Source organism: Haliotis asinina, chromosome 2, assembly GCF_037392515.1.
Source record: "Haliotis asinina isolate JCU_RB_2024 chromosome 2, JCU_Hal_asi_v2, whole genome shotgun sequence".
NCBI classification, from domain to species: domain Eukaryota; kingdom Metazoa; phylum Mollusca; class Gastropoda; order Lepetellida; family Haliotidae; genus Haliotis; species Haliotis asinina.
Genome location: NC_090281.1, coordinates 25,796,888 through 25,930,669, shown reverse-complemented (window position 1 = coordinate 25,930,669; position 133,782 = coordinate 25,796,888). Strand labels below are relative to the sequence as shown.

The window sequence follows — 133,782 nt, the reverse complement described above, 5'->3', positions numbered from 1 at the left end:
CTACTACTACCACCACCACCATACTACTACTACCACCATCACCACCACCACCATACTACTACTGCTACTACTACTACCACCATCACCACCACTACCACACTACTACTCTTTTCGCCTCCACTGCTCCTATCACTAGATACCAATTTACCGTCACCACCATTTATTACCATCCTGAGGCCACAGTTCTATCGCCACCACTGCACTACATCACGGGCGGTGACGTTACCTTTGTCTGAGAAAACACCATGACCAGTGTACGTTACAGGTGTATGACACTATATCATGGACAGTGTACGTTACAGGTGTATGACACTATATCATGGACGTTGCACATTACCTTGTATGACACTACATCGTGGACGTTGTACGTTGTCTTGTATGACACTATATCATGAACAGTGTACGTTACCTTGTAAGACACTACATCATGGACGTTGTACGTTACAGGTGTATGAGACTACATCGTGGACGTTGTACGTTGCCTTGTATGACACTACACCATGGACGGTGTACGTTGCCTTGTATGACACTACATTATGGATGGTGTACGTTACCTTGTATGACACTACATCATGGACGGTGTACGTTACCTTGTATGACATTAAACTCAAGGATGTTGTACGTTACCTTGTATGACACTACACCATGGACGGTGAACGTTACCTTGTATGACATTACACCATGGACAGCGCACAATGACATTACGATGACGACTCCAGATTTTCTATTTTCTTTTCAGAACTGGTCTTGTCAGTCTCGGGTTTGTGAAAAATCTCTTTTTGATATAATTATCTAAACTCTTGTGTAATTGTATAAAAACGATATTGAAAAGCAATTTGATATATTAAAGAGACGTGAGACCCCCTTCAGGGTAAAAGGAATGAGGTCCCAGATCTCAGCGTGACCACTAGCCGTCGTATTGAAAACGCATTCGTTACCCTCAACATTAATCATAATAATTCTCAACTCTATCATTTTGTTAATTACTTCTCTCATTCAAATTAGATATAACCGACCGATACAAAGCTTCGCATCTGGATTAATCAGATGGTCTTTGATATCAAACCAAATTTGATTTCACGTCAATAAACGACATGACGAGAATTGATGTGATTTCGCCATATTGATATTCAGATAAGACATCTCAGAATGACGAGCCCCGTATTCGGTGATAAAGGGTGTCCTTTAAGTTGGAATTGTCTTTTAAGGCTGTGTAAATGATAAGTAGGCAAAAGGGAAACGTCTATCAAGATATACGCTATCATTACAGAACTCTACAGACAGCATTTGCTGTTCAATTAAGATAAAACGTTACTCGGCGATTCGTTTTACGACTGGTTTTATATCACGAGAAATTTAATTTCATAGCGTTCGCACTCAAAGTCAAATGGAACCTCGGAGAGTAGTTTCGCGGAGTAGTTTCGCGGATAGCAGTGGCTTTCTTTTAACTTCAGTATCACAAGCGTTTTTGTTCGGTAGATAAGGTTTTTCAAACAAATCAAGGCTATTTCTTTCAACGGACTATTGCATTAGATCTAGGAATGTCGCGCTTGAACGACTGTTGATAACTCGTATGAGGTTTTAATTTCGTTTAGGAAAATTAAATTACTATTGACAAGTATTAGGTTGATGTGTGTGCGACAGTTTATCTGATTTACATTACACAAGCCTCTACAACGTACGTGGTACTGGCGAAATCTCATCAATTTGTCTAATGTTATGACAAAAATGTCAGTTCTTGAAATCGTTACTTAGGTAATAAAATCGGTTAAATAGCATTTCTTATATGCTCGAACTGCTGCCGGAATCCATTTCATCTGGGTTATCGAAAGGGACGCCATTACTGGCGTCCACTCGACGATTCAAAAGACTATCTCAGATGAACTGTTTATATTTCAGTATAATTGCTTTCTTTGTTTACTTTATATTTTCTGAGAAAAAATGTTTTTATTACGTTCAAGGATGTTTCAGACAGCGTTAGGGGAAACGTTAGGAAACTCATCATAATTGGTTTCAAGCAAACGTATCGAAATAAGTTATGAGATAAAATAAAAAAAATTGAGGCTTGGTTTTATGATATTGTAAGGTCTGGAAATATCAAATGTATGGCCTCAAATTAACATTTGAGCTGTCTTGTTTAAATTTTGTTATAGGGGAGCATAAAGAATAATACTATGATATGCAAGGGAGTTTTGCTGCGACAGTACTCAATATTCCTTTTTGTTTCGAAAAAAAGAAGTTTGTGATTTGAAAGCAGTGATAGACACTTTCTATCAGTTAAGTGAATCAGTGAAGATAAGAGTTATCAGCACCTCTTGCATGACGATTGACGGGATTGTGTGTGTGTGTGTGCTGTGAGGGGTGGGGGTGGGGGTGGGGGCGGGGATGGAGGTGGGGTGGATGCTGACGTGGTCCTATCCAATTGCGTAGATCGATGCTCATGATGTCAACCACGGAATTGTCTGGTCCGGATTAGATTATTGCTGGCCGGCATTAAACAACAAACAAATACTACACAAATGGAGTTAATGGACCAAACAAACAGTCTCTTTCTTGTAGAAGAGAAACATATACGTCAAGCATCTGGTTAGGGCGGACATTATGTAGCGGAATGACACCAGTAGGCTGTCGACGTGGGGGTGACCTAATGGTTAAAGCATTCGCCCGTCACGCTGAGGAGCAAGGTTCGATTCCCCACATGGGTACACTTTGTGAAGCCCATTTCTGGTGCACTTGTTCCCTGTTGTGATATTGCTGATATGTTTTAAAAGTGGTGTAAAACAAAATGCACTCATTCATTATTACCATGAAAGTATCTGTCACACGAAATGTACATCACAATAACTGTTAAATGCAGTTAATTAACTCTATGAAATTATATTCGTGGAGTGGATTTTCAATTTAGGTAATTTCAAATATATTATACAAAAGTAAAACTGCTATGTCGTGTTAACTCGTCAGTCATGTTGTCATGGAGGCGAGCAAGACTTGTTTAACGCAGTACACAGCAATATTCCAGCCGTATGGCGACGCCATACGACGTCTGTAAATAAGCGAGCCTGGATCAGATAATCCAGTGATTAACACCATGAACATCGATCTACGCAATTGGAATAGGGTGACACTTGTCAACCAAGTCGGTGAGCCTGACCACTCGATCCCTTTAGTCGCCTCTGACGACAAGCATGGGTTACTGAAGACTAATTCTAACCCGGATCTTCACGGGATCCGAACAAGTCGCCTTGGCACTGTTCGCAGCTCAAATATCAGCTACAGTTCCCATGCTATTTCTCTTTGGGAAGGTTGGTTAGCATAGTGGTCAAAGCGCTCGCTTGTCCCTTGTTCTATTTCCGACATAGGTGCAATGTGATCCTCCAAAGGGACAAAGTGTGTTGTCAATTTCTTGTACCCCTTGCCGTGATATTTCTGCAATGCTTTTAAAGGAAGCGTGATACAAGATTCATTTGCGTCACTGCCCTTGATTGAAGCAACTTTTTTCTGAACGTTTTATTTCTGTGACGTTTTCACCAATGTTTCCTTTGAACCTAGGTAGACATGCCTAATCATTCTTGATTTGAGTTGCAGTCTCTGTCCAGTCTGTTCTCTCTGGTCTGAGCGACACATAAACAACATTTAAGTACCTACTTTCAATTGTGGATGAAGGAGGGAATAAGACTTTTCTCGTACAGCAATATTCCAGCAACATTACGGCGAGGAACACAATTAACGACCTTCACATATTGTACCTGTAGAGGACAAAGAAACGCTCTAACCTCGACTGCCTGCCCTACCGCCGAACAAAATACGAGCGAAACATCACAGCCGGCAGTGTTTTAGGTCTGTTATATCATATACTATGTCAATCATACTATCATAATGTATCATACATGGTATCTGATATACTATAATATGTTATCACATGGTCTTCACATTTATGACCCGTGAAGGTCCCGGGGTTGAATAGACCTCAGCAACCCATGCTTGTTGTAACACACATGTCATCGGTTCCCAGTTGCGCAGATCGATGCTCATGTTGTTGATCACTGGATTGTCTGTTCCAGACTCGATTATTTACAGACCGCCGCCATATAGCTGAAATATTGCTGAGTGCGGCGTAAAACTAAACTCACCCACTCTTCACATTTATACCATATGTGTTTCATCTGTTATACACTGTTACATATTTTAAATTATACACGACATGTACAAATGCAATATTGTATTATGAGGAATAAATCTAACGATATTTGTCGAGTGAATTTTAATCAAAGAAAACCAATACCCCTGAGACAATCTTCTCCTGTTCAGAAGGTTTTTACGTTCTTCGTGGCATTAATAAACAAAAACTAGATCTGCAATGATACTTGATCTAATTATTTCAGCAATATTTTCATCGATGACTACCCACATGATGCAGGTTTAACTATGTGTAATGACGATAATGAGTTTGATCTTGATCTGTGTAAATTGCAGTCGGTAAGGTTGATCAATGTATATTTGATTCTCCTTTCACACATGAGTAAACATATATTGCAATCTTTCATTTAAGAGATGGCCAAGTCGCAGCTGCAGACAATGTTATGACTCATTAACAAAAACGAAAAATAATACGTTGCCTTTCATTAAGGCATTATTTGAAATCATTCATGTGTTTGAAATAGTTTTTTTCCCGAGGTTTGGGGTCTTTATTAACCTGTTCAAGGAAAATATGGTGAACATAAAAAAACTATACCTCGTAGATGATATTTCAGCATGTGGTTGATTAACTGAAAATATCGACAGTAGGGGTATGAAAAATATACTGTCACTACAACTGTATCAGAATACTTTCAAACAGTGTCACTTTTGCGAATATAATTTGATTTAAGCATTATTTTGAATTAAAAAGCAAAACCAAAACGAAAACAGAACAGAACAAAACAAACAAACCCCCTAAAACAGTAAAATACAAAAAGATTTTGGAATCTTATCTGAAAATCAATGAATTTGCTTTTTCCAACACAAGTTTTATACAGCTGGGATTGTGTAACTGCAAATTCAATTCTCACCCCTGTCATACTGAACCAATTTTTCGTTACACAAAGTTAGCCAGCCACAGATTATTTTCACCCAATTTTTAAAAGAGTGAGTAATGGTCAAATAGACGTAATCAAATTTAACAACAGTTCATTCAGTTTTGAATTACATAAGCATGACAAAGCCGGTATGCATTTTTTTACACCCCAGCAAACTCCAACATACCGAAAAACCCGTGAAGATCCGGGTTAGAATTCATCGTCAGTCAACCATGCTTGTCGTAAGAGGCGACTAGCAGGATCAAGTGGTCAGGCTCGCTGACGTGGTCGACACGTCATCGTACCACTGCGTAGATCGATGCTCATGCTGTTGAACGCCGGATTATCCGTTTCAAACTCGATTATTTACAGACTGTCGCCACATAATTGGAATGTTGCTGAGTGCGGCGTTAAGCAACAAACCAACCAACCAACCAACCGACGTGCTGAACCGTCTGTCTGTCCGTCTGTCTGTCCATGTATATGTTCATATGTAGGAGCGAATGACACCTAATCTGCATATGCCACCTATCGGACCATCTGATTTTTAAAATTATTTTCAGGAGAATTTTGACAATAGTGTAAAAGATGATGTCGTACTTTTAACGTCAAAGGGTCGTGGTACCCTTGAAGTTGAAGGTGGGAACACCACTCTTTGAAATATAATAATTGCAAGTACAATTGTCATTATTTAATTGCGACATTGTTAGATATATTTCATCGTAGGTACAATACATTGTATGTTGTGCTTCTAACGTCTGGGGAACACACTGCGTTCATCTGGTACCCTGTAAAATTATTTCTTCATGCTAGACCATAATATGGATAAGAGTGAGTATGGTTTTACGCCAATTTTAGCAATATTCCAGCAATATCACGGGGCGGGACACCAGAAATGGGCTTCACACATTGTACCATTGTGGGGAATCGAACCCGGGCCTTCGGAGTGACGAGCGAACACTTTAACCACTAGGCTACCCCATCGTCCCCATAAGGATATAAGGAAAAGGTCACAGTCCGAATTCTAAGAATTCTCCGTGACAACTGTATTGACATTAAGTTGCTCATATGCACAAAGACGGATTACCCAAGAGGCATATGACATATGTGTGTACTTAAATAACTCTGATAATCACTCACAGGGCTCAATTCTAAAACTGTTGCAAATGCTCTATATTTCTTTGCATAATTCCTCTTTTCAACACATATTTATTATAACATATACCAATATGTTTCAAATAGAACTCAATTCATAATTAAGGTTCATTTATATACATTATTAAGAATTGGGTTTCAGTTTTATATTGCAGTAATTGTACATATACATTCCTTTATGATTTAAAGCAAGTTTTTCTATCACTGGCTATAGAAGAATCACTCCAGTTTGCAATTACAGAGGACTAGTACCACTTCCAATTTATTTGTTCATATCATGAAGATCTGAGAAAAATATATGTGGAAAATATCATGGCCTAAGTACCTTCCAGTCCAGTTTAGATGCCAATGTTCAACGCTCATGTTGTTTAGTAAATTTTCATCATCTTATTGCTTATTATATATATGTCTAAACCGACACCCGCTGGGACTGAAGAAATTATCCGGTTTTGACAATGTGCCGGATAGAAGAACTGGTGATAAGATTACGAGTCAAGGATGGGACTGAGATTTTATGCCAGTGTTGACAACTTGCCAGACTGGATAGATGACGGTTTTGACAGCTTCAGTGTATATGTATTCACTCCCTTCTCATCATCTTGAGTCAAAGGATACTAATATATTTCCACATGCTCAGATGCTCGTCTCCCATTTCGCCTATCCGTTTCTGTTGCTTCCCTGCCTCACAGAAGCAGCTTGAAGAAAGCCCCATCACTTGTTGGCACGCTGCAACGGTTGTTGTCTATCTCACAGTCCTTGGTCCACAAAGTTTCATCCGTGAAGATCCGGGTTAGAACTGATCTTCAGTGACCCATGCTTGTCGTAAGAGGCGACTAACGAGATCAGGTGGTCAGGCTCGCTGACTCTGTTGACACATGTCATCGGTTCCCAGCAGATCCATGTTCATGCTGTTGTTCACGGGATTGTCTGGCCCAAACTCGATGACTTACAGACCTTCGCCATATACTAGTATCGGAAATATTAGTGCGGCGTAAAACTAAACACACTCGCTCAGTCCACAAAGTTGTATCTGACAAATGTGGGTCGCTTATCTATCCACACCTAAGTAATATGCATATTTCTGCTGGTATGATGTTACTGGATAGTGTTACAACATACAAATGCATCTCTTTAAACTAAATAAATATGATAAATACATGTTTATTTAGCAAACCATGTAAAGAAACTATTTCCAACTACCAAAACCGGCTATAGTGTATATAGTATGTTGCGGATTGCTGAGTCAGTTTTTGTCCTGAAACTGCTAAAAACTTCAGTCATTTCGTGGAATGACTAAAAGGGTCAGCCACTTCGCGAAATGACTCAAATTTCGTAAATAATAATTTACGAAATTACATGTTCTATCCCATAATTAATAGTGCCATAACGTGAACATCACTTAATAACTTAGTCTAAAACAACCGATCAAACTTTCAACATCACTTATTTCAACAGTTAAAACTATTATATTTCAGATTTCACCCAAGGTTAGGAAAATAATCAACTAGACAGAGAAACGAAACTTTTAACAATATTCCAACAGTACACATCTTGCCCATGGAAGAAACTGAACCCGGGTTTCCTCGTGACGGGAGAACGTTTAACCACTACCCCACTGCCCTATGAATATGTTAGTTGAATGTATATCGCAGCTAGTATTCATATAAATCTGTTATATCATGCCATTATATATCATGTCATTCGTAACATATACCAAACAACACGTAAAGGTTCATGTTGTAACTGGTCTTCAGTCACCCATGCCTTCCCCGTGAATATCTGGGTTAATATTGGTCTTCGGTAACCCATGCTTGTCTCCCCCGTGAATATCTGGGTTAATATCGGTCTTCGGTAACCCATGCTTGTCTCCCCCGTGAATATCTGGGTTAATATCGGTCTTCGGTAACCCATGCTTGTCTCCCCCGTGAATATCTGGGTTAATATTGGTCTTCGGTAACCCATGCTTGTCTCCCCCGTGAATATCTGGGTTAATATTGGTCTTCGGTAACCCATGCTTGTCTCCCCCGTGAATATCTGGGTTAATATTGGTCTTCGGTAACCCATGCTTGTCTCCCCCGTGAATATCTGGGTTAATATCGGTCTTCGGTAACCCATGCTTGTCTAACCTGTGAAGATCCGGGTTAAAATTGATCTTTAATAATCCATGCTTGTCGCGGAAGGCGCCTAGCGGGGTCGGCTGGTAAGGCTCGCTTTCTTCGTTGACACATGCCATCGTATCCAAATTGCGTAGAGTGGTACTCGTGCTGTTGATCACTGGATTGTCTTGTCCGGATTCGAGTATTTACATATAACTTGACGCTGCTGAGTGTTGAAAAGAAAATAGTACCATATGTGAATGAACATCTGTTCATTTTTCGATGGAGTATTCAATTCTACAGCAAATCTATACAATTTCATTTCATAAAGCGCTGTTTGGCTGACACTGAAAGACACGTGGTATTATAGTCTGAACTTTTACACAAATCAACAAGCCGTCTTTTTCTAAAAAAATGTTATCAAATTTTGACTCAATAGTGAGCTGTGACCACCAATGGCTTTACTGCACACCAAAAGACATCGACGCATTGATGACTTAACACAACGAATGACGTCAGGCGTGATCCGTTGCCATTCCTGTAGCATACAATGTTCCAGTTGCCATGGGGTTGATGGGGTACCCAAATTGTTAAAGCGTTCGCTCGTCACGCCGAAGGCCCAGGTTCATTCCCCAAATGCGTGAAGCCTATTTCTGGTGTCCCCTGGCGTGATATTGCTGTAATATTGCTAAAAGCGGCGTAAAACTAAACTAAACTCACCCACTCACTCACACCAGCCGCTAATCGGTGACTGGTGGCGCTAGTTGTCTTCTGATGGATTCACCATATACGATATCTACTAATTCAAAATTGTATGATGAGGATTAACTGTACCAAGTTTTCGAGTAAAAAATGCATTTTAATCAATGAAATCAATACATTTAAGACACTAATATCCTATACAGAAGGTTTTCTCACATTTTCCTTGGCATTTGGAAACCATAGACTATAAAAAAGACATTTGCACTGATAGCTGATTTAACTGATATACGATATATACAAAATTGTATCATGAGGAATAAATACAACAATATTTGTCGAGTTAGAAAGATGATTTTAATCAAAGAAAGCTAATATCTCTGAGGCAATCACTGGAATATAAGTATTAAGCACTCAATCCGCCTGTAAATGAAAGTCGTTTTGTAATTTAAAAACATCTATATTTAGCAAGGTAATGTATATACAGACATTAGTGATAGTATCTCTCCATGAAGCTCCATTAAGAGTGTACATCATAGAACAAAATGCCAAACACTCATCAGTATTCAAGCTATATGGCGGCGGTCTGTAAATAGTAGTGTTTGGATCACATAATCCAGTGATCAACATCATGATCATCGATCTGTGACACTGGGATACGATGACATGTGTCAACTGGGTCACTGAGTCTGTACAACCGAATCCCTTTAGTTGCCTTTTTACGACAAGCACAGATCACCACGGGTTCAAAATTTTACCTGCATAGAAGGAACTAAGTTGCATTACTTTAAATTTAACAACAAAAACAAACAAAACTCTCTAAATAAAGTCCCAACATAGAAATCTTGGAATATTACAGTTCTTTGATGGACTTCTGCTCGTTTATGTCAAATATGATTCCTTAACGTGTTTCTTTTGTGATGAGAACCTAGCGTTTGGTGACGTCAGGACGCAGCAATGCGTTCTCACATGTACATTTGTGTCTCATGTGCGGAGTGGTACTCATTTCACATTTCACGGTAACCTCAATGCAGAATTTGCATTTGGTCTTTTTGGTACATCTTCAAGTTCAGTACGTTAGGTCCAAGTGCACTTGTATGACCGATCTTTACATTGTTGGAACATTGCTTCAAGCGGCGTAAGACCATACTCACCAGTGTGACATGCTATATGTGCATACACAGCAGTGATGGTGTGTTGGCGATTTACTCAATAGTCAAATGTAATTGCTACCATCGTGCTACCTGTCACTGTCAACGTGAGGCAGGAATGAGTGAGTTTTGAGACAGGAATGAGTGAGTCAGTTTGATTTTATACCGCTTTTAGCATTTGTCCAGCAATATCAAGATGGGAAATACCAGAAAAGAGCTTCACACATTATAACCATGTGGGGAATCGAACCTGTGTCTTCGGCGTGAAGAGCGAACGCTTTAACCACTAGGCTACCCCACTGTTCCATTTAAGAGAGGAACACGTCTATGAATCAAAACGTGTTTTACCAAGTGTGCTCAGTACAGGAACCGCGCCTGCTTAAGAGCAGGTACAAAACTGCTTATTTTAGGGAACAAGCACTGGAATGGAACACGACACGATTAGATATTAAATTGGGATTTCACGCTTTCTTATAAAGTACAAATTCTATTACTTTTTTAGGGTGGATGGATGGAGAGGCAAATTCGGGTTTTGAACCGAGTGCACCATATCGCCAGCACAAAAAAAAACCCTGCTATCTTACTCACTCAGCTACTGCTTCTTCAAAATGAAAGGAACTAGTAGTCAAGGTAACGCCTTAGTGTACTCTCTGACAAGTGAAAGTTAGCACCACTCCCAGAGCCTAGCGCTTTATATGCACAATGTCCTCTAAAGTGGCGTTGTGGTAGCCTACTGGTTATAGCGTTAGCATGTCACTCCGTATGTCCTGGTTCGATTCCCCACATGGGTACAACGTGTGGAGCCCTTTGCTCGTGTCCCTCGCCGTGATATTGCTGGGTTTGCTATAAACTAAAATCACTCACTCCAAGGCATTGTGTATTCTTGACAGTCATCTCTGATGTACTGATATCAGTTTAAGTATGTTTTGAGTTCATTTGAACGTTCATATACTCTTTAAAAAAGTAGGGATCTTCGTGTTTTTATTTACGATTAAAAATGTTTAGGAGATTTATCGGATTCAATCAATGTTCATGTGATATTATTGAATGTTTTGAGAGTGCATCCTTACAACCATAGTTATTTGGAATGTAGTCGCTTTTGAAAGATGATTGGTGTATGGCATGTAATTTGCATGTATACGATTTTCATTTTAAAACAAACGACTAGAAACAAACACAAACAAATGTGTGATGCAAGATGAGTGTCAAAATGAATGTTCTAAGTGATTTCTCGACCTTCTTGAAAAAAACACACACGTCAAAATCAAGAATGGGACCACATGCACGTGAATATCATGCGTTGTGTTTAGGGGTGGTAATAGAGGGAAATGGTGGTGCGTTCATAAGATGTCTGTCCTTGAAACGTTTGTTAACGTTTACACTTCCTATCTAAATTGAAAGTTCATTAGATCTATCCCCTACTTTTTAAAGAGTATAATTCATCTCATTCAGAGGTCATTGCGTGACTACCACCAGTGAGAATGAGTGCACAGTCATAGCGTGCATCCTTGCCTCCATGTTGCAAAAGTTGCATTATAGATTCCCAAACGTGTCTCATCTTCCAATCTCCGAAATCACCGACATTGATTACAAGAAGACAGCCATGTTTAGTTTGTTCAATTCTGTTTTGTGTGAGTTCAACATTTTAATGGAACCAGGATTCTATATTTCTAAATGAGGTGATAGCCGTTAGGCAACGGACGGTCAAGTTAAAAAGTCCGTCTAATATGATAATTTGTCATATAATCAGGCTCATTTGTTGACGGTTTGTACTGAAGGTCGGACAAGACAGATGTCGGTTTATACAAAAACGCGAACTAATTATACATCGGTATAGAGAAAAATCTTAGGATGTTGGGCTGAGACAGAATATTGGATAATCACGTTCTCTATTCAGTACTGCAGCATCTGAAATGTTTTTAGAACTACAGAGTACCGTCAGCGGTGGGTGAAGGCTTCTGTTACCTTATGTAACATAGCTACTCAAGCCGTAACAAACTGGCGCTACGGCAGAGAGATGTCTACATGCTTCTGTCACCATGGTAGAATTCATAAAATGGTTGGACGAAAGACGGAACCGCTGGTAAATAACGTCAAAGCCATGTCTGTGTGTCATTAGGACCATTTTTCACTCATCGAACTGGTTTCAGGAAATATCACGCTGTCTGTGAATAATGACGATACGACGGTAGAGCTATCACACGTATAGGTCCAAACTTGTCAGAATTAGTCAGACGGGTTAGAGGTTACAGGCATGAGCGCCAATTAGGCTGAGAATAAAGCACAAATTAGGCGAAGATTGACGGGGGAAAAACGTTCGGATTCCTCTCGCCACCTTATTTATTCAACGCTCTTGAGAAGAAAGGCAATGACGGGACAGCGAGTAAGCCACGTAACAAGAACCATCTTAATGAAGAGCGGGCAACAGAACTGGGGGTTTGTTTGCGCCATAATGGCAACTAATTACACACATTTACTGTAGGCTGAAGCTCGTTAGAAGCACAGCACAGCTTATACGGTTTATTTTTCTTGCAACTTCCACAATCACCTCATTATAACGAGATCGAGACAGCTGGCGTGAACTTGGAGACAGGTCTAACAATGCAGTAATGAGGCCCCGCGTTCTGCTATAGTTCCTCCATGGACTAATTTGTGCGCGGAAAGATAAACTGTCAGTGAGCCGAATCGCTCATTACTGGCGTATTAATACCCAAGGGAGAAAGAAAATATGCTAGTACCCTACCGATACGAATTGGCATAATTTTAATAAGCAAACATACGCCATGGGTTGAAGAAGGGAGACGAGTCTTGGAGAGCACCGAACACCCTTACCAGGTGCTGAGACGTTGGCATCGCGCTTCCTGAAAAAGGCCTTACTTGGAGAAGTTCTTATAAATTGGCATTTTTTCCCAACTGCGGTTGTTAATGAATCCTAATGACTTTCCACAGTGGCCGCGGAAGTCAGTCGTTTGTATGCAGACAAAAACCAGTACTAATCTGTTAGTAGTGACGTCTGATTGGTAGTATATCTGTTGTAGGATTGACGCATGTAAGACTCGTTAGTGACTGTCGGGACACAGAATCAATAACGAAAGCTCTCCAGGTTGGTGTGTGAATGATGTTTAATGACGCACGCTGTCACGTGTGTTTGAACACGAGAGCTGGAGTTTAGACCTGGTGGTTGACATCAAGACCAACAACTCACGTCGCGTGGACACTGGAACATCTCATACGTCAGCCTGTTGCAGGTGAACAGTAAGCCACTCTTGCCATGTGCTTTAATTTCTGCGAGTGAGTGAGTTAAATATTACGTCGCTTTTAGCAATATTCCAGCAATATCACATATCACATCGGAAATAGGTTTCATCTATTGTATCACGGCGCGGGCTACCAAAAATGGGCTTCACACAATGTACCCATGTGGGGAATCGAACCTCAGTCCACAGCGCGACGAGCGAACGCTCGAACCACTAGGATATCCCACCGCCCCAGGGTTTTCTGTAGCACAAAGCATGAAAGGTTTTCTCCCATTACGCAGACAGACAACTAATATGACTTGGCTCCACGACTGAACGACATAGGGTTTACGCCTCTTTGGGCCATATTACACCAATATCAAAACCAGGTATGGACTTCACACACTGTACCATGTGGGAGATCGAACCTGGGTCTTCAGCGTGACGAACCACCGCTTTAACCACTCGGCTACCCACCCTGCCAGGGTTTCCTGTAACACAATCATGTAAGATGTCCTTCATTACGCAGACAGACAACTAGTTTGACCTCGCTCCACGTCTGAACGACTTTGGGCCATATTCCACCTATATCAAAACCAGAAATCGGCTTCACACGTACCATGTGGGGAATCGAACCCGTGACGAGCGAATTCTTTAACCACTGGGCTACACCAACGGACTCCCAAAACACGAGGACGCAACAGGGAGGTTGAAAGAGAAAGATCCATAAGTGACATTAAACGTGTGGGTCAACTAGAGAAGTTGATACAACAGGGGAGTAAAAGAGGTAAATCGCCTCTTAAGGAATGTTTCATATCTTTTCATGTGAAACTCGTTACTAGTATCTAGTCTCAAAAATGAACATATATTACTAAAGTTTCAAGAATATATAAAGAAAATACTAATGCATTGAAAAGGAGCGCAGGGACTGTTAATAATCGACTCTGGACCAAACAATCCAGTGATCAACAACATGAACATAAGTCAACGCAGATGGAATACGATGACATGTGTCAACCAAGTCAGCGAGTCTGACACCCAACAGGAATGGGATCCGGAAGACCAGTTCTAACCCGGATTGTCACGGCGTTAACCCAAGACCCACTGACAGCTTAAACCCATTGAGAATGTCTTAAGCTAAACTCAGGTTGTCTACACCTTTGGTTATCGTTATTGTTGCCGTTGTCGTTGCCGTTATCGTTGTCCTTATCGTTATCGTTGTCGTTGCCGTTATCGTTGTCGTTGTCGTTATCATCCGCTGTACCATCATCCTTATACCTGCATCTTCCCGCGGCCGCCTGACCGCCATACCTTCTCTCCCTTAGTGAGCAGCCAGTCGCCCAGTTCTGAAGCACATTCTCATCATTCCTTGTACGAATCCAAATCACCACAGGTGGTGCGACCGCCACAAATTGTTTATTCTCTTCCTTCAAGTCTCATTGTTTTGCCAATTACTTTGAAAATGTGCTCATTAGGAGAAGGAAGAAAAAAGATTCTAATTTTCTCCCCAGGTGTCGCTGTCCGCACGCGCTTGACACTTAGTCAATATGGCGGCTAATTTCCTCTTCAGCTTGGCTAGACGTAAATCATGCAGAGAGAGTGATAGCAGGGACAAAAAATATGTCATAATAACAGCTAATTAGAGAGCTTTACATCCAACTAGTGAAAGACTGAGACAGGGCTCTACAAAACTTTGCTTGCCTATTAGAAATGAGAGAAAAAGCGATGCTTTGGATTTCACCTTTCCATATTTAATCGGATGTTTGCGTTCAGTGGTCGTATGTCAGTTGCGGAGCAATGGCACTGGATTGACCATGATATCCTTACTCTACTGGTCAGTGGCAGCAGTATTCCAGCTATATATAGCGATCACTGGTCATTATTCTCAGAAAGGGAAGTTACTGGCGAAGTATGTCTTACAACGGGGTGAGATAGGGTTATTTATAAAGGAGGTGCGGTATCCCTGGGGTAGAGGACTCCGCGGGTCAGTCTGAAGGGCCGGAATGAGGTCCACTCTAAGGGTCGAGAGATAGAATTGGCGTCAAAGTTTAATGCTGCAGTTACTAATACTCCGTTCAATATCATACATTTATCAGCTTCGTCACCTACAACAGATTACTCCATCACATTAACACTCTAAAATAACCTGATACACTTCTGGAGCCAAGTGGTTAAAAAGTTCGCTGGGCTGTAGGGAAGCGTTCGAAGACCCGGGTTCGATTCCGCATATGGGTACAATGTGTGAAGACCATTACTGGGGTCCCCGCGCTGTGATATTGTTGGAATATTGCTAAAAGCGCCGTAAAACTAAACTCACTCTTTCCGCACCTGATGACTTTCTGTGCCCCTCCCGTTCCATATATCCCAGTGATGACCACTCCACCCCCAACAGAATTGCCCCTCTCCACCCGTCTCTCCCACTGACGACCGCTTTCCCCTCACCCACGCGTGATGACAATCCCGACCCTCTGTATTCGTTAGTCCTTCTGGTCCCACCCAGATCTTCAGTAGCCCATGCTTATCTTCCCCTTGTCGTAAGAGGCGACCAGTAGGCTACCCCTTCGTCCTTTTCCTAAACGAAGTGGTGGTAGCTCCAATGTATCAGTCATAAAAGAACTGATACCAACATGGTTTATTTCAGCTTTCCCATACAACACAAGCCTGAGTCCAAGATTAATTCCAATCATATAATATTTATCTAGTATATCGCAGATGATATTAATATTGAATGAGTTCCTACTTATCTAAAATATATATATTTAGATAGTTGTATATTAGTAAATGTCCCATGTCATCGTATCTCAATTGCGTAGATCGATGCTCATGCTATTGATCACTGGATTGACTGGTCCAGACTCGATTTTTTACCGCGTAGCTGTAATACTGCTGAATGCAACAAGCCAACCAAGCAGCCAACCCACCTCTTTTGCAATCTTAGTGACCCTAGCTTCCCCCTACTCATCCTGACATCCCTCCCCCACCCCTATCCATCCGCCCTACTGACCCCTCCTCCCCCTCCCTCACCACCCTGCCCTCTCTAACTCACTCAATTTCATGTCCAATCTTGTAAAGTAATCTTCTCTGCAAAATTACCGAATATGTTTATGTCTGCGCACAGACTGTAATTAGTAAATTGCCCAGTTCTCATTATTTCCAGTGGTCTCCCCTGGGACAAAGGGGTAATTATCGGAGGTTAAAACGTTATTGATATGGCTAGCAATGGTTGACCTGTCGTTCTATCTGACAGAGACGAGTCTTGTCTGGTTGTAAATTCTATTTCAAGTCTCTCAAATAGGTTTAACTTTGACAAGTGTCAACTTAACTGAAGACGACCCTTATCGATACGTGCGCGTCGTATGTCATAAGCTGAAAGTTGAAGTTACCGGTAAAAGTTGCTCTGTGTGCAAGGGGCATGTTGACGCTGGTGAGAACAGGCCTGGAGATAACCGCTGTTAACACTTCATAGTTGTATTAAAGTTCATCTGGCCCCCAGACCCTGAGATACTATTCAAAAGGATTTTAAAAACAATCTCAAACATAATTGAACAAATTCACATTGCCTCAACTCTTGGAAATTAAGGAACGTTATGGATATCTTGTATTTTTTATTCTTTTCAGTAAATATATAATTTTAGACACTATAACTTTATTTCTGAGAGTAATTGTCACCTTATATTGGAGCATAAACGTGGTGAAATATTTATAAGATTTTACACAATTATACCTAGTTTACGAGTGGAATAATTGTTACGTGAGAACAATTGTTTCCCGAGGGACATGATCAAATCAAAATCAAACAAGATTACAACGTGTTTCGCATCCTTTGTTTTTAGCAACTATTTATCTTTCTGTGTGCACCTATGTTTCCAGTGAGCGCTGATGAATACAATGTTATCAAACATAAACACTTCCGCATCACTGCCTGCATGCATGAGTACATGAGCGCGAATTAAAAATAGTTCGATGATTATTTGCAAAGTTTAGCTTTTAAGCCGAACATTCGACACAAAAGAGTCGCCTATTGTTCCCTTTTTGCTACATTTGGTGTTGTTTTATTACACTGACGTAACAAGAAATGACGGAAAACTGTTACCATACACAGGTTGGTGAGTCAGACAAATGTCTCAGTTGTGTTCATGGAGCGAAATGTTCAGACAAGGAGTGAGTGAGTAAGGGTTTACGCCGCTTTTGGGAAGTATTCCAGCATTATTACAGCGAGGGTAAAAGACATAGCTTAAATCTCATAGGTGTTACTGTACATTGTCACATGTGTGACAGTAATGCGGTGCATTCCGTTCCTAACAACATCTTCAGGACACCATTAACGCCAAGCAAGTAAACCAAGATGTAAAAAGTAAATCACGCCCAAAATAAACACACCACACACAAAGCCAAATAACTAGCTGAAAAAAAATTAAAGTTATAAGAACAAAACACAACAAAAACATTTGAAAAGCTCAGATGCTGTGCGCATGTCAGAGACATGTATGTTCATGCATAGCGAAATTACTGTTATCATATGTTTATATTTAGACTGGAAGACCATTAGGTATATTTGCATTAAGACCATTAACCACGAACGTCCGTCACACAAACTGAGGTCGTGTCCGATAGGACGAAATATCGTTCAACGAAAATAGGGTCCAGTCTCATCTGCAAGATCCATGTGAGTTTTATCAATATCGCCGACAAGTTTCATTGGTTGTTGTTTAAGCAAACTCGGTCTGCAGTGATCTAGGAATTCATTATATCGATAGATGATCTCGTTAACAGCGTGTTATTATTTGAGAGACGAGGGATCGAAGCGGGGTGTCCGAATATATGTAAAAGGTTACTGTCTGAGATGAAGACATACACTGAGCAAGGAATCGCCCTCGCTGTTTGGGTTGTTGTGGATTTAAGCTCATCAGTTATTCAAGGACACAGTTGGAATTAGTTCACTAAAACGTTTTCTGTCATAGAGACTCTGAAACAAACACACCCACTGAATCCCGTGCAAGTCTACAACACACGGCAAGTCTGCAACGCGCGGCAAGTCTAGATTGCCTAATCTTTGGCCTCCGTTTATTATATTTTGTGCATAAATTAGAAGCTGTTGTTCTGAAAATATGTTCATTTTCATTGACAAGACTTTAGTCAAATGCAAACGTAAGAGAGCGTTTTGTCTGGGAACTCCTGGAACCGTTCGCACTTTTTACTGTACCCGGTAAATTGAACTTATAGCGAGTGAAGGTCAAGGTCGGAGAGGTGGGAGGGAAGGTCAAGGAGACATTTTTACCCAAGAAACACATCAAGGACGAAGGAAGGTAATAGTTTTCACTGTTACTTTTGTATCAACTAAAACGACATTAGGTTGGGGATGAAATCCACGAAATGGAAATAGATAACATTTTCATGTTAACATTGAATCTAAAACGTCAGCTACAGAGAATTATCAGTCTCGCCTATCTGCCGAAACAGATTCTTTTGGTCGTAAAGAGGAAACTAGCAGGGCTGAATATTTGAATGGATCTCTCAAAATTAGTCATATTCTGTTCACGGATGATATAGAGTAGAAGTGATCTTCAATAACCCATGCTTGTCGTAAGAGACGACTAACATGACGGGGTGGTCATGCTGATGATCAATGGATAGTCTGGTCCAGACCCGATTGTTTACCGACAGCAGCTGTATAAGTTTAATATTGCCAACCAACAAACCAACCAACCAACCAACCAACAAACAAACAAACCTGCCACCAGCACCTGAAGACCAGACTATCCGCATAAACTATTACTATATATTTGCTGTATGAACCTTGTATGCCCCTGACAGACAACGGCAGCCTATAAAGAAACCAGGCAATCTGGTGATGGGCCAGATATTCAGAGAGACCATTCCCAAAAGGAAAATGTTGTTGACAAGTTAATCATTTTAGAAAAGTGACATCACCCAAACATCTGACATTCGAGCTGCAATGATGAAGATGAGGAGGAATGCTGCCTTGATGGAGGTCAGAACCGATGCCTGGCTCCTTTGATAACGGTTGATATCACCATGTTTAAGCGTCTGTAAGCACAGTTAAATGCCATCGTGGAATATTCTACGCTCACATTAATCACCAAACTGAGCTTAAATTATCGTCACTTGGTTTTTTGATCACAGTCTTGAGCAACAATGAATAACTGGTCTTTCGTCTTAATTTGGAATTCCATTTCATCGTTGTGTTCTCGACCGTACATTGGTGTTCCTGTGGATCAGTGATATTCTCACAGTTGATCTGTGTTGGTGTCAGTTTCTCGGTATCTAAAACATCTAGATATCTTGACAGGTATAGCATTGTCCTTGTAAAAGGGGGAGGTGGGGTAGCCAAGTGCATAAAGCGTTCCCTCGTTACGCTGATGAGCCAGGTTCGATTCCACATATTAACTTCACCTGATGAGTGACCTGCGCTCTATGCACAAGACCACGCATCAACATAGTGAGAGATGATCGCAAGTCACGTGTCACTTTGCTTGTCTTCCGGCATCGGGGTATTGCTCGTAGGCATCACTTTCGACGTTGTGTTCAGGGGAACTCGTGAAGAGTTCCATTAAATCATTGTTCTCAAAGCCTTCGCTCGTGACGCCAAGGATCCGGGTTGCACACTTCATCAGCTATTGGGTAGCCTAGTGGTGAACACGTTGGCCTTTCACGCCTGGTTCGATTCCAGTAATGGTTACAATTTGTGTTCCCCATCGTGATATTGCAGAATCATTGAACCACACTGAGTCACTCACACAAGGAACCGTGAGACTAACGTTTTTTGGATATGTGATGACGCGATCAAACAATGAGTGAATGAGTGAATTTAGTTTTACGTCGCACTCAGCAATATTCTAGCTATATGGCGACGGCCTGTACATAATCTAGTCCGGACCAGGCAATCCAGTGATTACAGCATTAGGATCGATCTACGCAACTGAAATACGATGTTATTCAGCAACCAAATCAGAGAACCTGACCACCCGATCCCGTTTTTCGCCTTGTACGACAAGCATGGGCTTCTGAAGACCAGTTCTAAGTGGATGCAAATGTCGCTAGCACCATCACCGCTCCACCAATGTGATCCTTCAGCATAAAATGTAGAAAGCCCTTTGTAATCTAACAGCTACACTGCCTATCAAAAAACATTGCAACAGGGGGTGCCGGCCTATCATAATCGAGCCCGGACCAGACAATCAACTGATCAACAGCATTAGGATCCATCTAGGCAGTTAGGACACGATGACAATTTTCAACCAAATCAGCGAACCTGACCACCCGATCGCGTTAGTCGCCTCTTACGTCATCAAACAATGGACTGATATTTCTTATATCCTGTATTTATTTTAACTGAACTGCTTTCTTACCAGATTGCTGAACAAGACTGGCAAAACGGGATGTTTTCTCGTAATGATATGTAATAATTTTAACACAAAAATACAAAACCCATATCATGTTTTTGAAAGAAAGAAAAAGAAAAGACTTTCCGACAGTAAAAATGAATGTGGATGCTTTAGTTCCTCAAAGGTTCCAGATTTCATTTAATGCTTATTATAGCTCTCACGTCATAGCACATACACAAATATGTTTTACAAGGCCCAGAGTTTAGCCGCAGGTCTTGGTTCGAATCCTTATAGCATTCAACACATCAAACTGATGGCCTTTAAGGATGGTTTGTATACTAATCAGATAAGACACCGACCTGTAGCTACAGTTACACAGACAGCCGCATCATCAACGCCGTCGCCAAGGGTGTCTCAGACATGTACGATACAGATATATCTACAGCAAATCCGTGTTCGTAAATATCTTGGGAAAACAACCCGAATATCTCCAACCTTATTTAATTAAAATGTTTAAGCTGCAAATGATTTTTTTTTTGAAAAAAAAATGTCTATAAAAAATCAAATTAATAAACGAGTTGTTTAAATTAAAGTGAACAGAAGCCGTGTAAGGACATCAGGCGGCGTAATCAGTAATCAGTAATGAGATCAGGGAAGCCATAGCGATGAGGCTATCCTTGCGACTCTGACATGCTGCCAACGTCACGACGCAGAACAACAAACTACGGTAAATGAGTGCCCGCCTCCCACGGGTGAGCCTCAACCCCTGGGGAGGCTTAGCTTGAGAAAAAATACCACATATGATTACATTGTAAAGACATTTCATGGCTTCCAATGATCCGATACGGCGCCCAGAAAAGATAGGAAATTATCGTCGAAATAGATTTAATGGGGTGTTTATGCAATCTGAAAATCTCTACGAAAAGGTAGGAATTTCTGAAGTCTGTGTAATTTGTTCCGTAATGACGTACGCGGCCAAAGCTTGAGACCCCAAGGTATCTTATAACCACAAATCGGATTAATTATTTCTTAATGATCGGCGTGATATAGCTGTCAGAGAAAAAAAAATATTTGGGAAGCACACGAGGGGTGCACTTGAAGGACCTCATTAAACTGGAACTGATAAGAATCGTGAAAATGGGACCAAGACGAGAACTCGGCGCGCTTGTTATTTTGTTACGAAAAAACAGAGACAAATCTGAGCGAGGTATCGAGAGAGTTCTAGTATTGTGTCGATGGTTGTACAAACCTTCTAAATATGTAGTGATAACCAGGGACCCGATCCACGAAGCGTTCGTAAAGTTGCGACCTATCGTAAACCTACAATTTATCATATTTTAGAAATTTAGTGATAACCAGGGTCTCGGTCAACAGAGAGTCCGTAATGGTACGATCTTTCGTAACACTATACTTTATCATATTGTAGACATTCAATGAAAACCAGGGTCTCGGTCAACAGAGATTCCGTAATGTTAAGATTTATCATAACTCTATACTTTATCATATTGTAGACATTCAGTGATAACCAGGGTCTCGGTCAACAGAGAGTCCGTAATGTAAAGATCTTTCGTAACACTATACTTTATCATATTGTAGACATTCAGTGATAACCAGGGTCTCGGTCAACAGAGAGTCCGTAATGTAAAGATCTTTCGTAACACTATACTTTATCATATTGTAGACATTCAGTGATAACCAGGGTCTCGGTCAACAGAGATTCCGTAATGTAAAGATCTATCGTAGCTCTATACTTTATCATATTGTAGAGATTCAGTGATAACCAGGGTCTCGGTCAACAGAGAGTCCGTAATGTTACGATCTTTCGTAACTCTAAACTTTATCATATTGTAGACATTCAGTGATAACCAGGGTCTCGGTCAACAGAGTCCGTAGTGTTAAGATCTGTCGTAACTCTATACTTTATCATATTGTAGACATTCAGTGATAACCAGGGTCTCGGTCAACAGAGAGTCCGTAATGTAAAGATCTTTCGTAACACTATACTTTATCATATTGTAGACATTCAGTGATAACCAGGGTCTCGGTCAACAGAGAGTCCGTAATGTTAAGATCTATCGTAACACTATACTTTATCATATTGTAGACATTCAGTGATAACCAGGGTCTCGGTCAACAGAGAGTCCGTAATCTTAAGATCTTTCGTAACTCTATACTTTATCATATTGTAGAGATTCAGTGATAACCAGGGTCTCGATCAACAGAGAGTCCGTAACCTTACGACCTGTCGTTTATCGTAGACTGAATTAAGAATGGTGTAGTACTCCGAACGTTTTGTAGATAGGGTTCCAGATCACGGATTGCATCATTGGATGTTGACGTCATGTGACGCTGTGTGATTTATGTTGTGAACGTGATGGACAGCTCTTTTTAGAAATGAGGATTCAGTCGCTATAAACAATACATGCTCACTGTACTTAAGCAATATCACTACTCGGCCATAAATCATGTACATGAAGTAGAACATTGCAACCATATGAGGAATCGAACCCAGGCCTTAAACGTCACAAGAGAAATCCTTTAACCACCGCGCCAACTCGCGTGGAAGGGGGTTTGGAAGGGGGTTGTGGTTAACGCGTTCGCTCGTCACGCCGAACATCCGGCAAAGCCTATTTCTGGTGTCCTTGCTGTGACATGACGAGAATATTGCTAAAAGCGGCGTTAGTCTTGGAATAACCATTTTGAGAGACATTTAGAAGCACTCACGAAGGATAGTGGATAAAGCGTTCACTCGACATGACGAAGACCCGGGTTCGATTCTCCACGTGAGTACAAGTCCCCACTTCACACTCCTACTAACTCACGAATTCATTCCGATTTACCCTGTAACAATCTAGGGTCCATTCGGTGGTCGTGTGGCTAATGCGGTTGCTCCTCAGGCCGATAATCCTGGCTCAAATCACCACATGGGTACGGTAGAAGTCCAGTACTGTCAAGTCCATTTCCGATGTCCCATGATGTGGTATTGCTGGATTATTGCTAAAACCGGCGTAAGGCCATATTTATTCACTCACTCACAACTCATACTCTTTGGGATTCACTCTTTACTTCACACTCCAACTCAAAGTTTAACTCTCGGGTATTAAATCATTAGCTCACTGTCTAATTCACCCTATCAAGCATACTTAGATTCACAATCTTACATCTTTAACTCAGTCACCAATGTCAGAAGCAATAACACACACGCACATAAATACGCACATACGTGTCGTAACTCTATACTTTATCATATTCAAGATATGTCCCGATCCACAAAGCTTTCGTAACGTTACGACCGGTCGTAACTTTAAACAGATTCATAAATACGAACATAAGCACACGCATACACACAAACGCACGCACGCACGCACGCACGCAAACACATACAGTACAGCTACAAATTCACAACAAATAGCAACAGAGGGTCTAGATTTTCGAAGCTCTCTTAGCGCTAAGATAGCGCTAACTTACGACTATCTCAGCGCTAAAGGAGCTTCAAAAATCTAGGCCCTGGTCGTCATCTCATTTAACAGCTACCAGACAGCCCCTTGTGGAGATCAGACTCTATAGAAATATCAGCTTCATTAAAGTGCGTACTGGGAATGGAATTGACACCTTTTTACGCGCTAATGTAGATCATAGTGAACCCGCTTAAAGGTCGTTCGTAATTTGATATTTTCCTCAATCTGATTCATCCAGCTCAAACAATGTCACTAACTGATCCCATCTTCAGGCCTTGAACCATTTTTCTAAGTGCTCCTGCGTTAACGAGGATGATCAACGAATTTATTCCTTCATTCTGTCATTCTTGGTGTTGTTGACTTGAGATTAAATCAAATTCAACAAAGCAAAGACGAAGTTAATCATTGATATTTCTTTCCATATTTTGCTACTCATTATTGTGCTCTCTCATCTGTCAACACACTATTGTTCCTTCTTTGAATTGAAATACGAAGTTGATCGTTGATATAATGTTTCATAAGCACAATTACATTATGATTTTAAAGTTCATGCATGAAAAAAATACGGTGATGAGATTTGTTTTTGAACTTTAACATGTAGTTTGAAACTGTCTTAAATCAGATGGAATGCAATTTTCCGCCTGGCTTAATCAACGCAGACCGGTAATGCATCGCTTTTGATCTTCCTGACTGAAACAAAAGTAGGTTTGTTATGAAAAGATAACGAAAACAACAAATCTATTTCAAAACTGTTTCAACGGTATTTATATTTCACAAAAAGTGTCACTCCCTTTAATGTCATGAAGCAAAGATGTCATCTGAAGGATAACTTTAGCATGGAACTAAGTCGATAGACTTACATTAACGAGGCTCTTACCATTCCGAACCAGACTTAATGTCACTCAGATACACTTCCTTTCAACTCGCTGAATTTCTGCTTCAGATTCCAATTATGAAACTCAAAAGTGCATTTAAAACATCTGTGCTGCATGCGGAACTTGCGAGAACAATGATTCTTTTGTATTAATGAAATTCGTTTTAGTTTCTGCAATGAACTTGGGAAGATATGAGTTTGAACTAGTCTCCATCAACACATGCTTCTCGTAAGAGCAGGGGCGGTGTGGTAGCCTAGTGGGTAAAGTGTTCACTCGTCACGAAACCAGGATCCGGCCTGGGTTCGACACATGGATGCAGTGTATGAAGCCCATTTTCGGTGGCCCCTGTCGTGGTATTGCTGGAATATTACTAAAGCGGCGTAAAATTAAACTCACGCCCTGTTGCTAGTGAACGTAACGGAGTACGCACCATTGTGGACGAGTGTTCATTGATTGGCGCTAGGATTTGTCGCTGTACCAATTTACACTGGACAGGACATCTACAGAAGCTGACTGTAAATTTTAAGTGGAAACTTATCAAGATGACAATAACCTTGCCTACATAAACCTAGCATTTTCTGTTCATTTTTTTTTGGGGGGGGGGGGGGGGGGGGGCATTCCAATATTTCCCTTTTTCATGTGACGCGTGTGATGTTGCTCGGCGAATTCTGGTTTGCTGTCAGGAAATGCGGAGGCAAGAAACCATTGAAATCCAAGGAAAGAAGCCAGCCACTAACAAAGACTACAGCATCTACCTATAAAAGTGTACTCTACTGTGCTTAAATCATCACTTCAACCACAGGTGGACGCCTTGATTGACTTGGCCTTAGTACTGCTATAGTCAGCTCGGGCTATTGTGGTTATTGGACTGATCACTACACCGCCATTGTACTTCCTTGGTTTCGCCTTCTGAACGGGACAGGTGGGTAGCTTTGTGATTAACGCGTTTACTTGTCTAGGATTCGAATGTGTGGTGAGGCTCGCTGACCTGGTTGACGCATGTCATCTTATCCCAAATGCGTAGACCCGTGAAGGTCCGGAGTAGAATTAGCCTTGAGCAATCCATGCTTGCCACAAAGGCGACCGTTCTGGTCGTAAGATGCGATTAACGGGATCGGGTGGTCGACTATTTTGACACATGCCATCGGTTCCCAGTTGCACTACTCGATGCTCATGCTGTCGATCACTGCATTGTCCTGTCCACACTCAGTTATTTACAGACAACCGCCATATCGCTGGAATATTGCGGAGTTCAGCGTAAAACTAAACTCACTCACCAAACTACGTAGACCGATGCTCATGATGCCGATCACTTGATTGTCTGGTCAAGACTCGATTATTTACAGACCCCCACCATATAGCGTAAAACTAAACTCATTCATTCACTCTTTGTTTGATGACGTCATCACATTTCCCAGTGACGTCAGTCTCACAGTCTCTCCTTCAAAAAACAATCGTCTATTTCTTATAAATACAGATAAATATTTCTATTATTTAATCTTATTTGTGTTTGCTATAAAACTACAAAGGTGTACTTAAATGGAATTTCTATATATCCATTCACACACTGAATAATAGTTCAAACCAAACACACACACACACACACACACACACACACATATATATATATATACACACACACACATTTGTTATTCACATACGTATGTACAATTTTTGGCATACATCCATTTTAGGCTGGAGTAATGTGCTTTCTGGTCTGTCTCTCAGTCCACGAAACCACAGCTACTGCCTAAATCTCTCCCTGCAGTACTAAAGAGCTAATTAAAGCAGGTATAGATTCTATCAGGTTCTGAATTTCCCATCTGACTGGGAAAATCGGTTTAATTGTTACTATGAAAATTATAAACGTTAGTCTATATGCATACATTGTTGTGAGACACATTTTCCAACCTTGTTGTCGACCATTTACTGATACCCATCCCCAAAGGCTCACAGAGTACAGCTTTTATTTCTTGTATTCGATGTTTACGATCCTGAAGGATACAGGGGTAATAATCTCAATACAGACTCTATATCGACCGGCGATCTCCGAAGACTGATAACGAACTCTTCAATGTATACAGTGAATATTTTTCATTAATCAACATTATCCCTGTTGCATCGTTACTGTCTGTAATTGAGTTCGGGCGAGGCAAACAGTGGTTGACATCATGAGCAACGACCCGCATATGAAAGTTTATCAAACATCAGCATGGTCATACATGGTCACAACATGCATGCAAACTCCCTTTATATTGTTGGCACAGTGGAGTGAGTTATATTTTACGCCGCTTTAGCAATACTCCTGGCGGGGGACACCAGAAAGGGGCTTCACACATTGTACCCATGTGGGGAATGGAACCCGGGTCTTTAGTGTGACGTGCAAACGGCTACCCCACCGCTTGTAGACCCTATGATATAATGTACTTTTGTACCGTGTCTAATATCCACCTCAAAGGTTTCAGTGGTATTATTACCCTTCAGAAACGCTAGAAACGTCTATCTTGTCCCACAGGGTACCCATCTATGTCTGGATGAACAGAGGTAATATTTAACAAACTTGCCCCGGGTGAGACCAAATGTATCACCGACGTCTAAGAAACTCTCAGGAACTGCCAAACACGGTCACCAATCCAGGAGCTAAACTTTAACTTGTGACTTTCGCTCTATGTACAAGACACGCCCAACGCAACTTCTAAACGCTTGCTCGTCATGACGTAAATGCTGTGCAAAAATGGCTGAACACCGTGTTCAGAGCACATGTGAAGCAGAGATACGAGAAGTGAGGCTGTTTTTCTTTTATTTGTGTAACCCGCGAAGATCTGGATAGGAACTGATCCTCGGTAACCCATGGTTGTCTTACGAGGCAACGACCAGGGTTGGGTGGTCAGGCTCGCTGTCATCGTATCCCAGTTGCCAAGATCGATGCTCATGATGTTGATCACTGCATTGTCTGGTTAGACTCGATTATGTACAGACATGTATGGCTTTTAACAACCCAACAATCAACCATCTTATTTCGATAGCGCGACACATACTCATTACAAAAATTAAATTATCAACGCTTTTAACAACCAAACAATCAACCATCTTATTTCGATAGGGCGACACAGACCCATTACTAAAATTAAAGGATCCACGCAGTTTATCTCAATGAGGAAAAAAGAACACGGATTTCCTGTGTAACGAGTTAACGCTTTGCCCACGTAACCACACACACCGAGGGACTGGAAGATTCTGCAGTAGGGGCACTTGTATGCAGGTTGCTGTCTGAGGGAAGATACCTTACAAAGCACTTTCCTGAACCGAACATAACCATTCGGATTCCGTATACAAAGGACTGAATATCTTGACAATGTTATTTGAAAGCGCGAGTACATTATCAACAAAACTTGTACTCTCGTGTCTACATACATCATAATTAATGAATGATAAAGACGCAATATTTACATGATGTTTGTTTGTTGGGACAAAGGGGGTGTCTCAAGCACTATCAAGACGACTGCGATAAAAACGTTCAATGGACGCCATTTTGAATGCGAGGACCCTTTGACCCTATCAGTCCGTTCCGACTGCCAATGCAACCGAGCTGAAAAACACAAATAATAAACCCCTCAATCGTCTCCGCTTTCGTTTACAAGTCCATATCTATTTCAGCAATCAATAATGGTTTAGTTTGGACACTAAAGTCGAAAGCGAGACGAAAGCTGGCCCACGACCACTCAAAATGATGGTGAAAGTCTTTCGAATTCTGTAAATAGGCTAAGAGTACCTCTGCAAGCGAACACAAATCTAAAGTGATGGTATTGAAGTAATCTAATCACAAGACACTCTGAAAGATAGAAATCAGACTTGCTTCCGCGGCTATTTTTCCCCTATGAATCTCTTGAGAGAGATCTCGTCTGCTCGCTTACTACCACGAGGAATCCTTGCCCAGCTAACGTTTCTTGTAATTCACTGTGTCTCAAGTGGTGCCGCCTTGTAACGCTGTTAGCATCGATTCTTCGGAGAATCGCCGATTGAACAAGCTTATTAAGATAATTGACACGGAAAATGACGGACAGAGAAGATCCCGATATTAGAAAATTGATGTTTGTAAGTTCTATCTCTCCTTTGACCTCGACTCACTTCGACTCGCCCCCAGACATTAACCAATAACGCAGTGCCAATTGAAATTTACATCTTCCTATGCAGAGTTTGAATCTAAGGTCTGCCTTGTTTTGTATGGTGTTAACACACTTAAACCTTTCGACGTTCGTTCTATTGGAAAGAAAAAGATTGGCGGATTTAGGAAAGGGTGATCGTTCTCAATATCTGTCGGGGTAATTGGACATGGTGAGTGGGGCTCGCGTTTTACCTAATTACGGCTAGTGTTCCACGCGCGACACAGGAAAATCATTATACTGTTTAATAGGGGTTGGAATAAGGAGAATAATTTGGTCCTCTGAAACCCATCTGGTGCGGTGTACGTGGAACAACACTTCAGGTCTTCAATTGGGTCATCTCCAGATCTGATAAGCACGCTGTCGCAGACATAGCGGATGGCGACGAGGTGTGTTTTAAGACGAAGTCGTAATTTGACACGGTAAAGTTGAATAAAATATTTGAGACTTCTGACACATGGCATATCTGTCAGAACTATCACATCTGTCGTTATTCCCGACGCAGTGAAGCAGGATGTGGAAGGAAACAGGAAGTTGCAGATTACTGCTTTCATCTGAGAACATTACGATGACATATGTAATCAAAGCAAAATGATGCACAGCTGATGGCATGAGAATAAAAACAAATTAAATTCTAATTATCAGACTTTCTAATTTAGGTTAAGTCATGTGTTATGTTTAGACACCGTGTTTAAAAATATGTAAATTACCCCCAAAGATCGATCTAAACAGCACGCAAGATGCAGTATACATGCCTAAGAGTATGGGGCATTATAGAACTCGGGTCATGGAAGTTACATATATCTCTGACATTATAGAACTCGGGTCATGGAAGTTACATATATCTCTGACATTATAGAACTCGGGTCATGGAAGTTACATATATCTCTGACATTATAGAACTCGGGTCATGGAAGTTACATATATCTCTGACATTATAGAACTCGGGTCATGGAAGTTACATATATCTCTGACATTATAGAACTCGGGTCATGGAAGTTACATATATCTCTGACATTATAGAAGTCGTGTTATAGCAACGTTGCACTTACTCCGATTTAAAGAACATGCCATGTATTGAAATTTCATGCATACGACTCTGGTTATATCTAAGCCATACGTATCTCTGAATTTATATACCTTGGGTTGTTTTTCTTGGTCTATAGACCATTCACTTTATCGACGTTACAGGAATATTTGAGAACACACAACATTATGTAAGGAGCATGGAACAGTTTATGATTGTATAAAATCAACACGGAAAAAATCGGGTTCGATGCCCAGCAGCCTCATAACAAAACACCTTAAAGAAGGTATTTGATATTTCCCTGTCTGGTGGTGGGCATTAAGGAGACGAACAGGGCTAGTCAGGTCAGAGCCACTATACTCTGTTTGAGTGAGGATACCATGTTATCTGGGGGTGTTAGCTAGCTTTAAGAACCCGTCATTCTGGATTACAAGAAGTCATACACATGCAAACATGACGTTCCATTAGAGGCAATACCGATATGGTGCATTAGTCTTGAACGAGTGAGCGTTTATTTTAAACAATATGCCAGCAATATCGCACGAGGGGACACCAGAAATGGGTTTTACGTATACGCATTGAGGTCATGTGGGTAAACGAACATTGGTCTCCGGCCTGCGTGGCGGAGACTTCAACTATTTGGCCAGCCTACTGCCCCTCAATATTTTCGAACGGGACGCTAAAAACCATTTCATTTGATATTACTACGATATATTAGATGACACCGATGTAAGGAGTTCTGTTGAAACCGAATATTCACGGCCTACATTCATCGTCATGGCTTATTCCTGCTCGATCGTGTAGAAAATAACGATAACAAGCCCGCCCATGGGACAACTGTCTCGCTTCTAACACCGCTATCACATAACATCCGGACTCGCTTCTAATACCACAAACACATAACATCCGGATCAGGAATAAAACGAAATACCAACCAACCCATCAACGCATGCTTGTACAAGGACATACCGGTTATTTTGTTACACAGATTTTGTTTTCCCTCGATTTCCATTATGTCAAAACTGTGTAATGACAAACTCTACGTCGAATCAACCCCCACACGCAAATGCACGAAACGCTTGATACGCCAGAAAGCTGCCGCCCTGAGACTTGCTGTTTGTTTTAACAGCAAATATAATGCGTGTAAGAATGGCAAAACCAGTCTTAAAATCATCATAACGAACTCGGCGACCGAACACAATGTTTTCCCTCGCTCGCAGATAACCATCGTACCTCGCCGGGGCCTCATTACCCACGGTGGCTGTGGATACAATCGCCAATTCCGGGAAAACACGAGGAAATGCCCCATTAACTGATATCTTCTTGCTGTGTCGACTTGTAAAATAATTATACGATTTGAAGATAAGAGCTGCATTGCTGTAGCTTATTTGTTTTTCTTATCGACTAATTATAGGAAGCGACTGTGTTTCGTTTGTTTTGTTGTCCTAGTTTTTGGAACCTTTCTTTGAAATATGTTATTTCGTGTGAAGTAAAGTTTTAATGGATACTTTTATTCATCCTTCATTGTAACAGAATTGTGATGAGTGTACTTAAAAGTTCGCTTGTCATGTTTAATTTGTGGTTACTCTGTTGTTTGTAGACATTATTAGATTGTCTACTGTGGGCCTAAGGATCCGAAGTCTGTCCGCGTATTGTAGATGACTTTACTGCGTTGCACGGATGGAGGGGTTGGTCTAGTGGTTAAAGCGTTCGCTCTCCATGACGAAGGCCCGGGTTCGAATTCCTACATAGGTAAAAAATACTTTAACATAGCGCTACTCGAAGCGTCAAGACGTTCGAAACTTCAATATGCCTTATCATACACTTACGTCAATCGTAGCGCTAAGATGACGCAGTGGAGCAGTTCCTTGGAGGTCTAACAAGACAAAGGCAAAACATACTTTTTCATTTTGTACGCCATGTACGGGAATGTGACATAGTCGAACCACAGGCTATAGCCTTCGTTGCCATGAGAACCTTTTCGGATGTAATCGTGTCAAACAAAATAACAAACAAACATGGTACCAGAAGTGAAAAGACACTTCCCAGATGAAATTGTCATCCTCCGATACAAACCTAGACGAGAAACGGTTACAATTCTCCGACGTCAGTGACAATACTAGAACCTCAAAATAGCGTGTGATACATCAGATAACACTGAAAAAATGGTTTTGCTGCCTTCAGTCTGTTGTGTTTTTTTAATGTTTGTGTTCCATAAATCAGTTTAATCAGATATAACATGCAGCATAAATAAAGACATTGCCAGGAAGGAATGCAACACAGTGGTGCCCGCACGTGCCGTCTGGCGTGCTATGGTCGTAAATTACTCCAAGTATACCACAAGAAACGTTGTCGGTGTGCTTGTTGACGCTGTTGACTGCGAGAGTCGTGAAGAATGGGGTGTTTCCCGTTCAGGTGAGTGCTGAAGAGAATGAGTACAGTGAAGGTCACGATGACCCTAAACCTGCTCGAGCACCAACGTTCATGACTCCGTTTCACAAGGCTCTCGTAGCGCTACGGCATTCGCAAGTCAATGTTACAGCGCAGAAGGTAGGGACGCTAAGAGAAGAGTTACGAGACGTTTGGCTTACACGAACTATGTGAAACGGAGCTCAGATCTCCTAGTACCTATTTGTATCCCTTGCCCTAATCATGCTGGAAAATTGCTAAAAGGGGTGTAAAATTAAACTCACTCACTCGAGAACCAAGGATTACGTCTCCCAAAGATTCGTTCTATTTACCCACTCAACTCCAAGTATTACCGTCTTCTGGTCTGTCATGTAGATCATGACACAATATCCAATATACCCATGTTACAACGTTTAGAAGATTTCAAGATTACTGCACTCTCTGGATCTTTGAAAACGGACACAGATCCTTCAGCTTAGCCATGTTAAGTTATACGTGTTCGTTCCTTATGTACCTCGTGAAGCTCAATGTTAGATTTAACTGGTCTTCAGCAACCCTTGCGTGTTGTAAAAGGCGACTAACGGGATCGGCTGGTCAGGCCCACTGTCTTTGTTGACACTTGTCATGCTCTTGATCATGTGGATTGTGTGGTCTAAATACTGAACAGGGACGGCGGAGGGGCGATGGGGATCCGGGAACCGTGGGGCGTCCATCTGCTGCAATGTTTCATTGCTGTGACTTTATTGCGATTACATTTAACATGTAGCTATTACTAAATTTGTCATGACTAAATTTCTAGAAAGTGATAATAGCGTTACGAGAGGTTCCCTTGTGAAATTGGCGACTGAGTTAAAGAAGTACATTTGTGTTAGTCTGTCTCACAATCCCTCAACCACATTATTTTGCCTAATGCCAAGCCTTCTCCGCAGTGCTAAAGCCTTAAATGAAGCAAGTCTAGATTTCCTCAGGTTCCGAATCTCAGGTCTCAATCGGGCTCCTTTTCAATTAAAATGGATTTGCTTGTTACTATCAAAATTATATATATTCAGAGACTAATTAATTAGAAGTAGTCTAATTTACACTATACATCACAGCATGAAACAGTTGGTGAGTTTGTGATTTAATCCATGCAGTCGATTCCAAATAAAACATCGGGATATTATTTTATCAATAATACCGTCTAAACTAAAAACATAAAATATTATGGGCATTGTAAACACAAAGTGTTATCACGATTTTCCAAAGCGTTGTCGTACAAGTGCATACAGATACAGCTCTGAAGCCTGTGAAAATACGGGTTAGTATTTATGTAAATAGATCGGGTGGTCAGGTTTGGTTGGTGTCATTTATCCCAATTTTGTAGATCGCTACTCATGACATCAATCACTGGATGATGTACCATAGGCTGTGTTATTTATAAACCGCCATCACGTTGATGGGTTATTGCTGGTTACGGTGTTAAACAAAGAACCAAAACATCAAGAAACAAACAAAGCACTATCCGATGTTCCTCTGAAATACCATAACGTATTTAATTTGAGGTGAGATGGGGTTTAACGTCGCACCACGGAATAATTCGCCTATCTGACGATGTGCATACGTGTATGCATGTGGCTGCTTGTACCAGCCAAGACTTAAGCTGGTTTTATGGTGCTAGTTTACTGAGATACCATGCTGCAGTTAAGCATGAATACCCAACTCAGACACATTATACTGAGCCCCATCCGACAGGGACCAACAAATACCATATTTTAACATCTTTTGGTATGGGGATCGAACAAGCGACCTTCCACTCTCCGGGCGCATAACGTGTTTAAAACATGCTTTACATGATGCGCCATTGCAACACCTCAGCTACACCATGCAAAGTTCCCTTTTGTCAGTCTGACGTGGTCTGAAAAGAAACATGTGCTTTTCCAAACCTTTGAGCGTAAAAAAAGATGATATGTGTTCCGTATGTTATATTTGGATTTGTGTATTCAAGAATGATATTCATCGAAATCATATTTATGTGTTCCAAAACGCATTCGGGTTTCGTATTCAGCTAAACATCATTCTCTCATCCAATCACGTTGCTTTTTCTCCTAGCTGTTTCTCAGTGAGTTATCAACACATTATTGACGTTTTACAAACAAGCAATTTATTACGTATGTAAACATATGTGATCCTGGAGCCACAACATCACAGACAGATGTGCAAAGGTCACCTCATGTCACCTACGACAGCATGCACATTTCCATGGCGGCGCACGTGCTGCACGTGTGTTTCCAACCCAGGCTAATCCAACTCACAACAGCATGATTATTTCGTGATTCAAACATCGTGGCCCAAATAATCTGAGCTCGGAAAGCACGTGAAATTTGGATGAGCTGTCATGTTGAACGAACCGCTGAACAAACATGGCGGCTTGGATGTAAATGAAGTGTTGCCGCGAGGTGGCGCTTTTGCATGGTCTTAATGTCTTCGGCCATGAAGGGGGACATATGAAACTGAAGTGGGGAAATTGAGCTCATTACATCCCAGCTGGTGTACGTCAGAGAACTTGTGATCTTTGGTTAACGTTGTTATACCTCGGTTACCCTCTACCAGAAAATAAATATCCATACAAATATGTCGAGACCGGGAGCGGAGCTGGAGTAATTTGGTTAACAATAATGGCGTCCGAGAGATAATCTCTTCCCATGTCACTTTCGAAGCGTTCTCTCATCGATTTTGATTTGAGACTTGATTTGTCGTCTGTGTCATTGTAAATGACTGCTGAGAGTCAATGATTGTAGCTCTCCAATTAGTACCTTAAATGTCTGCAAGACTCGTGGCAATTTGTCATCCGCTAGATATTTCTTACACACTGTTTCGTGGATGTGTAATTTCCAATTACACGGATCACATTCTGTCCAAGACGTCGCTTAGTTCTCAGACAGATATTCAAGCATTCTGTTATTGGGGCTGGACAGTTTGGGAAAGTACAATATGAAAACCCTACGAACAATGAATTCTCCAGTTAGGGGGAGAGAAGTTGTTTGTTGGGCAGCAAATTCTTGTTTATTTCAGTAAGGTTGCGTTGGAGGTCGGGTTTTTATATTTCTAAAGCGTTGCCTCGACATATCGGACGCTGATTCGAACCATAGAAATTCTTCGATAATTTAAAAAAGTGACGTTTTGGGGGCATTTTTGTTCAGTAAGGTCCCATGCACGCTGTTGTCACTATAGAAACTGTACATTGTTTCCTGTCGTCAAATCCAGTGGCTTGGTTGATTTCGTGTCACTGTAAATCCTAGAAAGTTCGTGAGTGAGTTTCGTTTTACGCCGTTTATAGCAAGCAGTATTCCAGCAACATCATGGGGACACCGGAAAAGAGCTTCACACATTTTAACCATGTGGGGACTCGAACCCGGATCTTCATGACCAGCAAACGCTTTACCCACTATGCTACTCCACCTCCAAATTACTTACAGCTTGATATCATGTGCTGACAATAAACTGTACACTGTAATATGGGATATCTACCAATTATATCTAAGTAGCTTCTTTAGCATTGCTGGATTTTACGTTGTCTGTTGGTTGTCATTTATCTAATTAAATCAGCACCTTTACTCCAGTTTCACCCCTCTGGAATAAGATACGACAGTACCTGAATAGGAGGTCTCCTAAAGTCGCACAGATAGTAGAACAATAAACGATATTATCTTTTCTACTATAGTTTGGTATATTTCTCACAATTTTTAGCACGGTGTTCTTCATGCCGAGAGCAAAAGTTGTACGTGACATATAATCCGACAGCTTATAAATCGGTTTGCTACGTTTGCTCTCTCTTTTTAAATTAAACGTTTAGCATCATCTGAATAACTATCATCAACTGCACATGCATTTACCTTTCTGACCCAACACTGCCGCTGTTACAGGTCATTGGCTCCCTCCCTCTGCAAGCTACCAGCATTATGCTGTTTATTTTGTTGACAGTTACAGAGACAGATTCTTTCGTACAAATGCGTAAAATCGGTGATTTACAATGTGATTACGTTGTCTGGCAAAACATCCACTTGCAAAGTTTGAGATCGATTGGATCATTGGATGAAAATTATTTACAAACAACGGGTCCACATGCATCTCATGCCCAACTATACCTCCTTGAGATGCCCAGTTGCCTAGATCGATCCTCATACTGGTGACCACTGAATCTTCAGATCCAGACTCGATTATTTAGAGCCATGTAGGTGAAATATTGCCAGGTGGGGAGTTAAACAACAAATAGACATTTTTGGATGCAAATTGCCTTCACAAACAAAGTGATGTTATAACATCTGCACACACATAAAACACTAACGCTAACGCAAACATTGCACTAACTAATCGCATTCAGATTTGCTAGATTAAATTCAGTTTCGAGATACCCCAAAGTGTAAACATGCTTGTCTAACTGCTTCGTTCACACGGGCCAAGATTTAAGAAGCGTCGACTTTGATTTGCTGATAAGATAGTTCAACTGACGTGACCTCAGATATGAAGGTGTCTTCGGGTCATCATACAGAGGTACCCAATCTGAATGACAGATCTCATTTTAATGAGAGTGTCCAATAATGAGCATCCTTGCACACTCCTCAAAAACAGAACTGAAAATCTCCATTACACGTGCGCATACACCAACTCACATTCCCAGCCTAAACCATGCTCATCTAAAGATCCTTCGAACAAACTTAACCAACGCCGCAGAGATAAGATAGCATTACTGAAATAAGATCGGCACGCCGATATACCCGGCAGTCCTCATTTAAAGCGTTTATACCCGGTAGTCCTCCTTTAAAAGTGATATGTGTTTAAATATGTAGAAATTGGAATCCCAGATCCGAGATCTGGCTTCCGTTTGGTAATCCTAATTGGCCCCATTTGGGCCTCTGCAGTGTACATTCAATTACGTTGTTAATTCTTTGTTAATAAACATTGTGGCTTCATTTATACCAATCGTCAACAAGCTGTCCCAAGTGGGCAAGGATAGGCCCTAGCGGCAGAAAGTGGAAGTACAGCGAAAACGGGATTCTTAATCTTCCAACCCGCTTCTAAACAATTACGGGAAGAATTGGTCTTCAGAAGCCCATGTGGTAAGTAGCAACGCAAGGGAGTGCTATCAATTAAGCATGTTTATCTGATGTGAATTTTCATTGGTACAAACAGAAATTTCTCAAGGCAGTTTTACAAATGAGCCATAAGGGTCGTTCTGAAAAGCTGATATCTGAATGTTCCGTGATCAAGTCCGCCACGTTCAGGATAAAATAAAAGCGAGATACCGCCATGTCTTAACGTAGAGATGCACCATATCAGAGTAAAAAATCTAGTTTCAATGAGATCGAGACTGAACACCCGAAACTCCCTTCCAAGGACTAGGTCATAACGAACCCATCATAATTCATGGCAAAAGTGAATGATGATGACTTTTATGGCAAAGCATGTACAGTGTACGCCCCATCCCCTCTAAAATTTAAGTGTAAAGTAAGTGACCATCCCCCTTGGGGTGATCATCATCACCCTCACGCCCAGCCATAAACTGTGAACGGTCCGTCACAGTTAGTATCGATCTCAACAGAATGTTTACATTTCCGACCATCAACATTTTGGGGTGTTTTTTGTTTAACTTTCTTGTTTCTTCTCGTCATCTACCATCTTCTCTCTCGACTACACATCGCCACCACCATCCCAACACAGTTCAGTTGCAAACAGTGCAAAACACAGTATGAATGTGTTTATTTTTTTGTTTGTCTTTTTTTAAAAAAATATATATATACATCAGTTCTAACAGAATTTCATGTGATCAGTGCTGTAGTATTTGCGTTCTGACAGCATTGCATCAAACGAGCACCTTGCTGTATTGGTATTGAAAACATACCCACTTAATGGTATACGTGCACTTGTTGTACAATAGGTGCATAAATAACCCTTCTGTCGTTACCATGTGTAATTGGGGCTCGATGCCAACGGATGGACCGTTAATTCTAAATCAAGACACGGTGAATGTTTTCAGGTGTGCATGGGGTCATCAAGCGCTTCCTAACTGAGCTCATGGTGCACTGTGCCAGACGTAATAGAAACTAAACCCATATTTATAGATCATATATCATCCTGTTTCACAATATTTAATTTTTCATATGAATTTGTCAAAGCATCTACTCATGTCTACTCGGTTGTATGACATCATATTTAATAAAATATTTTGTTTGTTGTTTAGCGCAGTTTTTCGACTCACAGTCGTGAACCGCAATATTTTCCCCTCCGCGCTAGCCCTTTCTGCAATTGAATGACGCCAACATAGATTTCCTCAGATCCAGTAACTCCCTTCTCACTGGTCCTTTTCTTCTCCAAAAGCGAATTTCTGTTTCTAAACATGTCCAGACACTAAGGGCTAATCTGCGCTGTTCTGAGCACTCAAGCTGTATATTTGTGGACCAGACAATCCAATGATTGACATGAGCACTGCATCATTTCATTGTGATAGATAATCGAACCTGACCAATTCCAACACTGGATACCATCTAATGCATGAAGTCGCATAACAAAGAAATAGGGTGATGGGGGTGTCTGTTTACTTGTGTATATACTATTTTATTTCCAAACATAACCATCTCCGTGGTTTAGTGGTTAAGGCGTCCGCCCACAGAGCGGAAGGTGGCGGGTTCGATCCCCTGCCACGTCATACCAGAAGACGTTAAAATATGGTACTTGTTGGTACCTGCCTGGCACTCCGCATTAGTGGGTACAACAAGGACTGGTCGGCTCCGAGTCAGTATATTGTGCCTGAGTGGGGTATTCATGCTTAACTGTGGCATGGTGCCTCAGTGAACTAGACCAGCTTAAGTCTGGGCTAGCGCAAGCGGCTACACGCAGGCATAAGTTGACACGCAAACTTCCTCTTAATTGCTAGGAGCAACATCCACGTTACGTTCTCTTCCCACCGGTTACCCATTTAAAGATCGACACAGAGGCAAGGTTCGAACAAATTTATCTTCCTGTAAGAGTGGCTTATGTTCCGTCGTAATGTTTGTGAGAGAGTGAATGAGAATGGATTTACGCCGCTTTTGGTAATACTTCAGCAATACCACAACGGACGACACCAGAAATGGGCTTCACATATTGTACTAATGCGACAAATTGAACCTGGGTTTTCGGCCTAAAGAGCCAACGTTTGAACCAACAGGCCACCCCAAACGACTAATTGTAATAACTGGGTACGTGACTCACCCAATAATAATCACATGACCTGAATAAAAACAAAAATAAAACAATAAGCTTTGCACAGATGCCCTGTTTAACAGTCACAACGCAATCAAACTTGCATAATTATAGCCAAGTTTTTAGATCTTTTTCTCGCGCTTTGACTGAATTGAGAAACAAATTCAATTTGAAACAATCTGGAAACTTTCAAACAAAACACAACCGCGTCTGGCCTCACCAGATCCTTATCCTACCGCGACAGGGGACCGCCACGGGGTGACAAAGGCAGATTACTTGCAAAATAATTCAGTTGAGATTTGCAGCAATAATCCTGATTTTCTGAAGACAGATTACCAGTTCCCTCCCAACTGGCGATATGGACCCCACACGGAGCGACATCAACACGCCGAGGATCCTCCAAGAGAACATCTCCACAAGCTGTACCCTTGTTCTCTGTGTAAGTGGATTTCCTTACAGAATACAATTAGAGTTCTTAGGTCCTCGTTAGAGACATCTACGTGATAGGGCCAACCACACTGTGAGAGAAGAGAGGGCGACTCGGCGTCTCCCATGTGAGAACTTGTGATTAGAAGAAGAACCTCTTGCGTCAGAGACCATGGCTTATTTGGGAGACGTGTTTTAAGTCGCGCAAAGCTCGGACTCCACCCCCTCCTTCCTACAATGAGAACGACGGGTCTAACTTTTTCTCACCAGCGTCGGAGGCAATTTTCTCCCCAGAAGCTAAAAGAACGTTAATTTTGGTAATTGGAAATCTCTGGAGCACCAGATATATTTTGCAATCATTTCCGTGCACTGAACCCTAAGAGCTTGTGTGATGAACTCTAATACTGTAAGGATTTGTGGGATGAACCTTTACATTTTCGAACACATTTTCCAAGAAATGTGTAAGTTTTTTTTTGTCCCTAAAACCAACAGAATTTTGGTGTAAATTGTATATTTTACAAACTAGAATATTAACCTTTAGATAAAAAAAACCCCCAATGAATCATGTTTATGTTTTAAGTCAACGGTTCTGATGTTGATTTAGTATGCCCGGCTACTTTCATTTTGAAATTAGATAGGTAGAAAACGAGTCTCACGGTGTTACTCTAATAACAAGATATATGAAAACTGGATTACTTCCATTGTGGTATGGATTTACTCACCATCTTCCAACGTCACACGCTTCGTCACACGCTTCGCCTCGAAGGCACACAAACTCACAGGTACTTATCAATGATACATTTCTATCTACCTTTATGAGTGTCGACGAGGTGAGCCTCGAAGTCATGGGTTCGAGCCTGGGTGGAGCCATGTCGGGTACAGATGTTGATGGTAGTTGCTGAAAAATGTTATATATAAATAATGTACCTTTATAACTGGATATGACCCAGAAGCTGTGAACGTATGCACTCGAATAACCACGTTGTGTTTGTGTCATATTTCGCCACCATGAGACCTGAAACACTTCTCTCGTTAGGCAGTTTATGTAAACGAAACTCCAGGAGGTGTAGGCTGTGATCAGAATTTCGCTGAAATATGATTGATTATTCAGCTCATCACAGCATTCTTCCTTAGTGTATTCACCAACTCCGCACAGCGATATCACTAGGATAATGGCATTGCATGTATGTGTGAGATAAGTGATAGAGCATTGACACCCGTCAGTACACGAGTCGCGGAGGAGGCATGTTTTGCAAATTCTGACGCAAGAAGAACTCAAATGTGAGGAAAATTGACTGGTATATGAAATCAGTGACAAGTAAATTGGATGTAAAAAGTTGAGAGTAAATTGGCACACACGTCAGTTTGAAATCACGCAGCATTCACTGGTGATCATATCAACTCGTTACCTTAATCGGAACATTTCAAAAGCATGAATTTAATTTACGTTTTTTCAAGTACGTTTTTTCGGAACATCTTAATTTTGAAAGCAAAATAATGAGGTCTGGAAGAGATTTTTGAGAAGATTTTGCAGACGGCGTGCGAGGTTAACGAATGACCGTCCAATCAGTTGCAATTGGAAGCAGACGATAGTATCGCGCCATTTTTGACAGAGACTGAATACGGACTGATGGGCAGATTTCTGATTTCTTTATTCCATTAACAATTTTACAGTAATAAGCTAGCAAGTCTGATGAAAAAACGCTTATCACAGAATGTTTAATCTAATCAGCAGAAAATGAAGTATAATTAGGTGGGGTCCGTCCTCCCCTCACGTGCAACCCCGAACCCTGGCAATGAATCAGGCCACTACCCTTGAATCCTGCCTTTGATAAGCAAGCTTAGTAATAACAGCTTTCCTTCTCATTATCTTCAGTATTGATATCGCCAATTATCAAAAATTCCCCCTTCATTTTGCTACTTCGATTTCCTTTCAAACAATCAAATTACAGTGGAAATTTTGCGTCAAAGCTGCAGAAATGGCGCCCACTGAGGTCTCTGAAACTGGTAATTATTCAACAATCGGTAGAGTTGCAATTAATAGTAATTGAGTCGCTAGAAATATTTATTAGCCCCCGGCGTCCGGTGCTCATACTGGCTTGATCTCTTACCTCCCTTAAAGTCAGACTTCATACACAGACTGTGTACCCCTGCCGGGGCCCCTGCGTCTAAACGCGTCCAGTCCCGTGATCAGTTTAACCCCTCCTCTCCCAGCCAGGCCCCTATGTCTAAACGCATCCAATCCTGGGATCACTTTAACCCCTGTTCTCCCAACCGGGGAGTCTTCGTTTAAACCTGCCTAATCCTGAGGATCAGTTTAACCCCTGAGCTCCAAGTCGGAGTCTCTGGGTCCAAACCTGCCCAATTCTGGTATCATTTTAACCCTTGTTCTTCCCAGTCGGGGCCCCGAAGTCTAAACCTGCCCAATTATGGTATTACTTTTAACCCCTGTTCTCCCTGTAGGGGCCCAAGCTGTCTGAAAGTGCACTGTCCCTGGATAACGTTAACCCATCTTTTCCCATACACGCCCCGTGAAAATCAAAGGAACACAGCATTTCTCCAACTGCTCAAACCCTGCCCTTTGGTGCGTGGGTTCCATTTTAGGTACATTGGTGGCTTCCTTTGTAGGATACGTTCGTGAAATCTTTTATAAGGTAAGTTTGCAGATTCCTTAGTACAGCACATTCGTAAGTTCCTTTGTAAACATGTTGGCAAGTTCCTTTGTTTTGTACGTTGGCAGGATCTGCTGGTTGTGTTGGCAGGATCTGCTGGTTGTGTTGTGCTGTCATCACCTCTTATCACCCTCCGTTTAGCCATCTGTATTATACTGTGATTTTATTACTCACCCGTTAAAAGATGTCACTGTTTAATAAATCTACAATGTTATTACACACTGTCTCACAGTCCCCGAACCAAGCCTTCTCTGCAGTGCTAAAGCCTTAAATGAAGGAACTCCAGGGCCCTTATTCTCGAAGCCTAAGAATTCTTAACTTTGATCGTAACCTATGTGTTGAGAATGGGCTTAAGAAGTTCGTAGGGCTACGAACGTTTCGAGAATAGCTAGCCAGATTTCCTCAGGTTCTCAAAATCTCTGGTCTCCGTGGGTCTCTTTTTCAATTAGAATGGGTTTGGTTGTTACTATCAAAATTATATATATTTATCCCCTTAGCCTTAATCTGTTGTACACTGTGTAAAACATGTCGGAACTATTTGCTTTCGGTCACATGATCAAAGTAACGTAATCAAAATACAATGTCGGCTGCCATTCCCAACACATCTCGAAGTCGCGGTATTCAGTTTTTCTTTGCTCGGCTGTGTGTGATTTATACAAAAAGATAATATATATGTTGTCTTATAGTCTTGTTTAATTAAAAAATATCTGTATATAGGTTAATGCTGACAATTATAAATGAAATGTATTCATGCGCATGACCCCTTTTATGACGTGATAATGCACGTGTTTTGTTTAATTCTGGGAAATTATTTTGCTAATATTGGCTAAGTAATGTATAAAATACTAAACGATGTCCCGTGTAATAATATATTTATGAAACTGAAATAGTATTGGTATATAACGAGCGCAAGAGATATTGTAAATATGACACTACACGGGACATCGTTCAGCATCTCCCACTGACAATCAAAAGACAATGCTGATTTCTCCTTACAGCAGGCCACCCCGGGTACAGGAGGTACGGCAGTCGTAGCGCTGCGGTAGCTTTGTGAATCGGGGCCCGTCGGTACCTGCTTTGCAAGTTCGGGAGAGTTTGAAATTCAGCAAAGCTTCTCTCTATACAGTGGCCCAAGAGGGATATTTTTCGAATCTCACACGTTTTCATGTGATCTCTTAAATATCTCTTAGAAATGGAAACTGAAAATGGAACGGGAAATAGCTAGGAGACTGTCACATACCAAAGTAACCACAACAGAAGAATAGTTTGTTTTGCAAAACTTTATTCCTCCCCTTAAGATATAAGTAACCCCAATACCTATACTAAACTAATTCTACAGGTGCAAATACAACTAACTAATCTAATTACCTAACCTAGCTACATATACAGTTCTGTCTACCACTTATATTGCTAAAGTTCTAATAATACTACTACTACTACTAACTACACTAAAATCCTAATACCCTCACTAATATAGATAATGATTACATATAATCCCAATCAGAAACTAAACAATTGAACTAAATAACAATAAAGGAATTTGCCACTCAGAGAGAACACTTTCTCTTTACAATGTAATCAGAATGTCAGTGCACTTTGGTTCCACTTGGTGACGTCATGGTATTTGTGTGGTATCCCTCACACCCAGGCGATGGTTTCCCTCACGGAGTTTAAGGGGCCTGTGTAATGGTTGATGGCTGTGCCATCCACATCTCACATTACTAGGAGATACATGCTCCTTGTACAACAGGGAAGACTCTTGTCTGTCTCCTTACAGGCGGAGATAATACCCCTCTCCTTACTTTAAGGATAACCGGCCAGTTCCGGGACACTACAATACAATATAAGTAACTACAGTTACTCAGTAAGACATGTGTCAATGTCTTATACTTTATGCATGTACTTTACTCCGATTTACATATTTGAAAGTGGAACAGGTTTTGTGGAACGATAACATTCAAATTTTGAATGGCTTTGTGGCTATATAGTGTTACAATATGCACATATATCTAGAAATACTACATCAGTAAAACAATTTCATGCTACATCTACTCAATCAATAAATACAAAAGTAATAATGATAATAAAAACTTACGCCAGCCAGCGTGAGATGCAATCCCATACAAAAGTTGAACCCATACAAGTGAACACAGTGGTGATTCTGGCTGACTGTGCAGATTACTACCCTTCCTCACTATTTATATTGACCTCCCATACCCAAGCTACTCAACACCTCTCTATTGTTTACAAATTAACACCCCAGCTCTCTGGCCATACCTGGTCACGCTTCCCTGAACATAACCCTGTTCCCATAGTATTACCGAACATAATCTAACAACAACTCCCAACAATATATAACACACTCTAACAATACCATACTACATCTATTTACAGTACCATAAACTAATTATATAAACGAAATCATCTGTGATCTTGACAGAGACCATGTATGGTTCCCTAAATCTTTATATCGTACACTAGAACTTCGTATAAGTGTAATTCAAATAAATTATAAAGCAAAAGCTGTTGGGGTGAGTCCTGTCCGATATTCGAACCCACAGGCACCACATCGCCAGCACACAAAGTCAGCGATTTAACCCACTCATCCACAACGAATTTCCAGCCACCCAGAATTTTCATTCCGACCTCATTTTTCTCCGAATCTTTAGAACCCTGGTGTGACAAAACTACTTACGTCCACGCAAATACTTGAAAAAACGCAAACAGGTCAGCTTGACTTTGTTCTGTCTATATCTAAAAATATACCTTGTTTTCGGAGAATTTTGATTCTATCTACATTGTTAATTAATTTAAAGACTATAACCCAGGGACGTGACTTTTAAAATTTCAGCAAATTAGTTTCACAATGAATGTATAACGTTTTCTTCAATTTCTGTTTTAACTACTTTTACTCGTCCTTATAAATGTGAGTAAAAAGTAAAAGTAAAGGCAACTTTGTTGTTTAACTTCGCATCCAGCTATACGACGACACTTTGTAAATAATCGAATCTGGACCAGATAATCCAGTGATAGACTTTTTGAGCATCGACCGCCACTGTGATATAATGACATGTGTCAACCAAGTCAGCGAGTCTGGCTATCCGATCCCCTTAGTCGCCTCTTACGACAAACATTGGTTGCTGAAGACCAGTTCTAACTGGGATCTCCAATGGGGAGACCAGCATTGGTTACTGAAGGCCAGATTTAATCCGGAACATCACTGGGGAGACAAGCATGGGTTGCCGAAAATCTGTTCTAACGCGGATTTCCAACGGGGAGACCAGCATGGGTTACTAAAGGCCAGTTCGAATCCTGAACGTGAGTTGCTGAAGATCAGTTCTAACCCGGATTTCCAGTGGGGAGACCAGCATGGATTACTGAAGGCCAGATGTAATCCGGAACATCACTCGGGAGACAAACGTGGGTTGCTGAAGATCAGTTCTAACCCGGATCTCCAACGGGGAGACAAGCATGGATTACTGAGGACCAGCATTTATCCGGACCTTCACTGGGGAGACAAGCATGGGTTGCCGAAGATCAGTTCTAATGCTGAACTTCACGGGGGAGACAAACATGAGTTGCTGAAGACCAGACCCGGATATTCAAACCAACATTGATAAGGCCAGTGGACACTCTTGCCTCGGGAAGACACGTTTCTTCATGCGCGTTATATACTTGGCTGGAGGGCTGAAATTGTATTAATGAAGTTTTCTACCACCTTTGAATCCACAAATTGTTGGCCACATGTGAACACATATTTGATATACTCCCAATGTTGCAAGGTAGGAATTAGCACAGGAATTGTATCCTCGTAAAGAAGATGATAATGTTTCTTCAGAGATCACAGACTCCTTCCTCAAGTCGAAATGGCTTGATCAAAGCAAATAGGAGCCTAATTCTCTATCACACCGAGATTTACAGTCAGTTCTTAAGTCATTACGCGAGAGAAATATTACTATAACAAGCAAATGATTCAGTTCAAGCCAGATGGCCTTTATGGAACTACAGCGGTAGCGGATGATAGATTTGGTGACATTTGCTTAATAGCTTCAATAATTCTGCAGATAGAATTATTCAGGCTTCTTGTAAAGTTAAAGAACTAAAGCTGTGTGATGAACATAGCGTTTGTCATGAAGAATTCTTTTTCGCATTTTTTTGTAATTACGGACTTTCGGATTTAATTTAGTCAAAACTTTCTGGATGTGCTTGAATTTCAAACCACTGAGGCGCACAACGAGAAGCGAGATTGAAGCGTAAGGGTCCGTCTTAGGAAAACAGCCTCTTGAAACGTATGCAATTTGAACAGTGGTGAGTTATTAAAAAGAAGATGCCAATCTCGATGTTTCATAAGCCAACTAAGATGGGGATTGTTTTTAATTTCGACTTCATCGTGATAACTAAATTACGACTCGGGAGCAGACAGGCCTATCATCTGTCCCTTCTATATGTCGTTTTCACCAGCTACTAATTATATCAAAACATTTTTGCCATTATATAAACTGGCTTCAACGGGAGATATCGCGCGTGTGAGATCAAGCGATAGCTTCTGGAACCCGAAGCAGTATCTTTGGAAACCAGTTTTGGATGATAAAATGAGATTATCCCAGACAGATTATTTATTTGAGTCCCCTCAGATATACTCTTACAAAGTGCAAAACAAGTACACAATATTCCATCATTAATGTATATTATTCGGGAATCACTCTGCAATAATTTCGGAGCTTATTCATATACATAAGTCTACTTTAGTCTAAATTTATTAAAAACGAAAGATGACACCGACTCTATTACAAAAAAGACACCAAACATATCATACATCACACGTCACACATTACATGTCATCACACCTAACATCCGCATGACGTCACACATGGTATTCATATATGACATGTAGCATCCACGTAACGTCACACATGATATCCGTATGACATCACACATGAAATATGACGACACATGTGAAATACATTCGAAAAGAGACGCCTCCTTGTCACCATGGAAACTGTGTCATCAAACCGTTCAACTCAATGACGTCATAGACGACACGTGCTGCTATGCGTATGGCTCTTCATGATTATGAGCCACACTTATAATTAATGGCCACCATTACAATCATAACTGTATGACACTCCTGGCACGCCGAGGAAAACTCAGGAACTCGCACAACCAATCACGCCAGCTTCATCACGAGAAGAACCCCACGCTCTCTGGGATGTCTGATTCATCTTCAAACTAACTTTCCCTCACACGAGTTTGAATTCCATCCAAAGTTGAGGCAATTTTCTCAAATAATCAAAGTTGAAGTCTCGTGTCAATTTTAGCAAAACCACATCCATAGCAACATCACTTCAAGTAATTCCGCCAATCTCCGAATTCATTAAAAGTTTTTTGAGGACGTAAGCGTCTCGTAATTAACTCTAACATTGTACTTCGTTTCGCTACTTCAGCTAATTCCACTTTTCGATTTCCCGCTCAGCCCCGAAGTGTATTATCACTAGGAAGTCATCCAATTAAAGGGGGGACCTCCCATGATCGTCTGCTGAAAAGTAATTAGGCAAATTAACAAAATTGATCGAAAATAAACGAAAAAGTTTGGAAGTAAATGAAACTACATACATCGACCAGCTCAAGCGAAATAAAAACATGCCCGCGAAGAAACTTTCATAGATTGAGCTTCTACTAAGCGGAACATTAAAGATGTCGTTTTTTCCTCGTCTTTGATGGAACAATAATATTTTGGTTGGTAACCCCATCAACCTAATTGCCGAACTCTATTTCACCCGGGGGAGGCCATATTCTGCCTAACTGGTGATTATGCGGACTGCCTCCTATTTCTAATAGGGTTTTGCAATTACGCATCTTGGTCCGGCCACTTTCATATGACGCGACTTCAGAAGTGTTTTTAAACATCATCGTCCGATCTGACACGTATGTGTGCGACGTTTTCAGAAGCCTTTTTAGATATTGGAGGGAGCTGTATTTCATAATGCTATCAGGACAGAGGATTTCCACTTCACAATCGCGTTAGGACTTTTGCGCATTAATGCGACAACGTTATACTGTCTCTCAGTACAGACTTAAGTATGGTCATGTTTTTAGATATTAATGCCCCTATTACAATAATCAACGTGCGTGTTCTCGGGTGAAAGGGATGCTTGATGCGGACATTTCAGAAACATTAACAGCAGACACCAAGAACGACAACTCTTGTGGCACATTTAGCGACACGAGGCCAGTTACTTGTGTTTGCGTCGCTGTGCCGCGTGATGGGATCATTAGGTTTTATTCGTGTCTCTATGTTATATGAATAAATGATAGATGTCACACATACACGAATACGTGGGAAATGCTTTAGAGGGAGACAGAATAACAATTACGGTGTATTTTCGTGGGTTTGTTCTTTTTGTTTTTTGTTTTGCTTGTTTTGGGTTTTTTTAAACTGTCATTCATACAATGCAAAATGGCACAATTTTAGTCAAAGAAAAGTGTTTCTCTCCATCGAAATCTGTCCGAGACACGGTTATTATAATTTAAAGAGTGAATGAGTTTACTTTTATACTGCAATATTCCAGCTATATGGTGGCGGTCCGTACATAGTCGAGTCTAGACCAGACAACACAGTGATCAGCATCATGAGCAGTGAGTGAGTGAGTGAGTGAGTTAATATTTCACATCGGAAATATCTCAGCCATATCGTGACTCATGAGCAGAGATATAGTCATCGGCAATGGGAACTGACGACATATGTCAACATATCAGCAAGCCTAACCACCCGATCCATTTAGTCGCCTCTTACGACAAGCATGGGATACCGAAGATCAATTCTAGCCCTGATCTTCATGGGTCTATAATTTGAAAAAAAAATGACATCTGAGAGTAAATAATTTGATGTGGCCAAATGAAGCTGAAAACTTAATGTTTTCACTAACAACCATAGGTATTACTAATCACCAGCTTAATATATCTTAAGTATTACTTATCACCAATGACCAGCTTAATGTACCTTAAGTATTACTTATCACCAATGACCAGCTTAATGTACCTTAAGTATTACTTATCACCACTGACCAGCTTAATGTACCTTAAGTATTACTTATCACCAATGACCAGCTTAATGTACCTTAAGTATTACTTATCACCACTGACCAGCTTAATGTACCTTAAGTATTACTTATCACCACTGACCAGCTTAATGTACCTTAAGTATTACTTATCACCACTGACCAGCTTAATGTACCTTAAGTATTACTTATCACCACTGACAAGCTTAATGTACCTTAAGTATTACTTATCACCACTGACCAGCTTAATGTACCTTAAGTATTACTTATCACCACTGACCAGCTTAATGTACCTTAAGTATTACTTATCACCACTGACAAGCTTAATGTACCTTAAGTATTACTTATCACCACTGACCAGCTTAATGTACCTTAAGTATTACTTATCACCAATGACAAGCTTAATGTACCTTAAGTATTACTTATCACCACTGACCAGCTTAAAGTGAGTATGACTGCATGCATCGTTTTTAACAAAACACAAGAAACGAATTTCACAAACTGGACTTGAACCCAGACTTTACCTTCGTCGAGACGGAGAGCGTTTAGTAGCTATACGTATATATGCGTATTTCATTGGACAATGACAATTTGATATCTTGATACATATAACTTGATATCTTAACACACATTTTAATGGAAAATATGCACGTAGGCGTCGTCCTCAATGGTATCTGCATCATTAAAAACACTGTCTATTTTCGTATGTTTTTGCATCCCAGTGCGTAGATCGATGCTCATACTGTTGATCACGGGATCATATGGTTCGGATTCGATTACTTACAAACCGCAGCCATATGGCTGGGATATTGTTGTGTGCGATATTAAGCAACAAACAAGTAAACAAACAACATCCTACCTTTTCTAGTTCTCCGGCGGTTTTGTCTTACTCATACAAAACGACCCACCTAGTATTCATTTCTCCCGACCCCTTTCAAACCCTACCCCTTCATTTCGGTTGTCTCGCCCGTTTAACCCAACCATCTTGTCCCACCGCTTCACAAATCCCATTCCATCCCTTCCACGCTCCGAACCTGTAGTCGATCGAGTCTGATCTCCAGCAGTTCTTGCACACCTTGTATAATGGACACATGCGTCTTTGAAGTCGGCGTTGTTTAGAAATGAAAACGCGTAAAAACAAACATACGTATATCCAAGTAGGCCATTAGCATACGCGAACATATTGCGAGCCATTCTACTTCATTCCCCAACACCATCGTTGGTGGGTTCACCCCTCCTCCGCACCCCAGACAGGATTATAACCAAATGATATTTATCTTAGCTTAATTAGGTCTCTGTAGCTCAGCATAACAAATCTCCGGTGGTCATAACAGGCGATTTATTACAATATTTGCGGTAATTAGTTTCCGTGAGGCACAGAAGGGCTTTTCGAGGTTGTGAACGTAGTGACAATCACATGGGTGTTATCTTCCCTACCTGGCCCCACCCACGTCGCCTGACGCTGGTGTGCCAGCCTGTGAGGGTGCACAGTCACGGGGTGCTACATCCCCTGTCTCCCTCCATGTCAGGGAGTATAGCACAAGGCTAGGTTTGAGGCGCCTCGGGGCTGGAGTATAGCATATGGCTAGGGTTGAGGCGCCTCGGGGCTGGAGTATAGCACAAGGCTAGGGTTGAGGTGCCTAGGGGCTGGAGGAGAGCACGAGGCTAGGGTTGAGGCGCATCGGGGATGGAGTATAGCACAAGGCTAGGGTTGAGGTGCCTAGGGGCTGGAGGAGAGCACAAGGCTAGGGTTGAGGCGCATCGGGGATGGAGTATAGCACAAGGCTAAGGGTTGAGGCGTCTCGGGGCTGGAGTATAGCACAAGGCTAGGGTTGAGGGGCCTCGGGGCTGGAGTACAGCACAAGGCTAGGGTTGAGGCGTCTTGGGGCTGGACAACAGCACAAGGCTGTAACTGAGGCGGCCCGGGGCTGGAGTATAGCACAAGGTTCTAACTGAGGCGCCTCGGGGCTGGAGTGCTACTAACACATCCCACTCCCTGGCTACCACGGGCTACACCACCAGGGAACACCTCTCCCAATCACGGGACTACAACATATCTCTGTCTACCGCTCCCTAATTACAACGGACTACACCACCAAGGAAGACTTCTCACAATCACAGGACTACAACATATCTCTGTCTCCCACGCCTTAGCTTCAATGGACTGTACCGCCAGGGAAGACACCCCCCAATCACGGGACTACAACATATATCTGTCTCCCGCTCCCTAGTTACAACGGACTTCAACACCAAGGAAGACCTCTCACAGTCACAGGACTACAACGTTAACTTATCTCTGTCTCCCACCTCTCCCAATGACAGGACTACAACATATCTTTGTCTCCTACCTCTCCCAGTCACAGGAATGCAACATATCTCTGTCTCCCACTCCCAAGCTACCACGGACTACAACACCAGTTAAAGCAAGTCACGGTCACACGGATGGCACATCTTCCTGACACCCCTTTGATGTCCAGGGTTGTATATTTCATCCCACACCAGCTTTTCCTTGAGCATCGTGGCATACCGCTCACCTCAACGTATAGATTATCATGATAACTTAAGTAACGGAATTAGCCGAATGCAATCAGAATGAATGTCGCAACGTCCCGGATGTAAGACATGTGCAGCCGGACGTTACTGACGCCACAGCATCAAACGGCAAAGTATGGTGATAATAACTAAATTATCTAAACTAAACCGACAACTTGGTTTACAGTCGTGACATTTAATTAACCACATCAGCAGCATGTTGTAGGTCTGTACATGGGCAGAACACCAACACAAATATTATGCAGTGCATGTTTCTGAGTGACTCTGTGTGCGCGCATGCGTACTGTTGCCTCAATGGTCTATGAAGCCGCAGTTTACCGTGCAGAGTTGCGTTCCTTGATCACTAGAGTCATGTTTTCAGAGTTTAAAGGAGAATGCTAAAAGTTTGTTTTAATCATCAAGGAAAAAGCATTCTAAAAGTCACCATAATGAAAAAAATCAATAAACACGCAGAAACGCGCTCGTAATACTTAAGTGACATGACGTCAAGAAAGATTTCAGGGGAATATGCATAACTTACGCAACCTGAGATAGAAACTATGTTCACGATTAAAATACATATGACAATACTTTTGCATTAAAAATTGGGGCGCATGTTTCTGATGCCTTTATCTTTCACCCGGTCAGTAATTGCAGTTTTCCAGTTTTCTCCCTTGAGAACCAAACCTACCAGTGTGGAAATGATAAGCACATATCTTCACCACCAAGAACATCCTCACGTCTTGCTCACTAGGCAAAGTGACATGACCGGCTTTCGTTGAAAGTGGGGTTGAACCAAGCTCACTATTTCATTCAGTCTCTGAGTTACCTCCCTTTGTCATACCAGAAATCTTTTCAGCGCGTTACACTCCTCTTTGGGAAGCCTACATTTCAAACATCTGGAACAATTTCTCTCTGACCTAACGTAGTGGTAGTGACTAACGGGATCGGGTGGCCAGACTCGCTGACTTGGCACGTCATGGTATCCCAATTGCGTAGATCGATGTTCATGCTGTTGATCACTAGATTGAAGGGTCCAGACTCGATTATTTACAGAGCACCGCAGAAATATTGTTTTAAATGACGTTAAACAACAAACACACGTCTGGCCGTGATGTATTCCAGCGTATTGCTGCACTGCAGGAAGGTCCAGTGAAATAGGAACTGATTTACGTCTGATTTACAGTTCCCCTGATGAATTGCCGTGTGTTGACATAATTGATTGTTTCGGGATTTGAGACTAATGCTGAAATGAAATAGAAATTAAGACAAAAAGGCAAACGAAACAATTGGTACTTGTCGATTTCCAAGTTGTACCTAAAGAGACAGCCGGGTTTCAGTCCCTAAAACGACTAGGTGTGAAACAGTTTGACAGAAGAGAAATAAATGTGTGTGATGGAATGAAATAGTGTATTCAAAAGTAAGTTATATCAGTACAAAGGTATCACAATGACAGTAAAAAATGTGTTTAAGAAGAAATTCAAAGCAGTATAATACACGTAGTAAGTAAGTCGGTCACGTGACTTCGGGAGACCTTAGTACTTCGGTGACAAACAATGCACACCTGGTCCGTTCTAGTAACGTCATATCTGGCGGTCGTGCAGTTTGGAACCAGAACTGGTTCTTGAACTTACCGGAAGTTAGCTGGGCCCGTCTCACATATCGCAAGTCGGCCTGCGCAAAGGAAGCCGGGATCCAGCTCAGTACCGGAAGTAGGGCTTCGCGAGACTTACTGTCCCTGCACAAAAGCATTGATTATAGGAATATAGACAATGATGGTTATGTTCACATGTCAGCAACAGTAATCCAAGTTGGGAGAAAGTGCTCAGCAGAAAGTCTAACAAGGCTCAACACGTAATGATCACATATGGTGCCGGTCTTCTGGTAGCTTGAAATATAATGTGTGAGACAATAGTTATCTCACCGTTAATATGTCTCTCAGACAAAGGTCTTGTAACCCTTCCCAGATCATTCAGTAGTGTTCTGTGGGTCATAACACGATGGAGGGGTCTAGAATTCTCCCAACATATTGCGAAATTCTAGATATGTATGTAACACCCCACGTGTAGCAGAATCAGGGGATGCATGAGAACACAGTCCCGTTAGATTAATTGACGTCACTACAAAAGCAGGTTCAGCTTGACCTGATCAAGTAAATACTAAATTGCATTGTGTGACCCTGTTACAACTGGTTGGGTCTATTATTGTAAAGGGGTGCACCTTTGTCAGTTGATTGTTAACATGTCCGAACAGCCGAGACAAGGTTGCTGTTTGACATCTCGGTGTCGAGAAATCTTCAGCAATGTCCTAACTTTCATGAAAGTGGTTCAGAGTTTCCGATGCATGCATGCTTCGCACGGACGCAACATGAAAAACAACATTCTCTGCTCCCCTATTTAATGAAGTTAACTCGACCTGCCGTTTGTGCCATTTGACCTCCCGGGTCATGCACATGTTGAGTAGCACAGGTCAAGCTATAATAATTTCAGGTCGAGCTATAATACAAACTATTGCTTGCAAGCATAATAATTACTACTGGCATGGATGTAGCCCGTCTTGCACAGTGGAATATTATTCTTGAAAGCACAATTTCCAAACAGAGAACACCTGCCATATATTTAATGTCAACATTTGCTTCGTACATAGACAAATGAAACTTTGCTAAATGACCTTTGAATCACCCATGGGAACGGTTGAAACGAACTGTGGAATATTGCTAAAAGTGGCGTAAAACTAAACTCGCTCACCGTCAATCACCTCCTTTACTCGGACTGGTGAATGTTTAAGTAGACCTTGTTTAATCGACGTTAAAAGATCATTTCAGTACCATCAACTGACCCGCAGCTGCTTAATACAGATGCCCTAGCCTGACAACCCGAGTTTTAATACACATCAAGCAATTTCACACCTATACTCATATCACAAACGAGCCAACACGTGGTACCAATCGGATTGATGGAATCGCCACAGTGCAGGTGTAGCCTTGTCAGCACACGTGTTGTGTATTGCAGTGAGGCTTGCTTACATGCACAGAACGTGTGTTTACCACCTGCATGTTCCAGCTGGGCCAGATCTACCTGTGTTTTGTTAATCTGCCTAATAGCCGTAATGCGTACATCGTGTGGGAAGCATTAGGTGAACATACGCGGGGTCAGAGAGTATAAACAAGAAGCGCTTTCACCTCGGCTGAAAGACGGATAACACTGTAGACATGTTTATAATGAAGATTCGCAGCAAATTAATGATTTATCTTGGAAATGTTTTTTTCTTTATGAATAAACTCGAACGCTGATGGCTCTTTAAAAGAATGTGTTATTTATTGGTTGATTGATTGACTGATCGATCGATGACTGATTGATATTTAAAAAGTTCGAGTCACATTTTATAACCGTTTACGGCACGTTGATTTGACTAATTCACTCCGAGTTGTTACTCTTTTTTATTCACCCTCATTCATTATGCATTTGTTCTTTCAGTACAAAGTCTAAAGAAAGTTCATAGTGTTTATTGTCATTTTTTAAATCTTTTTTTTGCCACTGGAAATTGACGGAACTATTTCTAAATTTTATAGAATCTGTTTACTCATCGCACATTCTTGAAATATATACTTATGGAAACGAAAAAGGGGACACGTTCCTTTCCAAGGTTTCTTCACAAGCTATGTATGTATGTATTTCACTGTGGATCAAATTCTGGAAAAAATAAAGGAACACTTGTACGTTCAGGTGTTCCCATGTCCGTTTCTACGAGTATACAGCATATTAAGGTTAGTTTTGTGTAAACATAAGTTAGTTCAATATAGATTGTTTAAAGATTTCAATTTGCAGCCACATGGCCCCTCCCCAGTCCTGCTCATTTGTAAATTTGTGGCGCAAAAGGCACACTTGTTGATTTTCAAAGATACGATAATAAAGAATAAGAGCGACATCATTTCTTTGTTGCACCCAACAGTACGTCACTCGCTGACCTTCATCATATCATTCCCTGTGGCTTTCATCTATACACACGGGTCTTTGGGGTGGCCTAGCTTGTGGTACTCTCCGCTTAACCCTCTGTCACAAGTTGGATTACTGTTGCTACGAGGCGCTGTGCGAAATGACCACTTGCCCGTGGTAAGTCAAAATCCAGTCGGGCCAGTAAATCTCCACAGTTACTGGTTCGTGAATTTTCACGGGGTCAAAATCAAGTCAAAAGATGTGTATTATACGAGAGGCCTCTGGCCCATACACATTGGACATTAACATATGAATGCAAAATGTAATAATCAGTGTTTTAAACAGCGAATCATGATAGAGGCAGTAAATTATGTACAGGTAGTGAAATATGATGGATCTACAGAACTTTATATCAAACTGTTACGTTTAATAAGAGCATAATTGATATAGTAGGACAGTTTTATTATTACATGATGGTCAGTTGATGAAAGAAGTAGACTCAAAAGCTAATGGGAGGTGGCTTACATAAATAATATTCGGGGCCCCGTTTCACAAAACTCTCGTAAGCCTAAGGTCTCGTAACTTTTCCCGTAGCCTTTGCACCCCCTATCTTACAGTATGCCATGTACAAATGCTACGAGAAAAGTTACGAGACCTTAGGCTTACGAGAGTTTTGTGAAACGGGGCCCAGGGCCCGGATTTTCGAAGCTTTCTTACCGCAAAGATAGTCGTAAGCTAATGTTAATGTGTGGAACTTACGACTATCTTAGTACTAAGAGAGATTCGAAATCTAGCCCCAGATATGTATCTCGTACGCAAATCTGTATAAAAAGGACATCCGAGTAAAAAGTGGACCTCATTTTCCACATCAAAATTGCACAGAGGGCATATTCTTTTACATCGTTTAATATGAAAAACGTCCTCCTTCGTTTACTGCTATGCTGATCAAACCTAACCTAAAACGTATAAATGGTTATCTTAATTTCTTTGATGTTAAAAACGACAGATATTTCTCCGGCTGGAGTAGTGATTTGTAGATTCTGTGAACTGTTACCTATTGTTGAATGTCATTCTTGATTAAACATATTAGGACTGACTTAACCATACAAAACCATAGACATGTGTAAACAGAAGATTTCTTACATAAGATGCCCACGCCACTTGTTGTCCAAATGAACAAGCATGTTATAAGCCTTTTTGGGTAGTCTATGCTCTTGCGCACACAATATCCTTAACCAGAGGTTTATGCATCTAGTTTGAGCATTAATATACAGGGGATACCTCTCACATTCACCATCCACATTCATTTCGCAAATGCATCACTCTGTCCGACTTCAGTTGCAACACACTTTTAATTCATGCAAGATTTTGCCTGATGAAAACGTTGATTATATCAGTGTCGTCTAATGTTGAAACCCGTGTCTTACATTTAGATTTCGGGCTAGTGAAGTTTTCCGTGGGCTAGTAACTTTCAGGCATGGCTAGCCCGACTGGCTATCAAAATCTGGAAACTATTTAGCACGCTAATATATCACCAGCATTGTCTTTATTGCTATGGGAGCGGTGGGCTAGCCTAGCGGTTCAAGCGTTCGCCCGAGTCCGATACACAACAGGGGTCCAATGTTTGAACCCATTACTGATTACTGTTATTAGCGAGATAAACCACTCTTCACTCGCTCACCCCAACACCCCAGATGTCTCTGGTCAGATTACAAACTATGTGCCTAAGTAAATATCCGGGACCTTTATATCTTCGGGCTTTTTTCACACATTTAGCTAACGCTACATGCAACTATGTAACTGTAATACAGTTCAGCTGCGTTAAACCTCACTCATTCTTCTGCCTTCATTTCAGATCAGTTCTTATTGGCGACGATGTGTCTTCCACTCGTCCTATTCCAGTTGCTTAGATCGATGCCCAGGATGTTGGTCACTGGACTGCCTGGCCCAGACTCGATTATTTGCCATACTATGCTTTGCTATGCTATGCTTTGTTATGCTGAAGATACATTTGTTGTCAGGAAATGTTGTCAGCAAATAAAAGTTGTATCTGTACTCTATGCTCTATTAAAGTGACGCGGTTTTTTTTTCAAATGTCAGCTGAAAATATATAAATTAATAACATGTAACTGGAAACTGAATATGACATTTGTCTTAATTGCGCTTTAAAATAACTTTGAATAAACTAGCATTGCACATACTCTGTTTGCTACTTAAGATCACGTGAAAAGCGATATAAACTCTGAATAATTAAGGTTTTACAGACTACACTACTACAGTGTAGTAGCTACGGCCTCTGTTTAGATGGTCGTGGGTTCAATCCTCGAACCGTAATTAATGTTACTCTGCCTTGCACTCGGTTGGTTGGTGTATAGCCTGACATACAGACCGTGACACAAATGTATGCAGTCTGGGTCCTGCTATTTATTTAGTTGACACCTACATAGACAGATTCTTTCATACAAATACGTATGATCGGCGATTTACCATGTGATTAGGTTGTCTGACAAAGCATCCACTTGCAAAGTTTGAGATCGATTGGATCACTGGATGAAGAGTTATTTACAAAAAAAACAAACCCGGGTCCACATGCATTTCATGCCAGACCATAGATGTTGGTGTGTTGCTTAAAGCCGTGTATATAATCGTGTCTGGGCTAGGCAATCTTTTGATCAACAGCATGGGCATTAATATACCTAGTTTGACCACCTGATCCCGTTAGTCGCCTTTTACGACAAGCATGGGTTACTGAAGACCAATTCTAACACGTTTCGTCACAGGTGCCACGGGTGGATGCTGAGCCAAAGGTACAACACAGCTACCTGCCATCAAGAGAGTCGTCACCAGATACTCATGGAGAGACTGGATATTTTTTAGCTGTAGCAGCAACACCAGACTTTTAAATGCAAACTCAGAGCAAATACACTTATACTATAAAACAACACATTAAAGGTATGTAATTTTTGTGGCAAAAAATTCGCTTTCGCTACCTGAAAACTCACACCGCCCACTTGCGACTTTGCCAATAACACTTAAAAGCAGAAATTCTAAATCATACTGAGAGTTCATGATGGTAATTACAACCCTAAACAGTACTAGATTGTTTCCTACGTCTAAGATTCCTAATCAGTTATTAGTGCATCAACTCTTTATTAATCATAACTACCCTACACAGTTTCATTACAATTTAAAGTTTCTTCATTTGTCTTTGTTTTGAGTGTATGTTTATTACCCCCACCGTGATTAACAGCGTCAAGACGACAGCTTGTGACATTTCAACCCCTCCATTGTACTTTTACGACTTTCAGATAATTATAACAGGGCACGGGCAAAAAGATTGGCTCACGAAGTATCAGATTATGGTCATATATAACGTCAAGAAATTGCTCTCCTAAATCACAAGAAGGTTCGTCAACTGTGAGCGAGATTTTGCGCTCGCTCCTTTGTGTGTCGCAACTGTAAATTTAAAATAGTTTATACTGAACACTAAACGCGAAAAGAAACGCCACCCTTCTACATTTATGAATTACTTAAAAACTATCAAAGATATGTTAGAAGGCTGAACAACATGGCTTTACGTAAATCACGAAAAGAATTTCTCAATGCATTCATATTAGGTGAAATGCAACTTTGTCAATAGCATTAAATTGTCCTGTTTTTGACATGCCGAAAAAAACAATAGCACTGATTCAGTTGTTCTCAGAAAGGTTGAAATAAAATTCTTTGAACCAAAGATATATAAACCAATTAAAGACCATTTTTAAACTATGTAACAAGAAATAGATGTTGTCGAGGGAGTAATATTGTAAAGGAATCATTCCTATGCTTTCAGTCTTTTGAAACATGTTCTGCTGATTTGCATAAAGTGTTTCGGAATATCTAAAACAATCTTTGTTGAGATTTTTGCTTGTAAAGTAACATGTTTCCATTTTCTGTTTACACATAGTAACATCAGTAACCAAAACGTAGCAATATTCAAGCAATGTGTGCATCCATTTCATGTGTAGAATGATTCCCTAGGTTCTAGACAGGGACTAGAAGGCATGATATGATACACGGGTACGAGGAATATGTCACTATTAACGTGGAGATTTGAAGAGAGTTAAAGAGCCACTGAGATGTTGCAGATGGGGTCGACATACAGTGCTGTTGCCAACGTCATCGGATGCCAGCGTAAGACTTATTCAGCGCTACAAAGAGACTGGGGTCACTGTGAACAGACCAAGAAATGGACGTCCACACAATACAACGATAGCTGAAATAGGTACCCCCGTCATTAAGGAAGGAAGGTCACGTTTTTTTCGGCGTTTATTGTATTTGTCGGAAGTGTCTCTTGTGATCAAATGTAAATGGAGATTCCAACTCGCCCCTGGCTTAAACACCTATTTGAGAGTATTGGTCACAACGTGGAGACTGAAATCCAGTTTTGTGATTGGCTTTTCCATGGTGACCTGTTCTTAGTACATTACACACACAAAAATGTTTTCCCATACACTTCTATAGTAACGTTATAAGTTCTGGAAAATTACCCAGGATGTCATTAAATGTACACATATTGCATCCTGGTCTTTAAGCTGCAATATAAACTTAAATATCGTCATCTTTTCCAGCTGGTTTTCCGACACATCTACTCCATCCAACCTGAAAATATCTGTACACACATTAAGTATAACTCATCGTGTGAAAAAACGAATGTACTAAATACTTAAAATTGTGGTCAGTTTTCATTGATTGATGAATATGCTTTCAAAACCCCATAAAACCCTTAAACTATTTCACCCAACCTCAGGTCTCCCATGCCTCTATCAGGTCCGATGTACCAGCGAGCAAGTGATTCTGATTTAGTGCAGTAGAACCTGTACTGCCGTTACGAGATGAAGAAAAGGGAACCAGTCTATAGGTAGGATAACGTCACTCATGAGGGTTGAATACACCACTACGACTATGACAATAGACAAGGCGTTCATTGATTTGATGCTAAAATGGTGCGATTTCAGGGTGCGGTTTTCAGAGGTTACTGATCTCCTTCTAGTCACAAATCATTATTATTTTTTAAAAAACTGAAACGTATCTTACTATAAATGGTATCTGAGAGATTCTCGTGAATTAATTATATCTCGTCACTATCTTTTTGTTTGAAATACAACCTCACGAGTCGATGAGAACGTTAAGGCGTGGCCAGAATGTTGTCTCCTTAGTGACGCGCAGTCTTATGTTTAGCGCATATCAGCTGAACCAGGGATACTCTACCTCTATATAAGCTCCCTGGTTCAACTGAGCAACTCTGGTCACGTAGAGTGGTTGAGTGGGTGTCGTGTTCTGAAACACCTGTCCTGAAAGTTTCCAGGGGTTCGTTTCACGAAACAACTTTTACGAAGGTTAACCTTAACTCCCATTCTTTAACACGGATCTGGTGGTCAGCTCGCTAACATGACTGAGATATGCCATCGGTTCCCAGTTACACAGATCGATGCCCGTGCTGATGATCACTGCATTGTCTGGTCCAGATTATTTACAGACCGACGCTATATAGCCGGGGTATTGCTAAGTGAGGCGTAAATACATGTGGCATTTGCGCAATATGGTGCCTTAACTAGTTCTTGACTGTTCGCTTGTCCGCTTACCGGAAGTAAGCTAGGGCCGGTCTTTCATAATGCAAGATGGTGGGTGTAAGGTGCAGGGGGAACCAGTCTAGTATTGGAAGTAGTGTTTTGCGAGACATTCACTGACTAGTAAAATCGAAAGACACGAGGGTGAAGGTTTATAAAAAGTGTTGTTAACATTGTTAACATTAGTCGAGAGATAATATTTCAATTCGGTTAGCATTTATTTACCTTCTTCTTGTATGTGTTTGAATTCGTATAAAAAGAAATGTTTGAAAGTTTCTTAAGAAATGTCTCTCTGTCAAGAAGAGTAATGACATTTAACCTGAAGACGTGGCGATATCACGCTTCTTAAAAAGTGACAATTTTTTAAAACTTTGTTATGCCGCGGCGCATACACACTCACTCGCTTGAAATTGAATAGAATGTGTGTAGTGAGCGTACGTTTGGCGGGTAGGGTAGTCTAGTGGTTAAAGCGTTAGCTGTTGACCCAGGTTTGATTCCCTACATGGGTACAATGTGTGAAGTCCACTTACTCACGCATGCACTCATTCAGCGTCTAGTAATTGACATCTGAAGCCAAATTATAATTTTGTGTTAGACCTTTAGATCAATAAGAAATTATTTGCGACAGAAATCACCCATGACTCATCATCCCCTCACATACGCAACTATCTACCCACTCAAACGCCTTTCGGTTCCCAGTTGCACAGATCGATGCTCATGCTGTTGATCATTGGATTGTATGGTCCAGGTACGATTATTTGCAGACCGCCGCCATATAGCTGGAATATTGCTGGGTGTGACATAAAACGAAACTCACTCGCTCAAGCATTTACCCTCTCACTCACTAACAGACGTACAATCATTGCTATTCAGTCATTCAGTCATGCGCGCACTTACCCACGTACACTCCCATTCATTCATATACCTACACACTGACTCACACAATCGCCAAAACATTCACTCACTCACTCACTCATTGTTATAATGCTATAATATTGCTAGAAGCGACGTAAAACCATACTCACTCCCTCAACTCACTCACTAACTCCGGAGAGCGTGAATCTCAGTGAGTGAGTTTAGTTTTACTTAGCAGTATTCCAGATATATGCTGGACCAGACAATCCAGTGAACAACAACATGACCATCGATCTGCGCAATTGGGAACCGATGACATGTGTCAACCTAGTCAGCGAGCCTGACCACTCGATCCCGTCAGCCACCTCTGACGACAAGCATAATCGCCTTTTATGGCAAGCATAGGTTGCTGAAGGTCTGCTCTACCCCGGGACCTTCACGGGTCGGCGTGAATCTCAAACAGACTCAAAGTACTACACGAGATCAGACTCGGCTTGGTTTAAACCTTGACTTTATACCAAGTATAAGATACCGGGTATAACTGAAAATTAGGAGGAGAATAAACGAACCAAGTCATCGACGGTAAACAATAATCCGATATGAACGATATATAAGTCTCACAAAGATAAGCAGTTCTATGGCTGCAGGCGCATCTACAAACACATCTCTGCTACAGGGCCGGGTCGGGTCGGCGGCAATCTCAGATCACAAGAAATTTAAGACATATGTTTTGTAACTGCGTCGGTTGTGTCTGGAGTTTGTAAACGGCTTGTAATTGTCCCGGGAAATGGCATGGAGATACTGAGTAAGTACTTCCCCTGTTTACAGACCTGGACTCCGTGCATCTATAGGAGGGCATCGCTCTGCACTGGCTGTGTGTGCTGTCTGAGACGGACTGAAAACCAGTGTCGGGCGTTCCTGCAGATGGGCTTATAAATGTATGGGTGGTCAGATGGTCCTGCAGAATACACGGATAGATGTCAGATAGCCCTGCAGATGAATGTATACATGGACAGATGGTCCTGCAGATTGGCGTATACATGGATAAATGACCAGAGTACCCTGTGGATGGGCTTATACATGGGTAGATGTCAGAGAGAGCTGCAGATGAATGTATACATGGACAGATGTCAGATGGTCCTGCAGATGGGCGTATACATGGATAAATGGCCAGAGTGCCCTGCAGATGGGCTTATACATTGGTAGATGGTCAGATGGCCCTGCAAATGGGCGTAAACATGGACACAGTCAGATGGCCCTGTAAATAGGTGTATACACTGATGTATGGTCAGGCGGACCTGCAGATGGGCGTATATATGGATAGATGGTCAGTCGGCCCTCCAGGTGGGTGTATGCTACATGGATAAATGGTCAGTTGGCCCTGCAGATGGGCGTATACATAGATGGTCAGATGGTCATGCAGATGGGTGTGTACATGAATGTGTAGTCAGGTGGCCCTGCAGATGGACGTATATATAAATAAATGGTCAGATTACCCTACAGAAGGGCGTATACATGGATACATGGTCAGATGGTCCTGCAGTTGGGTGTCTAAATTGATATATGATCAGATGGTTCTGCAGATGGCTGTATACATGTATAGATGGTCAGATTACCCTGCACATGGGTGTATACATGGATAGATGGACAGATGTTCCTGCAGATAGGAAATACATGTGGACAGATGGTCATATAACCCTTCAGGTGGGCGTATACATGGGTAGATGGACAGATGGCCCTGCAGATGAGCTTATGCATAGGTGGTCACATGACCCTGCAGATGAGTGTATATATGGATACATAATCAGACGGTCCTGCAAATGGGCGTATACATGCATGGATAGATGATCAGATGCCCTTGCAGCTGGGTGTATACATGGATAGATGGTCAGATTACCCTGCAGATGGGCGTATAGATAGATGGGTGATCAGAGGGGCCTCCAGATGGGTGTATGCTTCATGGATATATGGTCAAATGGGCCTGCGGATGGGCGTATAGGTAGATGGTCAGATGGGCCTGCAGATGGGTGTATACATGGATAGATGATTAGATGGCCCTCCAGATGAGTGTATAGCACATGGATATAAGTCACATGGTCCTGTGGATGGACCTATAGAGAGACAGATGGTCAGATGGGCCGGCGGGTGGATGTACAGTACATGGATATATGGTCAAATGACACTGCAGGTGGGCTTATATATGTGTATGTGTGTTCCGATGGTCCTACATATGTCGGCTTATACGTGGATAGATATTTCTTCAGATGGGCTTGTACGTGCATATATGGTCAACTTTTCCTACCGATCTGCTTATACGTGGAGAGACTGCCAGGTGGTCCTGTCGATGGGCTTACACATGGCAAGATGGTCAGATGGTCCTACAGATTAAATTACACAATCTAGACTTGCCACATAATCTAGACTTGCATAGGATTTCTTGGATATTTTTGTGTCGGGATCTGTACGACCAAATGGAAAGATTACAGAGTGAGTGTGGGAGATATTCTGTTCAGTTGCTTGCTGTTTGAAATGTGTCAGTACTGACCGTGTTCTTATCAATAATCAGGAATCTCGCTTACTAATAAAAGATATAACGTTATAGGTTTGTATGTTGAACAAGGTAAATTGGTAAAAAAACGTTAATGTTTATTTTTAGATTAGGGTTCAGTGATATCTGGTTCTCTCAGGCAATCGGTAAGGAAACTGTATTTTTAAACACGTTACGTCAGCGCATAAAAGACAACTTCTAAATAGACATGGTTTGAAGAGGCGATTTATCCGAAATTCCCAAAGATATTTTTATAAACATTTTAGAACATCTAATTAGTAGTAATGTAGATACATTAAAGTCAACATTGTCTCGATTTCGGCTTAGATCACACTATTTAGAGATTGAATGTGGTCAACATTTTAAAATTCCTCGCGAATGTAGGATGCATGTAATATTTTGAAACCGGATGTAACTCCCATGTTAGAACCCAAACACTATTAAGGGCGGTATGGTGGCCTGGTGGGTAAAGTGTTCGCTCGTCACGCAGAAGATCCGGGTGATATTAATGGCTCTGTAGGTGGGCATATACATGGACAGTAAGCATGGAGGCCCTGTAGTAGTAGGTGGGCATATACGTGGACAGAACTTATGAAGGTGATGTAGTTGTTGGTGGGCATATACATGGAAAGTAAGCCTGAAGGGCCTGCAGATGTAGGTGGGCACATACGTGGACAGAACTTATGAAGGTGATGTAGGTGTAGGTGGGCATATACACGGACAATTAGCGTCAAGGGCCTGCAGGTGTTGGTGGGCATATGCGTGGACAGTACGTATGAAGGTGATGTAGGCGTTGGTGGGCATATACATGGACAGTAAGTCTGAAGGTGATGAAGGGGGCTCTGGTGGTCTGGGTCTCGAAGCTCTCTTAACACTAAGATAGTCGTAAGTTAATGTTAATGTATGGCACTTACGACTGTCTTAGCGCTAACCGAGTTTCGAAAATCTAGGCCCAGACTAGCTGACTTGGCTGACACGTCATCGCACCCCAGTAGCGTAGATCGATGCCCAAGCTGTTGATCACCGGATTGTATGGTCCATGCTTGATTTTCTGCTAACTTCTGCCATATAGCTGGAACATTTCTAAGTGCGGCGTAAGGCAACAATCCATCCACCCGTTATAGGTCGACATATGTTTGGTCATGCAGAAACTTTGCCCTGTGTCAGTATACATGTCTACAAATAAACAAGGTGGGCCTATGGCTGAGCCTGTACAGTCATGTAGCCTCTCGCTTTATTAGGGGAGTATATACATTTTCATGTCAGCAAAAATGGAGCAAACAAAATGTTGTGATATTTAATGATGTCTATTACCCATCACTCACTCCTACAAAGTGTTTTTTTTTTCTTAATAGTGATATGTGTTTGCTAACTCTATTCAAAATGAAATTGGTTCAATAGAGGCTGTTATGAGGAATGGATTTGCAACCACAAGACCTACAATAAACAATATGGGAGATATCAAAAGATCCGTTTTTGTTCACAATGTACTAAAAACATCAAAATGTATCTCCATCTGCTGACTGATAATATTCTCAGCTGAAAATTAGAACGTGCTTATTTCTACTGAGAGATAACGTTTCCCTTGTCCTCTCTGTGTGTTAAGAAACCAAAACTAACACCAACAAATAACCCAGCCACACGTTCGTCTAGTGAAATATACTTTTTGAATTTAAATTTGAATTCTCGATATGTTTATGCCATATATACCACGCGCAGTTCAAAACGAACAAAGCGCAACTTCATTCTAACTGAGTGCACGGGGAGATCGATACAGTTTATGAACTATCACTTATTTCAAGCTAGAGGACACTGTGGGACCTCGATTTAAATTGTGCACGTTGTTTATCGAGAAGAGAATGAGGTGTAGCCTAGTGTTAAAAGTATTCATTCACGTCCAAGACCGGGTTCGATTCCCAGTTGGGTACAATGTGTAAAGTCGATTTTTACATTGGTGTAATATTGCTAAGGACGGCGCTATATAGTTATTTAATCTAGAGGACGAATTGTGTTATGCCACATTGATGGGTTTTTCAATTGTATGAGCTTAATTAAGGAACGAAACCCCAAATGTTTTTTTTTTCATTTTTGAAAAAACAAATGTGGAACTGACAAACAATGTGTGATGGTCCAAACGAATTTGTGATTCAAACCCACGAACTTAGTTTCTGGCGCCCTTGATTAAATTAAAACTTGACTCGGCAAAAATTAGGAAGATGATCGAAATAGATGGTAAACATATCTCAAAAGACGGAAAAAATAACTTATCGCCAGTATCAAATTTCTAAAAAATTGAAATGGGAGAGCAACAAAAACGGAAAGTGATATTTAAAATAACCAATAATTCCATAAGAATGAAGATTTTTATGGATATCAACTTCTTATGTGAGAACACAACGTTTCGGAGTTAATGCTTACTCCTTCATCAAGCATTAACTCCGAAACGTTGTGTTCTCTCATAAGAAGTTGATATCCATAAAAATCTTCATTCTTATGTATTTTCACTTCTAAATGACATTCAAAGACCCAATAATTCCATGGAGTAACTTTAGTTCGCTTAACGCATGTATCAGTTTATCATTCTAAATCTATCCTGTTAGTCAAATAGTTAATTTAAATATTATTACCAAAACTTGATAAGTGTTCTTGCAAAGTCAAGTGTATGTGTGTGTGTGTGTCAACTGCTACGACTGACAACTGTTTTTGATACTTTAACCTGAGATATCGTCAGCACATCAACTTGAACGACCATTTGAACATCTCATCATTGAAACGACTCCTTATACCATCCCAGGTGCCCGGCTCGTAAAAAAGCCATTTACAGACTGTAACGGCCACCATCTCAACTTACTAACTGTTAAGGCTTTGTGGACTGCGAAACTGCAGATTCAAGTACGATCTGAATCTTTTTGTTGGGCTTTGAACTGGAGAGTCGAAGCAGACCTTGAAACAATTTATCGTTGTCTGCACGATCTTATAAGGAGAAAGAAGATCCCCGTAACCGTCGTTGCTGCCTTTGTGATATTCAAACTCGCCTTTCAGTTGTCACTGACGTCGCTGAATTTCAGTGTACACGCGATAACCAGCAACCCAATAACGGTATCGCTATCCCACTTGGATTTAATTAAACTCATTTTAAAAAAAAGGCCCAGGTCGTATAGAATTGAAGGTGTTGTGTGCGTGTGGAAAGAAAATGCTAAATATCAATGTTCATCAATTTTTGATAATGCATCTACTGGCGCACCTGCTTCTTACAATTGTATTAGCGAAGCAACTCCCCCTCTTGGAATATATACTGTAAATCATGAAAATTTTGCTTCATGATATTTTTGCGAGTGGCGACCAACAAACGTTTTTACGTCACGATATTTTTGCGACTTGCCTAATTCTCAAAAAAAGTTTAGTTTGACAGTTTCAAAGTTTACGTGCATCTGAAAATTTTATCTGAAGTAAATCCAATCACATATTAAAGTTTGCCGCTAATCTTGAACACCATTCAGTGGAGAACTTCCGCATGTATGCAATCAGTGATGTTTTCCTATAAACAACACTTGTCGCATGGGCCAGATAAGCTTATAACCAGTTCAAAGGGATTAAATTACATGGAGTGACTCTAATAAATTGGCACTGATTAAGGACCAGTTTAGTCAGTGTCGGCGAAGCTGTTGATCTCCATATAAGTGTTATGAAACCTATCCACGCCCGCTGGATGGTCTCGGCCTTTCAAACAGTCCCTAAGAAATGTTTGTTTCATAGTCTTTGTCTTTTTTGTAAGTTATAATTCACGTGTGTTGTAATGTAAATTAAAATTTTAACTGTATCTACAAAATATTCATTTGTGATAGTTTATACCTTCCGTTGATATATAGCATTATCCCTGTTGATAAAACTTCCCCAGAGATATAATTAAAGGAAACGTGTTGTCATGGCAACAGTGTATCTAGACGTGTCCTTTCTTAAACTGATATTATGATATATATATAGTCACTCACGATACCCTGATAAAACATTGCAGAATCACTTTCTAAAGTTTAGTAAAAGTAATTAACTTTGTAAAAAAAATATGTTATCCCAGATCAAAAAGAATTTTACATGACAAAGAAAAAATGGCTTAAAATAAAATTTAAATTTATTTCAACTTGAAAAATAAATAGCAGCTTTTCGAGTGGGAAACTTGAGATATATCTATTAAGTTTTTGACATCAAATGCTTTGTTTGTTTTTAAAATCGGTGATTTACGTTTATTTCCGAATTTATTACCTGGCCTAAAACAAACAAACAAACCTATTGGCATTTAAGTTTCTAATTTCAATAACATTCGTGACTGTTAAACGACCGCAAAAGTAAATGCTTAAAATGACGTGATAACGTTCTAAGGCGAATGTGAAAATCGAGCCAGTTTCAGTTAGCAAGAAACGGAAATGTTTGTGGCAACGATAGTAATTGTTCGTTACTCTATACGATCTTGCAGAAGGTTTTCATATAACTGTAAACACATAGATAGTGATACTGAAAATGTAAAATGTAATTCAAAACGGTACGTAGAAAATTAAAGGCATACATTAAATATTTTGCCAAATTTAGGAATTCCAAATGGTGAGTCAATTACGCAATGGCTTTCACTGTGGAGTATGAATCTTCTCAGAGGGTGTGAGTGTGTGAGTGTGTGAGTGTGTGAGTTTAGGTTTATGCAGATTTTAGCAATAATTCCAGCAATATCACTTCGAGGGACACCAGAAATGGGACTTCACACGTTGTACTCATGAGTGGAATCGAACCCGATTTTACGGCCTGACGAGCGATCGCATAGACCATTAGGCTAACGTACGCCTTCGAAGTATATCGTTTATAAATATCGTGTAAAAGTTCCCATTTAAAGTACTACCAAACACCCCGAGGATCAAAGGATCGAGTGTATAGGACACATTTCTATCTGCAATGAGGGAGTGAGCGAGTTTAGCTTTACGCCGCACTCAGCAATATTCCAGCTATATGGCGGCGGTCTGTAAATAATTGAGTCTGGACCAGACAATCCAGTGATCAAGAGCATGAACATTGATCTGTGCTACGACAATGACGAAAAGAACATGGGGATTATTTTTAAAAAGCAAAATGCCTTCAGTTACTTAAGACATTTGGCATACATTAATTAAACTGAAACCTGTATCAGTGGTGTAGTTGTCTTCGCCATTATGCCAATTTTAACATCTTATGTTTTCTCGTCAGTGCTGACTGACGCGAAACATTCCCGGTGCACGTTGATGTACTTGTAAAACGACAATGTTGTTTGTAGAATATGGTAACTCGATTTATTAAAAATGTGTCTTCACCATCATGCCAATTTTAACATCTTATGTTTTCTGGTCGAATCCCATCTTAACCATGTGGCATTCCATTTGCTAGAGGACGAGGACAGTTCGGAATGGACAATACCATCTGTCGCGTCTATCACAACGAAGCATCAGCCTAATTACCTTCTGTTAGAAACACCTGTGGTTCTTGATCACCGTCGCTCGCGCCTCTGCTGACGCGCCTGGCCAAAGAGTCATTCGTTTGACCACAAGCTTGTATATAGGCTGAGATTTGTGGCAACTTTGATAGGATCATTTTGTGTAGGATTTTTGTTATATTTTTTTCATTGTGCAGCAGTCCGGTGAATAAAACTGACGATATTTATTTGTTTTGTGTTTTTCAGTAATTAGTGCTGACTGACGCGAAACATTCCCGGTGCACGTTGATGTGCCTGTAAAACGAAAATGTTGTTTGTAGAATATGGTAACTCGATTTATTAAAAATGTGTCTTTGTATCGTTATCTGTAAGTTCAACATGTCAGTGGAATATGACTCCGATGAAACCTTTCCTAAATAATTCAAACTCATTTTTCTCCTAGTTCAAATGTGAAGAAACGCAACAATGCGACGCAGACCACTGTGTCCTGACATAACGGCAAACTCAGTGATGACATACATATTTAGTACATCTAGAAAAAAAGACAGTCTACACAAAAAAAATATAATAAAACAAAACAAACAAATGACTGCTCTTTTTAAGGTCGATGCACACTGTGTTTGTCTTCGGGTCAGTGACTGGCTGCATATTTGCGTCTGAGCAAATAACATTCGTTGTCCACAGAACTCCTCAGACATCATTATTAGTGTGTTTTCGACACATTTTATAAGCTTACGATTCATGTCGCAGTTGCTGGAGTGGCGCGGAGGTGATCGTAAATTCCATTCTTTAAACAGAGGTATCCTCAATGTCGCTTGAGCAACGGCGCTGATCTTGTAACGTCAATATTTGTTACGAGGGTGGAGAAAGGGACAGCCAGGCACACGCGCCGACGATGTCATTTATAATAATTCTTTATTCCCCTTGTAATAAATAGTGAACTATGTCAAAAGTTTAATGATAGATTGTTAAACAGCTTGGTTTTTAGGACTAAGATTCTGCAAAAAAACCCATTGGTATGATGTTTTCATTATGTTTGTTAGTTTTCGAGCAATTCATCGGTCCGCTTTTGAGCCAAACGGACTATACCGGGGTTCGATAGTTTTCATATGATGCCAGTGGGCAAGGGAGACGGTGTTTTCGTAGACTGAACCAGTTCGTAGACGAATCCACCGGATTTCCACGTCTACGAACCAGTCTGGTCTATGAATTCACTGTAAGCCGTGGGCAAACTATCATTATACGTTGGTGACGTGACACCATGAACGTTGCAATGGCGTTACGTTTCTTCAGTGACGTTGCGTTCTTGGGCGGGTAGCCAGCCCATGTTTGAAAGTAGGATCTATTTGGATTTGGATCTGTTTTCCTTGATTTGACGACTTCAGTAATACACAGATAATTATATTAGTGCCCATATCATACTATGTTTACGACACGAATGCCTAAATGTTGGTATTTCCCGAGCGCGCGAGAGAGAGATATACCGATATTTAGGCACGAGTATTAAGACAGTATGACACATGTCACGAGTATGACGTGGAATGATATTTAGCATGACATGAGCACTTACATAATATCTTCTATCGGCAGTTGTTTATCCTTCGCACAAAGGAACTGAAGGTGATTTTGCTTGTTCGAACATTGCAGACATCCGTCAACTTTGTCATTCCACACTCCGCTAGTAAATTCCGTGCACAGCGGAAGCGTATGGCCGAAGGGAGGTAACTCTAACGTGTTTACCTTTTTCCAAGATGTCTGCTCAATCCCACGTGTTAACGATAGATCATCAATATTGTTGTTTACAGAGCTAAGAAGTCAAACTAACTCAAAACAGGTTTAACCATAGCAGCTAACGAATAGGTAGGATAGTAAATAACGTTACTGGTCACATTTTTCACACACTGCACTGTATATTGAGGGGGAATATACGAAAAGCGGCAGTTCCTGGTTCAAATTGGTTGCGTTGTCTAGACAGTAGGCTACCGGTGTCGTATACATTCAGTAATAATCATCTTACATGTTTAAGTGTATTCGGTATTACCAAACAAAACACCTTTCGGAAACCAAACGTTCAAATTGTTTGGATTTACATTCTAAAAAGTAACAGCAAACTAACCAGGGTTCAACGTTAACTATTTCACTACTACTACTAGACCAGTGAACGATTTACTAGACCTGACCTACAAGACCATACTGCAGGAAGGCAAAACAAGGCTATTTTTGTGATCAGCAGATTTGATGAGCACACTAGAAGAACAAACTATATTAAACACAAAACTATGTGATAATTGTTTTCTGTTGTCCATTATGATTACTGTATACCAAAAGCTTTGATTTTAACGTTAATGATGAGAGAGGAGCTTTCATTGTCTTTTGAAATTTAAATAACATCAGTAGCACTCTCTATAAAACTCATTATAACAGATAAAGGTGTGCAAGATTTTTGGAACGAAAATATACAAACGAAAATATACAAGTACAGTAATTTGAAACAGCATTCATTAAATATCTACACAAACAGTCATACTAGCTAGTCACAATTTTAACCAGGCTACACCAGCTATTTACAATACACTGTCATTCAGACATGCCTTAGTGTCGAACCCCGCTATATATAATAGATATACAGAGGAAAAGTCATTTCAAATGAGTCACATTCAAGTGTATCGGTAACTGATCTTTTAGACAAAGATTCTTCTTGTTAACATGTTTTAATAGAAAACTAAAATATTGGGAGCCTCTGCAGAATGCAGTTGCCATCATTTTGTTAATCAAGGACTCAGTGACAAAGGAGTCCTTACCTGAAGCACAACGGAAAAGGATCAATTAAACATCAGTGAAAGAATGCTAATACTGTTTTTTTTGCTATGTAACTGCACCAGTTATTTTTTGATACTGAAACAAAATCAGTTTAAAAATTTTGTGACTCATGATAAATATTCAGTATGGTGAAACAGCTGCCGCATTACCTTTTGTTATGGTCTGTTGTGAATATGCCTGTTGCCTAAGGCAAGATGAGACAGCATGGAATTGATGACACATACATAGTGATGTGAATATTTGAAAGTGTTTGTGTTGGCGTTTTAGTGGCCTAATTTTCAGTTTTATACTGATCGTCCACAGAGACACAATAACATAGTTACATTTGAGATTTTTTTACCCTGCTCAGAGACCAAATGCTCTCCTCCAAGGAAACCCGTTATGGTTATATCCCATGAGTGCAAGGTTCTCCAGATGATAATCAATATTTACATGTATCAAATTACATTGTTTCATTGTATGTCAACCCTTGAAGATTCATGTTTGAATTGGTTGTAAGAGCCAGTTGAGGCATGTCAACATATGCTTATTCAGTGTTCATGGTAGGTTTTGTATGAGTGCGTGCAGAAATAAAATTATAAATATGTAGTCCACTTATGCACGTGAAATGAATGTTACTATCTTGAATCATTTTATAATTTCTTGTTTTTTTAAATGTTGCTGTTTTAAGTAACTTGTAAAAATATGAAGATCAGAATCTATGCATCCAAAACCTGCACACAAAATATTTTTGCGTGTTTTTTTTTATTTTTTGGTGTGAAAAACGCAGGTTTCTGTCTTAACATGAACATCATTTATTACATAGATCGATACTCATGCTGTTGATCAGTGGATTGTCTGGTCTAGGTTTGATTAAACACAGCGTGCAGTGTTACACAATAAACCAACCAAAATCATGGCTAAAAAATAAATGCCTGTGTTTTTATTGGCCAAAAATGTATACCTCCAAGAAAAACATTTTTGGATGTTTTTTTCTCTCATATACAATTGCCAGAAGTAAGATACTTTTAATATTTAAAAGGAATATTTGAAAAAATGACTGGTAGGCTCAGACACAGTATGAGACCTGTGTGTCGGATTTGTTAGGGCCAGTGTGCAAATTAGGTCCCAAATTTTGCAAGTCAGTGCAGCAATCTGTACATGAAAGTTACTAGCTCACAAAATAATTCACTAGCCTGAAATATGAATGCAGACATGGGTTTTTCCATTAGACTGCTAATATGATGAGCATTTTTATCAGGCCATAACCTTGCATGATTATTATTTTTGTTGTATTAATATTTTATAAGTCAGAGAGAGTGTTATATTTACAAAATGAAACTTCACTGTGGACATTTACTGGCCAGACTGGATTTTTACTAGCCTTAGGCTAGTGGGCAAGTGGCTATTTCGCACAGTGGTAAGGGCTGTGGCATGGTGCCTCCACAGACTTGACTGTGAAATAAGTTTGAGTCTGGACTCATGTATGCAGTCTTACCCAAGTGCATACGAGTGTCTTTAGAGTGCAGCAATCTTTTCACCTCACTTGATAGGTCAGAGTTTTCAGTTTTGCCATCGTTTTCACCATGAAAATTACAGTAAATGTTCCTGTTTCTACAGTTGACTTAGATTATTTCTTTTTAAATAGAGCAGTTGTTTTGTTTTACAGAATTATGGCCACGTAGCTAAGCCATCACTTTAGAGGTGAAGCCGGAGTGGACAGTTTGTGATTAAGTGGCTGTTCCTTTCTCCTCCCCCAACATGGATCTTCTACCCCGAAGTCACACAGAGTTTGTGTCGGAGGAGTACTGGGACAAGTTCTACAAGAAAAGAGGAGCTAAAGCCTTTGAGTGGTCAGTAGGAATTTGTGGTTTCTGTTCATTCATGAGAGTTTAATCTTGTGCTCGCTTTTCCCGTTTACAACTGTCAATCACGCATCTATGATGTTTCTAAACTATGAGCCAAGGGAGGCAATTAGTCAATAAAATATTTGGTTCAAATCTTGATTTTCCTGTTGGGATTTTTTTTTTCCGAATTTGGAATATTTTTTATTTTTCTCCAGATTGGGACCAATTATCAGTCAGTGAGCAGATCAAGATATAGCCTGAATGATTAAAGGAATACCTTTAAATGAGACTCACTCAAATATGTTGCATAAATATGCTTTTGATGTTCTATTTATCCCCCTGCCGTATTTGGCAGGGGGCATATAGGGTTACCCTCCGTGTCCGTCCATCCATCTGTCCATACAAAACAGGGAATGCACTCTTTCCACTTCTCTCCCCAAAACACATAGAGGAATTTACTGAACTTATGCATGGACTTTCTTGGGACTCTAATGGTGTGCATCTCTTATTTTGTTTTTTGTATTTTATTGCTTTTTTTTGTAAGTTTAGAGACATTTGAACATAAGTACATTTTGCTGAATTTCTCTATGATGATAGTGGTATAAGTGTGTGTGGATATAACGTTATAGGGGACGAAGTCTACCCACTTAATTTCTCTCTGGAAATAATGTTATAGGGGATGAAGTCTATCTACTGAATTTCTCTCTGAATGTAGTTTTATAGGGAATGAAGTCTACCCACTTATCCACAAAAGAAATTGATTGAGCTTCTATGAGTGTTACAGGGGAGGTGTAGTTTATTCACTCCTCTTAAAAAACGTCATGAAATTCATTTAGATTACACATGTGCTTTATAGGGACTCTGAAGGTGTGCATCTCATATTTTGATTTTGTATTTTATTTATTGTTCCAATTTTAATGCCGTTGGAACTTAAATACTTAGATATCTCTCTGATGATAGTGAAATAGGGGATGAAGTCTATCCACTTCTCTACAAATCTTTCTCAACAGGATTGATTAACCTTATACATGTGTTTTATTGGGTCTTGAAAGATGTTCATCTCATTATTGCATAGATGTTTATTGAACTTGTTTAGTAGAAATTAATCACCAGCGCACACTCAGTTCCTACAGCAGCAGGGGTATCCATGTCCCTGGACACAATTTTCTCTTGCTTTTTACTTCAAGCCATAATTACTGTGAATCATTCCATTCAAATCCAACCTTATTTCCACCATTGATTTTGGGTGATTGTGTAGCCTAGTGGTTACAGTGTTCATTTGTCATGCCGAAGACCCAGGTTTGATCCCCTCACAGATACAATGTGTGGAGCCCATTTCTGGTGTCACCTGCTGTGATATTGCTCAGAACAGCATAAGACTAGACTCACTCATTAGAATTAGATCTTAACAGCTTGATACTGCTAGTTTGAGCATGTCAGTAGCTTGATACTACTGGTTCTGAGCATGTCAAATGCTTGATATGGCAAGATCTGAGCATGTCAAATGCTTGATTTGGCAAGATCTGAGCATGTCAATAGCTAGATACAGCAAGATCTGAGTATGTCCCAAACAGCAGGAAATGAAACTCCCACAAATGTAAAACTTGACAGCCCTGTCCAAACCTTACCTGTCCACGAAAAATACTAACTTGCATAGTATAATTAAATTAAAACTTGTAAGATATTGAAAATAACTAATACTAATGCAAGAAAGGAACTATTTGTTTATTTCAGATGTCACCATTCATTTTTATGAGTGAATTAATAATGATTTATCATCCTGAAATATGATGACTATCTTCATATATGTGTCTAAATTCAGCTGAACTGTCGGGCAGGTGGATTTGGAGAATCTGGCAGTCAATGTTGAAAATAAGCTGTCCCGGGCAGTCGGGCAGGCAGGTATTTTGAATGCTGCAAACAGGCAATGCCTTTTTGTTTTGACCTTGTATGTAGGTATTGAGAAGAACTGGAGATGTGTTGAGTTTTGTTCAGTTAGATGGTTTTGGACTTACATATTGGTATAGAGAAATACCTAGCGCTGTGAGGAATTTTGTCTAATCTTTTCATTGCGTCATTACATGTAGGTATGGAGAGTACCCAGAGCTGTGTGGCGTTTTAGGGAAGTATGTACGACCCAAAGACAAGGTACTGATGGTCGGGTGTGGCAACTCCAGACTCAGTGAGGACATGTACGATGTAGGCTACACCAACATTGTCAACATCGACATCAGTGACATCGTCATCCGACAAATGACAGACAAGAACAGTAAGCAACGTCCGAATATGGCCTTTCACAGGATGGATGTCACAGAGGTGAGTCATTTGTGTCAGTGGCTGTGACATGGAAGAGTTATTTGTGTAAGTGACTGTAACATTGATGAGGTGGGTGTGTCATAGAATGTAACATGGTCAGTTGTTAGTATCAGTGGCTGTAGAATGGGTAAGTTGTTTGTGTCAGTGTCTTGAACATGGGTGAGTTGTTTGTGTCAGTGTCTGTAACATGGGTGGGTTGTTTGAGTCATTGACTGTAACATGGGTGAGGTGGGTTTTTTTCCAAATGACTGTAATATGGAGGTGTCCTTTCTGTCAGTGAATGTAACATAGGTGAGTTGTTTTTTTCTCCTTGATTCCTGTCAACTTGAAATAAATCTGAAGGAACCATAAGAAATTACTTTCTCTTTGTGGGACTTCACTGGCATATGAACCTAGGATTGTGCAAGTGAGTTTAGTTTAACAACCCTTTAAGCAATATTCCAGCAATATCATGGCGATGGACACCAGAAATGGGCTTTACACATTTTACCCGTGTGGGGAATCAAATATGGGGAATCAAACCTGGGTCTTCGACTTGAAAATCGAACATTTTACCCACTAGACTCTCCCACAACCCTTGTATGATATGATAGTGTGTTAGACAGATAATGAGGTAAATTCATGAATATGTTCAGATAATCATAATTTCTGTCAGCCTAGGCTCCGATCATGTGAGTATTTTGGATGTATAGTTCTCCATTTTATTCACTGGGAGGATATTTATGATCAGGTGTATAGTCAGACTTTTCTGAAAACCTGTGTTCCAGTTGGTAGGGTCTACATGATCAGAAATAACAGTTCTATATTTATTTTAGTTCTGGATCACCTAGGGTTTTTCCAAAGAAATGTGTCTGTATTCCATCAGTGTTGATATAATTTCTAGAATACTTTGTACAAAATACATGAATGTCAAAATATATGTTTATGAACGTCAAACCTGCAATAACGTGACCATTTTGTTGTCAAGTAGAAAATCGTTATGTCATTGAATCTTTACATTGACAGAGTTACATGAGTATGATTTGGCCAATGACTGTTTCAGACGACGTTTGTGGATGGCGAGTTTTCTGTGGCATTGGACAAGGGGACCCTGGATGCCTTAATGGCTGACAGCAGTGATGGCGTTGTGGCTACTGTTGACAAGATGTTCGCGGAGCTGAGTCGGGTATTGAGACTTGGGGGACGTTACATCTGTATATCTTTGCTTCAGGAACACATCGCAAGCAAACTCTTCTCATACTTTGCAGAGTTGTGAGTAAAATTTGACTCATTTCATAACATCAGGAATCTGTTAAATTATAGTCCATGTGGCTCAGAAGCGGACCGATGAATTATTGTTTAACAATTTATCATTAAAATATCGACACAGTTCACTATTTGTTACGAGGGAGGAGTGCAGAGAAAGGAACAGCCAGGTGTGCAAGAAAGCATGGCGAGAGTACAGCACAGGTTAATGAATAAATACTACTCGGCACTTAAGCACGAGCTTCTCAAACACCTGGCTGTGCCTTTCTCTGCACTCCTCCCTTGTAATAAACAGTGAACTATGTCAATATGTTAATGTTAAACAACTTTTTTATTATTAGGACAAAAATTCGGCAAAAATCTCACAGAGTTGGTATGATGTTTTGATTACAATCAGCGTTTCATTGAGTGTGGTATGCTTATTAGTTTTCGAGTTCATCATTCCGCTTTTGAGTCAAACAGACTGTAAGAAGGAACAGTTCACAGAATGTTTGATCAGCAACTTAATGTCAAGCTGTACACATGTACACTTGTTCTTTTTCTGTATGCTTGCATTCAAAGTATTGTAAACAGTAGATCTAGATCAGTACATTGACATCCATTCACAGGATGCAATATTTCCCCTATCACCCAGCCCTTTTTGAGTGCTTAATAACTAAATTAAGAAAATGTAGCTTTCAACAGTTTCTGAATCTCCCATCCCATTGGGAATTATTTCTTTCTGTAACAAAGATACATATTCAGAGACTAAGTGTTAGTCTCATGCTATCATGGAGCTCAGCAGAGGAGTCCAGTGGTGTAAGCCGGCACCCATCACACCCTAAGTGTGAATTTGGTCCCCAGTAATAAATGTTTGACTCCGTGAAGGGATCCGAAGTCAGAATAGGTCAATGAAAAGGAAAGTTTGTTTCCCTGTAGCAGTTTGAAGGGAGAATGGGTCTCAAGCACTGGAGGTCTGTGTCCCTGTACCCAAATACTTTCTTCCACTGCAGATAATGTCTTAAGTGTCACTTATCTGCCAGGGGTGTTGGGGTAGCCTAGTGGTTAAAGCATTCATACTGAAGGCCCAGGTTCGGTATACAATGAATGAAGCCCATTTCTGGTGTCTCTCTGTGATATTGCTGGAAAATTGTTAAAAGAGGAGTAAAACCGAACTCACTCAGTTGTCCGCCAAGCTGTCTTGAATAGAACATCTTGTGTTGCTGTGGTGTGTGTGTGAATGTGTGCGCCTAATGGTCCTCATGGGGCTTCCATCGCAGGGGCTGGCCAGTGCGTGTCCATCGCATTGAGAAGGAAGCCACGGCAGATGACCCCGACTTCTCACTGCCTGCCTTTGTCATCATACTCACCAAGTTCAAGAAGATGCCAAATATGTCTCCAGTATGTATCATATTTTATTGTATGGTATGTTGTTTTCTCCAACGTACCTTTTCAGATAAAATAAATCCACTCCATTCACACAATTGCCTTAGTACAGAGTGCTAAGCTATGAGACAGATTAATGCCTTCTCGTCATTGCAATGCCTTAGGTTTTATTGTCCACATGTGTGACTGTGTTAGGACCATTTCTGGTGTCTCCCACCTTGATATTGCTGGAATATGGCTAGAATGTTGCTGAAAGGGGTGTAAAACCTTACTCGCTCATGTGAGTGATGTCAGGTGACAGTGGTTACTTGTGATTTGGAAGGAGTAGGATTTTATGACTGCTTCAACTGGTTTGCACGCTCTGGTGTAAGGGAAATAACTCTTGTTTGAAAGCCTATATAGAGACTAGTTTTACACCATCACATTATCAAGACCATCTTATTACCAAAGGATACCAGTATAAGATTCTAATGGACAGTACTTTGATGTATTACTAATTGCATGTGATATGCAGCTGTAGGGATGGTTAGACGTATGAAGCATGTTCTCGGTGCGCCACTTCCAAGATGTTGCTGGAATGGTGCTGAAGTCACTATTGCAGCTTTGGCTGTTAAATGTACTTTTATATCAGGTGTCATGCATCTACTATATCCTTATTCTCTAACTACAAATGAATTGAACCAGTGATGCTGGTAACATGGCAGTGTGTATGCTTGGTTGTTCCCCATATCTATTCAAATGGGAGGGTTTCCTCCAAACTGGTGTATATCTTCTGGTGAAGATCCGGTTTAGTACTGATCTTCAGTAACCCATGTTTGTCATAAGAGAAAACTAACAGGATCAGGTGGTCAGGCTCAGTGACTTGGTTGACACATATCATTGTATCCCAGTTGTCTAGATTAATGCTCATGCTTTTGATCACTGGATTGTCTGGTCCAGACTCAGTTATTTACAGACCATACAGCTGGAATATTGCTGAGTGCAGCATAAAATAGACTCAGTAATTCGCACTTGGTTTGCTGGTGTGCTTTACACAGACCAAGTCCATTTCATTTTGCACAGTTTTCTTTCAAAGAATGAAATATCAAAATATGTCCTTTAGATGCTTTATAGTGTCCACACTGTTATCTTCTGATGATATGAGACATAAAGACTTATTTGACTTCCAGAGAATAAAATATCAATATATATGTTCTTTAGATGCTTTATAGTGTCCACACTGTTATCTTCTGATGATATGAGACATAAAGACTTATTTGACTTCCAGAGAATAAAATATCAATATATATGTTCTTTAGATGCTTTATAGTGTCCACACTGTTATCTTCTGATGATGTGAGACATAAAGACTTATTTGACTTCCAGAGAATAAAATATCAATATATATGTTCTTTAGATGCTTTATAGTGTCCACATTGTTATCTTCTGATGATGTGAGACATAAAGACTTATTTGACTTCCAGAGAATAAAATATCAATATATATGTTCTTTAGATGCTTTATAGTGTCCACATTGTTATCTTCTGATGATGTGAGACATAAAGACTTATTTGACTTCCAGAGAATAAAATATCAATATATATGTTCTTTAGATGCTTTATAGTGTCCACACTGTTATCTTCTGATGATGTGAGACATAAAGACTTATTTGACTTCCAGAGAATAAAATATCAATATATATGTTCTTTAGATGCTTTATAGTGTCCACATTGTTATCTTCTGATGATGTGAGACATAAAGACTTATTTGACTTCCAGAGAATAAAATATCAATATATATGTCCTTTAGATGCTTTATAGTGTCCACACTGTTATCTTCTGATGATATGAGACATAAAGACTTATTTGACTTCCAGAGAATAAAATATCAATATGTATGTTCTTTAGATGCTTTATAGTGTCCACATTGTTATCTTCTGATGATGTGAGACATAAATACTTATTTGACTTTAAAACAGTTTGATTGTCCCAAGAACCCCCAAATCACACAAAAAAATGATAGAGTTTTCCCTACTGTGTTCGATGAGGTAGCTGCAGAGAAAATGACAGTGAGATGATACTAAATGAAGTCATTCCATCACAGACTCATTGTTAGATTTTAGAGGTGTGCAATGCCGCTGACAAGATGGACCGCTATGAGGATGTGCAGGGGATGAAGACGGTTGTCAAAGAGATGCAGTATTATGCTGTAGTCAAGCATCAGATATCAAAGAAGTGAGTACAACCAGTTAGAATAGTGTCCTTGTACCAGATACTGGGTTATCCTTGTAAATTGAATTGAATGAAATTAATATTTCGAATCCTCATAATTTTACCTTGCCAATTGAACACTGAAATCTCAGAATTTTATTCAACATAGGCTAAAAGTTGTTTAGCAAATGATCAGAGATTCAAATTGCTGTTATTGTTTTGTATTACAAGGAGTAAGCGCAATTGTTGGAACAGTGAAACAGATGCACTTGTGGTACAAGATGAGCATCAGCTTAGACCAGCTCTACTTGTTCTGGGTGTTTCATATAATATGCATACCCCCTTGCAATACAAATTAATAATGGCAATTTGAAAGAATAATACTATAATCAAAATAAAAATTCCGAGATTTCAGTGTTCAGTTGGCAAGGTAAAATTATGAGGATCTTAATTTCACATTATTTGATTTATGTTTTTGTTTAAAGTAAAATGTGTGAAATCCATTTTCCAGAGTCTCCCACTGTAATATTACTGGTATATTGCCGAAAGGTCCTTTACTCCTTTTTTTGAATCTGATGATCCTGCTGTCCAAATTGTTCAATTTAAATCTGAATGTTAACAGATATACATCAAAATGTGAAACTCACAGTACATGTATCTTTGTGGTAAGTTGTTGATTCTGTTTATATCTTCTCCTTGTGGGATCTGTGCATGGAATACAATCTACACAGTTTCAGTATAGCACATGGATGACTACCTGTCATGGTAGATTTGGTCATCACCAACCCATGGTTGTCATAAGAGGCAGCGAACAGTATGGTGTGGTCAGATTTGCTGACTTAGCTGATTAGTCATTGTATCCCATAGCATAGATCAATACTCATGCTGTTGATCACTGGATTGTTCGGTCTTAGCTTGACTGCCTGCTGCCATAGAGCCGTATATTTCGGGGTGTGGCTTTGAATAACAAACTACTTGTGTCAAGGCCTTTATGCTATCAACCACTGTTCTAGGAATCTCTTTCTCATCCCTTTGATGTTGGTGGAATGTTGCTGCTGTGGTGTGTAGTGTTCTCTGTTGACATGAGAGATAATGTGTTCTGTGTTTGTTGTAGAAATGTTGGTGATGACCAGCCTTCCCTGTGTCTGTACAGCAGTGAGTCAAGCGAGCCGCGGTACACGTTGTATGTGGTAGACAGGCCACACAAGACATCTCGACAGTTTGCTGTCTTCATTGTGCCCCAGGGAAGGTAGGAAACCACTTGTTTGGAAACCCTGTTGCAACTGTGGTTATGGGATTCTGACTGTCGGGAAACACTGCTGCAACTGTGGTTAAGGGACTCCAATAGGAAGCATTGTTTGAAATATGTATCAACGAAACTGTCAGGCAACACTGTTGTAATGTCTTATGCTAACCATTCTGACTGTTTCAGGGAAACCGACTGGCTGTTTTGCCAGCCTGCTGGGCGAAAGCAGTTGGCTGAAAGTGCTGGATCGGACAGACTTGTTGTTGTCACACTACACCGGACACACAGTTACACAGATATAGAGTCCGTCAAGGAGGAACTTTCAGGCAAAGTGATGGAGCTGACACCACCAAACTTCAAGCGAGGATCTCAGGTACTCATTACAGAGTACTTGCAAAACACTTTCAAACTTCAAAATTCAAAAATATTACTAACAAACGTTGTATTTGACTTGTGATTGGCTTTCATGTTACTCAGCATGTACAGTGTGGATGGTGTAGTGGTTTAAGCGTCAACTTGTCATGCTGTAGGCCCAGGTTTGATTCTCTACATTGGTATATGCCTAATCCATAATGTTTTCCGAAATATTGTGAAAGACGCACACTCACTCAGTCTTTCGCACTGTTACAAGGAGATGGGGGTAGAATATAGTTGTTAAGCATTTGGTCGTCACTCCAAAGTCCTCAATATGATTCCCCACATGGGTACAAATTGTGGAGCCCATTTTCTGGTGTCCCCTGTTGTGATATTGCCGGAATACTGCTAAAAGTGGCCTAAAACTTCACCCACTTGCTCACTTACTCTCATTGTTACAGGTTCCATTCCTGTCTCTGGGGGAGGACATTGGACACAGACACTCGTACGCCGAGGGAACCAGCAAAATGAATGGGAAGTATGTGGTAGAGGACCTGGAGACAGAGGATGGAGAGTTTTACCGACGTCTCATCTTCCTTGACACAGCCAACATAGTGCAGTCAGAGGCCAAGCTGGTGGCAAGTGAGCATATTTCAATAATTATCTCCCTTTGTGAAATGTCAGACTCATTTTGTAAACATTTCTGGTTGATAACTTTTCAGACAAATTTGTTCGAGAAAATCGATCCAAGTCAGATGGAGGGATGTAATAGGTCTATCAGTTTGTGAGTCCTCGATAGATAGTTTTGGCCTGCAGATATTCCAATAAACCTTCCATGAATTATTGTTGGGATCTTAGGTATTAACTTTGGGTCCAAGGTAGATGACCATTGAACCAACAGTGAATTCTTTAAAAAATGTACACAAGAGATATTTTGTGCTTTGTTTAGAAAGATCTTTTGACTTTCAAATTGGATTGGCAGGTTTTGGGTTGTTTGCATGTTATTCTGTTGACTTTATCATTGCTCATTATATCAATCACTGGATTGTCTGATCCAGCTGTCTTAAAGATGGAGTAAGTGAGTGAATTTAGTTTTACGCCTCACTCAGCAATATTCCAGCTATATGGCAGCCTTAAAGATAGAATATTGTGAAGTGTGTTGTTAAGAAAGGGAAAGGAAATTTTCTTCTTTCAATGAAAACAGTTTGATGTAATGTAGTATTTAAACTCGGTATTCAAACATTGAATGTATTTCCTGTCAGAGCAGCAATATCTAGTAAATCTTAAGTATTTGTTTCATTTTAAACATTCAAGCATCTAAAAGTCAGACTCGCTGACTTAGTAAACATATGTCATCATCACCCAGTAGTTTAGATTGATATTGATGATGTTGATCACTGGATTGTCTGGTCCAGAGTATTATTTACAGACTTTGCCATATTACTGGAACATTGCTTAGTGCAATATAAAACTGGACTCACTCTCTCTTATATGTAGAGCATGTTTGTGTCTGATAAGACTCGCCTTAGATATAATGTGTCCACTTACTTTCAGAGTCAAAGAAGGGGAAAATGAAGGGATACAACCCATCCAAGTTGACCCTCGACAAGAGTTTTCTGGGATGTCAGCATCATATGGCCATGGTGGGGAGTCTGGCATTCCTGCCTCAACCTACAGGTGAGATGTATGGAAAGTCTAGCATTCCTGCCTCTACTTACAGGTGAGAAGTTTGCAGAGTCTGGCATCCCTGCCTCAACCTACAGGTGAGAAGTATGGGGAGTCTGGCATTCCTGCCTCTACCTACAGGTGAGATGTATGGGGAGTCTGGCATTCCTGCCTCTACCTACAGGTGAGATGTATGGGGAGTCTGGCATTCCTGCCTCAACCTACAGGTGAGAAGTATGGGGTGTCTGGCATTCCTGCCTCTACTTACAGGTGAGATGTATGGGGAGTCTGGGATTCCTGCCTCTACCTGCAGGTGAGATGTATGGGGAGTCTGGCATTCTTGCCTCAAGCCACATGCGAGATGTATGGAGAGTCTGGCATTAGGCCACCAACCTACAGGTGAGATGTATGGGGAGTCTAGCATTCCTGCCTCTGCCTACAGGTGAGATGTATGGGGAGTCTGGGATTCCTGCCTCTACCTACAGGTGAGATGTATGGGGAGTCTGGGATTCCTGCCTCTACCTACAGGTGAGATGTATGGGGAGTCTGGGATTCCTGCCTCTACCTACAGGTGAGATGTATGGGGAGTCTGAGATTCCTGCCTCTACCTACATGTGAGATGTATGGGGAGTCCAGCATTCTTGCTTCTACCTACAGGTGAGATGTATGGGGAGTCTGGCATTCTTGCCTCAAGCTACATGCGAGATGTATGGAGAGTCTGGCATTAGGCCACCAACCTACAGGTGAGATGTATGGGGTGTCTGGCATTCTTGCCTCAAGCTACATGCGAGATGTATGGAGAGTCTGGCATTAGGCCACCAACCTACAGGTGAGATGTATGGGGAGTCTGGCATTCCTGCCTCAACCTACAGGTGAGATGTATGGGGAGTCTGAGATTCCTGCCTCAAACTACAGGTGAAATGTATGGAGAGTCAGGCATTCATCCCCCAACCTACATGTGTGATATGTGGGAGTTCTGGCATTCCTCCCCAACTTACAGGTGAGATATAGTGGGAGTGAGCCACATTTGGAGTCTGACATTTCTCCCTGAACCACAAGTGAGATATATGGAGGGTCAGGCACTCGTCCCCCAACCTACATGTGAGATATAGGGGGAGTGGGCTGCAGTGCAGTCTAAGTACACTTAGACTCAGTATTATTCATTACACTGAGTCTTAACTAATGATAGTAGAAGGTCATGTCAGCTAACCTTTAAGCGATCTATGACTGTCCAATGAAATGCAAGTCTGACAAATGGATTTAACCAATCAGATAACAGCTACTGTTAAGGGTTCGGCAGGACTTTAAAAATTCCCCAGTCACTGACTCTGATCTCTCAACAAACGAAAATCCACATAAAACACAGATATTTGACCTGCAGTATATACGCTTAGGGCTCTCTGATGACATAGTTACCATTAGCTAAAATTTCCAAAAGCCAACACCCTTGAATATTGACAAGAACGATATTTTTAGTGATTGTTTACTCACTGTTGTGACTGTTGTGCTCCATGTGCATCACTTGGAGGTGTTGCGATGTCTAGCATTTCTCCCCCTGTTTTATTTGATTGGTCAGTCTTTCCAGTTTCTTGTCATAGTGCCCCTTTGGTTGTGTATCAGCATCACAGGTGTCCTGTCTGATCTTGAATAGATAAACCTATATTGAATGGCATTGTTGAACCCCTGACATATGTCATCGGTTTCCCAGTTACACAGATTGATGCACATCATGTTGATCACTGGATTTTCTGGTCCAGACTTAATTATTTACATATATTCCATATAGCTGGAGTATTGCTCAGTGCAGTGTAAAACTAAACTCCCTTACTCACTCGGAGAGTAATGCATGAAACTGACCTTGTGTTGTGGCTGTTCTGTTTGCTACCCAGACCGAGAGATGTCCCTGTTGCTGATTGGCCTAGGGGGAGGAGGCTTGGCTGGATTTATTCACCATCACTTCCACAAGGTAAGCTTCCAAAGTGGTTTTGGGTTCGAATAACCTTGCCATGATCAATTCTTCCATTGTAGGCTTGCCAATATGTTTGGGTTTCAACCCCAGACTAATCCCAATCATCGTCAATGGTCATGTGGTAGACTTGCCAAGAATCCCACTCCGTGGTTGACGGATCCAGAGGGAGTGGATGAGGTAGGGGTGTGCAGCTTACCTAGGTAAGGCTTACCAAGATGTGTGTTGGAACCTAAGACTATTTCCAGTCATGATGATCTTGGATACAACAACATGCATTGACCAAGTCAACAAGCCTGAGCTCTGGCTCATATTTGTCCCCTCTTACCATATGCATGGGTTGCCAATTATTTTTGTTCAGTTGTCAATTCTTCCTTTTTTCTCCTTTCCTGACACTGTATAGCAATGGTTACCATAGATCTATGTCTCTGTAGGTGAGACAGGATGTAGTGGACTTTGACCCTGATGTGCTGGAGGTGGCTGAGAAGCATTTCTTCCTGAAGCAGGATGACCGTCTCAAAGTCCACATTGCTGATGGTCTGGAGTTCATACACAAGGCAGCAGAAGCAGGTGGGTGTAGTACGTGTACAAGATATGGCTCAAGGGCTCTTGAAATGCTCCCTCATGGAAGGCTGATCTATAGTAACACAGGTAGATGAGGGGTATTTAATCACTATTTCACTCATGTTTTCAGGACGCCAGTACGATGTAGTGATGTTTGACGCAGACAGCAAGGACCGGTCAGTCGGTATCAGCTGTCCACCAGTGATGTTCCTCGAGGAGGCCTTTCTGAAGGAGACAGCATCCATCATCAGTGACAATGGTACACATAGTTTCTTTAAACAGTCAGATTGAGGATATTTTCTCCTCATGCTGTGACCAGGATTTGAAAATATTTTGGTGAACAATGCATGACTGGGGGATTATCACAAGCTAATTCATTCTACCAGGGATTCGTTCTAGCACCAATATGTTTGCTTTTTGACATTTGTTTGGTTAAGATTAAAGTTCTCAAAGAGCTCACCAGGCGATGCATGAAATCAGAATGCTGCTTACTGCATATCACAGTTTCTACAAAAATTTTATGGCCCTTTCGGGTAATACTGTATGTAATCAAATGAAGTCAAGCATACTATTTGTTTCCTGAATGATTACATGCAAGTGGAGTGAAATGAAGTCAAAAGTACTAGCATGCCAAAATTCACGTATGTGTGTGTTGTGTTTGTTTGTGATAGTACTATTTCTGGTGCATTTTCCAAACTCTCAAGTTAACCATTGGCTCATTGTATCATTATGTTTTGTTTGTTCCAGGAGTGTTTGCTTTGAATCTCGTTGCAAGGGATGACATCTTGAAGAGAAACATCTTGGATCGTATCAAGAAACTGTTTGGCCGAGTGCTGTCTGTACATATTGATGACGAAGTGAATGAGATTGTCTTCTGTCTGCGGGGACAAGATGATGGAAATCAGCTGGTGGCAGACGCCAAATCGGTGGCAGCCACGCTTAACAAGGTCATCAAAGCCACGTCTGCTGCAACTGAAGTTGATATTATCAAGGCTCTAGGAACATTGTCTTTGGTTGATGACAGCAAACTGTGACAGCAGATAGAGGGTAGGTGTCTGTGACAATATTTATTCCATGTGCGACATTGGAGGCTTAATGGTCAGAGTGCTGCAGTCTGATGCGAAGTTATGTCCTTTTCATATGTTCCTACACCAAGTTTAGCCTGATTATCATGGAAGATAACACAAGAGAACTAAGCATTTATCTTCACAGACCATGGATTAATTCTTTCAAGGATATGATACAGATCTTCAGAGAGCTTGATTGTAGCTCTTCACATCATGATACAGATCTTCAGAGAGCTTGATTGTAGCTCTTCACATCATGATACAGATCTTCAGAGAGCTTGATTGTAGCTCTTCACATCATGATAGAAGTCTTCTAAGGACAGGTTGTTGATATTCTCAGGATGTGGGACTGATCATAACGGAACATGATATCAATCTTTACAGGACAGGAAGAGGTCTTCAGAGGACAAAGAGAGATCTTCATAGGGTTAGATCTGAACAATATATGGTACAGATTTTCTGTAGATATACATAGAGGTGTGAGTTGAACCTCAACTTAAAATGTGAAGGTTAATACCAAAATCAGTGTGTTCAGACGTAAAAGTGAAACCATTAAAATAGGTCACTGTAGGTCAGATATGGCAGCCAGCAGCTAGTCTTCAGTCCAGGAACAAGAGTTTAGGGCTCACAAAAAGTGAGATTCTATAAGAAAGGCTTTGAATCAGCCTCATTTTCCTTCTATATTCAGGATCAGCCAGCCTTCATAGCTTGCTGAACTTTGTGGCTGTGTGCCAAGACATTTGGCAAACACATTTTTCATTCACAGGCATATATTAAGGTACATAATCCAATTGCAAATTTAATATTTAGGTAGCTGAGAATTAATGCATTCCATACATAACTCAAATGACACATAAATCCACCTTGTTGAATAATTGTTGCAAGTTTTGTTTGGGGTTGTCATCTGGCTGTTCTCCTGTTGAATGGATTCAAAATGTGTTCGTCGTTTCAGGTAGTTTGTCCTGCGAGCTGACCGCATAGGTAGGGTAGTGAAGTGTTTCGATTTTTAACAAACCATTACCACATGTGGTCACCCACTAAGTACCTGTCACCACAACAACTTTATATCTTATGAGTGCCTCCATCAACCTGCTGCCACTTATGAACAAGTCTACTGGCTGATTGCATGTTAGCGCACTTCACAGGATGGGTAGTGCTCTTCTCAGGTTCCATAGAGATCTTCACATTTTAACATGTAGGACACTGTAGACATCTAGAGGAGATAGAATCAATTCTCAACTTTCTCCTGATATTATTCTTAGTTTGCATTTAGCACTCTATATTCTCTGGGTTGTTAATCCTCAACTTTCTCCTAACATTTATCATAGTTTGCATTTAGCCTCTAAAAACAGGGTGTTGGAGACACATTTAGTGCTGATAACATTTCCAAGTTTTTTTAAGGAACATATTGTGTCTGTGGATTTCGCGAGAGTGGCAAACATCCAATCTGACCTGCATTTCTTGAGCTTCCCTTCCACAGTAAACTGAGAAAGTGATTGCAGCAGAGACAGTCATGCAGCTGAAAGAGTGACGCAGCTGAGTCAGTGATGGAGCTGAGACAGTGATGGAGCTGAGACAGTCATGCAGCGAGACAGTCATGCAGCTGAAAGAGTGATGCTCAGAGTCAGTGATGTGGCTGAGACAGCAATGCAGCTGAGACAGCGATGCAGCTGAGACAGTGATGCAGCTGAAATAGTGATGCAGTTGAGACAGTGATGCAGCCAAGACAGTAATGCAGCTGAAATACTGTTGAAACCACGATGTTCCAGTAGATGTTACATTACAAAAGAAGTCCAGGGTTACTCACTCACCCAGTGATATTAATACAGTTGATGCCTGCATCCTCTTCAGAGATCTGTACACTTTCTGGACAGAATTTTGTACTATAATTTTCCAATATGTAATACATACTTACTATCATGTTTGTCTCTTGTTTTTCAAATGACATTTGCGAGTGAGGGAGTAGTTTTATGTGGCTTTTTGCATCAATATTCAAGTAGTATGGCTGGAGGACACTATATACCCATGTAGGTATCCATGAACCCATAGACGAACCATCGCAGTGACATTTGTGGAATTATAGCCTTGGATTAACTGATGGTTAGAGCAGGTTCCCATCTCTGAAGACGTTGTCAGTTCCTCAGTTAGTCATGCTATGTGATGTACATTGATGGTGTCCCATTTCTCGGTGATATCGCACTAATATTGCTTGAAGCAGCATTAAAGTCTCTTAATTTATTTATTTATGGGTCCTCTGACATGAACAAAATGTCAATAATAACGAGGTGAGATAGTGAATATTGTGTGCAAACAAACCTGCTAAGATGCTAACATGATTGACGGCATTTAGGGAATAGAGGGCTTGGTCATGGAAAAGCTTCTTTGTTTGAATCACTATTTTTATGCAAATCACACGGCCCTGTCGGTTGTCCAAGTCATGAATGCAGAGGTATGTCCCTTGGGCATGCCAGAATCTTATATTTGTAGGTTGGAATTGCAGTTCACCGTGATATAGAGACCTGCCAGGACATAGCAGTTAACATGTATTCACTAAAGCGGTAAATGTCTTACCAGCATCACATCGGCCTTTCCTCAGACATTAATCTGATTCAAATCCGTAATAAATCCTACTCATTCACTGACTAGCACAGGAACCAGATTCACTGTTAAGGAAGTTAGGATCTGATAAATATTTGCTAACTCATCTTAGTCTGTTGGATCAGACAACCAAATGATCAATATTATGAGCAACTGCCAACTACGTCAATCCACATGGCCATCTGTCAGGACCAGCATAAGTTTACTGAGTACTTGTCGTAACCCCAAACCCGCGAGGAATTTGACAGACAGCCATGTTTATCTTACCTCACATATGAATGTCGCTTTCTGATTGGCTAAACGCTATTCTATTATTTTCAATGTACCCCGCTTACAGGCGATGTATTGTTTTCAGTGTACACCGCTGGGAATTCCGAACTCTTCTGGTGCTTCATGGTAGTACTTCTTTGTCTCGAATAACATTGAATCATGCAAGAAGCGCGGAAATTACCGATGTTTTGCGATTGCAAATCGATGGAAGGGAGATAACACTAAATCGGTTTACCTTGTGTCGTCTACAAACGCATTTAACAGAAGTGCTTCAAACAGTTCAAAATTAAAATTCTGGTGTTCGGTTAGATAAATACGTTGTTCACTGGGACCTGTGAACAACTTATAATGTACATACTCCCTATGTCCTGAACACATGACTATGCCTCCAGATAATGACACAAACAACACACAGGACGTATGTACTTGCCTTGCATCGCCTGTTGAAGGTCAAGGTCAAGAAATTACTCAACTGCTTGATAACGAGAGAACTATAGATCACATGGTCCATAGTGTAGGTACGGTGGGACTCGGTTTCCCAATTATGTTTACACAGATATTCATTGATTCATATACATCAATTTTCGCATGTAACCAGTACTCCGCCTTTAGCATTATTGTCACGGGGGACACCAGAAATGGACTTCAAACATTTTACCCATGTGGGGAATCGAACCAGGGTCTTCGGCGTGGTGAACGAACGTTTTTTTTTGTAGGTTATCTCAGCGCAACTGCTTGTGACTTAATCAGTTAATATAGCCACTTATCCGAAAAGCAGGTCAGCCTAAACAACAACACCAAGATGTCTGGTCGTGCTGATGAGTGGTGATGCTCCCACTCCAAAGTCCAATGTGCCCTGTGTTCAGCAGTGTATCTGTGTCACTCGGAATTAGTGCAACCTGTAGGCATACTACAACACTTGCAGGCACTCCACAACAGTGAGTGAGCTTAGTTTTATGTCACAATGAGAATATAGCGAAGGTCGATGTAAATAATCGAGTCTGGGCCAGACAATCCAGCGATCAGCAGCAGTAATTGGGATACGATGACATGTGTCAACCAAGGCAGCGAGGGAGATCATCCGAACTCGTTTTTCGAACATTACAAGAAGCATGGGTTGCTGAAGATCAATTCTAACTCTGACCTTCACGTGTGCATAACGATTTTGGGTAGTCCACAGCACGTGGCATACCACATCAAATGTAGGCATATTCGACATTGGCATGAGCTTTACAACACTCCCAGACATACCACAACACATGTAATTACCTACAACACCTGTAAAATCAACACAACACCTTGATCATGCAAAAGACACGTTCAAACCTCTATACTTGTTGTCAACTGTTTTACCTTGTAACTGTGCTCTGCCGTTTCCATGCTTTCTCGGACACCTAGCTGTGCTTTCTCTGCACTCCTCCCTCGTAACAAGCAGTGAACTGTGTCAATATTTTTATGACAGTGTACTATAGAACAGCGCTATGATTGTAAAAGAGAAGGCTCAGTATTATTCTTTACACTGCTGTACTGAAACTCATTATTATTTGTTAAACTGTTATCCTGAGACTAAGTATCATTCGTTACACTGCTATACTGAGACTCAGTTTTATTCATGAAACTGGTATACTGATACTCTTTATTATTCCCACCACTGCTACACCGTGACTTAGTATTAGTCGTTACGCTCCTTTACGGAGACTCAGTATTATTCATTACACTCCAATACTGAGACTCTGTATTATTCATTACACTCCAATACTGAGACTCTGTATTATTCATTACACTCCAATACTGAGACTCTGTATTATTCATTACACTCCAATACTGAGACTCTGTATTATTCATTACAGTGCTATACTGAGACTCTGTATTATTCTTTACACTGCTATACTGAGACTCTGTATTATTCTTTACACTGCTATACCGAGACTCAGTATTATTCTTTACACTGCTATACCGAGACTCAGTATTATTCTTTACACTGCTATACTGAGACTCTGTATTATTCGCTACACTGCTATACTGAGACTCTGTATTATTCTTTACACTGCTATACCGAGACTCAGCATAGGCAAAATACAATGAATAATACTGAGCCAAAGTTGTGGAGTAATTTTGGAGGTACTAAAGCAATACTAATATCATTAGTAATAATTGATTCCCGTGTTAGATACAGGCGAGTATAAATTCATCAGAAACGTCTGCTCATTGGATTATTATATACTGAGTTCAAATTCTGACTGATGCATATCTGAACCATAGCCTGAATTGTCTGATTCAACTGCACATTCAGTTTTCTCACCGATATTTTTCCCAACCCTGATTCACCTCAGCTTCCTGTGATTTGAATATCAAAATATTTCTTCAACAGAAATTTCATGTAAAGATACGCGGAAGTGTCTGATTCATGTGTTCGCCGTTCACAGCTATTTTAACCTTGCACAGTATTAAAACTAGAATGCCGAGGTAATTTAGTAAATTCACTAATACCTTGACCATGGGACGTGCAAACTTTCTATACTGAGTGTCTGCCAATAAAATAGGCCATATATGACTGCAGGGCACCTGGGTATCATTGTAAGCTTGTATACTCGATGTCTGTTACCTGTTGAAGCACCCCTGTGGTGGAGTCCCGGATCCCACTTTCGTGTTTGAAATGCGGGTGTCACCAAGATTAAAAAGTATTTGTACTCTGTGACACGAGCGACACCACGCGGGCGGTACCACCAAGAGCTCGTGACTGAAGAACGTGTCGTTGGTCTGGAGGATTTGTCAAATATTTGCCAAATATAACACCAACTCTTTTTCATTATCAATTTCCTAAATTGTGTTCAGTGCGTGAAGCCCATTTCTTTTGTGCTCAGACCCGTGAAGACTCGGATTAGAACCAGTCTTCAGACGACAAGAATGGGTTGTTCAAGATCACTTGTAACCCGGATCTTCACGGTTTGGGCTACCATGGATCATCAAGAGACACCTGTTATCATGGATGATACACAGTCTACCGGACGCAATCTGCATCGGTCATATCATAGTGGACAGGCATTATCGGTTCACTTACAACGAATTTACTGACTGCAGCGTTATCTAGGATGACACAGCCATCAAGACCGCATCGTCATCGATTGCTCATCAACTGTCGGTCATGCATCATGACTTTCCCTGATAACCTCATGAACATGATAACAATGTTTACTCCTTCAGAAATTGGGTGCAGTGTGCAAAGGCCATTTCTGGTGTCTCCCGCCGTGATAAGAGCTGACACTCCTTGAGTTTAACATGTGAAGACGCAAGCTCGTAGCAGAACATGGGTGCAGTGTGTGAGGCCCATTTCTGGTGTTCAGCGCAGTGATATTGCTGGAACATTAATTACGAAACGCAGAGTAAAACTGACTCTGACTCACTCATAGCATAGCAACAAAGTGTGCGATATTTTTCAACCCCCATACGTACCTAGGTGTGTGTCGATCCTGTTACGATATTTTTCAAAACGTCTTAAAGTCAGGATCCAAACATTTAACCTCTTTTTAGCATCAGTAATCCTCTCGCATCTGGGTGCATGTTAAATTTCAAACATATTTATTTATGTCATAAGATTAGTTGCTGTGTTGTCTCCAACATGTGACCCGTGAAGATCCCTTCTTAGAACTGATTTCAGCAACCCTCAATTGTCGTAAGAGGCGATTAACGGGATCGGGTGGTCCGACTCGCTGACTTGGTTGACACTTGTCGTCGGTTCCAAGTTGCGCAGATCGATTCTCATATTGTTGATCACTGGATTGTCTGGTCCTGATTCGATTATTTACAGACAGCCGCCATATAGCTGGAATATTGCTGAGTGCCGCGAAAATTAAACTCACTCACTCTTCATCATGGGTAAACATGAATGCGGATGACATTGCACTCTGGTCCGTGAAGCCACATCACCGAATAACATTTACTGACTGGTCGACGTAAATGTTAACACTAAACGTACCATTCATGGCAAAATCCAGTGCAGAGTTGTGTCCTTAAGGTGTTCCAGGATCTGATGATCACAGGTTGGAATCCCCGAATAGCCCTGATCGTTAGCATCAGGTTGACAACCTACAGAAAATACATCACTTCATATGACGACATAAAAAAACAGGAAACGCATAGGTGATTTTGAGAGTATATGTAGCAAAAATAATACAAATAAACTGTCTTTCCAAAATGATTCTGCGCCCAATTTTAAGGTTTTCTCGTTTCGAAGGGTTTAAGCGTTTGAAGAAAATATTCGCGAAAACGTATTTAAGAAAACATGCAAAGCAATATGCACGTGCAAGTAAGCGGAAAGGCATGCGGTAACGATCACTATAACAAGGCAGACGTTGTGTGTAAGTTTGTCAATCGTTTTTGCCTGGAAAAGTAGAAACCATCATGCTGGGGAGCCGCAGTCTGCAATTTCAGCTTTCAACGTTCATCAGAGCACCATATTTCGCCTTTGGGGTCGTTTCTTACAGGTCAATTCAACCCAAGATCGCCCGAGAAACGGCCGTCGAAGAGTTACCACCTAAACCCAGGACGCAACATCCGTCACAGCCGTGGCACAACGGATCCCATGTTTGAGAATAATTTCCGACCAAACTGTCGGGAATCTATTGCCTGAAGTGAAAATTCGACCAAGAAAGGCTGTTGTCGCCATTGTCTTGAGAGACTTTCATCGGCGTAATGGCTTGTAGTGGTGTCTTTGAGTACAGAACTGGAACCTCAGCGAGTCTAGGTTACTGATGAATCACGATTTCCTCTTACCGGAAGCATATTTACCGTTTTGCATTAATTGCATTTATTTCGAAAGCTTCTGTAGGTACAGTGTCATGATGTGGGGTGAGATATCCTGCACCCAAACATCTGATTTAGTGGTGGTTCAGGGGAACCTGACGGCAAGTCGGTACATCAAGGAAGTCCTTGCACGTCACATTCTTCCGACTATGGACCGACAGAGAAAGTTCTTCCCGCATGACAACGGTACATCACATCCAACACTCACGGTCGGCTACCTTGCCAATTGTAACGCCAATATCGTGTCCTGGCCTTCGCGACCACCGAATCCAAACCCATCAAAACACGCCTCAGACAAACCCACAACTTACTGGCCATCGCACAGCAGGAGGAGTGGGGCAGAATTCCGCGAAAGTGACTTCGCGGAAGTTTGTGCCGCGAGACGGTGCCGAGCATTAGTTGCTGCCAATAGGGGCAATACAAAATACTGACTTTGACGCCATCTTGTGAACTCAAATAAACAGAAACTCAACATCAAAGGCTGCTGCTGTTGGCGAACCTTTGTCTATAGATATGTGGCCTTTCACCACTGAAATTACATGCATTTCGTGCTGTTCAACTAAGGCACTAAATTCTTTCAAACATGACTGATGCGTTTCTTTTTGAAGAACGTATATACAGACGCAGGACAATTTGAGATAATCAGTTATCTTTCCTCGGTTTAAGAATAGAAAGTTACGCACGTTAGGATCACTTTTGCCTCGTAACATCCATGACACAAAGGTATTTCCCCTGACCCAGTTTCTTCCGAAATCAAACAAATACTATCTGAAGTCGAGAGGACGTTTAAGAAGCATGTGACGATGATATTTCGGACTAAAAAGGAGGACTTTCGTTCTTGACATAATTACAGATGTCTTTATTGGAACCCATCTGGGACTTTGCACCCTACTTTCACTCCGTCAAAATCGGTAGATTTTGTGAACGTTTAATATCTATTACTTTTCTATACCTGTGATTTTCAAACATAGTATGTTTATCTCCATTCTACAGTAACCGTGTTAAGATTTAAAAAAAACCCAACAAAACAAATGCACATATTGTGTTGGAAACTAAGATGTTTATATAACGTGATTATATACTTCTGAATGACTTTAATTTACCAGACACAGTCCAGTATTTGCTTAAATCATGGTAGAATAAAATAAAATATCTTATTAGTTTTAATGTTAGAATCATGTATTAAATATCTCAGTATCTTCTTATCATAGGAGATATGGCATCAAAATCATCTAAGGTGTAGAGTTGTTTCTTAGGCTTGCCAGGATTTGATTGGAATCCTTGAAATCGCCCTGATTTGGCCTCTTGTTATCACCACGCACACATAATTAGTACTGTATTTTAAATGTGTATGTCATTTCTCCCATTACTGTTTTAATACTGATAATACGAAACATACAGATTACACACTATCGCAGATGTAGAGGGTGCCATCAGCTACTACATTAACGTTGTTAGGTTCTGACGTCGGTTTAAGCAGAGAGTCGAATCCACAAACATTGATCTTGGGTGTTAATGGACGATACCATGAGCTATAACTGTCGAAAGTCTTTGTGTATAACCCACTACACCTATATCCTACATACGTGTGGAGACGTGACGACCATCAGTGGCTCACATAGGTATATCACTATGACGAATTCATCGCGTGATATGTGACGCAAAAAAAAAATACTCCCTCAGCATGAAGAGGTCAGCCGTTCACACTATATAACAGTCTGCATTTGGCCGACGTAACAGAGGACATAGTTCTGATCTCAAGTAACTCTCATCTCAAGTAACGAATCGCCATCTTGGGTTTCCAACTTCTGGAAGCAAACGACATCATCCATCAGGCGATATGTGTCGGTTCGTAGTCGGTGTTGTCGCCTTGATGGTGACGCTGTCGGCCGCAGCTCCTAAATCTGCAACGACAAAGCCAGCACAAAACGCCGTCGTATACCCCTCAAACTTCCCCACCCCAACCGAGACCTACAGCAGGTTCGCCCAGATGGATGTTTCTGGAAACTACTTCCTGTTCTGGAGGGCAAACTCCACACACATCCATTTTGAAACTCATGTGAAAACCAGGGGCTACGTAGGCTTCGGTATCTCCAGTAATGGCAACATGTACCCCGCTGACGTGGTGATTGGCTGGGTGAAGGACGGGAAAGTGCACTTTGAGGTGAGTTTTATTTACTATTTATATGCATTTGTCTGGGAAAAACACCCAACGCATGTTGTGCGTTACCTTAGCGACCAATTGGTAGTCCATCAATCAACTCACGGCACCTAAACAACACAGGCTAGGTTAGCTGCCAACTTTTCCTCCGCCCAAGGATGATAATTCCTACAGGCGTTTTGAGCCAAGTTGAGTTGCGTCCCTTTACAGTATCTCTACCCCCCACTGACACTGGTATTCGAGCGGTCTTTACAAGAATTTTGAAATTACGCCCGGAATTTCACTCAGACCGAAATATATTCATTTTTGACAATTTATGTTGTATAGTTTTGGGACTGTCATTGAATGAAAACTGGGGAAAAGATTTTCAGATGGGTCCACTGCACAAGGTGAGCATTAGCCTGCTCATATACCCCAACGCTCATTTACGAAAGTCGAAGAGCTCTTTTGGATTACAGCACCAATTGCAAGACTAATGACTGTTTGTTTACTTGTTTAATCAAACTGGCATAATCAGACGCCATGTACAAACTAAATAACACCTTGATCGTCTCCAACCTTACCATTTTGTACTATGTTCAACTAGCCACTATTCTGGACAACTCCGTGCATGGTTGTGCCGCTTAACGCTGTAGAGAGAGTAACTGGTGTCCGCGACAGCTGAGAGAGCGAACACGCTATATCTCAACAAAGAGATTGTCTTGACTGAAAAAGACAGTGACGTACCATTTAAATGAGTGTATGAACAGTTTTAATGACAGTGGTTAATTTTCACATTTACTGTTAACCTGCACGTTTATAGTGCTGTTATGAATATCATTAGACTAATTTGTAAGATAATTTCTCGCCTTGCATTATACATGTATCATGTTATTCCTTATATAGTATCAGTCGATTCTTTCATATTACTATACTCGTTCACCTGTTATAGTATGTTATGGTATGTTATGGTATGTTATGGTATGTATTTTGAAACCTATGCATGATTTAACATGAGTTGCAGATTGTTTATGTGTGATCACAAAAAAAAAATATAAAAAAAGAATAAATAAATAAATAAATAAATAAATAAATAAATAAATAAATAAATAAATAAATAAATAAATAAATAAAATTCCACAATATGGTTGTATTAGTAGAAGGGCAATGGGGTAGCACAGTCGCTAAAGCGTCCGCTCATCTCATCGAAACCTTGGGTTCGAATCCTACATTCGAGTTCAATATATACTGAAACGTTTCTGCTGTCCCCCGCGGCTATATTCCTTACTGCTTTAAGCGGCTTAAAATTATAATACCCCCTTTGATCATCGGCATGGTTTCTTCCAGGACCGCCACACAATCGGCTTCTATGAACCAATCATCGACGACTCCCAGGACTGGACGCTCATCGCCGGCTACGAGAACGACTTCGGCACGGTGTTAAAGTTCTCGCGAGCACTGGACACATGTGATGAGAAACAAGACCGTGTAATTAAGGTAGAGGATTGTGTTTGTTTAGAATGTAGTCTAGTGGTTAAAGCATTTGCTCGTCACGACGAAGGTCGTGTTCAACTCCCCATATGGGTACAATCTGTAAAGCCTATCTCAGGCTCCCCCACGTATTGCTAAAAGCGGTGTTAAACTAAACTAAACACACTCACTGTAAATGCACAAACCTGATAAGTCATTTAACTCATTTAACTAATATACCCAAAGCGCATAGACGTTGATTTTCAGCAAGTCGTGGCATTGCGTAGGCATTATTTACCTTTGATTTACCTTAAACAGATGTTTGTTAGCATCAAGTTCCCAACTAACACAAAAAACATGATCATGCAAACTGTGATAGACGACTATAGTTCCGAGAGATCTTCTCGACAATGTACTGAAAGATGTTCGTGTATCAGCCGGGGACGGTCTCAGCAGCTAGAAGTGCTCCAAAACTCGAACATCATACTATGGCGAAAGGCGTGAAAGGAGTGCACTCAGCAATATTCCAGCTATATGGGGGCGGTTTGTAAATAATCAAGTGTGGACAAGACAATCCAGTGATCAACAACATGAGCATCGATCTGCACAATTGGGAACCGACGAAATGTGGTCAACGAAGTCAGAGAGCCTGACCACCCGATCCCGTTAGCCGCCTCTTATGACAACCATGGGTTACCAATGGCCAGTATTCTAACCCGGATCTTCACGGGTCTGTGATGAAAGGAGTCTTGTTAATGCAGGGCCAGACCTCTGGTATCGGATCACGTACAGCAGGTCACTGACTTTGAGACATTCCAGCATGAAGTGTAGTCATTGCTCTTCTAAAGAGTCGATAACCTGTAATTTATTATTTATCCTTATAATTTAATGTTAGAATAATCGTTGTTAAGATATATATGAGTGAGTGAGTGAGTTCAGTTTTACGCCGTACTCAGCAATATTCCAACTATTCGGCGGTGGTCTGTACATAATCGAGTCTGGACCGGTCAACCCTGTATCAACAGCATGAGCGTCGATCTGCACAAATGGGAACTTGTAACATGTGTCACATGACAAGCACAGTCGCTTTTTATTGCAAGCATGGGGTGCGGAAGGCCTATTCCACCCCGGACCTTCAAGGGTCGAGATATATATGAAGCAACGTACGGTCATCTTTCTCAAACAAACTTAGCCATCCCATTGAGTTTTGTATATATTACTACTTATAGCTTACGATCTATGCAACGTTAAACAGTCCGAAAGTCCTGAAAATATCGAAATTACTGAAAACACTTAAATTGACCCATTATTCACTTCCCATGCAGAGACTCGTTTGGAGTTAGTTGGTCCATGTGCTGTGTATATCCATGTTTCTCTCCCGCAGGATGGGACCACAAAAGTCATTTTCTCCTACCACCCAGATGACCCCATCCACGAGACGGGCCTGACATACCACGGTCACGGCAGACGGGGGTCCAAGAGTCTCCTACTGCTGGACTTGAACCCGACCGTGAAGGAGTTGCCAGCTGACACCAAGCACTTTGACATGAAGAACCAGCAGGTGAGGAGATCAGTACGATCTTCACCATGACTCCCGGATGGAACCGGGACCTTATATTGCTAAAATACAGACTACAATTAAAGTGTAAACTAGCACGCACGACTAGCACGCAAGTCGTTACGTTCATAAGTCTGTTTGGATGGATCGTAAAACAACTTTAGCACAACTTTCACATTAAATGAGCGTTACGATCGTCTCAGCGCTGATGAGAAGTATACTCTGCATAGTATCAGACGTCGAACCTTGGCCATACTTCCAGCCCATACAGTGATGCATACGAATCCTGAATTCCGGCCCCTCCCCTAATCTGCAAAATGTTTCCATGACAGCAGTCGTTGTCCTTTTACTCCAGAGCCGGTGTAACCTTAAGATAAAGCGTCCGTCCGTCATGCTGAAGATCCGGGTACGATTCCACACATGGGTACAATGTGTGAAGCCCATTTCTGATGTCCCCCGACGTGATATCGCCTGAAGATTGTTAAAATCTCATACCCCATTCACTTTCTACTCTAAGAGACATTATTATACCTTCATGCTTAATACCCCGTCTTTTTTCTACAGTTCCACCTACCTGCTGTAGACACGTACTATCACTGCACCGTCTTCAAGATGCCTGTACTTCCACAGAAACACCACCTCGTTATGGTAGGATGAATAAATGACTTTCGGAGAGCAGCAAGTGTGCGTGCGTGCGTGCGTGCGTGCGTGCGTGGGTGATAACTTGGAATGGCCCTTTGGTACATGGTTACTGAGAAACTATGAAGCAGTTCAAGACTGATATCCGTTATCAGACACGATTCCTTGGGAAACGGTTCCCTATTTATGGCGTTGGGGATGATGATGATAATTTTTAAAATTTCTATGTGCACAGAATTGCTGAGACACACACAAATTATTGAAGACCCCTATTCTTGAATTGTCTTATCTGTAATCTTGAATAGTCTCACTTGTAATCGTCTTGTTGTAGTACTAAATCCTCTCACCGTACCCTGGAATAGGTTCTTATTTCCTTGGATAACTGTGCCACTAATACGTCAGTTTGTGTCCCCAGTACGAAGCGCTCATCGACCCTGGGAACGAGGACGTCCTCCACCACATGGTGTTGTACACGTGCCCCGGCAAGATGGATGACAAATACGATCTCATGCAATACCATTGCTACCACGAACACGACCCACTACTTCAGGCGTGTACAGGCGTTTTCCTAGCCTGGGCTGTAGGGGGAGAGGTGAGCCCCATTCTCATACAGTTCCGTTTCCGGGGTATAATTGGGCCTGTAAGTCTCACGAGACACTACTTCCGGTACTAAGCTGGATCCCTATGCGCGCGCCAACTTGCAGTACCGCATTTGCGGTGACGAGCGCTTATTCGAGAACCAGTTCTGGTTCAAAATTGTGCGACCGCGGACTTTGCTAGACTGAATCAAGTGCACAACCATGATTGGCTGTCAAAGCTGTAGACAGTCGTAATATTTGACAAGCTTTTAGAATGGTTAGATCGGGAATTTATTATTCCCGCAAGGATTATCGGTTTCCTACTGTTAACTAACTACCACGATACCATTTGAAACAGTAAGAAACGCTGATTGTCACGGGAAGGTCTAAAGTCTGGCAAAGTGCCCGGAAGGTCCCCAAAATGCCGTTCCACTAAGCCATCGTTGCTTGCCGATTGTCCCAACTCAATGTCAGCGTATTGGAGTTAAGATTGTCTTGATACTAAGATGAGTTTGTGGAACTGGAACTGGGAGTATGCATGTCTTAAGAGGCAACCTTTATTTCATTTATGGCGCTTTGTCGTTTGAATGACACACTCAGCAATTTTCTAGCTATATAGAGGCTGTTTGTAAATAGTCGAGTTTGGACAAGACAACCTGGTGATGAGAGGCAATTGCTGGATCGGGTTCATCACATGTGAACGCAGCCAAATGTGGTGATAGTCCCCTATATTAATCACTGTGTTATCTGGTCCACATTCGATTGTTATCAGGCAGCCGTACGAAGCTTGCATATTGTTGACGTTAACATAATCAAAGGGTAGAAATAGCTGTGTTATACATTAGCAGTGAGACTGAACATTCGATACTACAGAGAGTGATTGTATACAACCGACTCACCGAATAGCGACTTTGGCACCATTCTACAAAGTGAGCACCATGGAATCAACTAAGCTCCGAGACGCCCATACCTAAATCAAATATCATCTCACTGCTCCATTGTCCAGCGGTTAAAGCGTTAACTGGACAAAACGAAATCCGGTTTCACGATCGGGAACACCAGCAATAGGCTTCGCACATTGTAAGCATGATGGGAAATCGAACCCGGGTCTTCGGCGTGACGTCCGAACGCTTTAACCACTAGACTACCTCACCGCCCCGAGCGGAACCTAATACAGTAATTGTCAAAATGGCGAAAAACTAATTCTGTTGCAACAATATCTTCAGCCGTTCTATCTTCCTGATAATGCGGGATTCCCTCTTGGAACGAAAGATGATCCGCGCTTCCTACTGCTGGAGACTCACTATAACAATCCATCTCTGAAAACAGGTACGTGTATCCATTATCTCCTACTACAACTCTGTAAACTACCCCACTACAACAACCCACAAAGCTACAACGTCACCCACGATAGCCCGTGTAGTCAGCCATGTGGTACCCGGAAGAAAGGGGAAAGTTCACCCTCATAGACCAGATGTCGGCCTGACAATAATCTGCATCAAAGCAATTATAAGCACGAGCATCGATCTACGCAAGTGAGATCCTATGGCTGCCTGGCATGTATAAACCAAGTCAGACAAACCTGTGTGACACATATCATAGTATCCTCATTGCTTAGATCGATTCTCGTGATGTTGATCACTCGATTGTCTGGTTCAGACCCAGCTGCTTTCAGACTAACGCCATGTAGCTGGGATATTGCTGAATGCGGCGTTAAGCAACAAACAAACATTAAAGCACTGAAATATAATATACTGAACTGCAAAAGAAACGCTGGTTTCGAAGAAATGAAATCTCATAAAAGTAAGCGTTCATGCTCATGGTGAAGTGACGTAATGATCCCGGGTCAGATGTAACCATGTGCATGGAATCCATACAAAACATTCGCACAAACACACCCACAGTGCAACAAAACCATTTTGATAGCAACAGCATCAACTGTTCTGGATGGAAAGCATTCATTTCGCGCTGAGGTATCCTTTTCAAACGTTTTTGTTAAAAAAACAAAACAGTCCAGTATTGACGCTGGAAGGTGTACACACCACACAATCCATGACTCAGCAGAGGTAAATGGCCACTGGAAATTTGCACGAAGGCAACTCTGCAGCTGCTGTGGGTAACAATTTGACTGTCATCTTACCACCATTACACAACTTTCTCAACGTTCTCGGCAAACCGAGTACCGAATGGCCGCGGCCACTTCTCATGCGCAGGAGCGGTTCATCCTGGTCACTGGAACCGAACCCTGGCAGCAGCAGTACCAGCAGCCTTAGTTCATGGGTCAAGGAGGGCAGTGTCCAGCGATACCATTAGGTGTCGTCTTCAGGCTGCTGGTATCCGCTGCCGATGGCCATATGTGGGGCAAAGTTTTGACTCGTCAACAACGCCGACGACTTTTACAGCCCTCATACAGCAAGGGTTTCGATGGATTATATGGTTCAGGACAACATTAACGTTCTTCAGTGGCCGTCTCATTGCCCAGATATGGCTAACAATGAAAATTCTTAGACGACATTGGACATAGGATTTCTGAGTAGCAACTCACACTTGCACTTTCACAGTTGGAACAGTTTGGTGTGTGAGTGAAACCACTTGCCTCAGGCATTCTTTGAGGCTCTAATGAACTCAAATAGGCGACGCTTCACGGCCTGTGTGCAAATCCGAGGTGGCTTTACGCGCTCTTAAAGAAACTGTAACTTTTCACCTTCAGGCGTATCTCCATTTGACGACCGGTGATCAATTCGAACTTACTGAAATTCAATGTCAACACCAACTTTCAGCTGTTAAATTGACAGTCTTTTCTATAGGATAAATGATTAGATTATACATTTGATTGTCTGCTATTTAAACACTTGACAAAGTGCCAGACTTGCGTTTCTTTTGCTGTCAGTATATGTTGATATATCATGAGTTCCAGTTTGTCAAACACATTTTACGAGTACTTAAGGCGTTTCCTGCCTTGATTGTCTTTTTCCTTGAGACAAATGTATGTTTCTGTCATGGTTCAGGGGTCATCGACAGCTCCGGCATGCGCATCCACTTCACGCCGACTTTACGACTTCACGATGCCGGGGTGCTGGAGACTGGGGTTATGGTGGACAGATTCCAGATTGTCCCCCCTGAGTACGAGTCCTTCAAATCCCGCGGATACTGCAGTATGGAGTGTATGCAGAGGGTAAAGGAGTCATTTTCTGTCTCTTTTCACATATCTTGCCCTTTCACATATCTTGTCCTTTTACATTTCTTACCATTTCACATTTCTTAATCCTTTTCACATTACTTCACCCTTTCACATTTCTTGACCGTTTCACATTGTTTTTGCCCTTTTCACATTTCTTGACCTTTTCACATTTTTGACCCGTTTTACATTGTTTGTTCATCATATCCACATACTCCTAGCTAACCAATATACCGTTTAATACATCCTGTGCTGTTCCACATAATTTGATACCTGTAATACCTATTTACCTATAAACCTATTTACCTTAATATTTGATATCTCCAAATGTAAACTATTTGCCTTGTTTACAGACACCGCCAGACAAAAGTGTGAATGTACGTCTATATTGGATACCTCTAAATGATATGACTAAATGGTTTATATTCAGTCCCTGACTCGGTCCACTGCCCCTGAGATGAACGTGTTCGCTGTGTTCCAACACACCCATCTTATTGGAAAGGGAATCAAGACCCGCATTGTCAGGAACGGCACTGAGATCGAACCCCTCATCGTGGACGACAACTACGACTTTGACTTCCAGGAAACTAGACTGCTGGCTCACGAGAGGAAGCTGCAAGTGGTAACACTCAATTTTAGCCAGTCAAAGCGAATCCAACGATCCGATTACAACCAATGTCCAACCATATTTTAGACATCTATATGAAGAAGCATAAACTACCAGTCTTGCTCACACCGGGTAGAGTGATACCTTTCTTTTGTACTTTAATATCATCCCACTTTGGAAACCTTTAACATATACTGTCGAACTGAAGAAATTATCTGAGCACTAAGATAAACTTACGATGGTCGTTGTGCCAATATCGCTATCTGAACGAATCCCAAGATCCTAATCCACAAAGCGTGCGTAATGTTACGACTCTACGTAAGTTTATAGTTTATCACTGTCTTATGAATGTTAAGTCGTAAGTTTATAGTTTATCACTGTCTTATGAATGTTAAGTCGTAAATTTATAGTTTATCACTGTCATATGAATGTTAAGTCGTAAGTTTATAGTTTATCACTGTCTTATGAATGTTAAGTCGTAAGTTCATAGTTTATCACTGTCTTATGAATGTTAAGTCATAAGTTCATAGTTTATCACTGTCTTATGAATGTTAAGTCGTAAGTTTATTGTTTATGTTTAAGTACTAGTTTAAGTTTAAGTGTTTCGGACACCGAGTTTAGCCGATCAATTTCCGGTACCATTCGTTATGGTCTGGTCGAATTCCACATCCAAATGTATTTTCCTTCTTGCTCGGCGACTGATTAGAATGCAGTTACTTTGAAAGATCAAACGGCTTCAACGGGTTTTTTTCCTCAGAAACCTTTGAGGGTTTTAAGCAACCCATGATTGTTGTAAGAGACGACTAACGGGATCGGATGGACAGGCTCGCTTATTTTGTTGATACTTATTATCGTATCCCAGCCGCGTGGGTCATTGTTCATGATTTGGATCCCTGGATTGTCTGGTCCAGACACGATATACAGCTGGACATTTGCTGCGTGTGACTTTAGACAACAAACAAACAGAAACACGTATTTTACCATGATGTCTACTCATAACCCGTGAAGATCCGCGTTAGAATTTATCTTCAATATCCTTTGCTTGTCGTAAGAGGCGACTAACGGCATTGAGTGGCCAGGCTCGCTGACGTAATTGACACATGCCATCGTATCCCAATTGCTCAGATCGATGTTCAAGCCGTTGATCACTGGATAGTCCGGTCCATGCTCGATCACTTACAAACCGCCACCATATAGCTGGAATATTGTGGCATTAAACATCAAAGCAACTACACTCACTCACATTCTGTTGTGCCTTGATAACACAGGATACCATTGAATTATTGCTGTGAGCGTTTTACGTATAACAATTTAAACTTCTACATTGTATATAAGAAATATGTCATATATCCAAATGCCAACTATTTATCACGAAATTCAGCAATATCTAAACCATTCGATTATTTACAGACCGCCGCCATATAGCTGGAATATTGCTGAGTGCGGCGTAAAAGTAAACTCACTCTAATTTGAGAGCGCTATTAATATTAAAGCTACATTGACGTAAAGTTTGTACATGTCGGGACCGATACTAAATCTTGATTTTTCCATGATGCTCCCATAAAAGATTTCAGTCCCTCACTGTGGACTGTTTACTGTTCCAGGGAGACGCCATCATTACAGAGTGCGATTACAGGTCAAAGGAGAAGGGCAAATTCACATATGTAAGTGTCGACTGTCACACTATTTCATGGTATACACAAAGAACTTTCTAAAGTATCCCTTGTATATTTGCAATGATAACTCGTACATAAAACTCCCAGCGGTGACCACGATGGGAAAACGTGAAATATTTTTACCCGAATGATTCTTTGAAACGACAAAATTGTTGAACTCTTTGTTGATTTTATGAAGATAATTGCTCATTTTAAGAACAAAAACACTGATTTTCCTCCATAGCTTTGTCTGTACATATATGGCCTTGGAATGTTTAATGTTGACTTTATTGGTGAATGTAAACATTCAAAATGTCATTTTCCCTGTCTCACACAACGCATGGTCAATACCGAGTGCAACCTCCATTTGGTTTTAAAATAACAGTTATAGTACAGGGTTTTCAATATACAGGATAGGGTTAGCTATTAAAAAAACTGATGTGTAACAGGGATTACCCGTAGGGTAGGGTAGCCTCGTAGTTAAAGCATTCGCTTACCGTGAAGATCCGGGAAGGAATAGGTCTTCAACAACCCATGCTTGCCACAAAAGGCGACTATGTTTGTCGAAAGAGGCGACATAACAGGGTAAGGCGTGCTCAGTTGGTTTTCATATGCCATCGGTTCCCAGTTGAGCAGTTCGATGCTCATGCTGTTGATCTCTGGATTGTCTGATCGATTATTTACAGACAGCCGCCATATAGCTCTAATATTGCTGAGCGTAACACTAAACTCACTCACTCACAGGCGCATTCGCTCGTCGCACCGAAGATCCGTGGGGTAGCCTAATGGTTAAATCGTTCGCTCGTTATGCGAAAGACCGGCGTCGATTCCCATCATGGATACAATATGTGAAACCCATTTCGGGTGTACCCCGGCGTGATGTTGCTGGAATACTGTTAAAACCGGCGTAAAATCCAGCTCACTCACTCACTACGTGTTGCAGGGCGGCCTGAGTACCAGTGATGAGATGTGCCTGACCTTCATCCTGTACTACCCGCGGATGCCGATGTCCAACTGCCTCAGCCTCCCCATGTACGGCGCCTACATCAGCGATCCTGGTCAGAGGGAGGGGCTGATCCAATACCTGGAGACTCTTGACTGGAAGAACCAAACCACCAGAGACATGTTCCAGCAGAACACGGACCAGTCGAAATACTGGCTGGTCTGCATGGATTATGCTGGACCCACGTCGGTGAGTATAAGACTCTTTTGTTTATGAGAAAAAGACTTTAGTTTTGTTTGTGAGTAGAAGAGTTTTGCTTGACGCGGCACTCAGCAATAGGGCAGCTAATTGGATGAGGTCTGTAGACATTTAAGTCTGGACCAGACAATGCAGTGATCATCACACGGTGACCTCGGTAAACCAAGTTGGAGATCCCTTTAATCGTCTCTTACGACAAGCATGTAGAAGTAGCAGCAGCTGTAGTAGCTGTAGTAGTAGTAGCGGTAGCAGTAGTAGCAGCAGCAGCAGTAGTAGTGGTAGTAGTAGTATCAGTAGTAGTAGTAGTAGTAGCAGCAGCAGCAGCAATAGTGGTAGTAGTAGTAGTAGCAGCGGTAGCAGTAGTAGTGGTAGTAGTAGTAGTAGCAGTAGTAATACCAGCAGCAGCAGTAGTAGTAGCAGTGGTATTAGCAGTAGTAGTGGTAGTAGTAGGATCAGCAGTAGTAGTAGTAGTAGCAGCAGCAGTGGTAGTAGTAGCAGTAGTAATAGCAGCAGCAGCAGCAGCAGCAGCAGCAGTAGTAGTAGTAGTAGTAGCAGCAGCAGCAGTAGTAGTAGCAGCAGCAGCAGCAGTAGTAGTAGTAGTAGTAGCAGCAGCAGCAGCAGCAGTAGTAGTAGTAGTAGTAGTAGCAGCAGCAGTGGTAGTAGTAGCAGTAGTAGTAGTAGCAACAGCAACAGCAGCAGCAGCAGCAGTAGTAGTAGTAGTGATTATATAAAACATGCATCAAACGTAATTCAGTTATTTGACATAATTTGCTATAAAGTAGGTGGGGATTAAAATTTAGTGGTGACAAAATACTGTTTGATCAAGATCAGTTGAGTTGGTATGTGGTCCTGTGCATCGAACTCAGGCCACAAATTAGTTGAAGTTAAGCAACGTTGAGTGCAGAGTGGTCATGGGTGGGTGACCGTGCTTGGCAGCTTGAGTCCTGAGACTGTTTAGCACTTCAGCCCTGCTCTAGGAAGCACACATGATACATCATAGCCAAATGCGTTTGTTGGAAATTGCCTCTGTTCGTCCAGTGGGATGGGTCATGTGACTGTAACCTTCTAGCGCCTCACATACAGCTTGTGTTATGCGGGTAAGAATATTCAGATTGTGTATACAACGTCCAGTGAGTAACTAGTCTCATGGATATAAGTCGCTATATAAATGAATCATTATTATATTATTACCAATTCTCTGTCTCTGTCTGCAGTACTTCCGGAAAACTGCCCAGCCCGACCCCGTCACCAAGCCTTACGTGAAGCCAAAGAGCGACTGGTGCTCCTCCAAATGAAACGACATGGAAGAAAAGGAATTTGGGATATTTTGATATGCAAGCTTGTAAAAGACAATAAACAGTGCACGTTCCGATTTGCTTTTGCGATATCACTACTAGGAAGTCATGGCTCGCTTATCCGTTCACGTCATACAGTGGGAATATTGCTGAGTGCGGCGTAAAACTACACTCACTCATGTGTATCTGTACCAGATCAGTATTCACATATTTTAAAGTAGTGTGCTCCGAGTTGGGAACGATTCTGCCACCGAATAGTCAAAACCCAGGAATTCTCCTGGTTGATAATGGGGTAATTGGTATCGCAACCATAGATGCACCAACCGAATATGTTTGTTGACGTGTGGCCAGTTGACCGGAGTGTCGAGTGTTTAGGGTTAATCCACACTCAGTATTATATTGTTTGACTGCGGGCTGTAAAACGAATCGTGACGAGACGTAAGCTTTGATATACGATGACGTGTCAACCAAGTAAGCGAGAGATGACATTGTGTTCATTGACCATTAAAATGCATATTATGGACAAAACAGTTTCAAGTTATTCCTGCTTGCAGCATAGTCACAGTGTGTAGATACGCAAACTTCTCGATTTTGCGCCGTGCATGGGTGAGTGAATGAGTTTAATTTTACGCCGCACTTAGCAATATTACAGTATATCACGACGGTCTGTAAATGACCGAGTCTGAACCAGACTATCCAGTGAGCATCGATCTGCGCAATTGGGACTCGATGACATGTGTCAACTAAGTCAGCGAGCCTGACCATCCAATTCCGTTAGTCGCCTCTTACGACAAGCATTGTCGCCTTTTATGGTAAGCATGGGTTGCTGAAGACCTGTTCTACCCCTCTACCTTCACGGGTCCCGTGCATGAATGTCCATACGCATGCAAATTATGAATCACGACCTACTAGTCAAGATGTCTTCAAGAACATGGTTTAAAATACATGTTTACTAATTCAAAACAAACATATCATGTAACGCTACGAATCACAGCTGGCTTATTACTTTGTTGTTTAACGGCGCACTCAGCAATATTCCAGCTATATGGCGGCGTGCTGTATATAATTCAGTCTGGACCAGACAATCAAATGATCAACATCATTGGCATTTCACAAAGTTGTTGGGTAGCCTTATGGTTAAAGCGTCCGCTCGTCACGACGAAGACCGGGTTTGATTCGATGTGTACAAAGTGTCAAGCCCATTTCTGGTATCCCCCGCCGTGACATTGCTGGAAATTGCTAAACACGGCGGAAAACCCAACTCACTCAAAGTCTGCAAGAGGCAGGTGGAGCTGACCATTTTACCCTTTTCTGAATAAATCGCCCATTCATTCCAACCTAAGGAATGCATGTGACTCTTGTGTTGTTCTTGGTTTATGTGCCAAGTACCCATGAAACACACAGGAGTGGGTTTCCAGCAAGAACAGTAATTCATGGACTGAAGAGCAAGAGTAAATAACAAGCCTTGTAGGAGTCGATTGCCTTGAAGGAGGGACGCTGCGTTCTTTGAACACGGGGGGCAGTATAGAGATTTTCCCATACCCTGCTATAGTTACGTTATATTTTTCAATCCCATGTACACATGGCTACAACATGACCGTTAAACTACAATAAAACACATATTTCGGCTGACGTATCGTGCCAGTTGTCAGAGGACAAGAAGCTGAACTCATACAGGATTGTATGGAATTTAGCGGGATACGAAACTACGTCATCATCATTATTAAAAAAACAAAACAAAAAAAACCATGCAAATCTTACACTATTTCAACCTCAGCTATCTCATGAATTGGTGTAGTGGAAACAAGATCCTAGCTGTAGATCCTCGAGAGGTGGGATGTGCAAGACGGTACGCAGTTTACTTCCGGTACCGGATTTCCTGTGACAAATGTATGTTCAAGAACAAGGTCTGGTTCCAAACTGCATAACTTTACAGGGGCAGACCAAGTGTACAGCCTCTCTTGGCTGTCTCATCTGTTGACAATCATAATATAGACTACTAATATTTTGATTAATAGTTACTAAAATTTGCCTATGGTTAGATTGTAAATATATTATTTCTGCAAGAATTATAGACTCCTTACTAGAGATTTAGATACTGTTACCACTATGCATTCCACCAGGAGCAATCCACTACTGAGAGGGGTGACGGTGTTGACCAATAATTCCAGTTTACACTAGGGAAAGTGATGTCCATTGTTCTTAGAAGTGTTTGATTAGCATAACTTGATTAACTGACCTAGGGCAATTATGTCTATTTGAAAAACACAAATTTGTACTTCATTTTGATAATCTTCACCGTGCCTAATACATTACACGCATATCAAATCAGTATTCCCTCGTGGAGTAGGCCGTTTAATCACCCTCTCTACGGTAGTTATTTAAATAAAGCCCCGAGTTATTTTTAATTATCTAACTTCTAAGGGTGATTAACCTATTTATACTATCTTAGAAACAGGAAATTGGTCGTGTTTGTCGTCATCCAAACTACATTCTCACAAGACAGATAAGTAACTAATGTCATCTCGTAGCGCTTACAATTAAAAAGAGCAAATGGCTGAACGATAAAATACTCAAAGATAACCAGATAGAGAAGAACATTGCTTGACACTGGATTCTTCGAAAAGTTGCGCACTTCCACAAACGTATGGGATATCACTCCGACCCATTTTTTAAGTCAGCAATTGAATGGACACAGCTGTTGTATCCACAGCCACACGAATCCCCAGTCGTGTTTCCCCCCTATAGAGACACGTATGAGAGATACAGTGATGATGTTTTACAAAATACCAACCGCCCCTCTGTTTTGTTGCCGTATAGTCACTCTGATCATGAAGTTGATCGATATCTGTGATGATACCAACAAATGTAAACGACAAAAATATTTCCTCATCTATAAGATGAGTGCACGGATCATGCTACATTGTTTGAATGAGTATGTGCATAAGGTAATGGAAGCAGTCAGCTGTTCCCGCTTCCCTAGGTAAATGGTGGATTCTGTGGTATACCCCCAAAACCACAAATGACAAAACCATTTCCTCATCCAATAGATGATTACATACATAGTCATACTATTTTATTTGTATGTGTTTATATTATATAAACGATGAAACTTTTTCCTCCTGCAGAAGAAGATTGCACGAGTATATATTATTTGTATGTGTTTATGCCTGAAAAAAAATATATACAATAAAACTATTGCCCCATCCATAACATGACTGCACGATCCTTATTGTATTATTTGTTTGTGTTCATGCATAAAATATATAAACGATACAACTATTTCCTTATGCATCAGATGATTGCACGAGTTCATACCATATTATTTGTTTGTGTTTATGCATAAAATATATAAACGAAAAAACTACTTTCCCATACATAAAATGATTGAAGGAGTGATGCTATATTGCTTATATGTGTTCATGCATAGAATATACAAACGATAAAAATGTCTCCCCACACATAAGATGTCTGGACGATTCATATTGTATTGTTTGTTTGTGCTCATGCATAAAATATGTAAATGATAAAACTATGTCCCCACTGATAAGATGATTACACGAGTCATACAGAATTATTTGTATGTGTTCATGAATAAAACATATCAACGAGAAACCTATTTCCTCATCCATAAGAATGATGATCGGACGACATATACTATAATTCCTGCATGTGTCTATGCATATGAAATACTCGACAAAATTAATTTCTCATCCATAAGATGATTGTATGTTTGCTACTATACTATATATTTGTGTTTGTGAATCACTAAATCAAATGATTTAACAACATGTACATCTGAGCAAGAAAGTCCCCGAGACTCTGCTAGATCTCATATGGATCGTTTTGACAGATATTTCGACAACATCCAGAATGATTTTAAACTTGTACTCTCATATGTTGATCAATATTTGAACATCAGATTCCGATGAGATAGTTCTGGTTCAACAAAAATGATTATATGACCTTCAGGTTGGTAGTTAATGTTTCTGTCATCCAGAACTACATCACGTATTGTGAGCCAGTTCTGCTTGACGTTATTGGTAACTTGCTGATGCTTCTCCTAATTTGACATTTGGGGAAATTGATTCTCGTCTCAGTTCGATTTCGGGCATCATTTCCCATGCTTTTAATTCAGTAACATCTATAGTTAAGTGAGTAGAGTTGCTTTCTGGTTTGACCAAAACGCTTCAAATTCATGGATAAAATTTCTTTTATTTCGTATGCGCGAATGCTTGAAAACAGGACATGAATCTGTATCCGAAATTATCCATAAAGTTTGTCAATATCAGTTTCCTTGTCTGCAAATGTCAGTATGTCTTGTTTCTGGTTTGGTCAACCGTGTCCAAGCAATGTCAAGACCATTATTGGCAAGTTGATACTGTGGGCGCTTTGTCTGTAAATCCACATATGAGGGGCCGTCTTTGGAGGCGTGTAATTTCTTTACCTGACACAATGTACAGTCTTGTTCTCACTATGCACAATTCCAATGGTTTCTGAAGAAAAGGTAACAAATGAATAGGATCATTTGGCATTGACGTTGACCAAATACGTCTATATCACCGCGTAATATACTATTTTTGTGCTTATGTCTTACATATATGTGTCTTGCCTGTTGTCGCCATTCATGATATTGCTTGAGCATTGCTGAAAATGCGTTAATCAGTACTTACTTGTATATTAAGATGAGTGAACTTAGTGCTTGCAAAATCTGCAGGAACAGTTCAGAAGATGATGTTGGTTCTGAATTATATCTTATTATATATACAGTCACAACTTTAGGAACTTGGTTTCAGCGAAATGTGCACCTCACAGGAGAGACGGATGCACTGGACGTTTATGTCATTCGTCAGTCATTACTTGATTTCTAGTGCTTGGTGAGTCAAAATTGAAGACACAACTTTGTGGATGACAACTTCTCGTTTATTGCATTGGGCGGCTTTTCTGTGTAGATCCTTACACCGTTGTCAAGATAGACGTGACTACAAACAAGTGATGAGAAGAACATGTGCATAGTATATTTTGGCAAACAACACATTAATATAGTATGGCTTCTATGGAAAGGCAGGTATTTAGAGATGCGCTGACGGTGGATTTGCAGGACAATCCCGACCACACCCCAGCCCAAACCCAAATTGACCGAAACCATCCCCATCAGAATTACCCTACCCTACATTGGCAATATCTCTCATCAAACAGATCACTAACTGTATCGGATATTGTATTAAAATGTTGTTTTGACATGACTTATATCACGCCCTCTTGACACGAGCGTCATTGAGTTGGATTATAGCAATATTCCAGTGATATTCCAATATGACAGTGGTGTAACACGAGAAATGGGCTTCATGCATTGTACCCATGTGGGGAACCGAACCCGGGCCTTCAGCGTGACGAGCGAACGCATTAACCACTAGGCTACCCCACCGTCCCCTAACGTTAAGATATCTATGTTGAACATATGGGTGGGGTCACAGTGACCTTGCAATAGAAAATCAGCGTAAGTCCAAACTAGTCTGGAACATATTATAACTTAATGGCGTGATTATACCATTTTCCAGTGCATAAAACTAGACAAGGTCACACTGGTCGTTAACATTATCGAGCAATTTCATTATCCTGCTGTTTACAATAGCATGGAATACATAATTATAATCTACCAGTCAATGTTTGTTTCTAAGAAGAAACAATAACTCTGGACCATCCTACATGTACTGACAAACACACACTGATTACAGTTTCCGGACACTTTAAGACTTGACTATTTCGTAGGTTTTGTACCTTTTGTTAATCATGCCATATGTATACCCGTGAAGATCCGGGGCAGTTTGTTCAAAATTGCCTCTGTTCATCCGGCAGAAAATGGGTACCCGGTTGGATAGAGTCATGTGACTGTAACCTTTTAGCACCTAACAGGCAGCTTGTGTTATCCGAGATAATAGGAATTAAGCGCCGGGAGCAATCACTTGGTGTTTGGAGATTATTGTTACTGGAGTTATTATCATTATCACTCAGAAAATGTAAAGTGATTAGATCAACTACCATGTGCACTGCACATGACATACAAGCAGAAGCATCACGTACCATTAAATAAACAGTCGGTGCTTGCTGGTCACAATTTACCTAATCTAAATGTAAGCATTATCCTTCCAAAAGATATGCAAACATCTAGATTGTGCGCCGTGCGTGGGTGAGCGAGTGAGTGAGTTTAGTTTTAAGCCACATTCAGCAATATTTTAGCTATATGGTGGCGGTCTGTAAATGATCGAGTCTGAACCAGACAATCCAGTGATCAACAACATGAGCATCGATCTGCACAATTGGGAACCGATGACATGTGTCAACCAAGTCAGCGAGCCTGACCACCCGATCCCGATAGCCGCCTCTTACGACAAGCATAGTCACCTTTTATGGCAAGCATGGGTTGCTGAAGGCCTGTTTTACCCCTGGACCTTGGATACTTGTATGCATTGTTTGATGTTATGCCAGTTTGTAATGCAACATGATTTTAACATGATTTGTGGGGTGTTACCTAATCACCGTTTAACTGTTTACAAGATGATATAGAAATCTATATGAGTAGAGCTGTTCCAAATAGTAAGTGAGCATGTCTTTTTTGGTTGGTGGGGGGCTCCAGAAATATTTCATACTCGCAAATTCATTATCGTGCATGTCTGCCATTGGCTTTGATGCAGACTTGACAACGACGACGCATAGACGACGCTAAGCGTTTGGCAATGCTTGGGGAACCAACACAATTCAGCTAACGTCCATGACTGATTCTTTATAATTTTGCAATTTATTGCTAATGTGATTTCATGAATTAACATAACGGGTTTGCGGGTAGGGTAGGATAGATAATAGGGGGTGAGGTACACGGGTAGAAAATTTGGACCTGTCCCAGCCCTAGACTGTATATCATTACAAACGCTATTAATGACAACACATTGTATGTCGAAAATTTCAACTAGTCTCTAAATCAGTCGTATTTCAGAGGGTATAGTATTGTCAAGCATTGAGTGACCTCGTCTAGACGGATACTAAAAGACCAACTGTCGTTCAGTTTACGATTTCAGTATGTCGCATGACTACGTTGTCCTTCAAGCAGAGAGCTAATGAATTGACAATAGTTTGCGCATAGTGGAACTGAGTCACGTGGATCTTCATCAGCTGGGGAACGTCGACAATATAACGTCAGCTCAAAACTATTGACAGACCTCGGCTTGATGAACAGTTACAAGTCGACTGTGGTCAGGTGCATAGTTCCAACAGGAACAGTCAGAATGGTCAACAGAGCGTATTTTAAATGGACACCAGCTTGCCCAGATCTATATACAGTGCATTTATCTTCCTACATACGAATGCTAATTTTACTAGGAGAAACGGTTTTTTAATAAAAAAATGCGTTTATTACATTCGCTCTCTATCGCTGGGACCTTACACACACCAGTTGTCTGTCTCACTCCAAACTGTCGGCACAACCCTCTGTATAATGCAGTATACCGGTATGCAGCCAGTTTAGACCCTCACCGGTTCTGTATCTCTGAGCCCCCTGGGGCTAAACCAGTATATATAGAGTTACACATTTCAATCAAAATTTTCTATTTTCAGATGCTTACACTGTCTATAACGTACCAGGTTCCTTTAATTATGGATCCAAAATTGTTCCGGATATGCTTCATGGTTTTTCAAGATCATACGTATATACTGGACAAAATAATAAACACATAGCTAAAATCTGGTTTTCAATGTAGAGTGTTTTAATAAAAAATGCTTGAGATCAATATAAATGCCATTGCTAACTGTGAGTACACTAATTCATTGTACACGAACTTTTTTTTTAGAAGATTTTTTACTCAAATGGTTCTTTATTATTTCAAACTCAACGTTTCTGAGATTTAACTTGCAGTTGGCAAGTGACAATCATGAGGATTCGCTATCTTAATTTCACTCTATTCGATTTACCTCTTTGTTTAAAGTGAAATTCATCGGTATGTTTTCACGGCAAAGAGACTATAGTATTGTTAATATTTTTTAATGCATGGAGCTGAAAATATCTTATATTTTGCTGATCTAAAGTACAAACGCTTGTTGTGTGATTTAAATGATACTCCCACAGTATCTTCGATATATCGTTGACACTATGTAAAGCACTGAGCTGTTACTGCTGAAAAGACATTGCATAATATTTTGCTATCTAAATACCAAGTACCAACTTGTGTTTCTTTGTAGTGTCTTTTCCTGCATACCAAAGGTATACGTAATCCTCAAATGATACATATCAATAAGAAAAACATAATTTTGAAATATTTAGCTATTATTTGTAAAGTTCCACTCGCATTTCTCATTAAATGATCTTTCTATTATAATTAACATTTGGCGTTTCCAAAACTACTATCTTGATGAAAATCCGTCCATCCAAACCGTCTATCCTACTGTCGGTTATAATATTGCTATAACCGATATTACATGTAGCACCTTGAAAGGACCCTGCACGGTTGTCATACACGGTAGCTAATGACAACGGCTTTAAATGACAGATATATAATTCGTGATTGTGACTATCCCATCCCATTCGGTAGCCAAACTGCACCATATTTTCACCTTTTTGGGGGCGTGGTTTCTCGACCAGTCTGGAACGCTGCATTATGGGAAGGAGTTCACCATATGTCGCCATACGAAGGTCATACCACGTCATACCACAGAGACCGCCATGAACAGACGAGTAGAATAGATATTGTAGTATCTGATCGCTTGTTGACAAGTCCACGAGAATTAAAACAGTTCTCCATATTCACTCTGACCCCAACAGGTCAGAGATGACACGTATCCATCTTGAAGATATTCCAACATCTTAAATCGACGGAAGACATCACTTTGCTGACGCCACTGACGTTCCAGAAGGACTTAAAGAAATATGTTCCGGCTCGTGGTCGTTGCCTTGATGGTGACGCTGTCAGCTGCAGCAACTAAATCCGTGATGAGGAAGCCAGCACAAAACGACGTCGTATACCCCTCGAACGTCCCCACGCCAACCGAGACCTACAGCAGGTTCGCCCAGATGGATGTTTCTGGGAACTACTTCCTGTTCTGGAGGGCAAACTCCACACACATCCATTTTGAAACTCACGTGAAAACCAGGGGCTACGTAGGCTTCGGTATCTCCAGCAATGGCAACATGTACCCCGCTGACGTGGTGATTGGCTGGGTGAAGGACGGGAAGGTGCATTTTCAGGTGAGATGTCTTTTTCCCTTGTACGTTATGTTTAAAATATCATATATCAAAACCTGGGATTCCTAAACACGCAAAAACTACTCAATCTGGGTAACACAGATCCTGAACACCTCATGTTTGTCACAATTGCAAGAAGCTAAAACGTGATCAGTTTGGTCAGGCTGCTGGCTTGTCACCGTGGTCCAGGGCGGTGGTGGTAGTATAGTGGTTGAAGCGTTGACTTGTCACTCCGAAGATCTGCATGGATACGTTTCTGGTTTCTGGTGTTCCAACCCGTGATATTTCTGGAGCATTGTTAAAATGGCGTAGAACCGTACTCACTGATCGCGTTCCAGTTGCGTACACCGATGCTGACAACGTCAAGCCCCGACGCGATTATACAGCTCGCCATTTGATAGCTTGAATAGTGCTGGACTTAAGAATCAAACAAAACGTTATGACTATGGATAAAGAAAAACGTATAGCCAAAACAGCCCATGAAAGTCGAGAATGTGTCCATATTACCAAGGTTTCTGAAAAAGAAGACAATCTCTGAACTCCTTTTTATTCCAGTTCAAAAACCGTTTTTCTGTAAAATATGTTCATTCCAGAGTAAGTGAGTGAGTGAGTTTTAGTTTTTCGCCACACTCAGCAATAACCCAGTTTCAGGGCGGCGTTCTGTAAATAATCGAGTCTGGACCAAACCACCCAGTGGCCAACAGCATGACCATCGATCTGCGCAATTGGGAATCGATGACGTGTCAGCGAGTCTGACCATCCGATCCCGTTAATCACTTCCTACGATAAGCTTAGTCGCCTTTTGTGGCACGCATGGATTGCCGAAGACCTATTCTACCCCGGATCTTCACGGGTCTGTTCATTTCAGAGAAAAGATGTAAGTCCAAAGTCCAATCTGAAACATGATACAAGACCAAATTTTGATTTAAATGGCAACAACATATATCCATAGAAAAGTATAAGGGAACACATAGAAGTAAAAGGGTTCCTTTATTCTTTCCAGATTTATTATCAAGGTTTATGGCTCAGTGGGTCAAAGTACGGAAATAATTAAGAAAACGTGTACTTTCATGTGTTCCCTTATTCGTTTCCATGAGAATAGCTGTATGTAATATCTGACAGATTTCACCCGCGGTGCACTATTGCGAACGAAAGATATATTTTCCAAATGCTTTGATAACGTACGTTACACAGCCGTACTGTTTAAGACACGGCAAGTGCTTCCTTAAACAACCCTATGTTACTGTCGGGGTTGCATTTAGGGCTGCGCAATGTAACCTCGGTATTTACCGGTATTTACCGGTATTTACCGGTTCACACATGACAGCGATACATGTCGAACGCTAATCGAAAACCGGTATTTTGACATACATTGGGAAAATTTAATAGCACTCGGAAATCTTCGGAGATTTCCTTTTTCCACACCAAATGTCATGTGAATGTTGAAAAATGGTGGCCCCAAAACACAGACCAATTTATTGTGGTACAAAATGTGCAAATGTTTGAACATGGCAGCATTTGGGATTGACAACGTTCACGGTCAGTGGAACTATTGACAAGTAGTCATGATTAAAAGTTTTTGTTAAAGCTTAATCAAGCATTGTTGCGTTTTTTGCTTTATTAATCAAGCATTAGTTCGATTGTAAATAGCTGAGTTCCATTGCCTGACTGAGTCAGGTTTTAGACCACCTTTAACAACATTCCAGAAATTTCAAGACAGTGAAACCAGAAATTATCCTGGATAATCTTCACAATATAAAAGAGTTCTGTTGCCCAGCGAACGAATATTGAGTCCAGACAAGCTAGTGGTCAATGGCTTACTGGTCATCTACTTACTCGCTCACTCCCTTTGATCATTGGCATGGTGTCTTCCAGGACCGCCACACAATCGGCTTCTATGAACCAATCACCGACGACTCACAGGACTGGACGCTCATCGCCGGCTTCGAGAACGGCTTCGGCACGGTGTTAAAGTTCTCTCGAGCACTGGACACGTGTGATGAGAAGCAGGACTTTGTGATCAAGGTGTGGACTTTCCAATGTTCCTTCTATTTACTATACATAAAGTACGCGTGACATAAAAGTGGGTCAAACCCCGAAAGAGCTGAAAATCCTAAAATACTGAAGATGTTGCGAAAGCAATTTAAAAAAACCCAGAAATATTGAGATAAAACATTTGATTTAGTTTTTCTTCAATATGCTGATAATTATGAGAAAACTAAATATGTTAAAATGCATAAAATACTAAAAAAATGTTTAATATAAAATTGTATTTTTAGACCTGGATTACTGAAAAGATGCAAATTATTCAAAGAAAAAAGAAAATGTGGCGAGGCAGATACAATGTTTAAGTGAACTACAAAAAATGAATATCATGTAAATAATCAATTCAACTGCCCATATTGTGACACCATCGGAAGGTGATTCCATTGTATAGCGTTGTGATATCGTTGCTCTCCCGCAGGATGGGACCACAAGAGTCATTTTCTCCTATCACCCAGATGACCCCATCCACGAGACGGGCCTGACATACCACGGTCACGGCAGACGGGGGTCCAAGAGTCTGCTACTGCTGGACTTGAACCCGACCGTGAAGGAGTTGCCAGCTGACACCAAACACTTCGACATGAAGAACCAGGAGGTGAGGAGATCACTACGATTTTCACTATGACTCCCGGATAAAACCGGAACCTGAATAATACCGACTACAATCAATTAAAGAGTAAACTAGCACGCACGACAAGTCGTTACGTTCGTATTTTAATGAGTCTGTTCGGGGTCGATCGTAAAACCCAGCACTTCGACCTGACCAATCAGAAGGTAAGGGAAGTGCACAATACATCTCTCTGTACAGTTCCTTTGATTTCACTCGAGACCGATGGATTCCTCACTAACAAAAAATTTAATGAACTCAACAAAATCATAATTTAAAAAAAAGTTGTGTAACAGATGATCATTATTTTGCTGTCACTTATGCTTTTTCATACGAGGAGTCATCACTTGCAGGTAGAACAGCCGGGTAATCAACAAGCGTGTGAAGCGAAATTTCACTTTCGCGCGTGCAACTCGCACACCTGGCTTTTCTACCTGCAAGTGGTGCTGGTAGAAATTATGATCGTTTGTTAAAAACCTTTGAATTTGTTTTCGGGTCTCCAAAGTTATAAAATAAATTGGTCTGTCGATTTCATTAACCGCTTAAAGAATGACATTTAAAGGTAATATTTAGTGATATTTCAATTTTCATGATACCAATATACTTTATTCCTGTTGATGAACATTATAATACCTATTCGTACCGATGAGGTGATCTTTTCGCCAGTTTCAAGTGCCTGCCGCTAAAACCTTCCATCACTGCACTGTACACAAGACGCCAGAGCTATCAAAGAAGAATCACCTGATCATGGTATGTGACAATGTATTCATACTATCTACCTCCCCTGTCTACCTAGTTTGTGCTATCGTCGTCTGTTGTCAGCTTTGGAACGTACTAAACTGCTAGGACATTAGTGGAAAAAAGGTGAGTGAGTTTAGTTTTACGCCACACTCCAGCGGCAGTTGTCTGTAGATAATCGAGACGATCCAGTGGTCAACAGAATGAACAATCATCCTCGCAAACTGGGAACCGATGACGTAGGTCAAAAACGTCAGCGAACGTGACCACGTTAGTCGCCTTTTAATTATGACAAGCGTGGGTTAATGAAGGCCAATATTCTAACCCAGATCTTCACGGGGTGGAAAGAAAAGGTCCTGATGTTAAGCTTAATCTTGAATCATCTTACACCGAATCATCTCTTTCGACTGAATCCTCTTGTGACTGATTCATGAAACTGCGTATTCTTCTCACGTCCTGAATACACTGAATCGTGCTGACATTGTACTGAATCATCTTCCCACACACTGAATCCCCCCAACCCCCCAACCCCACCCCCCAGCTTGACACATGGCATCGGTTCCCAGTTGCGCCGATCGATGCTCATTCGGTTGATCACTGGATTGTTTGGTCTAGACTCGATTATTTACAGACCGCTGCCATATAGCTGGAATATTGCTAAACAAACTCACTGACTCTGATTACTCTTCCCATACTGAATGGCTTTACGATCCCTTGAATCATCTTACAATGATCTTGTAATGTTTTGCTACCACGTTGAATCAATACACTATTGTATCCATCCGATCCCCAGTTCGAGCCAATCATCACCCCTGGCAACGAGAATATCGTCCACCACATGACAGTGTATACGTGCCCGACCGAGCTAGACGACAAATACAACAACCACGACTACCACTGCTATCACATCAATGACGATACCCTGCTGTCGTGCCGGGCGGTGTTCCTAGCCTGGGCCGTGGGTGGAGAGGTGAGCTTCGTCTGGCGTACTTACTAAAATTCCATCTAAAGCTATATATATAGTCCTGAACTCCACGCCTTACGGACATACTCAAAGCTCACACAAGATGATGGCATAATCCAGTCTGCCTATGAGATACTACAAGGTCAATAGTCACATAGTCTATCCTATCGGGTACCCATTATCTCCTGGATGAACAAAAGTAATTTTGAACAAACTCACTTGTTTTAGTTAAAAGCTGTATCAAACGTGCTTCCTTTGGGTATCACATGTGCTTCGTCGTGGGTCAAGACTCAGAGTCAAGCTGCCACACTCAGTCACCCATCCAAGTAGTCTCAGTGACCAACGCCGCTTAACTTCATCTGACTGTGACCTTGACTCTTAGCGTTGCACCACACACAACCGCTGTATAAAACTGTGTATATAGTTGGTATAAACGCTGAAATCCAACCCAATCATTCAGAACCTCGTGCATATGTACTTGCTAGACTGTGTCTTAATCTGCGCGCACACTCCTAATATACTGAGAGAAACAGAAAAGGAGCACGGGAAAATCCAAGCCTTCCTTTAATATTTTCCAGTTTTCATCATCAGCTTTGAATAGCGCTGTAGGGGAAAATCTAAGAAATAAATAAAGGAACACCGTCATGAAGAGGTGTTCCCTTATTTGTTTTCCTCAGTATATAATGAATATTATCTTTCTACAGCCCTTCTATCTACCTACTGATGTCGGAATGCCCCTCGGAATGTCGGAAGGTCCTGGTCACGTGGTCCTGGAGACACACTACAACAACCCCACCCTTCAGTCTGGTAGGTATGTTTGTAAAGAGACGAGCAAAGCGTCAATTGCGACATCATATCGTGGACGATCCATGCCCAAATGGACGCAGATATGATGGAGATTTTACGACCTCTTTTACAATGCCGATTCCGGACTAAATTTTCCACAGTTCTGTATATTTGGTTTTTCTGTCATGGCTAAGGGGTCATCGACAGCTCCGGCATGCGCATCCACTACACGCCAACGTTACGACTTCACGACGTCGGGGTTCTACAAACTGGGGTCATGGTCGACAAACTCCACATCGTACCCCCTGAGTACGAGTCCTTCAAATCCCGGGGGTACTGCACCATGGCATGTATGGAGAGGGTAAGTTTCTTCTTGTCCCAATCCAGTCTCCATTCCCATGCAAGTTTGCATGACTTTCAGAGTTCCATTCAATGTTCACAGATTCACAGCACACGGGATATGCCTCTGGGATATCAGACTTTGTTTTAGTATCCCAAACGAGCTGTTACAGACGTGGTTTACAGACGTGGCCAGCCACAGTGTTTGTTCGTCTATATTTGATACCTCTAAAATTGCTATTTTGTTCCCTTTGTATAGAGACGCCGCCATCTCGACAGTGTCTTAACTCTACATTTGAACCTCTAGATATGTTATCTGTTCGTCTTGTTTACTGATGCCACAGCCATAGTTTGTGTGGACACATATATTTGATAACTCTAAATATGTTATTTGTTTGCATTGTTTACATCGCCGCCAGGTCTAATGTACAAATGCCTCTATGTTTGATATCTCCAACTGTGATCTATTTGCTTTGTTTACAGGCACCGCCAGACAAAAGTGTGTACGTACCTCTACATTTGATACCTCTAAATCTTCAGGCCTTGACTCGGTCCACTGCCCCTGAGATGAACGTGTTCGCAGTTTTACAACACACCCATCTTATTGGGAAGGGAATCAGGACCCGCATTGTCAGGAACGGCACTGAGATCGAACCCCTCATCGTGGAGGACAACTGCGACTTTGACTTCCAGGAAACCAGACTGCTGACTCATGAGAGGAAGTTACAAGTGGTAAATCATACTGGAGAGTACATTGTAAGGCTCTCCAATATGTCCTGTTGAGGAAGATTCGTGAGATTACATTGCATTACTAAATCAAACAACTCAAATAAACGGCCAAGTTTAATCCTGGTTCAAATTATAAATACTCTAACGCCATCATCAAATTACGTTTGCGGAGGCATGGTGTAGGGGTGAAACGGTGCGCGCTTACTAGGTTCGGTACGTATTGGGGTACGTGTCCCTCGCTTCGGGCCGTCACGGTTCCGTGTATGATCAGAATGCAGAAAATAGACATTATGAAGCAAACTTTACATTGTTTAATAACACGGAAACATAATAACATAGTAGGAAAAGACAGTAGCTCTAGTTTTTTTTCATTTAAAACCTCTCACTACGCGTTCAGTTTTAAATCAAATTTAGAGCTTCTATAATTTCGATATATACCTCTGATTTTGCAACACAGTATGTTTATCTCCTAATTAACGACGAGATAGAAAGTAATACATAATATTATATAGACTGCACTACCGAATCGAAGGGAAAATATCACGGTTCTATTAATAGAACCTACATCACTAACTGAAGCTGTGATATACATGGAATCCTGTTCACCATGAATGGACTGAACATGGTTTTACTCCGGGTCTAGCAATATTCCAGCAATACCACAGCGGGGAAAACCAACAACAGGGCTTCACACCATTTCACCCATGTGGGGAATCGAACACTTGATCCTCCACGTGACGAGCGCACCACTAGTCTACCTCATCGCCCACACCGATTGTGGTATGGACATTTATATATACGTAATAGGGACGAATCTGGATTCGAAGCTACGATCACAGCTTTCACGGTTGACGAAGGGAGGTAACTCTGCGATGTGCTTGGGCGTGTCGTGATCATGAAAAATCACTGCAAGAGACATTGCTACTTAATGTCCTGTTAGTGATTTAACTTAAGCGTTCGTTCACATGTGGACCTACATGGCTCTTTTATAAGTCTAGGTTTAATCACTGTAGAATTTGATGTCAGAGTGACCCGGTGGGTAAGGCGCCTAAATTAGCTTTACTTCTTGTATCTCAGACGTGCTGGTTCGAATCCCATGTTGGACCTTACTTCGTTTTATCGCTTGTCGGTATACTCCCCAAATGTTGACTTCGTCAAAGTGGTAAACGTTTGAAACCTGATTTACCCGCTCAATACGTTAAGAATATTGTTCATGATCAAGGAGGCACTAAGACAAACTCTCTGACTGTGACTGACTGACTGACTGACTGACTGACTGACTCACTATTTACTCTTCCAGGGAGACGCCATCATCACCGAGTGCGACTACCAGTCAAAGGAAAAGGGCACATTCACATATGTAAGTGTGGACGTCATACATTCTGATATCCTGCTGACTAAATGTGCATATTAGATACATGTATACTATAATTCAAGATACGCAGGTCAATATAACTCGATGCACGTGTCATTTCACCTTTTCTGAGCCACCAAGTACAGATACACCCTAGTTTTAATGCCCCAGGTTATAATGCCATGCTTTTGCCAGAGGGGCGTGTGTCGCTTAGAAACAGTATTAGACAGACATATAGGTGTATACCCAACCCACGCTGACAGCACCTATTCGAGCAGCATTCCACGTGTCTAAAAAACATTTTCCAACATCTACATATCATTTCCGCGACAGTAAACAGACATCCTCTCCAACATCACTGGCAGTCATACTTACTTATCGGCCATAGATGGCCATGACCTTCCGGTGATCTAAGCAGCACATTGATAAGTATAGTTTTAGAGGTTAAATATTTATAAATATCATTTCATGAAAATGACTCAGTATCAACTGCATTTTTATAACCTCTACAATTACTATGACCAATTTACTGTTCTGTGCATCACCCAAAACAGATGGAATATTGTAATGTTCAGATGTCATCTATGGCTGACATAGATGTAAACATACGTGGCGTCCAGGGTCGGCGGTCTTTTCCGGTCAGTGCTTTGAGTACAGAAAGTCATGCCTGGTTATGATGGATGGAGTAGATTACAAAGCGAAGATAGAAATCCATTGGCTTACGAAGTTACTTACATCAGTTCCCAGTCAGTGTTATCGTTTCATGGTGTAAGGTGCGCGCGCTTACCAGATATACGTACTGCGGTACATGACCCTCGGTTCGGTCCGTTTCTGTTCGGTCCGTTTCTGTTCGGTGTATGAGACAAGATCAGAATGCAGAAAATAGACATTATGAACCATACCTTACCTTGTTTAATAACATGGGAACATAATAACATGGTAGGGAAGCATAGTAGCTCTAATTTCACGAGAGAACCACGCACTAATCCAGGTGCACAATCTCACGCGAACGTTAAAGTGTATTTGTTGTTCAAAGGGTTACTCGGAGGTTTCTGAAGTTCCACGCTAGTTTGTTGGTGGTTTTCAAACATAAGCGAAGACGTGTCGACAACAATACGAGCTTTAACATAGTGTGAACTGGATGACCTAATGCATTCAGCTCGCTAAACACAATGTTTATTCCTGATGCATGGTATTAACCATCCCAAAACACACTCGCGAGATAACCTATAGCTATATGGATGTCGGGTTAATGAAATCAGCACATGGATAGTCTATAGCATCGGTATTGTATCTGAGTGCACAGTGCCACCGTATAGCTCAATCACTTACTCTGAGTATTGTATGGGCGGTGGGGTAGCCTAGTGGTTAAAGCGTTTGCTTGTCACGCCGAAGAAACGGATTCGATACCTCACATGGGTGCAGTGTGTGAAGCTCATTTCTTGTTTCCCTGACGTGATATTGCTGGAATATTCACTCACTCACTCACTCACTCACTCACTCACTCACTCACTCACTCTGCATGTTACAGGGCGGCCTGAGTACAAGTGATGTGATGTGCATGTCCTTCATCCTGTACTACCCCCGGAGTCCGATGGCCATGTGTTGGAGCAAGCCTCTGTACGACGCCTACATCAAAGACGCGAGCGAGAAGCACGCCCTAATCAGTTACCTCCATACCCTTGACTGGAAGAACCAGACAGTCAGGGACGACTTCCAGAAGAGAACTGACGACTCCATCAATCACATGGAATGCGTAGATTATGCGTCTCCAGCGGTAAGTTCCAGATACAGTAAACTGCATTCCTAACGAATCCGGTTATAACAAACTGACGAACGCAACGAACTGATAGATGTAACGAACGGATATAACGGACTAATGGATATAACGAATGGATGGAGCTAACAAAAATAAAGGATACAACGAACTGACAGACATAACGAACTGACGGATATAATCATTTGACGGATGTAAGGACCTGACGGATATAACGAACAGGCGGGCATAACGACCGGATGTAAAGGGCTTACGGATATAACGAACTGGTGGATGTAACGGACTGAAGGATATAACGAACTGGCGGATATAAAATGAACTGGCGGATATGACCAACTGACGGATCTAATTAGCTTACGGATACAACGAGCTGTCGGATATAACGAACTGACGGATATAACCAACGAATGTAACGATCTGCCTAGTGTAACGAACTGACAGATGTTACGAGCTGACGGGTGTAACAAACTAGATTTTTTTCGGTCGAAGCTTCTTGCTTCATAATTTAGTCGACAGGTCACGAACTGTGGTTGTAACGAACCAAACAGAGTGGCCCCGTTGAAATGTGCACGGGTCATACGTAGTTGGGTGTGATGTATACAACGAAACCCTTGTAATCAGGAAAACGCTGTTTTCTGTTAAATAGCCTTTTGACCCTGTTCCACGAAGCAAGCTTCTCAAATAGAGTGAATGACCTCTAACCTTCGATCTTCTCCTGTGGACAAAGAGGGAAATCTTTCATGGACATTTATATGCGTCTTGACGCCGTCTTCATGCCAATTATAGCTTTACATACCCGTGGAAATCCGGGAGAGAATTGGTCTTCAGCAACCCGTGCTTATAGTAAAAGGCGACCAAAATGATCGGGTGGCCCGGCTCTCCGACTTGGTTGACAAGTGTCATCGTATACCATCTGCGTAGATCAATGCTCCTTCTGTTGATCACTGGATTATCTGGTCCAGACACGACTATTTACAGACCGCCTCCATAAATCTACAATACTGAGTGTGGCATTAAAAAAAGCAAATAAAAAAAGCAAGCCTTAAATTTATGCCTGTGGAAGGAAACCTACCGTTCGCACAAATTGATCGGCGTTAAACCCAGTTAACTTACTGTGTTACTTTGCCTCCAGTGATATTACATTTCTGTTCGCAGCCCTACAGTGCCAAGATTCATCCCGATCCCGTGACCAGGCCCTACGTCCAGGCATGTGCAGCACCAAATAGGAAGCCATGATTCGAAATTTAAAATTTAAATTGTTATTGTTGTTGACGAATAAATGTTCACTATGTTGTATTCCCAAACAACGTTAACTGTGTTGATGATAAACGGTAGCTTCTGGTAGTCCGGAGGGTAAGGCCCTCTTTGGGGGTTCTACTCCCCACATGGTTACGACATGTGATGCCAGTTTCTGGTGTCTCCGGCTGGAATATTACTAAAATCAGCATAACGCAATACTCACGTACTCACTCACTCACGCACGTACTCATTCACTAGTCACGACGTTAACGTGTAGCTTCACGTGCACATTCCGACAAGTGTGGCCAGGTGGTCTTGAGGCGACATTTGCTAGAAGCTGGTGCGATTCCAAGACTGATCATTTGTCAGCCAGCTCCAATTTGGTAAACCCCATTGAGTGAGTGAGTGAGTGAGTGAGTATTGTTTCACGCCGCTTTTAGCAATATTCCAGCAATTTCACGGCGGGGGAGATCGGAAATGGGCTTCACACATTGTACCCATGTGGGGTTTCGAACCCGGATCTTCCGAGTGACGAGCAAATGCTTTAACCTGTAAACCACAGGGCTACGGTACCCTCGGTTATCTCGATGAAAAGCGATGAATTTACCTAGTGGCAAAACCGTCATCACATGAGGTCGATTTGCCACATCGAGGAACTGTACCCTGATGTCGCTATGCTATAGTATAGTATATTGTCAATCACTCTTTTATTCGATGGTTCCATTTGAATTTCACTCCAAGTTTCTGTGGGTGTCGACACTTTCATGCCAGGTCACACATGGGGTAGTATGGAGGCCCGCCCACAGACTCACCCTAGATACAAAGGGCATTATTCTTAACTTAGACGAGGTCAAGAACTTGGCACTGTTGTGATAGTATTTTCCCCAAATCTGTCGGGGAGACACGCATGCTTTCTCAAGGAAACACACAACCAAAGAAAAAAAATATAACTAACGGGGATACTGTCTCCGGGCACTGGATATTTGAGTAACTGTAAGACATGTGGCAGCAACACTTGGATTGAAACCTTATTGCGAAAATATAAGATAGTTTATTTAGAAAGTAGCGGTACAAACTCGAGGTTTACAGGTTAAAGCGTTTGCTCGTCACCCTCGAATGTATGCACGTTTCATTACCATGCTGTTGGATGAATATTCACATACTGTGTGAGAAGTAGCCTCTGGCCCGTTAGCCGGAGGCTAGTAAAAATTCTGTCGGGCCAGTAAATCGTCACAGTTACTGGTCCGACTGGCAGGTCAATTTCCATGAGGTCGTTTGGTAAATTTATCACTCTCTCCAACTTGTGAACTTACAACACACTTTTTGCAAGATTATGGCCTGGTAAAAATGTTCAACGTATCAGCAATTAAATGATACCCTTGTCAAACAATATCTTATCCTCATCTGTGATCTTTTTCTTATTAGCTTCTACTTTCATATTTCGTTCTAGTGAACTTTACCACAGACTAAAAATATGGGGACACGCTAAAATTATAAATGATATAAATAACGATATGTCGGGTAATATATAAACTTTAAAGTTGTGAGGTAATATATTCTCTAAGACCAACGCAACTTTTTGTGTGCTTATAAACCTCTCCGATTTTCTCTGCTGTAAATTCCCTCCAGAATCGGGTAGACTTCTGCTGTGACTTTGCACTGATCATTTCTAAACCCAGGTTTTGAAGTATACGTTTCGAACCTCATATCTTGTTAAATTTGGTGGAGTGAGTGAGTGAGTGAGTTTGGTTTTACGCCACTAGGCTATCCCACCGCCCCTAATTTTGGTGGAAGCACAGCCGACCGTCCTCGTAGTGGAAGACCGCCTGTGACAATGTTGAGGCAAAATCGGCAGATTGTCCGTCATCACCTGCAGACTTGTTTCGCTACGGCGCCGACGCAGTTCGGAGGCGTTTGAGGCAGACATGTCAGATGTCGCAGGCCATACCGGGATCTGATCCTCACTGTTCGACATTGTCGTGCTCGTCTCCAGTGGGTCTCACATCATCGGAATTGGCGTCACCGCCAGTGACGAACTGTAGTCTTCTTAGACGAAAGTCGGTATTGCGTCTCGAGGGCTGATGGCAGAGTGAGGGTGTGGCGACGACGCGGGGGGCGTTTTGCAGATGATTGTGTCCTGGAAAGAGGCTCATGGGGAAGTCCGAGCATAATGGTGTGTGGTGCTGTTGCTCTCAGTCACAAGCTAGGCCCTGCGGTGTTCCAGAATATTGGTCCAAGCAGAAGAAATAGGTGTAACATCTGCCATCACTGATTAAGAGCCGAGGCCCTTCGGCGTGCCACATTTCGTCTTCCAGCAGGACAGCACGCTTGCACATACTGCCAGAGCAACTAGAGACTTGCCCCGTCAACATGCATGCAAACCCT

At 41.2% G+C, this 133,782-nt stretch overlaps 4 protein-coding genes across 5 annotated transcripts; all 4 read left to right on the top strand.

Moving 5' to 3' along the window:
* Positions 1-72,687: 72,687 nt before the first annotated feature.
* On the top strand, positions 72,688-91,514 carry LOC137273479 (eEF1A lysine and N-terminal methyltransferase-like). The gene is made up of 14 exons (XM_067806186.1): positions 72,688-72,831; positions 75,440-75,623; positions 77,705-77,933; positions 78,976-79,184; positions 80,438-80,558; positions 82,638-82,756; positions 83,847-83,981; positions 84,165-84,351; positions 84,794-84,974; positions 85,887-86,009; positions 87,887-87,963; positions 88,398-88,533; positions 88,658-88,786; positions 89,275-91,514. The coding sequence occupies exons 2-14, from the start codon at positions 75,532-75,534 to the stop codon at positions 89,559-89,561; spliced, it is 2,025 nt and encodes a 674-aa protein (XP_067662287.1). The 5' UTR covers positions 72,688-72,831; positions 75,440-75,531; the 3' UTR covers positions 89,562-91,514.
* A 6,522-nt stretch (positions 91,515-98,036) lies between these two features.
* On the top strand, positions 98,037-112,116 carry LOC137273478 (DBH-like monooxygenase protein 1 homolog). The gene is made up of 11 exons (XM_067806185.1): positions 98,037-99,429; positions 100,753-100,902; positions 102,260-102,436; positions 102,998-103,081; positions 103,488-103,664; positions 104,877-104,979; positions 106,659-106,825; positions 107,259-107,450; positions 109,040-109,099; positions 110,034-110,282; positions 111,506-112,116. Exons 1-11 carry the CDS (start codon positions 99,106-99,108, stop codon positions 111,584-111,586), a joined length of 1,764 nt encoding a protein of 587 aa, XP_067662286.1. The 5' UTR covers positions 98,037-99,105; the 3' UTR covers positions 111,587-112,116.
* An 8,387-nt stretch (positions 112,117-120,503) lies between these two features.
* On the top strand, positions 120,504-123,489 carry LOC137271678 (DBH-like monooxygenase protein 1 homolog). Its single transcript, XM_067804102.1, has 3 exons — positions 120,504-120,821; positions 122,694-122,843; positions 123,283-123,489. The coding sequence occupies exons 1-3, from the start codon at positions 120,504-120,506 to the stop codon at positions 123,487-123,489; spliced, it is 675 nt and encodes a 224-aa protein (XP_067660203.1).
* Positions 123,490-123,867: 378 nt separating this feature from the next.
* On the top strand, positions 123,868-131,462 carry LOC137273470 (DBH-like monooxygenase protein 1 homolog). 2 transcript variants are annotated; one of them, XM_067806170.1, is made up of 9 exons: positions 123,868-124,033; positions 124,138-124,221; positions 125,003-125,179; positions 125,878-125,980; positions 126,154-126,320; positions 126,782-127,030; positions 128,328-128,387; positions 129,913-130,158; positions 131,314-131,462. In XM_067806170.1, the coding sequence occupies exons 2-9, from the start codon at positions 124,219-124,221 to the stop codon at positions 131,392-131,394; spliced, it is 1,086 nt and encodes a 361-aa protein (XP_067662271.1). In that variant the 5' UTR covers positions 123,868-124,033; positions 124,138-124,218; the 3' UTR covers positions 131,395-131,462. The 2 variants fall into 2 exon arrangements, with proteins under 2 accessions (XP_067662271.1, XP_067662273.1); XM_067806172.1 differs by having other exon boundaries at positions 123,882-124,033; positions 126,839-127,030.
* The last annotated feature ends 2,320 nt before the right edge of the window (positions 131,463-133,782 follow it).

What these genes read in the sequence shown, in the direction of transcription:
- LOC137273479 (XM_067806186.1), top strand. Translation starts at nt 75,532, where the DNA reads ATGGATCTTCTACCCCGAAGTCACACAGAGTTTGTGTCGGAGGAGTAC. An exon ending in TTCTCATACTTTGCAGAGTT is followed by an intron (nt 79,185 to 80,437) that starts GTGAGTAAAATT and finishes CTTCCATCGCAG; the next exon opens with GGGCTGGCCAGTGCGTGTCC. An exon ending in ATCCATCATCAGTGACAATG is followed by an intron (nt 88,787 to 89,274) that starts GTACACATAGTT and finishes TGTTTGTTCCAG; the next exon opens with GAGTGTTTGCTTTGAATCTC.
- LOC137273478 (XM_067806185.1), top strand. Translation starts at nt 99,106, where the DNA reads ATGTGTCGGTTCGTAGTCGGTGTTGTCGCCTTGATGGTGACGCTGTCG. An exon ending in AACAAGACCGTGTAATTAAG is followed by an intron (nt 100,903 to 102,259) that starts GTAGAGGATTGT and finishes TCTCTCCCGCAG; the next exon opens with GATGGGACCACAAAAGTCAT. An exon ending in ACGAGAGGAAGCTGCAAGTG is followed by an intron (nt 107,451 to 109,039) that starts GTAACACTCAAT and finishes TTACTGTTCCAG; the next exon opens with GGAGACGCCATCATTACAGA.
- LOC137273470 (XM_067806170.1), top strand. An exon ending in CCATGGCATGTATGGAGAGG is followed by an intron (nt 126,321 to 126,781) that starts GTAAGTTTCTTC and finishes CTTTGTTTACAG; the next exon opens with GCACCGCCAGACAAAAGTGT. An exon ending in TAGATTATGCGTCTCCAGCG is followed by an intron (nt 130,159 to 131,313) that starts GTAAGTTCCAGA and finishes TTCTGTTCGCAG; the next exon opens with CCCTACAGTGCCAAGATTCA.
- LOC137271678 (XM_067804102.1), top strand. Translation starts at nt 120,504, where the DNA reads ATGTTCCGGCTCGTGGTCGTTGCCTTGATGGTGACGCTGTCAGCTGCA. An exon ending in ACGGGAAGGTGCATTTTCAG is followed by an intron (nt 120,822 to 122,693) that starts GTGAGATGTCTT and finishes GGTGTCTTCCAG; the next exon opens with GACCGCCACACAATCGGCTT. An exon ending in AGCAGGACTTTGTGATCAAG is followed by an intron (nt 122,844 to 123,282) that starts GTGTGGACTTTC and finishes GCTCTCCCGCAG; the next exon opens with GATGGGACCACAAGAGTCAT.